The sequence below is a fragment of the Syngnathoides biaculeatus genome, chromosome 1 (assembly GCF_019802595.1).
Source record: "Syngnathoides biaculeatus isolate LvHL_M chromosome 1, ASM1980259v1, whole genome shotgun sequence".
Lineage (NCBI taxonomy): Eukaryota > Metazoa > Chordata > Actinopteri > Syngnathiformes > Syngnathidae > Syngnathoides > Syngnathoides biaculeatus.
The window spans coordinates 10,346,837-10,479,166 of record NC_084640.1 but is presented as its reverse complement, the minus strand read 5'-3'; the positions used below and the strand labels follow the sequence as shown (position 1 = coordinate 10,479,166).

Sequence of the window (132,330 nt, the reverse complement as noted above, 5' to 3'; positions counted from 1 at the left end):
TTTGAGCTTATATAAGCCCTTTAATATTTCCCTCTTGTCAATGCTGAATAAACATTTTGAGGAAAAAAAAAAAAACAAAGAAAAACCTTGTGTGATTGACTCGAAATAATCCAACTTTAATTAAAACTAAAAGGCAGACAGAGAGGAGACAAAACAACAGCAAAAAAAAAAAAAAAAAAAAAAGATTTGTATGATTTTTGAGGTATGACTTTGTGAGGAATGCCTCCCGCTGAGATTTTGGAGGATTTAGGATTTGCCGCTCCTCTCTGTTTGTCCGTAAAATGACGGGCAGCATCCGTAAACACGCATTAACTCTCTGAGTGTTTACCCTGACAGACACGGCTCGTAGCCCCGCATGAAGGCCTCCTCGACACCCGCTCAGGCCAGTTCACGTCCCCGGCTGGGGGATTGCATCTCTTCTTTTTCTTTTCTTTTCTTCTTTTTTTTTTTATTATTGCTCTTTCTGCTCTACTCCACGCGGTCCATGTGGCCCCGGCCCAGTCGTTTAAAGAGCCTGCCTTTGCCCCCCCCCCCCGTCCGTTAGAGACTCTAAATGACCCCCAGCTGACCTCAGCAGAGGGAGGATGGCAGTAGCTGTTTAAAAAGACCGCCGCCCCACAAGGTAATACAACCAGACCCAGATTAACCTCTCGCCTAACATAGTTGCACATAAACGCTCTCTAAACGTCAATGTAACGTGTTTATCCTGTCTGTGTCTAGGCCGCAAAGCGGAGAATAATTAGCTATCTTTAACAACAAATGTAAACTCTGTGATAAATAGTTGTAACGTATCAATGGACTGTTTAAGGACGCACATAATGCAGCCATAAACTATCTATCATATGTCTCGTATCAGTCTTTTGCTGTTATCAGTGGAAACTGGTGGGCTAACGGTACTCTGCTCTACGTTCCGCTCTAGGTTGACCTACCGGCCCGTCCGTGACGTCATTGGCACACGAGGTACGTGAAACTGCTCGACTCGTCATGTGCGATGAAACATTTCCAAAAACATCTAAAACGATAATATACTTTCTTCCATGTTGACATAAACATGGAGATATGGTATTTGATAGCTACATTATTATTGTTACTATTATTAATAGAGTGGTAGCAATTGTAGTAGTTTGCGTAGCGACATGCTAATTTATTTTTTCGTAGCAACATTAAAAAATGCTGATCCTGTAAGAACCCACTTTACCTGAGGCATTAAAATTACTCTGATATCCATATTCACAATATAGTCAATTTCAATTTATACAAATAAATTACACAGTACATTCCACAGCACAATAACAACACATACCACAAATATAGCCACAAAAACATTTTTGTTTTTTCAAGACAGTTAAAGCTTTTGGTCGAGTAAATACAAAATTGTAAAATGTATAAACTGTATTTTGGTAGAAAACTTCAGTGCTTCTGCAGTATCCTCCAATTTTTTTGTGGCATGAAATACAACTACTGGTAGCTGTAGGACAGTAATCAACTATGATATTATCAAGTAGTAATGGTATTAGCATATAGGCTTCTCTTGATGTTAGCGGCATGATATTAAAGTTAATGACGTGATGAATTATGCTGTCAAAAGAGGCTGTGAACCACAATGAAAACTGCAGCTTATATTTTGACTTTAATGACTTTCCCATTCTCTTTTTCTTTTTTCTTTCTTTTTTTCTCAGGCCCCCACAGATGTGATGAACCGTGCAAAGAAAAGGAAACCCCCAAAAGGCTCACAAAGGATCGCAAAGAAATATCTCCCAGTCGTCGGCGAGTGTGTTGGACGAACGTGTTCACAGGTGAATCCTGCAAGGGAAGTTGAGATGCAGTAAAAGCGGTAAAAAGGAAAAAAAAAAAAAGCTGCCGGTGTAAACCCGTGAGCCAAATGGAGTTCCTCATTCTCTCGAGATCTTCTGTCTGTCAAGATTTCCCTCCGATTTCCACGGCCGCTGTATATATGTTACATAGACGCGGGAGTGCTCTGAACTGACTGTGAACTTACTTCGGTTTAGTTCCGTTAGCACTGAGCTGCTACTTATTAGCTGAAAAAACTTAATATATGATGCTTGATATGCAAAGGTGCGTGACGTCACGCGCTCGTTGTGTGCTAATGGACCGCCACGCCATCCACTTACATGCATAAGTGCCTTACTGTTGTATTGTTGTCACACTTTTGGAAGGTTTAGTCTTATTAAGAGTGTTAAAAAAGGGCAGCTATAATTTTTTTCCTTTCATGGCGTCCCCCTTGGAATTCTGTCCGCATGATCATGCTGTCAGAAAACCCCACCCATGTATAGTCTATTCCGCTTGTAGCTCTTAACAAGAATCGACTTCAATGGCTGTTACAAATCCAAAATAGCTTTCAGTGGGAATTACGGGGAGGTACAACATTCCGGCTCCCGCATAAGTCCACAAAAGCCCGGCCGTATTCTGTTGCGGCGTGTTATGTCCTGGGTGCCAGACAATGGTTTTCCATTAGAGGAGGCGAAGCCCGCCGGAGACCCCGGGCCGAGCCTCAGACAATAACAATCGACCTGACGCTTAGATCCCTGCCTTCCCACCTTTGGGGACCGCCTGGCTCTCTGAAGTGACTTCAAATGATAATGTTATCTGGAGCAGGCTGGTAGCAGCTCATAAAGTAAACAACGCTTGTTTGATTAAGGATGCATACAATGAAAGGAGGCTGCGCCGGCTTTATAAAACGTTCCCGGAGGCTACGACGGCCCGTTTCAGGCCACCGCGGCGAAATTTGACCATCACGGGACGGAATGGGGAAAAGGGACAGACGTTTGCCATAGATTTGCCCCGGCGGTCACGATGCGGATGAGAAACAGGAGTCGGCCGAAGTTAAAACGAGGTGAACCCGACGGTACGTTACGGGGAATTCAAAACATGGATGCACTCCATAAGTGTGTATTCTGTCATATTCGCTCGGCGCTTAGCTGAGCAGTTGAAGATCCATCGGGAGCTCACAAAAAAGGTACCGTAATTTCTCGAAAATAATGCGCAAAGGTTTCCAAAAATATTTTCAAAAAGGTAATAGTGCTCATTATATTTAGGATTATAGTTATGGATGAAAAATAAAAAATACAATCACATTGTATAGTTGTATACAGGTACATAGAGTGGTAAAAAAAAATCAAAAGGTATGCATATACATTTCAATATGATATTCGATGTCTTATTTACTTTTTGAAGTCTTGGCCAAGGATGTGTAATGTAGAAGATAAACTGCAGTACGCACAAAAATTTAATGCGAAAAATATTCAAGTCAAGCTGTTAAATATTTATTTAAGAATGTAATACGTCTTATCAGCAGTATTAATAAAATGTTATACTATCATTGAGCATTAATTTTAGTTGGTTGAGGGATTCTGTTCTGACAATTGCAGGGAACAGGACAAGCGTGTCCTGTAGCCTGTCCCGAGATTATATTACGGCTACATCAGCACGTGCACAATGATTATTATTAACGACTGTTGTACAAACAGTTTTTAGAAAAACAATAAAAGTACAAACCTGACAAAATATAAATAGAGATAATTCCCAATATTTTGAGCATATGGGTAGCAGCAAATTGATGGTGCGCATTGTACATTGGTAGAAGGGTTTTCCTGATTTTTTTTTTTTTTTTTTGTCAACTTTGGGGGCACGCATTATACTTCGGGACGCATTATACTCGAGAAATTACGGTACTCGTGGAATTTCACACTCACTGCTTGGGCGGGCATTTCAGAGACCCAACTATTTGTATACATGCAGTTGAAAATTCAATTTAAACAAGAAGAAATGGTATCCAACAAATCTGCCAATCATTTCAAGATAACTAGGCAGGACTCTGCTTCCTCGCCAATAAATGGCTTTTATTGCGACGCGTCCATTTTTGTCGTCTTCAGGGTGTAAAGTTGCACTCCCTGCCCTTTTTTGTCCGGTAATTAACTGTCGGGCTCTTAATGCGCTGACGATGAATCAATGTCCAAGTCCCTCGGAAGTGAGTGTTCGTGTGACCCGGGGGCCGTTAAGTGGGAAGTGGAATTGCCAGGGATCGATCCAGGCGACGGCTTTGACTGACGCGGGGAACGGACGAGTGGCATAATGCTCATGTTTGGAAAATCAAATGATAATCGATGAGCGTGCCGTTTGCCAGTAGCTTTAAAGTAACTGTAACATTATAGCCAGGGTGGTAGAAATATACTCATAGTGGGTAAAGAGCCTCTGTTAGGCTGTTAAGACCTTTATTTTTGGGTCGATATCAAACAGTATTCATCGATATATTACAATTTATTTCAAGTTAGTCACATTCCCTCTGGTGAAAGGGAAAAAGTGAGTGAGGCGTTTGTCTCAAGCGGATGACGGGCTTGATGTCTTTTTAAAAGGAATGGCCGCTATTTGAGAAAATACCAGATGTAACGCGTCAATGCAAGCGTGGAAAAATATTTAGTAAGGGTGCAGAAAAATGTACAGGAATCATGCTTTTAAACAAAATGTACGTATAAAATATGTACATTGAAGTACCGTCACTTATATTTTGGATGAAACAATAAATATTTTCTCTTGATGATGGTGGTGATGACGTGATGTGTAAAACACTCCCAGATGAAATTCAGACTAGTGGGGGAGTAAAAATTAAAAACCGAGATGTTTTTGCACAAGTGCACACACCCTCCTGTAACTGGCATGTTAAATGGAGTCAAAAGTCTGGTTGACCGCCATTAAAGTTCAGGTGTTGCAATAGAATGTAATAGAATGTAATAATAATAGAATGTAGAATAAAAGAATAGTTAAATAAATAGTATAATAAATAAATAGTCATAAACATAATAATACAATAGTAAAAGAATAGAATAATAGAAGATAATAATAGTTAATAATTTTAACATAATCCCCAAAATGTGGATACATTCTTGTAATAATATTTCAGTTTTTGTACAAATCCTCCAAAATTCCTTTTGGAATCGAGTCTGGGAATAGATTGTAATCTCTCCAAAAGTCTGGAAATCTGCTTCCTGTTTTGTTTTTTAATTTAGTATGTGATCCGTTTCCTTTTTTTTTTTTTCATGTTTTCAAGTTTTCTTTTAAAGGACAAAACTCTACTTGGACCTACCTATACAGTTAAAAAGTACGACCCTAGAACAAACTATTTTGCCCTGTGGGGGTTTGTGTTTGGCATTCATCCTTCGATGTTCCACTCCATGTTAAACACGTTAGAGTGGACCATGAATGACTCTGTTCGGCTTTTAATCCCCGACTTGGGTTTTTGTATTAGCTTGGCTTTGTGTTCCCACAAGATCCACGCGCGTGCCTCTCCCTCAGGAAAGCAGAACCAATAGCGCGTCGCAGTGTTCGGAGTGAGCTGTAAAGTAACGCTCCAATAATGCAAACACTCCTGTGAATAGACTGGGAAGGCCGAGTGGATCTTGCAAAAGACACCTTCACGAGGCGCGTTAAAAGTGTTTACCTTAACACCTTTTCCGCCCGCATCCCTCTCATGGAACGCTGACCTTCTAAATGACATTTGCCTCCAGTTAAGCCAAGCATGTTTGGCATTTGAAGCGCTCCTCGTGAAGCCACCGCACCATCGGTAGCCGGCGCCGGGGCGCGCTAAATAAATAACGGGGGGGACAAGGATCAATGCGCTTGTCTTGTCGCGGGAAAAGTCGGATTAGTCTTCCAGAGGCTTTAATTGCTCTTTATGAAGTTTCGCCTCCCTCGCTCCTTAGATGCCAGCGGCTTTGGGTGTTGAATCAGTCGGTGGTTTGATTCCCTGCTCGTTATGTTGAAGAAAGAGCCATTGCGCAACACTAAATGGCTCTCACGGTGCATCCATTACACAAAATGGGAAGAAGAACAAGAGGGTGATGTGCAATTAATGTACCTAGAATTGTGCTTCTGAAGAAAAACGGCAATGATTTGCAACTCCAAAGGCACAGTTGAGCGATGAATACAGTTTAATATCGATAGAGAGAAGACAAAATCTTTAAAAAAAAAGACGAAGAAAACATTTGAAAGTTTTCCTTTGCTCTTGCTATCAAAAAAGGGGAGACTATCATATAACATCACTTTGACGAAACAAAAAGAAGACTCACTCAGACAGTTCTTTCAATTAGAACAAGGAACGTTTGCGTAGTATTAATAGTATTTATTTACATTTTTTTTTAGAGTACGTAAAAAGAAAAAAAAACCAGAGTATCCACCCAAAAAGTTAAACAAAATATTTTATTCCACTGATCTAGACACACATTTGTCCAAGCCGTGCGTCATATTTTCCATAACTAATACTGGGAATTATTTCAGTCACTAAATAATGAGTCGGTTGTGACAACCTTGACCCCACGAAGGGATCAAGAGAAGCCGCTGCCAGGGATGAATGGACGTGCCGTTTCCTTAAAAGTGTCTGCGTCTGCAGTGCTGATTTTTTTCTTTTTTTTTCTTTTCTGTCCCGGCTTGCGAGGTGATCCCTCGGGGACCGGGCCGAGCACGTAGCAGCTTTAGCCTTACATCAGCGTCGGATGGGGAGATAAAACCACAATGTTCTCGGGATAAGACTCGCACCTCGTGACCTCTGATGCGCTCGCCCTTACAAGAATCTTTTTCGAAGGATTTCGTGCACTTTTTTTTTTTTGGTTTTTGCGCCTCATTTGTAAATCCTTTTGTTTGCCGAGTTCAGCTGCATGGAACTGTTTTGCAGTCCAAAGACGTGGTTTACTGTACGTGTGTTGTCAAAATGAAATTGACGACTACTCTCAGGTAGGAGGCAGCGCCCCATGTTGATGTATTTAATATTTTATCCGCACCGGCGGGTGTAGGGCGAGAGGTTGTGGTTTGATTGGGGTATGTTCTTTGGGTTGTTTGTCAGGCGTTTCAGTGCAGCACTGAAAAGAATAATATAAAAAGAAATAATACCAATATGAAAGAGGAATTGTAGAGATCCGAGTATTTAGTTGTAATATTACAGAAGTTTTGGCGATAAAGAATTTGTATTTTGTAAAAATGTACATTATGTCTTGGCATGTTTGCAATTGTTTCATAGTAAATTTTATTATTATTAGGTATTTCTTCTGCTGAATTGGTGTTCTTTCCTTTAGTATTACAGATCAAGTTTCACAAAAATTGTCCTTTTCTGGGTAAAAAAAAAAAAGTTCTCACCCTATCCATCCATCAATTTTCTTAACAGTGTATCCTCACTACTGTATTACAAATACATTGTCATCAAAAGCTGCTTTATCCTTACATTGTATTTACTCTGTATTATTCCCATTGTAATCTGACTTTTCTATTAAAATTGATTTTTCCTCATCTATTTTTGTAAATGCTTTTTTTAATTGAAAAACTGATAAAAGGGCATTTTTCTAATAATATTTATAGTCTTACAATTATTGCTAAAGTATTTTTCTTAAATTAAAATCGAGGGATTAATAAGTGTAACGTTGCTACAGTTTTGCTGTTACAGTCCGCTCGCATTGGGGCCAATTCGGGCAGTGATCCTCCATGTGGAAAAAGAAAATGTTGACTAATTATTTCATACCAATTATGATAAAAATGTAGTGGTTATGTTTATTTATTTGCATCTAAATTGCGGTGGAACAAACCGTAAACTTACTGTACAATCTATTCATCTTTTCCAAGCTGTACCAAAACTAACAATGCTCACTTTTGATTGGAAAAAAAAAAAATATATATATATATATAATACAAAATATATATATTATTTATTTATTTATTTTATATATATATTTTTTTTAAATACTGTTGTTATGTTGGGTCTCCTGAGAAGCCCCAGATGTAAATGCGTCTAATAGGATGTTGACGCCCTCCGTGGACATCTTGCCTGTTTTAACGAGTTTGCTTCTCTCGCCAGCAGTTTGATGAGGAGATCAATATGGCGCTCATGTGCATCCATTAAACATTAAGGCTATAGCCAGCAGTCCGACGGTTGCTGTAGCAACTACAGGGAGGCCACACAGCTAGCCTATAGCTCGAGTTCAAAGGTAATAATAATAATTAAAAAAAAATCTTACAAAGCATGAGTCCAAAGACTGCAACTCACAACGTGTTTACAGTCTACATGTTTTTCCACAATATTTTTATTAGCATAAAAAGTCTTTATTCATCCTTCATTGTACATATCAAGAAACTGGGGTGTAGCTCCAAGTTTGTGTTAAGATCAAACAATCAAATGGAAAAATGAACTGCATAAAAGTGATCCCAAAACAACGCAGTGCAAACTGGATTAAGCCCCAGTGGAATAATGTTGTATATTAAGTACAGTTACCGGAATATGTTATGAAAGTAACAGTAATGTGGAAATATTTGTCTATGCAAGGCTAAAAGCTGTAGCATAGTCATTGAAAAAAAAAAAAAAAAAAAACTTCCCAAGAAAGACTGTCCAAAGGTTCTCCATCCGTCCTGGGGGGATCATTTCATGTTATGATGGGTCATCTTTGGAGCAAGCACAATGAGGTAATGAATTTTTAGTTTAATTAAATAGCAGCATTTAATGTGCAAGGGAGCTGTTGGAACGGTGGCGATAATGTGGGGCAGCGCTCATAAATCAGCTCTGCGCAAGTTTCTCTGGATTCGAGAGGCTCCGAGTGGCCGCTGTTAATTCGTCACGCGATTGTGTGAGGGGAGCTGATAGCGCCAGCGGCCCACCCTCCGCCCCTTTTCCCTCTGTATATTTTTCCACTGGTGGACAATTTAACAAAAACTTAGTGGGGACGGGCGCATCCCTGAGCTTCATCAAACAAGAGAAGTCTCGCAGGCTCTCTTTATTTATTTTTTTGTCTTCATCATAATTTTAAAAAGTAAAACGTTTACTTGTAGTGACTTTCACAAACGCCCCTCAAATCTCTTATTGCTATTTTAGCTCCTTTCGAAGGGCAACTCTGTCCCAATTGTACACTTCCTGTCTATCACTTGTACAGTATTTATTCAGCTTTGCAATTACTGTGATGTGTGACCTTAATTTGCACATTGTGTAATAAATGTGCTATACAGTATAGATGCATTTGCTTTATTATGTTTGTTTGTTTGTGGTGGGAGATATTACACATGCTTTACATGGGGTTCTGACCATATCCATCCACAATTGTGTTATTTTAATTAAAAAAAATGACTATCAATGAACTTAAAAAAAATGATTACATGTAATGCACAATATCAGTCATAGTACAACCTTCCTACTGCTATTACATTCTTTGTCATAATGAAAAAATTGAGATATCAATTGGAATTCTGGCGTTTATAACTTTAAGGTGGTGATTTTTGACAGTAGGTCAATATTTCAAGATTGATACCGTTTCCAATTGCCCATGTTTGGGTTTCCAGCTGTTTAACGAGGGGTTTGTGGGTAATGGGGTCATCGCCCCTGCCGTCCTCCCCGTTTCAGATGTTAGACTGATCACCCGCTTCGACCTTCCATTCCTCGCACCATTCCACAAACACATCTGAAGGGTCCGCTCCGTGCCTTCACATCTCCCCGCCAACACCATCTGTCCCTCCAGATGTTGCCGGTGACTAATCCGAGCCAGTCCCGTCACCACGCGCGCTGGCTCCGAGACTCGGGTCGCGTCCACGACCGCACTCCCATGCCGCATCTCGGCGACACGGAGCATCTCATTGACTCCCATTAAGCGCAAGAACTATCGCTCATCGGGGCGCACGGCTCATATCAAAAAAACAGCTTTTTTGTTCCAGCAATTTTATATAAATAACTATATGAACTGGTGCTCTCAATTTGCTGGTAAATTGTGATGGTTATAATGTGCACTTTTTTTAACTTGAAAAAAAAGAAAAGGAAAACTAATGATATTCAATTAACTGATTGATTGAATATGGGTCATGGGTCAATCTTAAAGCCCGGGTGTCATCCCTATAAACATTCTAAAATAGATATTGTAATGAAAAATACATATAACAGTATTCACTTCAATGTCTATTCGGAAAAAAAAGTGAGCAGAGAGCGCGTCATCCAGGCACAAAGTTGCGCAATTGAGTGTCCCTCGACATCCAAGTGGTCGCCATATTTGTCGCGTCATCTGTCCTTGACGTCAGCGTCACTTCCGCCGTTGAAAAGCGGAGATGAGCCATCGCGGGTCACCGCAGCCGGCCGGTGTGGCTTATGACAGAGCCGAGCGGTGCTGCTTTAGTCACAGTCGAGCCGGGGTGCTTGATGCGCGCACGCGACTGAGTAACGCATTCTCGGCTGGGTTCTTCAGAGCCGCCTCCGTCGCAAAGCCCGACGCGTAGCCTTCGCAGAAGCTGTGACCGAGTTTGTGGCTGAGTTTCGGCGCCCGTGGTGGCATATAAGGAGGAGGTGGAAGGAGGTCAAAATCATGTTTTGTGGTGGAAAAACACATGGGAACATATTGGCTGTGGGTTTTTCATTAATAATATACCAAAAATCATCCGTTTGACGACACTTGAGCTTTAAGTACCTTCATAATGGTCAAACAGCACCAAAAAAAACAAAAGCAATCATTTTTATGTATGTGACGACACTCGCAACTCAAAACAATGACATCTCAAATGATCTTTTTCACAACGAAAAAAAGGGAAATGCCTTCAACGTTGTGCTTATAAGCAAGGCGCTTGGCCCACAGCAACTTGTCTAACTTATGCTAATGAGCGCGTTGAGCAGCAGCCGGCAGCTCAGCGGTGCCACGGAGGAAGTGAGAATCGGAGCTGTCACTTTTTCCGTCGCCTGCAGGAGGACGGCTTGTGACCTGACTTCTACTTCTTCTTTTTCTTCTTCTTCTTCTCCATCGATCAGATCAAATCAAACCATACACATGCACAATCATAAAAACAAGCTGCGTTCACCTCATGAACTTTTATAACCTTGATCACCATAAGTGACAACCATGTTTCTTGAGGTGAGTAATACAAAAAAAAATACTATATTGAATTGTCGTTAGTATGACTGAACAAGAAAATGCGTATTTGCATGAAACCCACAACTATTGAAATATAGCATTTGAATTGTATGCAATGTGGTTACCAAGTTGGAAATGTTACTATAATACAAAAAAATGTCTGCATATTTTTCGAAGGGTGAGCAAAACCAAAAATTTCTGTTTCTGGATAGAGAGTTAACTGCTGCTTCTAACTTAACTCTGTTGCTAACCAAAACAGCAGCTCCCAAGCATGCAAATGTTCATGACGTGAAAAATTTTAGTTACGTCATTTCAGAATTTGCCTCTTGATGGATTTTTTTGGAGGGAGGAACTCACGCCAATATGTAATATAGAAGACATATAGCTTTGATATCATCTTGCAGCCATCTTGGTGCCAAGAAACTGCTGTCGGTTGAAGTGCATTGAGGACTTTCATTTAGTCAAATTGAGTGATTTGCTGCCATCTTGTGGCATTTATAGGAGATTATAAACCTTTGGAGGGGAAATCTGTTACTAGGGGGAATTAAATCATTCATGGCAGGGCTCATCCCGTCCCCCATTCACTTTAAACACTTTTTAATGGGCAAATAAAATATCTTATTTTAGTGTTATTTTAACCAAACACCATTTTTAATGGTGAAATTCTTTTTAATGTATTTTTTTTTTTTTTTTACAAATCTTGTTTTAAGCATTGTTTAATATATCTGTACCCACAGCAGATTCAAATGGAGACATAAACTGGACAACAAAGTCATTATTTTTTTAATTTGCACAACATAAAAAGTTGTCGCCGTAACATCATTAAGGGCACTAATAAACATTATTGTGTTCGTTTGAGCGTCCAAAGATTGATACCGTGCGACTAGTAAAAAGTGAGACAGGAGAGCAAATATGACCCATGGTCTTCTTTTCCGCCAACCAAGCCTGCAGCCCTGAATGCGTTGCCATGGCAGCGTGAAATGAAGGGAAGGTTGACAGGGGTGCAGCCACTTATTGGCATCGCCTCAAAGGTAGCACCTCCCGCTGCCCTCGCTTTCAGCTGCTGTAGCGCCACATCAGCGTCAGGCGACCGCTCCCCCCACCCCCACCCGCGCTGCACCGGCTGGGACTTAATTGGAGCTGGAGGACGCAGCAACACCCCCCTCGCCACCCGCTCCGCCCGACCACCACCGCGCTGCTCCAGCTGCGCCGCTGCTAGCTCGCGGTGGAAAAACCAAACCCAGTGACTACAGCCCCGCAGGTCGGAGGTCGCCGCTCGGCAGACTTCTCGGGCCCTCCTCCCTGCGTGCGGTGGACACGGAGTCTGGTCGAAGCCCTCAGCGAAGCAGACTCTCTCTTTCTCTGAAGACAAAAGACGACGTTAAAGTGAGCTGAAGTGGGCATGACAGCACATGTCGCCCTCTGAGATGGGCACATTGGAATCGGGCTTGACTCTTTGCATTGTCGTGCAGACTCGGACAGAACTGTGCATGCATCAGAAGTAGAACCATAAAATTAAGATATTTTCAACCTTTCAAGTCCAGTTCAAGTTTTAAACAGTCACAATTGTAAAACAGACACCGCCCGCCTGACAGTGGCGGGTCAGTTTGGTTCTCGTAACACCACTAACATTGGATTCGCAGTTTGAAAACTATGCGATACCGTACGTTTACATCATCTGGGACAGTTCGAAATCAATAATCTAATAAAACGACAAAAATATTGAAAGAAAAAACATCATACTCATACTGGAGGAGAGTCACTGATGCTGTAGTGGTACACACGCCCGCCTTTGATTCCTGATTCCCGCTCAGGTGTCGATATCTGCCCTGAGACTGACTGGCGACCAGTTCAGGGTGTAGTCCGCCTTCCGCCCGAAGCTAGCTTGGATAGGCTCCATCTTGCCGGCAAATATTGTGAGGATAAGTGGCTTGGGTCATGACATGACTTACTCAATGGAGAAGCACCTTATCAAACATATTCATGTGTGTTGCTAGTTGACCCGTATTGCATTTTTGCAAATGGTACATTAGGGCCCCTTTTCCAGTTTACCGACTTGGCATTTGCCATTATTGACCAGTGTTGTACAATTTCAGATAACCTGGAACCCTGCTCGGTTAACAAAGGGTTAATTAGAGTTACAATACACTCACACAAAAAAATGAGTGTATAAAATTACTGTTTTGGGGAAAAACTTTTATCTTTCAGGGGGAACAGGGAGACTGGAAGAATCATAAAGTAAAGTGTCTCGGGGTGGAACAAAACTGTTAGAACTTTGTCAATCAGCTCTTTGCTAGCAAAAAGTTCTGAAATGAACAATTTTGCAATCAGAACTTTAGAGGTCACACAAAGTTTACCTACAGAGGTTAGAATGTAGTGCCTTTTCGGGTCATCCTGAATTTTGACCCAAAAGCAAGCCCAACATCGCTTCGTTTTTGTGAGTATTTATAATTATTTCTAACTTAACGGTCACGGTCGTCTTTTCAAAAAACAGTGGTGATTAGTTTTGTCTGCAATGAGATCGGAAAACTAGCATTCCAATGCAAACGGAACCAAACCACTTTATGCAGATCGATCTTTATTTATGATTCCGAGTGAGTACAATTAAACACAAGAAGCAAAATCAGTCAACGCTGAGCGAATACTTCTACCGAGAAAGCTTTTGGTGGCTCCCTGGCTATTGCCGGCGCATCCATCGCCACTGCGCCTGCCTCTCAAAAACGAAAAATCTCCCGTGGTGCGGCGCAATCAGACAGCTGCTGCGGAAACTTCACATTTGTTTTGCACCTCCAACGGATCCGGCCGAGGCGACAATCAATAAGACGTAAACGTGAAAAAGACATTTAAACTTGCGCATGGGTCATTGAGTCGAGTTTGAAAAGATGATTATTTTAATGGAAATCGTACCCGTGCAACTGTGTGCCAAACACTTGAATGGCTCCTGTGATAAACAAGTTACTGTTCAGATATCTATTTTTTTTTTTTTTAATGACAGTGGGGAAACAATTACCGAGTGTTATTAAGACTTCATTTCCATAGCAAAGGTAGGAATGAACTCGGCGTCACCCCGGCGACAGCTGCTTCCTCCAAGCCTTCTTTTCACCAGCAGCGAATAGATCAGCATTAAAAACGGAAGCAATGCTTTATCCTTTCACAGTCTTAATTAGATCTACTGTATACACGTGCCCCATACAGCGCGTCCATCGCATATTTCATTGTGACACTGATGCAACCTCTGTTGTACATAAACACTAAAAGATGTGAGCAGTCCCAATTGCCATTTTTCTTTCTTTAAATGCAGCACACTGCACTCAAGTTAATCGATGGGATGCAACCATCCAACAATCAATTGATTCATCGATAACTAATTATAAAATGAATCGACAATTATTTTGAGATTCGGCATTGTCCAGGGCCCCAGAATTTCAGCCTCTCAACAGTAAATGTTATCATACAATATCTGATTATTGAGGTCCTCCAAGAACGCAAACTGATTAGAAACGGATGAAAATTGTCCATTGAAGCTTTAGAAGGTGCAAAAGGCAAAGAGCAGGTTTGAAAAGATGAAAAAGAAAGAAATCCTACTGCTAGTTTTCAAAAAAAAAAATTAATGCCAACCCCCCAAAATTACGAAATATTTATTATTACATTTAAGAATGTATGGGTCATGTTTTGGGAGATTTATTTTAATTTTATTTTTTTGCATGGTGGACCATATCCAATGCTTCAAGGACCCTATATGGCCCACGAACCACAGGTTCCCAACCGGTCTCATAGCGTTTAATTCAGTGAATTTAGAAATGTGGCACCGCTAGTTTCTACCTGAGTAGAGGCCAGTAAGTTCGACACATTATCAAAATATAAAAATAATAGCATAATAGCATAGCATATAATAGCTTGACTAAGTAATTTCTCATTTCAGCTTACAATACAATGGAAAAAGTGCCGGTGGCTTTGCTGATCTACTTTTGCTTTCGCACTAACTAAATCAATTCATCAACTGTTGGTCTCATTTTGTCTTGTTTTTGGTCGTACTATAGATATAAACGCACGAGTGCTATCGATTTGATATTCTATACCACGCACGATGTTTGAGGTAACAGCCCGAGGGGCACGTTGCAGGTTGGTGCCCCCCCCACCGCAGCTGACCTGGGACCAGCCCTAGCAGGCCCCACAATCATCATCCTCGGGCTCTTTGAGATGAGGTGTGCATAATGGGGAGGTTTTTGCTCTCTGAAGGATGAATCAATGTGGCATGAAGAAGAGAATTTCCAGCCCATTTCCCCACTCTGATTACCCCCCACCACATACAGCTCCTTAATAGCTTGTTGTGTGTCATAAATCTCCTTTTTTACCACTGCGCCATCACAGATGTAACACGGCGTATGTCTTGCATATTCAAGGGAAAGCGACATTGAGATTTGGTGATTTGCTCGCAGGAAGCGCGAGGATTCGAAGCCTGAGTTCCATTTGTCGGCTTAGTCCCAAAATAAAAAAAAAAAAAAGAAAAAGCTATTAGATTGCGTGACGACTCGCTGTAATGTGCAACCCGTGCGGTTGTCGTCAAACGGCTCCCTGGTTCATAATAAAAGAAATCCTCAAACCTCGTCCGCTGCCTCGCTGGACCGAAATTAAGCTCCAAAAGTAACGGGAAGCGCCGGTGATGACTCCATTTGTTTATTACAAGTTCCTGGAGAACGGGAAGTGAGAGGAACAAATGCGTTTGGGTAATTAATGCCAGGCAAGAATCAATGCATCACTAATGACAATTAATCACCCTGACATTGTGCATGCCTTAATATAAACAAACAAGCAGAGCAACGACATTATGCCAGTGTATGAAATGGCAATCATGGAATTGCATTTTCTCTTATCCTCATGGTAATACGTTTTATTCCTCCCACATCCCAAAATATGGCTCTTGGGTTGACTGAAGACCCTAAATTGCTAATAGGTGCCATTGTTTGTTGATTTGTACCCTGACTTTAAGACACAAAATAGGACAAAATAGGCTAATCTCACAGTGTCACTGAGACTCTTTCGTTGAAATTTTAATGCGCAAGATAATGAGCAGTTTAGCTGATTTTCATGTTATTGTGGATGAATAGTACATTATTTCCACTGGTCATGGTTGTCAGTTTATTATTACATTTTTTAAATAGCATTAATCAGCTGGTTTTGTACGTTTCAATGTTCCTTTAGGACGGAGGTGTCAAACTCAAGGCCTGGGGGCCAGATCTGGCCCGCCGCATGGTTTTATGGAGCCCGCAAAGCCAAATCTAGAGTGTCAGTTTCCGTGATTCTTGTAAAAATCTGTACCAATATTTCAAATTGTCATATATCATAAATGATAAACTTGAGCTATTACAAGCATTTTTGTGTTATCAAATGTGAATAGTTGAAAAACATACTACCCTGGATTTCTGATTCCAAAACTAGTCTGCAAATTGATGATGTAAATATGATGATATGATTGAATATTTTCATTCCACAGTCATAACGGCCCTCCGAGGGAAACCCGAACTGCAATGTACCCCCTGAGAAAAATAAATTTGACACCCCTGCTTTAGGAACTCCGTACAAATCTTCTACAGAGGTGGACGATGAACCACAATATAGCCGGGGAACAAAAAACAGTTTGAATCAAAAGATGATGATGTTCAACTTTATAGATTGACTTTGGATGTCTTGGCCGGTGAGTTCAAGGTCGCCCCCGCAAATGAAAGAAGCCGTGAAAGTGAACTCCACGACAACAAACACCCGCCGACTCCCGTGTTTAGCGTGCGGACGGACGGCGTGCAAGCGTTAGCGCAGGTGCGGCGTGTTTGTTTACCGTCTCCTTTCTTCTTGACACTTTGTGATCAAACGGCCCGTGATGTAAATCTCGTAGCTCGGAGTTGCCTCGTTCGGAAGCCGGCGGGAAAATCTCCGTCATGAGCACGCGGTGACATGAATCGAATCTTTTTTTTTTTTCCTGTTCTTTTCGTTTGTACATTGCTGTCAAGAACACGGCATGGAAACGCGACGTAAAAAGAAGCCGTCATGAAGAGACAACGTTCCCGTACATGTGTACAACTATGTCGATGACTAATTAGAGTCACTCAGTGGAGAGCAGAACTCAGAATGACTTGTTACCAAAAGTGAATCACGCTCATTTGTTTGTTCCTATGTAAGCAGGATTTTCTGGTTCACATTTTTGATTCTAGCAAAAAGGGAAACTGTTCTATCTTCAGAATATTTAACTCAAAAGAAAAATTGTAAACTGTTTCTCCATTTCTTAGCAAACAGGCTATTTCCTGGTTCATGCAAAATTATGCAAGACCATGCTAACCGTTTTCAATTCTAGGAGGGGAAACTTTCATCATACCTCAAACAACAATAAAGATTCCTATTAACAAGGTCAAAATAAACGAAATGAAAAAATCAAGCATTCACCCTCTATATCCACCCATTGTTCAGCAAGTAGACTACATCCTGGTTTATAGAGAATGGCGTAAATCGGGACATAACCATTTGGATTCCAGGGCAGGGACATAAATGGCAAAAAGAAAAACTTAAGTCCTCTTTACTAAAGTAAAAAAAAAAAAAAATAGTTTTTTTTCATTAGCATTTCCTAGTTCACAAAGTATTCAAAACCACTGGATCACACAATTGTTTTGTTTTGGGATAGGTGAAAAAAAAATCAGGACTTACTCTGCAAAGAAATATAATAAACTCTTAAAGAAAACAATTTTTAAAAAACTGTAACGTGATGCATATTTTTGTCTTAGTTGTTTTTTTTTTTTTTTTTTTTTTTTAGTTAGCAGGCTATATACTGATACATGCAGACTAAAATGCACCATTGACCTTTTGTTCCAAATGTCACTCAAACACTGAAAAGAAGCAATCTATTGTGTGTGTATTTTTGCATTAAGAATGAAAACAAAATTTTGCCACCCAACCACAAAATACAAAGGAAGTGAAAGCTTTGCGTTATTCCGCTAACTAAAAAATGAGTGGAAAACTGTACTTTTTTTTTGTCATCACGGTGTTCATTTCCAAAAAGGGGAATCTTAGTCAGTTTTGAGATATAGGGAAAAATTCCGACACAGAGAGATTATTAAAGTTATTGTTTTTAGTGGTTTTGTTTGGCACCCTCTCTGCTTCTTTTACTTTTATTTACGCTGCATTTTTTTCCAGAAGACCTCAGTGCTGCCAGGCACGCTGTGGCAACATGTGATACTACACTGAAAGCGGAGTAGTTATTACTGCGCTGGTTACACGTGAGCTTCAAAAATAGAAAAATGTCTTCTTCTCCCTTTTCTAATGGAGTATGTGTTGAGAGCCACGCCAATCCTTACTTCCTCCTCCCAAGCAGATTGTCAACTCATCCCGTATTCCATTGACTCCATTTGCGGCATATCGAGCAAATCCAGAGAACTGCAGCACTAAATCCACTTTCCCATTTCACTCCAAAAACCTAAGCCCCGTGGTGACGGCCATTCTCTGCGCTCTCTTTGATTTGACATTCCATTTTATTACTCGTGGCCAGTGGGCCTGCCGCCGCGCTGCCACGGCAAGCCGACGTGGAGGGGGCTAATACTGGCACAAAGTGGCCCTCCAGTGCAAAGCGGCGGAGAGACGGCGGTCAAGGTTATGATGCCACGAGAGCCATTTCTTCTGTATCCGTCGGGAAACCATTACGGAGCTGCGTGGCTTCATCATCCCTTTATCCTTTTTACGTGTCATTTATATTCACAAAATGATGTCTTATTGGCCAAGACCAGAAAGACGTGTTTGATACAATCCAACTGAGAGCAGTCTATGACTTCAACTGTTGCTGGATACGTAATGAAATATTCTTCGAGATTACTTTCTTTATTAAAAAAAAAAAAAAAAAAGATGGTTGTTTTGCTTCTAGGACGTGCTTTCAATCTTTTATTTTTATGATGAAACATCATGACACTGATGTCTCTGAGTTCATTCCAAATACTAACTTGTACTCATATTGGAATACATTTATGATATTTGTTTTCATCCTCGATAAATAGGTGATCACATCATAGTTCTTGATTAACATTTTTTTTCTTTTTGGCTTGTGAGGATTTTGATTCATATTTAAGTTATATTGTCTGATAAATTCTACTATTATTACAATAATACATTAATAATATAAACACATGATTCAAATATTTTATCATATTTTATGTTTTTCAGCAACACTACATTTTATTTCGTGTAGTTTCCTGGCTAAAACATATTTTTAAAAATACCAGGCAAAGTTCAATTTTTTACACTTGCATTTTATTTTTTTTTGACAGCTTGATTTTAAGCAGTGTATATTTGGTTTATAAAACTTGCAAGTGTAAAAAAAAAAAAAAAGCTGTAACAAAAACTTTTTCCTTTTTTCTTTTGCAACCTTTCTTCATGATACAGCCCACTCGCCTCCAGGCTCAAATCTCCTGGCTTGGCTAAAACACTTGAAAATCCACACTGATGCTTTTCATTTTCTTTTGAGCATATTTCCATTTTTTTCTACCACATTAAAAATCCCTATTAAGGCACTTAGTGAAATGACTGAATGGAAAAATAATGCTAAGACTCAAGTAAACAAAGAACTGCGTGCTGCAGAGCATCCTCATTGATCAGAGCTCGGGTATCAATTCATGATACCCGATCCACATCAGTGGACCACACTGGGGCCTCTAAACAGTACCCAGTTTTAACCCAACCATGTAAATATGATCCACATGATTTAGTGACCTGCTGCCAAAAGGAGAAAAGAAATTGATTGCTCCCGCTTCTCTGGCTTCCTCCCACATTCCAAAAACATGCATGGAGCGTAGCAGTTAGTTTCTGGACGTGTCTGAAAAACAAACAAAAATAAAGTAAATCCTAATCAGCAAAAAGACAGTTGTAACTTGGAAAACTTGACAATTGGAGTATTTGTACGTCAAGTAATAACTCTGGGGGCGTATAGTCAAGTTCCTGCATCTTCTGATTAATTTTCAAGAAATACTGCTCAGTACGATGTAGCTTTTACCAGCCAGACTATCTTTTGTGCTAAAATTGCCATTTTCCAACACAAATCCTCGTGAAAAGCCATTTAGTTTTCGATGTATTTGTGTTGAAAAATGACTTTCGAGCAATCGTAGAGGTTTGTATTGTTAGTCCTTCGCCAGCAATAACTAGTCTGGCCTTATTGTACGGCACCGAAGATTCCTCCATTATCATTGTCGAGGTGCGTCTTGGGTTTAGTACCCCCCCACCCCCCCACCCCGTGTTCAGGCTGACCCGCTCTGTTCTGTAGATTGGTTATCGATCCCGCTTGTCCTTAAATGTAGCGCCTCCTGCGCTCGTTGCCTTTAACCCAGACGTCGAAGCGCTACTGTATCTTGTTGCATGAAAAATGCTGAATGGGATGAGCCCTGTCGTCTTCTCTGCCAGCCTCCCCCCTTCCTTATAAATAATGATTATTTCACGGGCCCATCAATTTTGCTTTGTGGGGCAATATTTTCGAGCGCATTTATTTTTCCAATTCGATAGCTGCTCATATTTCATTACCTGAGGCGGCGTTCTATCTCTCCTCGGCAAAACAGAAAGCGGACGCCGGTTGCTGTAATCCACGTTGCGCAGCAACCCAATCGATAAACATGATAGGGAGTCTTATCAATCAATAGCACTTTGCCTCCGCATCAGTTAGGACATTCGAGCAAGTAGATAAACATGCCATCTGATAGATTTAGCATTATTATCAGAACCTTATATTATATTTACCGGTATTTCCTTCCAAAATTGAAAAGCGAGCTAATGTGACTCTATTGTGATACTCGCTGCAACTCTGCTTTATGTTTGCCTTTGACACTGTAGGACAAAGACCACTTGAAAGTGGCTCTGGATCTTGGCCCAGCCTAGCTGTAAGATCATCGGCATAGAAACTCGGTATTATGGATATTACCTGACTTCACAATTTAGCAAAATCCAACACGGTTCGCTCACGGATGCAAAAAAACATTGATTTTGTGATATAATTTCACACTTTCTAGGTGGGCAGGCGTTGTCTACAAAAAGTTGCCTCACTGGAGGCTTAACTATCTATACTCAAGCAATTAAAAAGTTACTTTTCCTCGTGTCATAACATGCGCCCTATCCCTCACCACTTTGAAATCACACCAAATTTAAAATAAAGCACTCGGTGGGGGTAGAATAGTGTCGTGCACAGTGCATCTCCTCCCCGTAATGAATGCAGCTATGCTCGAAATGAGCGGCGCGATGCATGCGTGGGAGGACGTTCTTGCATTTCAATATGACTCTCATGCACTGTAGCAGCAACCATTAAAATGAAGGGAGGGTTTGAGTCATTTGATTTGATTTTTTTTCATGCTCAATGGCTGACTGAATCCCTATTTTATTTTATTTTTTTTTGGCATTTTGCCTCTGAGGCAAATTTGGATTATAGTTTGAATTTGTTTTTAGTCAATTCAGCATGCGATTGTTATCAGAGAAATCCATCAAGTGTCCATACATCCATTTTCTAGACCACCTATCCCGTTCAGGGTGACCAAGTCACTCAGTGGGAACTGAACCAGCAGTGATACTGATAGAGGTTTAGGAGTCCTAACTACCCGGTCAAACAGCATAAAATTGTTTCATTCCAACAATTATGAATGAGAAGCATACAATTTTTTTCTGTGACTAAACCATCAAATCCGGAAACAAAAGATTACAACATTCCATCACACTCCTCTGTTCATGTAGACTTAAATAAATTCATCCATTCCAGCAACCCCCTCCAAAAAAAAAAACACCACTTTTGGTAAAATTTTAAAATCAAAAGTACTAGCAAAATGCAACAATAACACGCAAGACAGCAGCTCCAACACAAAGAACAAACTTAAAAGTACAAGCACATTTGGTTCTTTTCCATTCTCCTCGTTTCAGTCAGTGCACGGTGACAGTCTGCCAGCTGGTCTGCCTCAGTGTTTTCTCAGCCCCCCCATCCTCTTCAATCAATCATTTCATTAGCAGTCCTAGCATTCGCAGGGTGAAAATAACACTGGGAATTAGCCAGGAATCTGCGACGTGGGGTAGAATTATTCGGTCCCAACAGGACCACTGCAACCTGCCTGGCAACTGGCTTCTCCTCGGTCTGTATGGGGGCCGTCGTCATCACTTTGTCACCGCACTCGCTGGTAACGATCTTTGACGTTCGACGAAGACATCAATTATTCACAAAGAGCTCTAGGCCAACCCGAAACATGGCAGCGGGGTGTCACGTAGGCACCCCGCGTCACTCGCCACAATACGCTTAGGCGCTGTGGGACTCGCACAGTCTCAAGAAGTGCTTGATCCCACTGTTTTGGCGAAAGACGGCGCTACCATTTCTACTGCTTCCCACTGGTTAAAAGCGCAGTCGTCGGTTTAACAGTGAGGTTTCGCAGCGAGCGGGCCGCCTTGACTCTGAAAAGTCCTCTGCGCAGCGCCGACCGACTTAGCCCGACCGTCTGCGTGCACGCTTGTTTCGAAGACACTGCGGCCGCAGGGGTCTCTCTGGCTGGCTGGCTGGCTGGTGAATGGCGCTTTAATGTTGAGGAGGGACGGGGGGGGGATTAGAAAGATTTAAGTGCTCGAGATGACTCCATGTCAGGATTGCGGTGGGAGCTGCAGGGGCTGCGCTCTGACTCTTTTTGTTTGTTTGTTTGTTTGTTTGTAAATGACAGGAGCAACTTTGCTTTTCAAACAGAAAGCAGCAGAATGTTGCTTTAAAAACTTTGAATGCCATCATAATGAGAGATAGAATAGTGCCTTTTTCTCTGAGGTTTAGACATTGTGAAGACTCCCAAATTCTCATAGTTTGCCTTTCACGTCCCACAAAGCTGTGTTAGGTTATTGGGTTGTTTTCACGTGACGTCACCCATGGTGCTGCCTCGAACGGCGGCCATTTTCGATCCCTGAGCTCCGTTATTCATATGTAGGCAAGGTTGACGACATTATGTTTCTAACCGGATTTATTGAAGACGCGACCGACAGCACATCAAGCCCAGACTGACTATTAGGCTACCTGGCATACACACATCATGGGAGTCATAACTGCGTCACAAAGGCACAGTACTGTGCCCTTGATCTTTTACTCTATGTGACAGAAAACACAAAGGAGGAGCACTTACCTGTATGCTAACACGGGAAAAAAAACGTTATTTTAAAACCTGTATATTAGTTCACCACAAGCAAAGCAAAATGTTCATTATTTGTTTAAAATTTGATCACAATGGCGGAAAGACATTTCACAAAATTCTCAAATCTTTCAAGTGACTCACAAAAAAGGATCTTCTGAAAAGAGTATCGATTAAGCTTGTTAGCTCGGCGGCACGTTAGCATGATGGAGGTTGAGACCGTTTAGCGTGATAGCAGCGTCGGGCAATCGCCCACAAAGCCAAGACTCCCTGAAGCACAGTGCCGCAGAATGTCCAAAGTCTTTCGTCGGAAGCGTTAGACGATGTCCCCGCTTATGCAGCCGGACTTGTGTACCGGATTGCGAGGCTTTGAAGAGCGCGCCGACTAGTAACTCTGGAAAAAGCTTCAGCGAATTGGCGTGAGTTGTCGAAAAAAAGTCAGAAGAAGGCTCTCTAATGTTTAGCGAGTCCTCTCTTGTGTACTTGAGTAATGAAGAGCATTCCGGAGACTTCCACACTGGTAGGCGTAAGATAGAAAGGTTAAATAGCGGCGTGCAGTGGTGTTTGCGTAATTCAGCAAAAAATGTGACGTCAGTGAAAACAACCCATTGAAGGCTCTAAATTGTGCGGAATTCCCTCACAACAGGACATGTGAATCCTAAAAATCTGCGAATAGTGTATACATATCTACTTAGTGCTCTTAGTATTATGATTAATATTTTTATTCCACCGAGCAAAAACTGTTGTCGTTTTTCAAAACTCGAGGCAGGCGATGCAAAGTTTAACAGGAATCTCCCGACTGTGTGGAGGGCTGGAAAATTGTCACGCCGCCTGAAGAAATGTCGCCCGTTACGAATGAAGGGACATATATCATCGATCTTACCGCTGCAAAATGTTACATTTGTCTCGACTGAGGCGCTCTTGCTTTTCCTCAAAACCTGCCTCAATCAAATGATTATACGTGCACTGGGGAAAACCTATTTGTTTCCCCTCACTCTAATGGCCCCCTACATACGGGCCCTTTCCAGTCCGGTGATCACAACCTTCACTTTTATACATGCTTCTCTGCGCCGACGCAGGTTGTATGAATTGCAAGGGGTCAGGCACATCTCGTTCAACGTTTCATTATTCATTGTTCTCATTTTCCTTCCTCCGAGATTCATTTCTTTCAGGAAGTCATCTAGAAAGCGCTGAATGCCTATTTCCTGCTGGCCGCGCTGTGGAGGGGCTGTAGGAACAGCAGAGGGGTGGGGGGGAGTGTTGCGATATGGAAATGCACTAGATAGAGATGACCAAAAAAAAAAAATCTGCCTTAACGCAAATTGCTTTCTTTGTCATCGATCGTAATCACAACTCATATTATGCTATTCATTCATTTATTGATGCAGATGCATTTGGACCTTCATACACTGCTTTGCTGCTGCTGTGTTAATTTACTTACTTATTCATGTGTGTGTGAGAGAGAGAGAGAGAGAGAGAGAAAGAAAGAGAAAAATAACCCAAACAAAGGTGGTGATAATGCATTGTTGTGGTCAGCATGCTCAATTTATGGCCCTCCGGCGCCCGGCTGAATCTTATCAGCGGCTCTTGCTACGAGCGTGACTGATGCAATGTGTGCACAATGCACAGCCAGGTGACAAGACGAGAATACATCAGCTGATATGAAAGTTGGATGGCACGTATTGTCACTGCCAAAACTCTCCTGGAACCAACGCACTAAGGCAATCAGTGTGGAAATATGGACATAAATGCATCATAAAGTGGACTTACAACATGTTTAGGAACTAAAGTGTCTGCTTTGGGATACTTCTATTAATCATAATGCTTTCGAAACCTGAATTATGATAGACAAGCTGGACAAGACCCTCTCTTCCACACCTTAAAATACATACTTGACGTACATATACGTCGGTGGCAGTAAACGGTTGGATTCCAGTGGCCGAATAAAAATCTCCATGGCAGTGAGTGATGGTATTGCATTGGAGTCCCCCCCCCCGCCCCCCCCCCTGCCTGTGATAGACTCGAGGAAAAGGGAAGGGAAAATTGATTGAATCGCCCATCGTACAGTCAGGCATACCTGTTAATCTTTTGAATATTAATGTACTTTAATTATCAACTAACTAGCTAAAAGTAAAGGAGAGCTGTTCACATTTCCAAGCCTAAGTGGTGCAATTACGACTGCATTAGATGTTAGTGCTAATTAGATTGCGGTTTTTAAATTTCATCCATCCATCCATCCATTTTCTTTGCTGCATATCCTCATGAGGGGCGCGGAGAGTGCTGGAGCCTATCCCGGCTGTCAATGGGCAGGAAGCGGGGTAGACCCTGAACCCAGCCAATCGCAGGGCACGTAGAGACAAAGCAGGCGCACTCACAATCACACCTAGGGGCAATTTAGAGTGTCCAATTCATGTTGCATCTTTTTTGGGATGTGGGAGGAAACCGGAGTGCCCGGAGAAAACCCACGCAGGCACGGGGAGAACATGCAAACTCCACACAGGGACTTCAGAACTGTGAGGCCAACGCTTTACCAGCCGATCCACCGTACTGCCTCGTTTTTAAATTTCTCTGTCATATTGATCAATCCCTTACTATCTATTTTCTCAGACAACGGTACTTTGTTCGATATTGTTTTTTTTTTTTTTCTGTTTTTCTACTGCAGAAATTTTGGAAGTGTCACTGTCTCTTTCACTTTACGTGGCACGATGTTCTTTGTAAAATATTGATTTTTACCTCACGCAAAGGCCTGCGAAAATAGATGAAACCGAAGAAGAAAACGTCGTTCTAATATTGATGTGTCGAAATGGAGTGACTTGTCATACCATCTTGAATGTGAAGTAATGAGGTGCCCTCCTGGTATCAAAGTCTCGTGGCGCCAAATATTACATGACGAATAAAACCTTATGAGTTCCTTTTCCCGTGAACTGCGCGAGCCTGATATCAATCAAAGTCAAGCTGAACAATGTCAGCTGATAAGATTTCAGCGGAGTGAGGAGGTGGGGCGGGGGGTGAGATTACCGGGATGCCGCGGATGTCACCGGTGGTGTGGGATCCGTTGTCACACCTCCCCTTCGAAGGATGTCACCTGCCATTTTGCAGCGATCGCAGCATCGATTGACTTTTTCGGCGCCACGTTTGGAGAAATCCTACCCAAGTTGACACAGTGGGGGGGAATGAAGCTTCCCATTTGCCAAAGGAGCTCTTAGATGACTTAATTGAATCTGTGGACTAAGCAAATTAACGTTATGATGTATCGGGTTCTCTCTCCCGAGCTCTAATGGCCTCATTGTTTTGCGAGGCGCCACCAGAGAAAACGAGAGTCCCTTAGCGACGCCCCGCGAAAGACGTCGCCGCCATTACTCAGCTCTAATGGAGAAGCCGCTTTATAAATAGCTCGCAAGGCTGACAATTAACAATTTCTAATAAACAATTCCCTATTTATGTGAAGCACCACTTTAAAATGTTGCTTAGTTCCACTTAGCGACTATTCATTAGGGACACAGTTTCATAAAGTGCACTTGATTAAATTGTTTGCATCCAAATAACTTGGTCACCCCCCCAGGAGGGAAACACTGGAAATCTTAGCTGCGTATTTTTGAAATGCTATTTTTGAAATAAAAACAACTTAAAAAGACTGAATGGAAATTGCGCCAAAATAAATGTTTACAAAATTGTTCCAACAGGTTACATGCACTATTATTCTTGTTTCCTGTCAATTTTTTCTTGCTTCTTTTGTGTACTACAGTACAGTTTTCAGAAATACTGCGACAAAAAGTGTAATTCCGTGGCTTGGTGATTGTTTCTTCCAAAAGTTTATCGTCAGGCTTAAAAAAAAAAAAAATAAAAAATGCAAAATAATCAACACTGTACTTACACTTTTGTCACATCGCACTCGCTCAACATAGGTCGTCATCCCACCAAAAATTTCAATCGTACTAGATTAAGTGCAATCCTTACAATTTGTGTATTTTAACAAAACATTGCCAACAATCTTGCATTAATACACCTGAGATCTGTTTTGAATTGTGAAAAAAAAATGGCATCTGTCTCCTTTAGTCAATGTCATAAATCACATATGTGTTTTCCCAGCTGAAAATACACGTAATTAATTGGAAGGCCACCCTCCCCTAAGCTAATATATGTTGTTTTAATTTAGCATCATCATCATCTTCATCCTCACTTTGCCAGAAATATCCTTTCACGCTGTGTTATGTCGTTTTGTTTTTTTTTTTACTTTACTGACAAGCTGAATCTAACAAGCGTTATTCTCACTGGACTTGCTTAAAACTGCCAACACTTATGCAAAAATGTTTCCATCTTTATGACCAGTGATGGAAAGAAAGGCACAGAATTCTCTGTTGTACGTCTTTTTTATTATTATTTTTATTTTTATAATAACACCCATGTGACACCACAAGTATTATCAGCCCTCATCTGAACTTTCGCCCCGAGGCACAAATTCCCAACAAGATCATTCTCACCTTTGCCTCCTGAAAATGTCGCCTTCTCTCACAACTTTAAGCCGCTTTCAACACCCCCCCCCCCCCGTTAAATTCTCAACCGATCTGACACCTGCCGTCTTGATTAAAGAAATGAATCAGCTCCTCATATCCTAAAAATACGTCCGATGAATCTCAGCGCCGGCTCCCCGGCGATTTACAATTAATGTCGTCAGAAGGAGAAATCTGTCGTCGTCCACCGCCCACCCCAACGTTCCCTCCCCTCCCTCCAGAGTCCTCCTCTGCAACCCAATAATCCCCAGGAGAACAAATGCGCGCTGCGAAAGCATAAATAGAAGCGTAGTATCAAAACTCTCCGCTCGTCGCCAATGCTGTTCTGACAGCTGCCTGTGCTAATTAGCCATCGAAGGTCTCCCTCTTCCACCAGCAGCGAACACCCCGTCAGTATCATCGCCGCTGTCAGAGCTCGGCGGCGGCGGCGCTGTTTGTTTCTCTCCGGCATCAGCATAACGTCAACAAAGTTTCACGTTCGCCCTAAAACGGAATGCGGCGTAAAACCCTCAGAATAGCGGAACAGAATCCTAATCATAGAAATCAGTTAATTCAATATAATTGTGAGCATTTAACAGATGTGAAGTTATTTTTTTCTCACTCTAGTCTTCAAGTGGGTGTCTGTGTTTTGACGCGGGCTCGCATTGAAATGAACGAATGATTAGCGACTCAGAATCGAATCGTTACCCGTTGTACTATTCCCAAATAAAGACATATCACAATCGAACAAGTGAAAAAGTATTTGAATACTATCTATAGTGCCGGACAAAGTGCTATTTTTATGAATGCTATAAAGTACAATTGAAAAAAATATATATAATCTGTAGCCCTGAGCTAATTTCAATTTTGACACATAAGAGCAATAAAAATACACTTAATGTCCTTCTTTCACCAATAATAATTGTAATAATAACACTAATAATGTTATGGGGAGGTGGCACGGTGAATCAGCTGGAATGTGTTGGCCTCACAGTTCTGTGGTCCTGGGTTCGATCCCGGCACCGGCCTGTGTGGAGTTTGCATGTTCTCCCCGTGCCTGCGTGGGTTTTCTCCGGGCACTCCGGTTTCCTTCCACATCCCAAAAACATGCAACATTAATTGGACACTCTAAATTGCCCCAAGGCGTGATTATGAGTGCGACTGTTTGTCTCTATGTGCCCTGCGGTTGGCTGGCAACCAGTTCAGGGTGTACCCCACTCCAGCTCAAGCACTCTCATGACTCTTGTGAGGATAAGCGGCAAAGAAAATGGATGGATTGATGTTATGGGGGTATTTGAATTAGTCCTGAGAGCTTTTTTTTTGTTTTTTTACTATGTTTTCACAAATGTGTGCATAATGAACGAATCTCAAAACAGCCAAAGAAAAGGACTGCATAAGAACGGTCATATGAAAACATAAGGAACAGATGTTCTCAAAAGGTCGCAGGGTGCACTCACTTTTTCTCCGAACCATTAATTACGGTCAAATCAATTTCATCCAGGATCAGACATGCTGTTGATACATTTTGAAAAGCTCTACAGTTCAGAGTTTGGGCTGAAAATGTTGCTGGAACTGAAATGTGTTCTGCAGCATAATCTGATTTACGAAATGTGCTTTAATAACTTATACAAAGTTGCGAACAGTTAAAAAATGCTTTTATGGTGACTGAAGTTCATCTTAAGGAACTGATTTTCCTCTTAACATTATTTGGGGAAAGCAAAATGATTCCTAATCCAGTGAGACTGTTTCTTTTTCCGCCGTATTAGACGCAATGACCGGAGCTTTATTGGGCCTTTATCGGGCGTCACGGAAACATGACACGGCTCGCTGTCATGGTTTATTAATCTCCATATCATTGTCGGCGCGTATTTCTTGTTTGCTCCGACTTGATCAAAGTCTTCCCAATGTGACCACTGGACAGGGTCTGTTACATTTGTCACTGATGACAAATAAGGCCCATTTAAAACCGTTGGCCCCTTGGAAGGGAATGACGAAGACAAACGACGGAGCGGGAACTCGTCTTGTTTGTCGGCGTACACAGGTGGCGGTTTTTGTATCGCGCATTTGCGCCTTGGGAACCTCGGACCGTTTATTAAAACCTGAGGTCCTGATCTAGGGTGGGTGACGCTACTGCGTATAATCGCTCATTTTCGGTGCTGGCACTTCCTATTAATAGAAGCCACGGAAATCTGATCAATTATGCAAATTGTGTGTGATGAATTACAGTAAATGCAGTTGTTGTGTGAGCGCCGTCACTGCTGTTGCTTTGTGAGCTGCGACACATTCCAATGTTTTAAAATTCACGGGGGGGGGGGGTGTCAAACTCATTTTGGCACTACAAATGGTTCCCCCCGGAGGACCATTATGAATTGTGAAAATCATAAAAATGCATAATGGCCTCATCATATTACATATGCATTTTAGTGGTATTATCTGCATTATTAGCAACAAATTGAATTTGAAATCATATCATGGTAATGATGGAGAGCAAAGCTTACTTTTGGCCAATTATATTTCAGTAATAATTTGATAATAATAATGTTGCTTTCGTATCCCCAGTTACTGTGATGAACAGTTGATATTTTGACAATTTATACGCTGTAGAGGGCCACAAAAAATGATGTGGCGGGCCAGGTCTGGCCTGCGTGCCTTGGGTTTGACACCAGTGTTTTCCTGGCTTTGTACTAGAATTACACAAAAAGTTACAACATTACTTAAGAATTAGATATTAGTTCCACCCCTCTGGTTTCACTAGACACACAATGTATTATGAGGCCCTACTTTTTAATATTATCCCCTAAAATGTTTGTAAACAAATCGATCGGTTCCTTCTTGAGTCAGCGAGGAACACAAATCATCAGAACGCAAACATTCCTCAGTCCAATTGAAGAGAAGTGTGAGTTCACATCGCCTGTGGCCTCTACCGCCAAATACGGCGTTCCAAATTTTCACACAAAACATAACACATTCGAGTCGGGCTGACAAATCAGTTTAATGACCGGCGACGGCATAAAGTCACCTCAGGCCCACTGATGTAATCCTTAAGGATGGGGTTCGATCAATTAATTTTTCCGCTATCAACAATGGGGTGACAATTTCCCCGACCCCAAAATGAACACAAATCGGCCAATGTTTGATTTTAATTGTGAAGTGATAATTGACACAATAGCCGCTATGCCATTGACGTTCCAAATTGATATAAACCATACATAAGGCTGACAAAGGCTTTCACTTATGTTGTGTTTTTTTGTTGTCTTGTTCAATAATTGTAGGTCCATACCTGCGATCAGTTTTTAAATAAAAATTCATACACATTTCCTGGAAATGCAATTGAACAAACTGTTTGTCAAAAAGGGTTGTGTTGAATGCGATGTTTCACATATGAATGAGTTTCTATGATCAGTAAGAACATTGGAAGCTTTCACACTAAAAAGCAGTCATCTCCATTTTTTTTTTTTTGTGAAGTTAGCAAAATGAGTTTTTTTATTTCTACGTTCTCGGTTAACACTAATCATGCTTATTTATGGTATGCCAGGTTAATATAAATTACGAAATGAAAACCCTCAAATGTAAGCATATAATGATTTACTTTCCTCAACTACAACTAATGTTGTCGTTTGTTGTCGTCTGTTGTCTTCTATTCCTCTATTAGATTTACTTGTCTTTTCACAAACTCTCCCTTTTGTTTTTTTTTTTTTTTTTTTTGTTCTGTCCGACAGACATTCAAACATGTCCGAATGAAATTTTCAATAAATGTCCTTAAGAATACAAAAATCCACATTGGCATCTTAAAAATCCCGCTAAAGTTAAGTAAACGTGTAAAACTGTCCCAGCATATAATGGATAAGGAGCCTTAAAAAATAAATAATTATATATCACATATAAATATGTTTGATTGAAATCTGACTTCAGACCAGATTGTTGACCGGTGCCCTGTCAAGCACAGGCTGTAAAATTAAAACCAAAACAACGCTTCCTGAAGAGCTTAATATCCCCCCCCGAGCGCATCAAAGGCCAATCTTTGGGCCGTTCTGGCTTTTGGCATTTCCCCGCGTCTTGCAGTCGGTCAAGCGGCGCCCGACGACGGCAAGATGCAGCTCGTCAGAGCAGAAAAAGCGACGGCGCTGCGATGTAAGATGACACGCCGCTCATTTGCTCTCAGAGGTGAGAAGTCCTCAACGCCGCGGTGCCGAATGACCTTGGCACTCGTGTCCCCCCCGGGGGGGAGAGGTGAATTAATAGCTAACCTTCACATGATATTCTCAACTTCCTGCTATTGGACTTTTTGCTGATGATCTGCTCAGGCGCAACGTGAGAAAACTACATAGGCCTTCTTGGCATTTCTCTGATTTCTTTTTTTGGCCATAAACACGAGCCTGATTCATCGTGAACCAGAACCCCCACTCACTAGTTCCGCTAATCTGTCAGCAACCAGCAAAAGTCCACTGAGCTTCACAGAACGTTTCCTTTTCAAGTTTCTCAGAGACGGCAGATGAGAGATCTTCTTTCCGTTCCCTGCGGCGCAGTCAGCAGCATTAGAATCCGGATCGCTCAATTACAAGGTGAGATTTGAAAGAAGTTCTGATGACTACAGCATTATGGCGTCCGCGAGTCGATGTGAACCAGGACAAAAAAAATGGATGATCTGAAATTCTATTATCTGCTCTTTCTGAGGTAAGATCCCGATTAACCATATGTGTACCTAAGCATTCCCTCAACCCAGACCTTTAACCCTAACCCCAACCAAAAACCCAACACTAACCCCAACCTACGCTCTAAACCTAACCCAGAACCACAACTGTCACCCTCACCCTAAACCCTAACGAAAAACCAAACAACCTCTTTTTTTTATCTTTTAAAAAGATCATTTCAAGACTGAAGATTCAGCTTTTCGCGTACTCGCGTACCTCTCCTCCTCTCACACTCCACGGGAACATTTGCATAACATTTTGGGGGCCGGCGTGGTGTGGGAGGTCCCTCGCAGTGAAGAATATTGCAAGCCAAGTGTGAAATAAAGCGCACGACGAGACTTTGTGATTCTCGCAGCTTGTCAACAAGCGGGCCCTGGGCTCGTTCCAGGAATCTAACCGGAATATATTTCTCTGCCGGAAAGCGGGAAATGTGTAAAAACAATATTGTACAGTTTGTATCTGTCTAAACCTAACCCTCTTCCTTCAAAGTTCCTGTCAAATATGTGTTATTGTGATTTTTAGCTAGTGTGAGGATATATTGCCTGCAGCTCAGGTCATGTTCGGTGAAACTCAAGTTTAAAACTAAATGATAGCATTAGAAAGTAATGGAAATTGTTTCGCGACTGTTATATTTTCACATTCATTCAGTAACTTGTAACTGTAACCAAGTACTCTTCTCATTGTTGCGTCCTGGCACATAAACATGGATGTACACAACACATCAGTCTGCTCATATAGAAATCATCATTAAAGAAGTCTGCCAAATAACATAAAATTGTCTTTAAAAGTGTTTGCACGTTAATTAACATGCGTTAGGATTCCATACTTGTTGTTGTTTTGGGGGTTCTGCTGTTTTTGTTAGCAACAGATTTCAAATGGATTCATCAATTTAATGGGAAACGCTGTTGAGCGGTACATGACTGATGAAATCGGGTATTTTCTAGATACCGAATGCTGTTGTCTGTGTATGAGTACACTGCAAAGGAAGGAATTTGCCATTCCCCATGTGATGACTTTTTCCCCGTGTGACGTCTGAATGAATCATTTTTCCGTTGTACATTTATGAGCGCAAGGAACATCACTATTCATGACCATCACTGACTCGCAATGGAAAATTTCACACTTCATTGTTTTCCATTTGAAATCATTTTCTTCACCCTGAAATGCACATTAGAACAATATGGTCACTTGTTGAATAGTGGGGGTAAAAAAAAAAAAAAGTGTTGCAAGAAATATTGCATTTTCCCACTATTGTTCCAAGTTAAAAACCAACATTTTGGGGGTTATTAAAATGCAGCTTTTTTTTCTATTTTATGAATAAAATATGCCTTACCAGTTCTCATGAGGATATTGTACAAAACCTGAACAATTTTTTTAAAGTCGACATAGATACCTTGAGATATGAGTCCTTCCACATCCCTATTCTTACTTTAGAAAAAAATGTATCTCAAATCATCATTCACCATTGAAATAAATGGAAGTGCCTTGAATATACTGTAGTCCACCCCCACCCTGAAAAAACAAAGATGTTTGTACGATGTCATTAATACACACACACACATACGTGTATATATATATATATATATATATATATATATACAGAAGTAATGTAATTAAATAGAGTGCAACAAATAAATAAAATAAATAGTATGCGCCACCTTTGTTGTTCAATTCAATGCAGATGGTGCTGCTCCTTCTCTTGTGTGCGGCTTTGCCACCTGGGGACAGTATGATACAGATATCAATATCAATGTCACTGTATGCTTATGAACATTCATAAATCTCTCTACATCTTTCTCCACTTAAGGTAAAAGGTTATGTTTATATATATATAATAGACAATGTGTAATTGTTTGTTTGATTTTTTGACCTCTTTTTTTTGACAAAACCACAACTTGGAATGTTTCAAAAAAAAAAAACTCGAAGGCTCTTTTTTGATAGCTTACGCACTAATTTTTCCATTTTTACCTTACGCTTGAGCACACGTCTTAGTAATTATGTTCTGAGGTTACAAAAGGTCTAATTAGCGTGTCATGCCATATCACTCCCCTGCCAGCAACGGCGAGCTAATATTTTTATCATTAATTCTCTCCAGCATGTTCGACAGCAATCAGTGAGGAGTTGTCATTTCCACTAATGGGAAAAAAATAAAAATGGCTTCACGCTGGACTTGGATTTCTCGCCCAAGTCTTAATTATTTTCAGCACGACTTCGCTAATCTCTATGAAAAGCCAATAGTGGGTGGGATCACAATGGGTATGTGACTCGTGCACTCGTGAAGTATATTTGCAGTCTTTCGGCAAATCACCAGGTCGCCACTTTAGAGCCGAGCGCAGGGAAAATGAAATAAAAAGAATCAAACAAGTGATTTTCGGCTACGAGGAAAATCAAATAAGGTAAATGAATCAAATTAAATTAAATGAAATCATCTTTACAGCCTGTGTTTTTTTCTTTTACCCAGGATTTGCCTGATTCTCACCTCAGACTGAAACTTAATAAGCATCTAAGTTTAGGAGCCCATTATTTTGCGTTGTCTTATTTTTCATTTTATTTCAGATCACGCCCTGAATTATTCATGTGAAATTTCCAAATCAATTTTTCTATGAATACATGAGCGACTTTGTGCGGGATTTTCACATTTTCTAATCAATCACTCCAGACGGCGTCTTTAGCTTTCTTAGCGGCTGCTTTGTAGCGGGCGTCCCTGCGCGTCTTGTCGTACAAGCACAAGCTGCCGTAAAAGTAAAACATCGCCGCGAGTTGTGAAGTTGTAGCCTGCTGTCGAAAGTGCAGCAATGCCGACACGAGGTTGCAAACTATGAGCTTGAATATTGATGAGAGAGAATTTCCGTAACCCGGCTCGCTGTTGAGCTCCAGCCGAGTGAAACAGCCGCTGGCGTCACTCCAGCTAAGATGAGGTTCAAGACAAGTTGTTTTGGGTGAGCTTTGCTCCACTAGTTCATCTGCTGCAGTTAAGTAAAGCGATGAAGCAGATATTGTTCATTGTTGCTGTCAAAGTTACGACACAAAAGAAGTGAATTGTCTGTCCATGTTGTGACTAACCCAAGCCCTAACCACTTACCTGTATCCTGTCGCAGTCCTTACCCCAGTACCAGTTACCTTTAACCCATACTTACCTGTTCCACATTTCTATCCCCCACCCAAACCCCTTCTTAACGACAACCACCCCCCATTTATTGATTTAGTCTACGAAATTAGTCAATTGGCAGAAAAATAGATTCACTTTCCCGAACCCTTTCCCCTAACCATAACAATTTCCATGTGGTAGCCTTAACATTCTTCCCCCCTCACCACTTACCTTTTGCCAATCCTCAAATCCTATCCCCTTCCCTAAACCAATCAATAAATTTTATTTGTTTAATTCGTTAACTGTTGGTAACTTGCTTAGATTTGGAAGGAGGTAGGAACACATAATTCGGCCAATTGATTACTCGAAATTCTAAAAGCATAGTTGATATAATTAATTAATTAGGGAATACTTAAATTTGACTTGTACATCGAGGGGAGCTGACTTTGACGTCCTTTGTCACACTACAGACGACATTTTGACCCGACTTATTTGAGAGTAAGCTGCGCCTGAGGAAGGCACATTCATGCCGAAACGTTGCGCCGAGCGCTTACTCTGTAGGGGATTCGATGTTTACGCATAATTGAATACATCTAAATTTGGAGGTTGGTAGGAAACAATCGGAAACCAAAATGGAACAAAGTAGGCAAGCATAATTGGATATTCTAAATTATAATATAAAGGGAAGTGAACAACAAAGACAACTTTGGTCAGAAATTCAACGTTATTCAAAGTAAGATAAGAAACAAAATGAACCTAACTAAAGGGTGTTGTCTAATCTAATTTGGGGATTGCACGGGACATCGGACACTTGGTCTCACACTTTCAGAAGGAAGGACCGTGAACTTCTTCGCAGTCTCCCTCGCCTAACCATATTTCCCGTATCACTCGAACACAAAGTATAAAAGAAACACACCCATGCTAACGAGATATTTTGCCAACGTTCAATGAAAAGCACGTCTTAATCTCTGCAAAAAAAATGTCCATCGGTTCAAAGTGACTGCTGAACCTCAGCGAGGTTCCGCAACGACAGAACGGGAGCCCGCTTACTTAGTGTCACATGAAAATCAATAGACATAAAAGTACTCCGCAGCTTTGGATAGTCATGCCGTCACTGCGGAGCACGTGGGGGAAGAGCTGGAGGTGTGTGTGGAGGGGCGGGGTGGCAGTAACCTCCTTCTAAATAGCTCATTAATTCAAATCGAGGGAGGTCACAGCAAGATTTTGACTTCGCGGGGCTGACATTTTAATCAGAGGTCCGCCAGTGTGTCCATTAATAGACATTTGCTTTACAGTAATGGCAAGCTCTCAAAAGCCACCTGTGAGATGTGAGGGGAGTGATTATATTACTTTGACATTCCTGTTCTAGCAATTACAGTGACTTAGCCTTTTTGCTGCCATAAAGTAATGTAAGGCCATTATAATTATATTTTTGTCCCTCATTTATTGATACATGTATATGATCTAACAAAATGAGAACAGTAGTGCCTCTTTTATCGGGGGCTTGTTTTAGAAGATGTACACTAATTTCCGTGCTAGCAGTAGCAAAAGTGTAATTTTGTGGTCGTTGAAAATAAAACAGATGAACATAAACATTCATTAAGCGTCAATATTCTTTAGGAATCACGTTCGGAGCCACCTGGAGAACGAGAGTGGTGAACGCGCCGTTTACGGCCATACGCTGTTCGGTCTCCCGAGGGCAAAATGAAATATATGCTTCATTAAGTGTTAAATGCTCCGTTGTGTACGCCATCGAGCTGCGAGATTTGCGCCGCGGATTTCCTCTGCCAACGGGCAGTTGGCGAGATGCCCGCTGGGTCTGAAATCACACCAAAACCCCTTTTGAAACGTTGCAATTCAATCACGGTGCACATCAAACACACAGACCGGCCCAGCCGGGCAGTGTGAAAGATTTGATTAAGTTTGAAATGGTTCAAATTTTCAGTTGTTAAAAATACAGTTTTAATATATGCTTTGACAAAAAGGATTTTTTTTTTCCCCCGAGAGAAAGAAAAATTTATTTCCAAGTTGTTGGCGCTAGGAGGAATCAAGCTAGGAAATAAATGTTTCAAAGTTGGTTGGTACAAGGAGAAATAAAACAAATCCCCAAAGAGGGGGAGGGGTAACTCAGCCATTTTTTCCACCCATTTTTGCGCCTTATCTAAAAGTAAAGGAGGAAAAAAGACGATTAAAATCGGATTTTGGTGATTTTTATCTAAAGGCCGTACCATTCCGCAAACTGTATGTGTTAAGACAAAACTACATTCTCACTAGTGAATAAAATGCAGTGGAGCAATGTGATCAATCAAAAATAAACAAAATAAAAACCATCTGCTGATTTCCCAGGCGGTTATCGGCAAAGAGAATTCATTTTCAGAAACGAGAATCAGAGGAAGACCGATGGTGGTGGAAAGAAAAGAATACCTTGACACCGAATGCGAATGTTGCCCATCAACATATTTCAATTTGACAGCCTCTGCGTTAATACACATAACTTTTCTTTTTCGTCAACAAAATGTTCGATCCGTGCGGAAGGGAGGAAGGAACCAAACTCGAGCCGCGGGAACAACTCATTTGATGAAGAGCCAGAGGCCCCCGCTGCCGTCGTTCATTGCGAGGAGACGGGGACGACAAAGAGCCGTGACAAATAGCTTTGGCGCTCCAGTCAGTGATACAAACATCAGGCTTTGTGTGTGAAACCGCCGAAGACCTGCCAGAGCCTTCGTGATGAATCACGCGGTGACCGAAATCCGGCCGCCGGCTAAGAAAATTTCAGCTTCTCCGATATCGAGCAGTCAGCACCTCGAGGAATAAACGCCACACTGTGTTCCTGCATTAAGTCACGTTGGGACATCTTTAAAGGTCTGCGGGACCTGACAAAATCAAGCCCCTGAAAAAGTGTTGTTCTTTTCTCTGTTATTCCTTGCACCAAAAGTATAAAGTAAAGTAAAAAGTACATTTTTTTTTCAGGGAAAAATTTCCATGTGTGTTTTCAGGTCTCCGGCTTTCATTAAATCAACAATTTGTCAACTTAATATAAGAATATTTTTACTTCCTAGCAACGCAGGAAATCCTTCCACAAACTTCTTTTTTTTTCTCTTTTGGGGGGTGTCATGAGCCAGTCTGGACCACGGCCAAGAGGGGGGTGGCCACTGCTTGGCTGTTTCACATTGGGACTGTAATTAGGCCGTCTATTTAAGTTGGAGTTTTTGTCACTGGCATTTGCCATTTCGTTGTGCCCTGAGATAGTGAGTTGCATTCATTGACAGTAGGAATCTCCAAAACTGAAAATAGTGTAGTGTTGAGCTATCCTCGTCACAGTGTTTCTGTGTCACCGCAGTTTTTTTCTGTCTTAGTTTATGTTTCATAATCAAGTCATAGTTCATAGTTTGTCTCCCGGTCATCAGCCCTCGCTGCATGTCTCTTGGATCCTGGCTACCCTAGCGTTTCTGTACATCTGCCTTCTCAGACTGCGTACACCGTGTATTACCTCAGCTTGAATAAAACTACGCCTAACATCATGTCCTCGTCTTGGAGTCCTGCGTTTGGGTCCAGACAATGACGTGCCCATTTCATTCATTTTTCAAAAGTGGTAAATTTGTCAGATTCCTAAACCTGGCTTCCACTAACCGAGCCTCCATGAAAAAAAAAAAAAAAAAACACATTTGTGGGTAGTTTGGGTCTTGGGTCGGTTCTGCCGCTCAAATTCATCTATTACCCAAGGTGCTTATGCTCACAAGGGGCATGGAAGAGCTGGAGCTTATCACAGCTAGCTTCAGCCGAAAGGTGTCCCACACCCTGAACTGGTCAGTCACAGGGCAGATGTCGCTCAAATCCAAATCCAAAAATATTTCAGGACCTCGCGGGGCCTGTAAACCTCACACCAAACTGTGCACTTTTCAGGGGGGGGGGGGGGTCGATATTTTTTCTGTTTCATCAGTTTCACGCCCGTCGCAAAACTGCAAATTTTTCAACTTGGCAAAAAAAAAAAAAACAGTTTAAGTTATCTGAGAGGAGCTGGTCCTGACCCAGAGAGATTGGAGATCCATTTTTGCCCATCAACTTGGAGGATTTGAATAAAAGCAAACCTTTGAAAAAGTTTAACCTAAAAAAAAAAAAGTTTCTGACTTTTTAGAACTTTTACGATCACTTGAAGAGCTAAAAAGTTGTTTTGCAACTTGAAATTTTGTTTTGATTTCATGACAGCCATAGACTTAAAGAAACTCGAGCCACTGAAAATATGCACCCCCTACCCCATTTCTGGGTCAACCAGGGACTGTAATATGTTTGCGTATGTGTGTGTCTGTGTTCTCAGTGCCCGTAGACCTATTTGTGTATATGTGCTGAAAGTTTTCCTGCAGGCAGGACCCAAGAAGTGTATTTTCTTTTTCAGCAACTTGAAAATTGACTCTTTCGTGACAGCTGCAGACTTTATGAAAGAGTCCCCATGTAGTCTATAGGAAGACATGCTCCGAGTGTACCGCACACGTGAAATGACTGACTGCTCGTGAACGCTACAAAAGGATCCAAACGACATCGGCGCGAAGCTACTTAAAATGAAGGTCACATTTGCATACAGTCTATATCTGCGGAGTTGTTAGTGCTACAGCCAAATCTCGCATTTTCTTTGCGGGGCGGGGGGTTAAAAGGTGCACCTGTGACAAATTGTGCGCCGGGTTGTTGTTGTTGCAGAAATGTCACAGTAAAATCTCTGGCTGCTGAAGAAGTAAAAGGAAATACTTGTTTCATGTTGAAGGAAATTGGCTTCTTCGAAGAGGTACAGCCGCCGTGCTGCTTTGACGTTTGAATTGCAGCCGAGGGGAAAAAATATATATATATATTCTCCCTTCTACAATGGGCTGGATCTTTGATTAGCCCATCGAAGGTAAGTACCCATAGTACTATGGCACATTATAAATACTGCTTCCTCTATTCACGAAGGGTTCCCTATAGGACTGAGAAGCAAATGATCAATTTGATTGTTTTCCCCCTTTGGCGCTTGATTTTTTTCTTCCCACTCGCGCCGAGAGTTTTCCCAGTGAGCCGAGCTCTCTACACCACTCAAAATGACATTTATTTGTATGCGCATTCTCACCTCTGCCACACTTTCAAATTAGTACTTTCTGGGTTTTATTTTGTTTTTTGTTTTTTTAGGTTTTTTTTCCCCCACCAATCCCGGTGGCATTATTATTCACAAATATAATAGCACAGATGTTATCAAGTCATTTGCTTTTATTTCACACCGACTACTGTGCATTTCATTGGTTCCAATTAATGCGTGCTTCCAGGAAAAGCAGAACTACCGCACTTCTGCGCACGGTCCGCGGCATGAAACCAAATCATAATTGCCTCCGAGAATGCAATTTTTTGGGGTATTGCGTCAAATAACCTGGGTTGTCAATTTGCGAGTTCTGATACACCAATCATCTGAAAGCATGAGTAAGGCCTGTGTCATCTCTTTAAAACAATGTTAAATGAATGGTTGAATTACGTATATCAAACGTACATTCTGGACATTTTAAGAAATGGGGTTTTTTGAAACAAAAAGACCCCACCCCCCAAAAAATAAATCAATGCACAATACAACTGAATGCATGAATTTTACTCACCTTGATAACAGACTAACCAATAAAAACAGAAACCTAATGCAAAGAACCATCTTTATTCTTTCTAGAAAAAAAACAACGAATAACTAATAGCCAATAACAAGAACGATAAATTAAGTGTAGCGTTTAGAAGTCTTTATAAAGGTCTTATTGTGTGTTTATTAAGTAATTATTACTGCAAAGGTGTGCTATAAAAACGAGCAGCATCTTAAATACACATCCATTCATCCATCCATTTTCTTTGCTGCTTATCCTCACAAGAGTCATGGGGAGTTCTGGAGCCTAACGGGCAGGGTACACAATCAATTGGTTGCTAGCAGCAGGGCACATGGAAACAAACAGCTGCACTCACAATCACACCTTGAGGCAATTTAGAGTGTCCAATTACTGTTGCATGTTTTTGGGATGTGGGATAGGAAACTGGAGTGCCCAGAGAAAACCCACGCAGGCAAGGGGAGAACATGCAAACGCCACTCAGGTGGGGCCGGGATCGAACCCAAGTCCTAAGAACTGTGAGGCCAACGCTTTACCAGCTGATCCACCGTGCCGCCATTAAATACACATAACACCCAATATTAAAAATTATCATCCAGAATAAATAAGAGTTTTGGCCATCATCATTTGCTGACAATACCCTGATATAGCAAACTCATATTTTAAAGTATATATCAAATATCCTGCTCGCTCAACCTATCTTCCATGCAGTAAATTGTGCTAATTTATACTATGTAGAATACACACTGTGGCTTCGGTTGAAGAATAATTAATACCCGACAGAGCCCTCTTGATATTTTCCGAAAGAAAGAAGAATCTTGCCGTGTTTTTTTGATCACTAGACCTACACGGAGAGTGAACACGTAGATGGATTTGCATTATTCATTATCCCACGCTTAATCCTTGACTAAAGTTTGCGGCGTGACCGGGCTCTTATTGTACTGCAGGTTGGAAAACATGAAACCCATTTTTTTTTTTTTTTTTTTTTCAAAAACGGAGACAAAACCAACCGGTTTTGTGTTTATAAGATCGGGAACATGTGATTAACCGTAATGACTACAATCACTGTTTTAAGTATACTGTTAGCAACATATCATTTGCGTCTTTGATAGGCTATAATATATACAATTGTGTTTGCTTGTATTAAACCTGTGCTTCAAAGAGAACATTTGTGGTGGTTACAAAAAAAAAAAAAAGCATCTATTAAAAAAAAAAAAAACACAACTGGTTGCCTGGGTTTTAAAGTTGTACGCCTTTGCGGCGGCACATCTCATTAGGCCCGGCCTCTTCCTTGTACTTAAATATGCATTAAAAAGAATGGAGCCATTGACTATATTCGGCATCTATTTAGAAATAAATAAATAAATCGAAGTATGACCTCATCATTAAAAATCCATGTAGGGCCCTTCGGAGCCGAGCAGAGATGATTTCACGCTTGGCTGCGTCATTTGCGAGGTGAGTCCACACACAGACAAAATGTCGAAAACACCCACGATATCAGTGTGTGACGTCCTTGGTTTGGCCTCGTTGCGTGAGGCTCGGTGGGACGGATATGATGACCGGACTAATGGAGCAAGGAGAACAGCGTTTCATTGATAGACACGTTTAAGTCGAGTCTGAATGAGTTTTTTATTGTTTTACTGTAACTTTTTAAAATCTCTTTTGTATACATACAATAAGGTCTGATGGTCAGAAACAGTAGATATGGACAGATTTTTTTTTTTTTTTTGGAACACGTAGTCTATCAGCTCTTTAGGTATAATGACTCAGTAGTAACGGCTTCATTACATATAATGAAAGTTCAAAAAACTGTAAATTTAAAACAAGCACATGACAAATTGGTAAGTACAGGGTTTAACCTGGCATGTAATGATAATCTTACGAAAAAAAGTTAATTGCACGCCTTTCGTAACCTCAGGACAGTCGTAAACCGAGGACCCCCTGGAGTGTGTGGGGTACTTTAGGATAGACAACACCCTATACATGAGTCTTGCAATCCAGTCTACTAACAATCTTGGGTGCCCGACGAGAAGTCTCACGTAAAATTGAACGTAATCATATGTATTACGCAGACTGACCTGAGGGAGGCAGCAACTTGCCACAGTGAAAATGGAGAAGACAAAGCTAGGCTAGCCATTATCAGGACTCCAACTCATCCACTTGTCATTTCTTTTGACCTAAAAGGCATAGAGTATGCGTTCTTACAAATATATAACTTCAATGCCTACATTGACTTTTGAGTCCTGATTCCGAGTGCCACAGTTTTTCGAGTTATGTGACATTTCTTGGTGTATTTTTTTTTTTTTTTTTTGGGTGGGGGGGCTTTGTGTTGCAGGCTAAGATTTGAAGATGGTACTATGTTTGATCTGACTAAATTTTCTTGACCGAAACTTGACAAAGAATGATGTAAGGGATAATTAATTGCTTCATTATTTTTCAGAACATTGGGAACGCCTCTTCAGTTGTCCCAAGGTATTTATCTAGGGAAATTCACGATATATACATATATGTATTATATATTTTTTACTAGCTTGCATCACTGGAAATGTTTGTGTGAATTTATGTTTTGTTGATGTTTTGGGGACAAAGCTTCGGAGCCCCTAAAGGGACATTGAAAAAAAAAAGTTGAGTTGAAAATGAGTAACTTTGTCATTGTAATGAGTAACTTACTCATTGTAATGAGTAACTTACTCATAAGTAAATTACACATTAGAGAGTGTTGAAAAATGGCTACCTATAGGTCGCAGCTTATTTACCTGCTAGCGGTAGCTTCCTGAATAAGGAATAAGGGTCTTTTATACATGCACACATGCAACGGACTAGTTACTCATTACAATGAGAAACTTACTCATCACAATGAGAAACCAGTTGTTGTTTTTTCTACTGTCCCTTTAGGGGCTCCGTACGAAGCAGAATGGATGGATAATTGAGATGAAATCAACCGGTCAAGCGCTTGTACGAATCTAAATTTCGGCTCACTGCCCCCAAGAAATGGTCACTCACCAATTCCTCACAATTACAATTCAATTAATCAGTTATTGACGGTTTTATCCATCTACAATGTTAAACTTACAAAGTGTACAAACAATGAAAAGCTGCCCCAAAAAAATCCAAGTACCCCACATACAGTACATCTTCTGCAGCGCCGTCATCATAAACATTTTTTATTTTTTTTTTTGGCTCTGATTAATGTGATATTCTTAGGCTCTCCTTAGCAGACCAGCAGACAAGATGTTCAGTGGACTATGCATGACTTGACCTTAATGGGTTTTTCACTAGGAGGCTTGGCTTGGTTATTAGAGAGCCAGCTCGTGTGGAACAACCTTGTCCCCCAGGCGGGGAAATTACAATCGTGGGGAGGAAAAGCACATTATGGCGAGAGGAAAACGAGGGAGGGAAAGCCACGTTTATGCTCTTGGCTGACTCGGAAACTTCCGCTTCCAATGTGCCAAACGTGAGGTCTCAAAATAAAATAAAAAATGTCGCTGTATTGATTATTGCAGTTCCAATGCTACGATCCGCTTGTAGTTTCGTGCAAATGTTATTGGCCCAACATTCAAAATCTTTTTGGAGTTCTTACGTCATCATTGGTGACATCTGCAAATAACCATATTAGGATTCCTTTCTAGCAGTGCCAAAGGTAGTTTTGCCTTGTCCTTTGGCTTTTTGTGAACTCTATTCTGGACAGATGACTAGGAGAAGACACTAAGACTCACATCCTTTCTGAAAAGTGGTGCCTCAGTCAGAGAGGAAGCAATAATTAACGCTATGACTGCTTTTATTTTTCAGGCTTTCTACATCCTGTATTGCCCCCCATTCCCTGCACTTGACAGCATCCTCAGTAACTAGTTTCCCGTAAAATGGCGGCATTGGGCGTCTGCTTAAAACAACGGCAGCCGTTTAGCTGAGACAAGGCTCGATCATCGGTGCTCTGTTTACCCTGGTTCCAATTCACGCAAGTCTGTAAATAAGCAAACAAAATGGCCCGGCAGAGGATTAATTTTCTCCTCCAGCTGTGTACTCTAATTGGGATAATAAGCCGAAAGGTTATCAGCGCACCACAAGGCAGCGGCATAATTCGAGCACCTTGTCCAATATCGCTTCTCGCTCCTTCGTATTCTTTTGGCGACCCTCCACTGCGCTTAAGTGGATCTTAAAGGACACTAAAATCCAGTTAAGATGACTAATACTTAATAGGACAGACAACTCTAAAAATTGAAATGCAAAAACATGAAGTCAGCGTCTTACAAGAAGCTAAACTATATTTTCAGTAAATTTTATACCAATATCATGACTTTGACTAATACTTTCAGAAGTCTACTCAAAAGAGTAAGATGTGAAGCCAGCAGTAGTGAAAAGAAAAAAACAGTAACTCACTGTCTTAAAACACAAACAAATGAAAAAAATCCACTATTGATTTAAAATTAATGTTTGTAATACATATAATGCTATTTTAAAATAATTTTAGAGTTGTGTGTTTATTTTATGGTGATTGTTGATTCATTTTATTACTGATTGGAAATAAAATTTACAAATGTAGATTTTTTTTTCAAAACCAAAAATACTCAAAAATCTTGTTTTATTTTTTTCCATTGAATTTATTTTGCAATTTTATTGTATTGGGTTGCTACCATCAGCCGAACGCAAGTATCACAAGTAATAATATTAAAAAAATATTTTGAATCATTGGAGAAACTTGATTTTGTTTTATTTCTTCATACCATCAAGTTAAATATGAGTAAATCCTATGTTATAAATATGCAATGCAAGTCTGATGAGTAAAATTGAATAGCTGACTGAAGATTTGGTTGATCAGAATCAGAATCAGAATCATGTTCTTTCTTTTCTTGTAAGTGTGCATACTGTGTTTGATTTCGATGCCGCAACAGGATGCCGTTGAGTGGACAACATCTCCTCACAGGTCACGCAACTCAATGTTTTGCTGATATTTATCATTTTAATGCAACACGTAAGAACGGCCGCTTGATTTTCTGCAGTCCGAGTCATCAAATGTGCTCATCGAAGTGGCGACAATTACATGATGGTGATAGCGAGCGCAAAAGTCATTACGAGATTCAGTCAGTGAACCATTCCAACGAAGTCATCTCATCATCTCCCCGGCTGTATTATTTTTTTTAATTATTGTTTTGTTCGGGTTTGTTATTTTATTGCCACACTGAGGAATGGATTTGACATGAGACGTGTAGCTACGTTGTATTTAACCGAAAGTGGACTTTTCAAATCATCACTTATTCAGCATGGAACAATTTGGTTTCCCTGGATGGTTGTCAATTTAATGCAGGGGGTGGGGGTGGGGGGGACACTCAGTCAGTCTATTCAAGCTTGAACTAAAATCACCAAATTATAGTTTGGATCGCGAGTGTATGTCAAAGGTTTCCATCTGACAAATGTAACCCCCAAAAAAGTGCAATTTTTATTCCCTTTTTTTCTTCCCCAAGATAGATGACTAAATTGTCCCAGATTGCTTTCACCGGAGCATTATTTCCACTCGAGTGTCACCCACGTGTTGAAGGGTCACTTGGATGGCTCAAAAAGTGGCCATTAGCGAAAGCAGGCGGGTACCACTTGTCCAAGCAGAAGCGCCACTTGATTGGAAGAGCCTTCACTTTGAACCCGTAACTCAAATGCAGCTTCAATTAAATCCGGGCCTACTGAACTGATTTCTTCATTGCGACGCTTGCGGACGCCTCTCACCGTATCTCTAAGGGAGAGCCCGGACACCCTGCAGAGGAAACTCATTTCGGCCGCTTGTATCCGGGATCTTGTTGTTTCGTTCACGACCCACAGCTTATGCCCATAGGTGAGGGTAGGAACGACTTAGCTCCCTCTTTACCGCAACGGACCGATACAAAGTCCGCATCGCTGCAGACGCTGCACCGATCCGTCTGTCGATCTCCCGCTCCATTCTTCCCACACTCGTGAACAAGACCTCAAGATACTTGAACTCCTCCACTTGGGGAAGGACAAGGATTACCTTCATTTCCCTCAAATGATATTAGAAGGATTGAACACAACAATGACATTATGGACAAAACTGTTACTTTCCTGTTACTGTACTTGATTTTATTATATGTTCTATACTGTAGCTTCAATGTTGCTATTCTGTTACTGCTGTCCTCTGTGTAGCACTGGATAGGGGTGCAGAGTTAAATGTCTTAAATGTCACTTATATTGCAGCTTCGTGAGGAATACTCTTTTAAAATGATTTCTTGCTGCATGGCGAGGCCCGAAGATAACATGACGGGATTATGTCAACATTCACGAGCAGTAGATAAAAGCAGCAGGAGCCTTGGATTGGATCAGTATGTTTAAATGGGGAATAAATGGCTTCACTGTGATGGATTATCTAGTCCAACGATTCAGACCCTTTATCGAGCAAGGCATCTCGCTCATTTCGTTCTGAGTTAAGAGCTGGAAGCGCAGCTCTGGGCTTCCTGCGTGCAGTTTCTTCTACACCGGATACTTCCCGCGATATTCCAGAAACGTGCACGCCAGGTTAACTGAAGACTTCTCGGTATGTGTGAATGGCTGTTTGTGATTGGCTGACAACCAATCTAGGATGCAACACTTGGCCAGTCAGCTGGGAAAGACTGCAACTTGACCATAGCAAGCGTTAGTAAAGGAAATTGACAGATGGATGTATCACATCCTTGTTTGCTCGACTGAGTTGCCCCCAAACACGTTTTGTCATTTTCTAGAATTCGGACCGGAAGAGTGTTCCCGTTCCAGTTCGCAGTCCCACTTTAAATCCGGAGACGAGCGGGTGTGAATCAAGCGAGGTGCAACGCGATAGCAGTCCCGTGCATAAATGCATTCTGATGATGGGCAAACATTGCCCTGCTTTGGCCCTCATTATGCAAATGGTGAATTGTCTTTTCGGTGCAGGGTGGGTTGGGTGGGGGAGGTTCTGGGGGGGGGGGGCAGGTCCAGGGCGATTTGTTTCAAGGGGATCCGCCGCAGCCCGGCAGTCATATGCTGTTGATTAACACGCTAATGGACGAGCAGCCGAGTGGGGTGAAGTCATTTCATACCAATCACTATTCATTAACTAATGAGAGATGATGACTCGGGGGCGCTCTGCACCTCAAAAGGCAAACCTGATGAATCATATTATCATTATTTACCTCTTTAAATTCCAAACCTGTAATTGGGAGAGCGCAAAAAGGGATGTAGCTCATTTTTCCACAGACGGACCGTCATCTATCACGAGCTAATAGGATTTAGATTCTCCATCTCAATGTGCTTACCTGTTGAACCGTATGGAATTGAATCAAACAAACACATCTTTAATATTTTTTTTTGTCCCAACAATGCACAGCTTCCCCCTGAATTTTCAAGAGATAAAAGGTCGTTAAATAATAAGGTTTCATTATTTCTGATGAGAACTCTGTGGCTTCTAATGGGTTAATAATAGCCAGAGCACAGCTTAACTCGAGGTCACTCGAGTTTGAATAACAAATACAAACACAAATACTGAGTCACATGCAGGAAGAATTTGGTAGTAAATCCAACAAAAAAAAGATTAATGATCATCAAATTTTAACGCCACGTTTCACTCAAGTGAAAGAGTGTATGTAAATAAAAATGTTATGGATATCTGCTTGCGATTGGGACCTATTTAGGCGAATTCCCTTTGAGGAGTTCAGCGTAAACCTATTTGAAGTATTACCTGTACAAGTGCAGTTCTTCTGGAGTAACGTGTTCCACAACATCCCTGCAATGAAAAACGCATGAGTTTTGTAGGGATTTGCGAGTTGGACTCTACGCGTGTTCACGGATCGAAGAAGAGATGACCAATGATTAGACGAGTTAACAGCAAATGGATTTATTACAAAGGAATATGCAATACAAACGTCCGGGTCTTAGTTAGGTAGCTGCCGCACACGAGACGTGTGTCTTCTGACAGGATACCCTTAGAAGAAGACAAAGCTGCCCAGTAACACAAGGTTTTTATATGTATGGGTCCAAGGTGGAAGTGGTTTCCGCCCAAGTCTAGTCTTGAGCCGGGATAGTAACTTTCCTTATATGGTGCCGTTTGTCTCCTTCACTTGCAGGCGCAGCATGGCAACGCCTGGGCGAGTAGGATGTCACCAGACGGTTTATGCGCACAAAGATCAAGGACAACCGCCACGTTGCACAATACATTCTTGTCTGTTTAGCAAATGGACAGCGTCGTGTCTGTTGGTTCAATGTACAAAGGTAATATTTAAGGAAATCATCATCAAGTATTGTAAAATAGTCTTCAGTTTGTATTTCGAATCTTGCAAAAGGTTGTCTCTCCCGTACAAAACGCTTTCCTCGAATTCCTCTTCTCCCGTCTTTGTCCTACCTGCTTACGGTTACAAAACGATCGCATCAAACGGGCCCAGCACTGCTCGGCAGGTTTTTTTTTCCTTTTCAATTAAAACTGACCCTGACGGTTTCTGCGGCGGGCCTCCCGCGACGGCGAAGTCCACAGGAAGCTCCCCGTTATTACTTCCCCTCTGATGGGCTCCCACGATCCATCCATCTCTCGCTTAGCAAGACTTCAAGAAGAAAGTGAAACGATAACGAAGGAGTTTGACGCGCCCCCGAAATGAAATAGCAAGTATGTAATCCAAGCGGGCATCAAAGGCTATGAAAAAAAAGGACTTTAAGTCATGCAGGTTGATTTGTTTTGTGATTCATAAAATCATAAGTGTGGTCTGCAGGATTCCACACGAGAGCTTGACTTTTGTCACCCAAATTAAAAGAACGACCTCGTGATCCAATGCCATCAGATCTTTTGTCTCAACTATCTTTACAGACAATTCACATCTGCGAGCTATTAAATGGGTCAGTAGCTGAGTAAATGAGCGCCTATTACTTTTTATTAATAGACTTCCCTCTCATAGTCCACACAGGGAGAGGGAGGGGGTGGGGGGGATGATACCACCCAAATGAAAAGGATGAATGGCCAACTTCTCAATTCAATTCTGAAGTTTAATCAACTTGCCAATTAACTGTATTAACATGGGAGGGCTTCATATTTAGAATTGATGGATCCCAGTTGCTCCTCGCTGCATTTAAATGTAGGCGAAAGGGCGGGGGGGGGTGGTGGATGGGGGGGGGGTGATCCTTGCGAGGACGACCTTCGGGTCGTAATGCGCTCATTAACTGGCTGTTATGCTTTGAGTATCAATTATTTACCCGCGTTAGCGCAGATGCGTAATCGGGGACGATCGAAAAGCAGTTGATGAGGGCTCTTTTTGTTCCGATACCGTCTCATTATCCAAACAAAACAATAGCATAAAAAAAGGCTGGGTTAACTCATCTCTTCATTTTTGTGCATCATTTAACTTCATCTCATATTTTAGCACAAATCATTTAAATAAACATTCATTATACAGTAGCTTTGGGTTTAAGAAACCAATTTAGAGGTTTGGATACATTTTGTGTACGTCTCTTAGTTTTGATTCAGATCTAAAAACAATGGGAAAATGTTTAATGTTTGATTTGTAATTTTTTTTATATATGCAAACAAAGACAATGGACAGATTTCAATTTCATTGTCAATACATCTGTTTGGAACAGAGTTTTCTTTCTTTTTTTTTAACACAGCATATGCACTTGTCACTGAGTGGATAATCCCAAATTGTGCAGGATCGAGGTTAATCTGTGGCTAAAAAAATGAAATGGATTCAAAAGCTATCAAGAATGAAATCTGTCGCCTGGCATGTTTTGCGCTTTTGCCAGGGCGGCACATTTAGGAGGAAAGTCATCACATCACGCCTATCTGGACCCGCACGTCTGCATGAACACGCTTCGGAAGCGCATTCACCTTTCTCTTGTTGACTTTCTTTCGCATGATAGAAAGCAGACCTTTGTAAGGATCAACTATCATTTTATGGGATTAGCATTTCTTTGCATGCTGGGATCTTTTAGGATTACAGGGGGATTACTTCTTTCATATTTTCAACCCCTCTCTGTGTCAGATCCACTTTATCTTTCAGCATCCAGCAGTTTTTGCTAAGATAGTGTTTAACCATGTCTGTCCCTATTTGTTGATTTCAGCATTAGAGCATCTTTATTTGAATTATCTAAAAAAAAAAAAAGTGCTTCCAATCTGGATACAATTTCCCACAGTAGACTGTTCTAAATTGGTTTTAATTTATTTATTTTTGTATAACAACATTTAGTAAGAATTTGGGTTTGAGAGCACATTTTTGACCCAGGGAGAATATGTTTTCCATTCATTTTTCCTACTATTATAATTGATGATTTTACCTCCTTAATAGGTGCTCATTGTTTTTTGTCACACTTCGGGCAGGTGGTGGCCACTGGCTTTGTTGCAACACCCTAGCTCCTCCCCTGATCGTCGCGTTAACAAAAGCCACCCCTGACATCAGGGGCAAAATATTAATTCGAATGCAAAAACTACTTCTTCATATGCACGAAATAGTTGCAGGGTGCACACTGAGTAAATGATTGTGTGCACGAAGACGCCGTGGCTCCGTACGGGACCGGCGGGGGGTAACCAAATCGAACGCACTTTTATGGACTTGCTATGCACAACAGAGCTAAAACTGCAACATACATGTGATGCCTTCAGTGTAATTTTATTTCCTCATCATGTTGTTGTCAATATCCCTGTCCATTGTGTAACTTATGAGCTTTAACCTCCCCTCGACCTTCAACTTTGGAAAGAGGGTGCGCTCGATTTACTTATCTTTTATACTTTTTCCCCCTCATGTCACGTCGGGTACGCTGTAGTTTCTGCTCTGATTAAAGAATAACTTTGTTCTGTCTGAGTGCTTTTGGTCCAATTCTTGCTCTGTGCTTAATACACAATTATATTCATTTTCTCATCTCACGCTGAGACAGGAAGCAATTAAAAGTATTTCCCAAGGCATCTTACATGCCCCCCCACCCCATTTTTTTTTTCAAAGCGCTTTTGTTCAACATGGCATTTACCATCCATCTCTCTGTTCGGGGGCCCTGCCTCTTAGTAAAGCGCCCTCTCGTCGTCTTGACAGGTCGTCAAGCCTCCCTCCCTCAAATGTATCTGCTTTCAACATCCACTGACCTCTGCAACGACACACACACACACACACACACACTAAACCTCAGCTGAGAAATGATACGCATGTGACCGCTCAAGTGTGCTCGCCAACAATGCTAACAAAATTGGCGGCTATCGTCCAAATCGTTTTTACTCGCTTTTATCCAGCGCCAGGGGATAGGGTAAAAAAAAAAAAAAAAAAAAAAGCCCCGGTCACCTTGAGGAAGAAGGTGAGAGAAAAGGGAAAAAAGTTTTGACTGCTCCCTTCAAGCAGCGGCAATGACGGATGGATTTTAGGTTTTAGCCTTGTCAATCAGAACACACACACACACACACACACACAAACGTCTGGGAGAGAGAAGACATCTGGATGGTTTATTATGGGCTGTATGGCGTCTGCAATACGTGACCCCCATGCTCAAAAAACACACGCTCGGCCGCTCATTATTAGAAATCTGCAAAACACTAACATGAAAGTCTACTTTGAGGTTTCAGAAATAATATTAAAACGAAAAAATATGACTGTCAATCATGGGTAATGCAAAATAATATTCTTTTGTAACGTGTTCTTTCAATGGGAGGAAAAGAGAGCAGTGGCGCTACCTGCTGGAAGGAATGGAGCATGCAGTTCAAATTTACCAGTGTTTTCGTCCTCTTTTGAGCAAAGGCACACAGGTTAGGGTGAAAAAAAATTACTGTACACAAATCCAAGTTATTATTCAGTTGTATAAAGCAAGTTAACCGGACATTTTGTACAAAATAAATCATTTGAATAAAAACGGAAAGAAAAAACAGAACCATACAACTAAACAACCAAATTATTGACTTTTCTTTTTGTCTTTATTAAAAAATGAGACAGAGTACCTGACCCTGTACTTCTGACCAACTACGGAACTAAAACGACTGACGGAACGCTGTTAAATTTGCAGGATTGGGTCCAAATTCCTCCTGCCAATAAAAAATGAGAAACTTATTGAGCAACAAAAGTTATTTTACAAATGAGCCTCAAAATTCAAACAGGAGTTTTTCCCAAAATGTCCGCGAAGGTATTGGGGCTGCTTTAATTTTGAAAACAAAAAACTCTTTTTCTTCTATCTTCTTGACAATATCTTGAGTGACTGACCCTTCAATCAACAAACAAATTTGATGGCGAGTTCATAATTCATTTTTCTCTTCCGACGACGCACGCCAGCGCAAACGCTGTAAACAACAACGCGGCTCTTATTGGCTCCTTGATGCAAAGCGAAGGTGACCAAGCAATTTCTGCTAACTCGCAGCAAATCAAAGGCATTACTCCGTGTAAGTGGCTACTCCCTCATCAGTTTTCCCCCACAATGGCAGCCGCGTCCTTCTTCTCCGGAAAAATGAGCTCCATTGATTTGAAGGAGTATGGGGGGGGGGGGGTGTAAAAGGGACTCCGCGAAGAGGCTCACTTGGCTCATGAGCTCCAAATGCAGTTGCAAATTAATGTTGGGATGAAAAAGAACAGCCTGGATTCAGATTGACTGTGGGTTGGTGTGGGGTGAACCGAAGAACATAATACAGGAGAATATTGCATACAAGTTCACTCATATTAGGTAAAGGCCAGACACCAAAAGAAGAAAAGGAGATAGTGATTATCCACTTTCCTAAAAAGAAGAGAATATATTGAGCTTATTAATTAATTCTTCCACTGGAAGAAGAAAGAAAGAAAGAAAGGAAGTGTTGCATTTACTAAAAAGGAAAACAAACGGTTCATTTTGTGCTTTCCTAAAAAGAAGGAACGAAGATAGAGGAAGACAAACAACTTAATTTTGTACTTTCCTAAAAAGAAAACCAAGTTTTGATGTTGTTCTTCATTAAAATGAAGACACATTTTTGATGCTGCACTTCCTCAAAAGAAATGATTGAAGTACTTTCCTAAAATGAAAACATTTCAGCTGTTGCATATTGTTAAGCAATGTTTGTTGCTATTACTAGCGACATCTTTGCATCGCAATCATTTTTTAATTGATATTTTTTGGGCAAATTTACTGCTTTCATTTCTTATTTTGGGGGTGAGGTGTTGTCAATAAATCTGTTCCTGTTTACAGAAAAGCTAAGAAATGTTATGCTTTATTGTTTTATTTGATGACTGTACAGAATGTAAAACGATTTTAAAACCACAAAATGTATCGATTACATTTGAATAATTGCTGTACTGGTACACCCTTAGTAAGAACATTGAAGTAAAGGCTGGATATGTGGAAAAATGAGCCTACACACTTTTTTTTTTCTTCCAGAGTGAAGAGATTTGTGTATTAGCTCATAAATGCGGCATGTTGATATGATGCTCAGACTCGACACCCAAGTTTCTTTTTTTGTTTTTTGTTTTTTTTTCTTCCTGCTCAAGGGCTTGTTGTTTTCTTTGAGTGCTTTTCACTAATCCCTCTTTAGTCTCTTTGTTTCACAAGTTATTCTGCACACACTCCAAAAGACGCATCTATTCAAAAGAGGTCTAATAACTGCTTGTCGATGTCAGTGATTAAAGCTGCCGGTTGAGGGGAATGGGGGGATAAATTAAGTACACAAAAGCAAGATATTATGCAAAACAAACTATTTTATTACACTGTCGTATCTGTTTAGTAGTATTGGCACAGAAAGTAGTTTTCTTTGTACTTTACATATTATACACTTCAAAATAAGTGGGATGAAATACACGTTTCTCACAGTGATGTTAGACAGTTGTTGTTTTTTTTTTTTGTTACATTCATTTAAAAGTATGAAGGGATTTCCAGTTTAGGGCAGACAAAGAACAGCTTTTCACACAGGCGTGACGGCAAACCGGCCATGTTTTAATTAATTCATTTTATTGATTTCATGGCTCCTTTTGTGCCGAGCAGGCCGGATGCTTCCTAGCAATGTCGCAAGTGTCACTTTTCTTTTATCACTGGTATGCTTCAGAATAAATGAGCAAAGAAAAAGTCAACTTCAAATTTTAAGGCGTATTTTTTTTAAATGTCAAGAAAAAGTCAAAATTATACTGATAATTCTTTTACTATGAAGGTTCTACTTAAAAAAGAAAAATGTCCGCTGTTCTTACATCATTTGGCATGCGTTCAATTCTAATCAGTCACGACGACGTGCTTAATCTCGCGGCCAGAAAATCCAACTTTGCACCGTCATCACCGAAAAGCGCAGCCAGCTGAGAAGATGCGAGGGTGGGGTCGCGACCTTCATCCATCGGGGAGGTGGCGAACAGTCAAAGGCAAACACACGACTGCGCGCTGCGGGGGGGGGGGGGGGGAGAATAGATTTTCCTCAAGCCCGCTGCATGTTGACTTAAAGTTGTCAATAAAGTGCACTTGCTGTCAACCTTGTGCAAAGGTTGAACATACATGAGCTCCGCGTTTTCCACTTTTATCTCTCCAGGACAACAGGCAGTGATCTGAATGATTTCATGTAAACTTTATCAACAAAATGAAGAAAAGAAAAAAAAAGGACATTACGGAGAATAGATAAATAGATTGGGACACCATTGAAAAATAGAAGAAAATATATTTGTCGCTACAACGGCTTCCGCTCTTCTGAGAAGACTATTTACAAAATTTCGGAGCGTGTGTGTGTGTGTGTGTGTGTGTGGGGGGGGGGGGGGTTGAGGTCAGGGCTCTCAGGTTTATTAACATCCACCCACCGAAGCACATCCGTGTGCATCTTGCTTTGTGGACTTTCTTCAAACTGTTTTTATGTATTTGTAATGTCTATTTAATGCAGCACAATTGGAACAAAACATTAGCTTACAGTGTATCGCCTATAAAATTATTTTAAGTACTATTGCACATGGGCAAATAAATATACTGCACTTGTTAAGCTGTGTCCATTCGTTTAGTAAAGTGTAAGCTGAGTTTAGGTTACATTGCCTGGTCGGGTACATATTTTTAATGCGCTGTTTTAGCTCTGTGCATGTTAGCATATTGCCTTGAGAACGTAAAAAAAAAACAATAAACTGACTTATCTTTTGACGACGTCTGATAACAAGGGAAAAAATATGTCCAAAGAAAATGTGCTGGATCAGTTGAAGTCATTTTTGCTTGAGATATGTATGCATTACAAAAGAGGGTTAGGGCTGAAGGGGGGAAATAAAGAGCCGGGATAAGTTGAGGAGTTAACCCGCCTTCGAATATCTGAATCAAGCTCAGTATCAAAAATTCTGGCCCAAATCATTTTGGTCAAGTTTGACGAAGACCGTTAGAGAGCTATGGTTAATGCTACATAAAGCAAGAAGATGACCAAAAAAATAAAAAAAAAAAAAACCTTTCAACATTATTCCAAGATTTCTTCGAATGTCCTTGCATTTGAAAGGATCCGTTTGTGCATGAAGCGGCTACACGGACGGCGACGGAAGGGAAACGCGGCGCGGCTAGCGTGTGTTAGTGTTGTGGCTGAGAGGTTATTCATAAGGCCAACAAAGCATCTATGTTGGATAGATGTTACATACAGTGTTTATGTTACAATTTTGCATGGCTACTAGTCACACTCACACCATCGGGGTGAGCACTTGTCACGACACACCAATCGCTAACCATCCTAACGAACAAAGATTCTCCTGGTTCCTAACAAGGTTATGCACTGTACATAAAGAGGATAATCCTACATGGTGGTTAGGGTTAGGGTTAGGGTCAAAAAGCACCGTTATTTGAAGTAGTCCAGTCCCGCTACCAAGAAGAACTTCTCCAGGAAAAGTTCAGAGTCCAGGACGGCGATGTGGGCGGCTCGTCCGATCAGCGTGTTGGCCGTGTTGGGCAGCGCGTGGAAAACGTTTTGGCGGATAAGCCGGCAATCTTTGGCCTCCACGAGAGGCTGCAGAAGGTTGTTGATCATCTCCGTGTAGACGGGCCCTGACGCGGAGGAAAGAACCCGTCATTCCAGTACGATCTTAAGCACACTTGAAGTGATACTGACCGGGCTAAAGGGAGAATGTGGGGTAGCTAAAGTTCCCGCCAGTAAATTAATATCATATACAGTGAAGAAAATAAGTATTTGAACACCCTGCTATATTGGAAGTTCTCCCACTTAGAAATCATAGAGGAGTCTGACATTTTCATCGTAGGTGCATGTCCACTGTGAGAGAGATCATCTCAAAAGAAAAATCCAGAAATCACAATGTATGATTTTTTTAATGATTTATTTGTGTCAAACGTTTCCTGTAGTTGTTCACCAGGTTTGCAGACACTGCAAGAGGGATTTTGCACCACTCCTCCACACAGATCTTCTCTAGATCAGACAGGTTTCTGGGCTGTCGCTGAGAAACACAGAGTTTCAGCTCCCTCCAAAGATTTTCTCCTGGGTTTAGGTCAGGAAACTGGCTAAGCCACGCCAGAACCTTGATATGCTTTTTACGGAGCCACTCCTTGCTTTTCCTGGCTGTGTGCTTCGAGTCATTGTCATGTTGAAAGACCCGGCCACGACCCATCTTCAATGCTCTGACTGAGGGAAAGAGGTTGTTCCCCAAAATCTTACGATACATGACCGCGGCCATCTTCTCCTTAATACAGTGCAGTTGTCCTGTCCCATCTGCAGAAAAACACCCCCAAAGCATGATGCTACCACCCCCATGCTTCACAGTCGGGATGGTGTTCTTGGGATGGAACTCATCATTCATCTTCCTCCAAACACAGTTTGGTCTCATCTGACCACAAAACCTTCTCCCATGACTCCTCTGTATCATCCAAATGGTGATTGGCAAACTTAAGATGGGTCTTGACATGTGCTGGTTTACGCATGGGAACCTTCCGTGCCATGCATGATTTCAAACCATGACGTCTTCGTGTATTACCAACAGTCACCTTGGAAACGGTGATCCCAGCTCTTTTCCGGTCATTGACCAAGTCCTGTCGTGTAGCCCCTGGCTGATTCCTCACCTTTTCTAAGGATCATTGAGACCCCACAAGGTAGAGTTGTACAATTTTGTCTCTGGTGTCTTTGGATAGCTCTTTGGTCTTGGCCATGTTAGAAGTGTGAGTCTTACTGATTTATGGGGTGGACAGGTGTCTTTATGCAGCTAACGACCTCACACAGGAGTGTGCTTCGGTGGTTGGATGTTGATTCAGGATAGTACATGGAGTGGAGGTGGACTTTTAAAGGCGGACTGACAGATCTTTGAGGGTCAGAATTCTAGCTGATGGACAGGTGTTCAAATACTTATTTGCAGTTCTATCACACAAATAAATTGTTAAAAAAATAGCATACATTGTGATTTCTGGACACAGTGGACATGCACCTACGATGAAATTTTCAGACCCCTCCATGATTCCTAAGTGGGAGAACTTGCAATATAGCAGGGTGTTCAAATACTTATCTCCTTCACTGTAGTGCACAATATACGCAGTACCGGTGGTTTTGTCTTTCAGAGCAGTTTTGCACATCTCTATCCGGGCAGAGTGGAAGGGAACGTAGCGGTCCTGTGGAGACGCCACCAGCACCACATTCTTGAAGAAATGGAGCCCTGCCGGAAAGGACACAAAATGACTGCGTGGGTGTGTGTTTCTGTATGGGTGGGAGGGAGTCAAAGGAGTCTATTTACTGTAAATGGGAAAGCACAATCACAAAGTGCACTGACAGGTGAGACACAATAAAACAGTCTTTTTTTTTTTTTTTTTGGGTCTCTTGTCAGCGAGTGGTTTTAAAAGCGTGCTCTAGTGCGTTTTCACTCACGGAGTGTCAGATGTGTGTGCGTGTGTGTGTGTGTGTGTGGGGGGGGGGGTTGACAAAATGCATTTCCGTGATTATCGTTGTCAAGCCCATGTGACAAACGACCGGGTTGTTGCACTCACACAGCAGGGAGGCGTCTCACACTCAGAAAAGTGACACAAAACAGGCTTATTAATATTTCTTTTTTTTTTTTTTTTTTTTTAAATGTTGCCAAAACAGAAGGGTTGCAGTTTTCCTACCCGGTTTCTGACTCAGGAGATAAAGGAAGGTTTTCCGTGGATCCGTGTGGTCTCTGAAGGTGAGCTGCAGCAGCGATCCGGATTTCTTCAGCTTCTGCATTAACCACAAACCTGCGAGCGCACAATCTCGTCAAACCTTGCCTCAGAACTCAGCGGCGCGAGATATTCTTAGTTCAGCCGACAAACATTGTGAAGCACAAACTGTTCACGTGCGGGGTAAAAGTCGACATTTATCCCCTTACGGTACCCACCAAATTACTTTCAAACGCCAGATGATTATCGGGAGACATTTAGATTCATTATTTTAATGATGATTATACACAATTACGGTCCTGACTCAATTCTTTGAGTGAAGTGAGGAGGGCCAATTTTCAACACCTACTTAGACGACCTAACTTGGTTCTTAGTTTGATAAAAGGTTAAAAATACTTGCTTGGGTTCTAAAGGTCTGCACAATTTGCATCTCAGCAGGATTCCATTCAAAGGAAATGCTTTATGTAAAAATGGTATATTTCCCAAAGAACCTCTTTCTATCTTTCTCTATCTCTACAGACAATATTCCATATCATCAGTTCCAATATATGACATTGTATTATTATGCTATCATATTCCACTGTTTTGTGGACTTGGAGTTGGCATTTGACCGTGTCCCTCGGGGAGTCCTATGGGGGGTTCTTCGGGAGTATGGTACCAGCGGTTCGGTCCCTGTACGACTGGTTATTCCGGATTGCCGGCGATAAGTTGAACTCGTTTCCGGTGACAGTTGGACTCCAGTAAGGCTGCCCTTTGTCACCGACTTTGTTCATAATTTTTATGGACAGAATTTCTAGGCGCAGCCGAGCCATAGAAGTTGTCTGGTTTGGTGGCCTCAGCATCGCATCTCTGCTGTTTGCGGATGATGTGGTTCTGTTGGCTTCATCAAGCCGTGATGTCCAGCTCTCACTGGAGCGATTCTCAGCCGAGTGTGAACCGGCCGGGATGAGAATCGGCACCTCCAAATCTGAGACTATGGCCCTCAGTCGGAAAAAGGGTGGCGTGCCCTCTCCGGGTCAGGGATGAGTTCCTTCCCCAAGTGGAGGAGTTCAAGTATCTTGGGGTCTTGTTCACGAGTGCGAGAAGAATGGAGCGGGAGATCGACAGATGGATCGGTGCAGTCTCTGCAGTGATGTGGATTCTGTATCAGTCTGTTGTTGTAGAGAGGGAGCTAAGTCGAAAGGCAAAGGTCTCAATTTACCAGTCGATCTACGTTCCTACCCTCACCTATGGGCATGAGCTGTGGCTTGTAACCGAAAGAACAAGATCCTGGATACAAGCGGGCGAAATTAGTTTCCTCCACAGGGTGTCCGGACTCTCCCTTAGAGATGGGGTGAGAAACTTGGTCATCCGGGAGGGGCTCAGTGTCGAGCCGCTGCTCCTCCGCATTGAGAGGAGCCAGATGAGGTGGCTGGGGCATCTGATTCGGATGCCTCCGGACACCTCCATGGTGAGATGTTCTGGGGATGTCCCACCGGCCTCCGAGACCCCGAGGACGACCCAGGACACGCTGGAGAGACTAAGTCACTCGGCTGGCTTGGGAACGCCTCGGGATCCCTCCGGAAGAGCTGGAAGAAGTGGCCGGGGAAAGGGAAGTCTGGGTATCCCTGCTGAAGCTACCTCGCCCGTGACCCGACCCGGAAAAGCGGTAGAAGATGGGTGGATGGATGGATGGATGAATGAATGGATGGATGGAGGGAGGGATGGATGGATGGATGGATGTACCACTACTTGATATTGCTATTGTGTTTTTGTATTGAAGGCTGTGTGGGGTGTCTGGCGGTCTTTGTTAAGCGAGGGCGGGGGCCGTCACTGCGGCTGCCGCGGGGCTGACCTGTGCTGACCAGCGTGCTGTTGTTGTAAAGGGTGCCCAAGTGGGGGCCGGACAGCGAGAGGAACGTGTGCAGCCTGGGGAGATAGCAGCGGAACCGAGGCCTGGTCAGCACCGAGCGGATGATGACGTTCCCCAGAGAGTGGCCGATGAAGCTGTCGGCGTGAGGAAAAACACCAGTCAGAGACAAACGGCCTTGAACATAGGACTCTCCTAATCGAGAAACTTTATTAACTTGTCAAACGTTTTCCTCTCCTCTAAGACAATTTCAGGGCACAGCGTGAGAACGAATCGCGAAAGCCTGTAGTCACCTAGTTTAATCACGCCACCCAAAATCCTTCATCGCCATGACGACTCCCTCTCACCTGCGTCGGCGCGACAGCTTTTTGCCTTACATGCGCCCGACTCTCCGGAGAGGGCGTCTCTGGTGAAGAAAGTTGAGTGGGAACTCTTCTCCCCGCCATTTTGAGGGCAATTACGCGGTAAGATGAAAAGCTTCATTTGATTGGAACTCGGCAACCCGTCGCTGCATTAAAGGCTACACTGAGTCAAGTATAAACCTTTGCCTATGAATGATGACAACTTTTCATCCATTCTGCGTCACTTATCAATTTGCAGTTTGCTGGGGGCAATAAATTAATACGGGGAGGCTGACTATGGGGCTTGATTTTTTATTTTGTCTGTCTCTGCTGCCCTCTACTGAGCACTGTATGACGATTATGAAGGACAGTCATATTACAGATTTGTACTTTATTTAAAAATGTACTTTACTTAAGAAAAATAAACACGTTTTGGGTTAACTGAACATGAATACACTTAGCATATATAAATATATATATATTGGGGGGTCAGACACCTAATAAAACGTACAAGATCAGGACAATTACAATAAAAACAATATTGTGTACATATTTCTAAGGGCAACTCAATAATGTATACATTTGAGAAAGTGTGTGTCTACATTAAAGTCACGTTTGGTTGCATGTGCCGCACACCTTGTCGCCAATACCAGGTCAGTTACAGACAAAACTGAGAATAATATTTAATATCAGAATTTCTATGATTGTATCATTAAACGGTGCAGGTGTAATCAATGTTGTGGTCCGCGTCCTCTCATTTGGTGCAGACTGACCTTATCCTGCCTATGGTGAGATTGTACAGCTGGATGTGCTGGATAATCTCATCCAGCAACCTATCGGTCATGGTGTCAAAATCAGCAAAAGTGTCTATCTGCAAATAAAAGAACATGAAAAAAATAATAATTTTTAATGAAATCAAACCGACTGCACGTCATCTACAAACGTACCTGGTTTCTTTCAGACATGAGGAAGTCAAGTCGGGATCCTGGCAGGCCTAACTCGATGAACGTCTTCACCAGGCGGAGGTCTGCGCTGTTTCCTGGAAGCAAAGATTCAATTACACGGCGCAGCGTCCGAATCGGTTATTTGGACGAGCCGGAATGAAAGACAAAACTCCCCGCGTTCGCCCGTGCTCACCGTCCAGCCCGTGCACACACACCACCAGGTGTATGCCGTCGTCAAACTCCTCGTCGTCCTCCTCGGGGGGGAAGTAGGGCAGGTCAGATGCTAGCAGAGGGAGGTCGCTATATAGGCCGCCATGGAAGCTCATGCCTGTCAACAGCTCCTCCTTGGCTTTGAAGAAACTGGACGTGTGGCGACACATGCGCGAGTTCGGTAACTCACAAAAACTTGTGGCAAAAGATCTTAAAACGGGAATAATGTTCAATATTCATCAAAAGCTGAATTTCATATTTCAATGATAAATTTGAGCTTTGCAAAACTGAGTTGCCATCATTACTATTATTACTCAATTATAAATACACTATTAGTAGTATTACTATTAAAAATTGCATTTTGAAACACAGGTGGCGTAAATGAGCGTAAATTTTACTGCCCCGCGATTGGCTGGCAACCAGTTCAGGGTGTACCCTGCCTCCTGCTCAATGACGGCTGGGACTGACGACAGCACTCTCGCGACCCTTGTGAGGATAAGCGACTCAGAAAATGGATGGATGATGGTGGTGGTGGTGATGATGATTATCGTCAATGTTATTAAAATGCTAATTCAGATTTTTAAAAATCCCCAATATGATATGAATAAAGACAACTAATTTGGTCCCATTTTGCTACCCAGCTATTACATATTTTCATTTTCTGTATCATAATACAACAAATACGACAAATCCATATGACACTTGCTGTAGCTAATAGTGGAAGTGGTCAGTGAGTGTGTGAAAAACGTATAAAGAACGAACCTCAGCATGCGTTCGTTGGTCTCGTGGTCCATGCCGAGATGGTTGGCTAACGTCGAAGAGATGATACCAAAGGAGCCCAGCGGCTGATTGGTGATGGGTGAGGTAGTCTGGCGAGTGGACATGCCACTCATGGACGGAGAGTCTCTTAGAACAGAGGAAAAAGGCAGACAGGTGGGGGCGCAGGACACCGACATGTTCACCACCTCCACCATCTTCTTATTGACAAAGGCCAGCCCAGAGTTGGGCTCCTTGGTGAGCTTCGCCTGGTCCTCGGCGGTCTCGTTCCCGCCGGCCGATGTCCCGTTGCGGTCAGCGCGTGAGCTTGGCTCGTCGGTTGTCAGCCTGGTGAGGTCACGATCTTGTGAATATCCCGAAGAATCAAGTTGTAGAAGTAATCCTCTGGACTCCTGGTTATGAAGTTCAGTCTGGTGGAGACTTTGGCACTCATTGACATTGATGACACTCTGCGGGTCCATCGCACTTTTATGAGAACTTGGCTTGTGTCCAGGACTGCAGGGGAGTGCTTCCAAACCCGCAAGATGCACATCTTTCACAGAGACACTTAGACCGCTGATGTTCTGATTCACATTCTCCCCATGGGACACCATAACAGGACTCTCCTTGACGTGAGGGCCCTCCACAGACTTGCAACTTAGCAGTGACCTGGATTCGTGGGTCTCTAAAACATTTTGGGGATGATTTGACATTTCAGAACTGACAGTCCCTTCACTACTAATGTTTGTCATTGAACTTGTGTCTAAAATCGATGATTCTGACTGTTCTGAGTTCAAAGAAAAGGGCATTTGATCAGAATGTTGGTGTCGGGTAAGACCGTTTGGAGCTTGTACTTCCTGTATTGGAGGTGCGCAGTCCTCTTCGTTGTCATCTGGGCTACTGATCTGCGGTGCAGACATGGATTTGGTTAATTTGCCGCTGTGGCTCTGCTCCCGCTCGTCCTCATAAGGTAGGGAGCTTATCGACGTCAACGAGGCCTGTATGCCACCACTCGGAAGGCTGCCGTTGCTCTCCATCTGCAGGCCCTCCAAGGAACTGCGAAGGACCGGGTGTAAAAATACTTTTTGCTGTGGAATCTCCCGTTCACTGGAGAAATCCAAAGGGGGTCGACCTCGCAGCGCTGCTTCAACGGGCCACGCCACAGAGCTGGGCTCACTTTCGATACCTGAGTCGGAAATGACCGAGGACGAGCGCTTTATGATTTTCGAGATGGCTGGACCTCCTCGGTGTCGCTTCTCCTTTCTGAGACCACCGGGAGAGAAAGATGAAATTGAATGTGCGGAGACCGCAGGGTTGCTAACCGGGGCATCTTCACTTTGGCCAGCCATGAAGTGATTTATTGGCATAGAATTATCAGACTCATTGTCCTCACTTTTTTGGCTAATGCTGTCCTTTGAGGCATCATAATGGTTAGCGCGATCTTCTGGGACAAGATGCGCATTCCCATGATTTATAATTTCTTCTGTTCTACAAGAATCGGGTTCAGCCGATTTTCCCAAACCTGAACTCGAGCTTTCCTCAACTAATGAGACATCGTTCGATTCCTGCGGATCTCCAACTTGTCGTTCAATTCCTTCCTCCATTGGAATGGAGTCGTGAGAATGTTTACAGTTGGTCTTTCTCTGTTTTCCTATAAGCGACACGTAGGTGGTCAAATCCATGCAGTCGTCACTATCCGAAGGATCCTGGGACACTTCAAAACATTTGGCTCTCAGGCTACTTAGGTGAGTCCTGTTGGCTGCCAGGATTGCTCCCGGGTCAGTATGATCGTCGGACGTTGCATGAACCGGTACATGGGGTAACCACTCTGCAAAGATGAGTATGACGGTTCTAGAGCAAATATTGTGTCTTCTAACATATCAAAAAACATTATTTACCTGATTGAGAAAACTCCACATATCTGTCCTCGAAGATGATGGGAAGACTGTTCCAGTCGCCATCAATGTCCAGGCACTCGACAGGTAAAGGAGGCATCTTGGCCAAGTAGTCTGAGCATCGCACTTCTGCAGCAATCTGGCCCTGTCTGTTGATTCTTGAGCACAAAAATAACCATTTAGTCAATGGCTTCATCCATTTGTGGGAATCGGGTTCTTCCACTTACGGTTCCTCTTGAAACGTCAGGGATGTCTCTTTGGGGTGCTCTGTGAAGAAATAGGCCTCTGAAAACCGCCGCACCTTCCCGAAATGAAATACGGCACACCATTAGGATCACACTGCAGTTCAAAAGTCACAAGATGCCATTAAAGAGCAAAAAATAGAAACGTTTCAAAAGTTTTCCTTTAATTAGGAAATGATAATTGCCCATGTCCTTCTTCAATTTAGAAATGCTTTGTAGTTTAAACGCAAGCACTGTGAAAATTAATCACCAGCAGGACAAGATTCCTGGTGTATATTCTCCCACCCCCCTCCCAAACAATTACAGAAGAGTTGTTAATTGAAATTCCACTGATGGATGAAGGCTTGCCAGCATCCCGCCGCCACGGGGCACTTCAATACCAAAGCAAATATGTTCATTACATTCAGACAACTGCAACAAAGCAGAATCGCCCCACGGACGCAGCGAACAAGCTTTTGTCTTCTCCTTTTAAATGGCCTGATGATGACAACTGTAATGCTTTGTCAACAAAACTAGATTTAAAGTCCACCAGTCCGCTGCATTTATATATGCATTTGTGGAACGAACAGTATATATGTGTGCACAATATATATATTTTTTTATTATTTTTTTTTTTTTTACTGTCACAACAAAATAATAATTTCATCCCAATTCTGGGTTGGTGCCTCTCACCCTGAGCGTGTGGTGCTCCTGGGCCAAGTAGGACAGGACGTGGGGGTTGAGCACGGCCGCCTCCAGGAAGCGACTCCACAGGGCGGCCAACTGCGCGCAGAGGTGGCCCACGTCGCTGCTGATCTGCTCGGCCACCTTCTCGTGGCCTTCCTGCAGCTGTCACGGACGGGGGCATAACTCAATACTTTGTGCTCCGCTTGATGTGACTCAAAAGTGATATTTGCTTTTTACACGGCTTGGGAAAGACAGCAGTATCTTAAGCAAAAGTGATTGGCTGGCATGTATTATGTGCAATTGTGTGACTAACCAAGGTATTGTTCTTTACTACAGATACAGTTATACATATGTTTCCAGACATAACTTTGTACTTGAAAACAGCTCAAAGAACTGGCTATCATTGGGTTTTGCAGTAAAAATATAATTTATAACCAACCATGCAACCATTTAATATCCAAGCTCAATATGATTGTACAAGACATTTAAAAACCTCTTTTTTTAAATGTCATTACACTTTTATGTGTTTAACATGTATACCTGCAACTCTATTGCGAGCTGATTGAGCATCTCTTCAACGGGGAGGGCTTCTGGGATAAAGCACAACAGTGTTGAGTGGAAATTACTGCTAAATTTTGAAATTTCATTTGATCGAAAACAAATATTGGAGTTGATTACACACAACAACATGAAATCATAATAAAAATGCTTTGTGAGACCTGATATTTCCAGAAAGACAAATTTAATGTGAGTAACCATTCCAGAGCAAAAGAAATTCCTATGCATGAATGCATGAATATTGCTACTGATATGATAAGATCCAATAAGTGCAAATGCATAATGAATTGTGCAAAATAATCATTTTTGGAAGCCAAAACCGAAACATGATTACCAAGAATGTGCGTAACTCAACTGACCTGTGTCCGCCTGTATGTGCTGCAGCTGCGGGACCTCCTTGAGGAGTGCCGTGCAGTAGCTGCTGAGACCACCGCGGGCCGACAGCAGGAGGCGACAGAGTCTCCTGTGCCATGTATGCGCTCTCTGCAGGCAGTCCTCACTGGGCACATAAAAGCTCCCCTGGGGAGGGAAGAGACCAAGCAAGCAAATGTCAGCCGCTATGTAGGTCAGTGGTCGCCTCTCCCAAAAAGACCCTTCCTTAATAACTGCCGTGTACACGTATTTGAACTCTATAGCCGCTGCTGAGACAGATGTGACGGCTGGTGCTCGACCTTGTGTTGAAGTGGGCCATTTTTTTTCACATTGGCAATGTAGCGGTGATTACGTGGAAGATCAAATAAGATGGGAGAAGAAATGATGTAAAGGCGCAGCAATATCATGTGCATGGGGACCAGCAAGCTGGAAGCTGGCATTGTTGTTGACTTTAACGTCAAAACAAAAAGTCTACCTCCCAACCTCGAATCTCAGAACTGTGAGGCAGACATTGTAACCACTAGCAGACTATGCGTAATGGAAGAAAACAACAGAACCAAAATAGTGAAAGGAATACAGTACAAGATTCCTGCCAGGTAAAGCATTGATATACAATAAAAACAGTATGCGTTTATGTTCCCCATGCAACCGAACAGCCATTGCGGCCATGACGCCGTGTTCACAATCCGGATTTATCATCCGGAGGGGAGCCATCACATCAGATGTCAGCGAGCCTCAGCCTCGGCCAAAGGCTGCTGGCGCCTGACCTCAAGCTGCTTCCGGTGACCGTCTTCCATAGTGAGACTCTTTTGGCTCTCCAGGTTTGAAAAAAAAATCAATAAATATTAAAGAGCTCATGCCTGGAGTATCTGCGGACATACTATAATTTCCCCCAGGCGACTTCAGTCTCCTTCCCTATCATCATACCTGTGCGCTCTGTAATTGCAACAGTGCAGTACAAGCAAACCAGGAAGGAACATCTGTATGTTTTCTTTCATAATTTTCTATGCTGATAAGCAGGCTGCCAGGACACAGAGTGACGGGTGAAAAAAAATATTTTTTTTTTGTTTTGAACTAGTCATTATAGATAGTAGAATCTCTTTTTTGTCTATGCTGACAGAACTTGGTTTCTCACCTATTTATCATATGAAAAAGTCAATATTTTCCATAATGTGTTGCGTTTGAAACAATTCATCAAGTCACTGACTGTTCATTTTCTGCATGGTCAATCAAGTGAATGCAATCAAATATCAATCCTGAGTGTAGAGGATGTTCTTCCGCCAAATTGTATCTTTTAAAGCCACTATTCCACACTAGGTAATGACAGTTAGGATTTAAAAATACAAAGAAATCCCCAAATCACGTTTAGCGAGAAGGAAGCTTTTCACCCACAGGTACGGAGTACGTGGCACTTGCAAACAGAACACCCCCCGACCCAAAACCCAACGATACACCTCCCTCCTCCTGGCCCATGGCGTAATGCCAAATCTTATTAAAGCACGGCAGCCAGAAGTGGGAATAAAAGCAGGAGGAGGCGACTGGGGCGCTCATTAAGATTGACAATGGTGATGTCCAAAAGAACCTGAGATGCAACTATAAAAACTAAAACCGTTTTACACGCGTACAGGGAGGCACAGGGTGGTAAATTTGCAGTGAAAGTATATTAATAGGTCACATTTTAGTGGTGGTGGGGGGGACACATTCGTGGGTTGAACCCAGTGCTGCGGAAAATAATGTATAACAAATGCATATTGTATAAGGATCTACAACTAAAACAATATTAAAATAAACCCGATGGATCACATCAACGCATGGTATCGGAATGCTGGGCCATCTCCCGTGAAAATGTTTTGGTTCGACTGGATTTCCTGCGCCATACCTCGGAGATGATGGGCTTGCAGTACCCTGCTCCGAACACGAGGTTTTCCACAGAGATGGCAGCTGGATCGCTGGTGCCCTCCGGTGAACCTTTTCCCAGCCAAGAAGCCTTTCCCGTGCGAGCAAAGCTATAGGAAGACGACACATGCTCAAATGCAAAATACAGTATAGGAAAAACTGCAAATTTCGAGGGCTTCCTGTTCCAGTGATACGTGAGTGGCCAAGTAGGGCCGTGCGATAGTACTACATCAAAGGACCCGCTCTGCTTTGTGCAGTTTTAAAGTCATGCAAATGCGGAAAAGGCCGCCTTTGCTCTACCTGATGAGCGGCTGATGTAAGGCAACCAGTGAGGCGTGGATGGAGACCGAAATGACGGACAGGTGGAAGTAGTCGAACATGACGGGAACGTGATGATGCAGGCCTCTCTGCGGGTGGAAGTGGAGGTTGAGGGTGCGGCTGCTGATCAACGGGACGGAGGCGATGTCCGTCAACCTGGGAAAGAAGACCGTGACTTAAGTCAATGCAGTCTTAGCTTCGTGATTAAACTTCCTGGACTTTCTCAACAACACAAAAAGGTCTTTCCAGTGAAATGGCGTACGTGTTTTTATTTTCTCACCAAACAGGCGCGGCGACACCTACTGTTGCTCGTTGTCCGTGAAGTGAAGGTCCAACTTCAACTGGAAGTCCACCTCGCTGAGCGCCTCCTCCAACTGCAAAAACGAGAACGCTCAGCGCGCAGACCACTGCCAAGCCATGAGTAACTCTCCCGAGGGAAATTAATTACAGATTGCTACGATCCATGGGAGGAGGAACATTTTCACACGTATTGTGAATTAATTCTGTTACAGAAATCTTTTCTAATCCATCCATCCATTATATACCGCTTTTCCGGGTTGGGTCGAGGGGGAGTAGCTTCAGGAGGGATACCCAGACTTCCCTTTCCCCGGCCACTTCTTCCAGCTCTTCCGGATGGATCCCTAGGCGTTCCCAAGCCAGAAGAGAGACATAGTTTTTCCAGTGTGTCCTGGGTCGTCCTCGGGGTCTCTATCCGGTGGGACATACCCAGAACACCTCACGAGGGAGGCATCCGAATCAGATGCCCCAGCCACCTCTTCTGACTCCTCTCAATGCAGAGGAGTAGCGGTTCGACACTGAGCCCCTACCGGATGACCGAGCTTCTCACCCTATCTCCAAGGGAGAGCCCTGACGCCCTGCAGAGGAAACTCATTTCGGTCGCTTTGTATCCGGGATCTTGTTGTTTTGATCACGACCCACAGCTCATGTCCACAGGTGAGGGTAGGAACGTAGATCGACTGGTAAATTGAGAGCTTCACCTTTCGATGTAGACTCGACTCTTCTAATAGTCATTTAAAATATCTAATATTTTTTTCCTACAACCAACGCCAAGGCTTTTCATTTAACTATGTCCAAGCCAGCATGAAAAGGCACCTGGCTACTTTCTTCTTGGTATCTTAGCAACCATTGCCAAATATGGGCATATGCTGTAGTGCCATTGCCTCTGCAGTATTCTATGTCCACTGCTGCACAAGGTGCCTGAAGGGCAGTAAGAGCACTTTTTTTCTTTTAATCTTTACGATGTTAAAAATCAGTATGGGTACCCAGCTTTAGAGGTACTTGGAGGTACTTGGCAGACCATCAAAAAGCAGCACAAATGCAGTAAAAACCAACTCGGGCCTTATTGAAAGTGAATGAACTGAAGTTCCATAGAATCAAAAGTGCCAAGCACAGCACAGAAACAAAAACAGCATGAAACAGAAAGAGAATAACTGACGGAGTCTTTTGAAGGTTGAGGATGCAGCAGCCATGTTAAAAGATTCACACGGCGGCGGAGATGAGGGTGCATCCCCCGTTGGCTCCGACGCAACAGTAAACTGCGACGATCTCGCTCCTCTGTCCGGTATTGACGCCGCCATCGATCGGAGCACGGATGGTGCGTAAGCGAGTAGGGGGAAGCGAGGGGCTATTTTTGTCTGCGCTATCTCAGGATATGAGCGGCGGACAACCGCGAGAAGGTTAATGAGCCAGGAGCCTTTGGGAAAGCTCGCTGCTCGCACCCGACGTGTCTTTACGCTCCTGTTTTGCATTTTTTTATAAAAGGAACATTTTTTTTGCAGATTTATATCCTGCACATTCCATCATTTATAGTTCATCTGATGCAGGTGTTTTGATGAAAAACAATATCTGTCATGCAAATTGAAAATAAATAGCTATTACTTATAATTTATTTAATTTATATGCTGTACAGTATCCTTGCTGCTAATGCTGTTACGTGGACGTCATCTTCATTTTGACATAGGAGGGTAAATGACGCGTATAAGGAAATGACGCGCAAAGTTACAGTTTAAAATGTGAATTGTCAGGAATATGAAGCAGTGTACATATTTTCGATGGAAAGCAATGCTGAATGCACAAAATAAGCGCATTATTGAAACTATATAAAATGGGGACATAGTGCGACAGTTTCAGAGGCTTACGATTTAAATCCCCAAAAAATGCAGAGCAACAATAATCCATCCAGCCTATACCCATTGATTTTGTATGAGAGGGGGGTACACCTTGACGAGACGGCCAGCCAATCGCAGTGCACAGCAGCCAATCACACTGACATTCACACCTTTGGGAAAATTATCTAAGTATAGCACTAACCCAATGCACGTGTAACAAATAGCTGAGGCAAGGCGCCACAGAAACAAATACAGAAAGGTGAATTCATGAATAATGAATCGTGACTAAGTGGGGGATTACTGTATAGCCCAAAAAATATATACAGGATTTAAATTTTGTAACATCCCAAAAATCACCAATGGAGTGAACCCGGAGAGGAAAGCCGTAAAGATGTGCTTGTGCACGTGGGCGCACAAAATGTCACCCCGTGTGACTCACCCTCTCCCCATCCAGCAGCAGATGCACTTTGAAGATCATGCAGTCGTTGACGGTGATATCCTCATTCCTGTAGAGGATCTGGAATATCCGGCTGAATACGGTGCCGTCGTACACCCCCGGGGAGCTGAAGCTGCATTCGCGGCCTGTGCGACACCGCAGCATATGTTACGACTCTCGGCACCGACGCTCGTTCGCCCAACACGACGGGGTCTGAGCTACAGATATGCAAATGGGGTCCACTGTATGTGGGATGTTCATTTGAATTTGTTAGTTCATCCTTCGACAGACAGAGGGCTTTGATTTGGATACCTCTTGTCTGGTGCACGTCTGAGTTCATCGATCTCAACCATATGATCGCAGTTGTTTATTTTTACCTCCTCTTTCTACCCCCCCCCCACATTGAGCTGTACAAGTCATATAAATAGTGGAATTGAAAGAATGTATGTTGATAACCTTGATATCATAAAAACCTGCCATTTGAACAGATATGTGCACACTTTTTATAGTTTCTAGGTCCTTTTATGGAGCCAAATTATGATTAAGGAAATACCTATATAATCTCAAATAATAAGTAAATGTAAAAAATGATACAAAAGCACAGTTTCTGGATCCCCGCTAAGGCTAAAAGTAAAGAAAAGCTGTTTCATTTTTTGGCCCTGTGTAGTAGCTATCTTACTTTCAGTATTATGTTGATGTTGATGTCTTTTTACAAAACAGGGCAAATGCACAACACAGTTCTGAAGTAGAACAATACTGTAGATTAATTCAAATTATAGGATTAATAACAGCACACATATAGATAAATAAATAAAAAATAATTAAAAGGCTCATGATATACTGTACTCGAGAGCACCGCTGCAACAAGATGGCTGTTTAGCACATGGCACTCCCACACAAGCCACGCCGCAGTCCAGCTGCGAGCCCCGAGAGGCTTTTGAAATGTCCCGCAGAGACGGTGTGCCTGTCTGTCTCAGTTAAGTCTGCCCCTCTCTGCGGGGGTCCCTCCTGATAATGCTGCCGCCCCCTGCAGCATCAAGCGGCCCCCAAACGTGACGGGTGGGACAGTGGAAGCGTGGCGCTCGCTGGATATGTGGCGGAGCCCGTGTTAACCTTTGTGCCAGTCTGCCGCTCCCGTCTCGATAAGATTAAGCGATTCCTCAAATCTTCTCATCATAACTTAAAAAGGCACTGTAAACTTTTATATGTAGTGCCCCTAGCGTGAATTTAGAAGGTTTGCTGCCACCTCGGGATATGAGGGGGTTTGTCATTGTGTTCAAGAATAACCGCAGAGTGAAGCTCAAAACCAGCGAATGTTTTAAAATGGCCCCTTCCAACTAATTCAAACCAGACCAAAGCACTAATGAACGTCATGGGTTTTAAGTACGTTGAAAGCAATAAAGTTCAGCATCATTCCCCCCCCCCTCCCCCCAAAAAAATGGCAACATTATATATTATAGTACATATTTATGTGTATTTTGTTGCTACTATTTTGTCAAAATACCGCAAGGAAGTAATGTGCAGCCGTCACACACATCAAACGCTTATTGCATAATGAGACGCTTCCGTCTGTACACGTTTTGGGGCGTTATCACATCCTGCACTTTAAAACCTGCTGAAATGCCCCTAAGCCTTAGTCACAGCGATTCTGTGCCAGAAATAATCTGCTTACAGCCTCTGGTACTCTACATCTGCTGTCTATATATATATATATTTGTGTTTGTGCCTATCAGTAAAACCCACAAAAACTCTCAGCGTACAATTGCTCTTCATGATGCTATGTCATCCCGCCTTACAAATCACAATGTAATTGTGAGTGAATGGCCATCATTAAATGCTTCAGATGAGTGTTTGGCGCAATCCGTCACACACAGAAGCACACACGCGTGTTGTGGGTTTGTCTGGGGCCATATCACGAAAATGTCAACCATGTACTTTGAGAGAGATCACAGGCAGGGATTATTTCCTGTTGCCGCGTACGCGCTCTTTTCTCGCTCCGCAATGAGCCTGTGAGGTGAAAACGGGCTTAATTTGTGACCTTGTGAAAGGAGAAGCAAAGCAAGAAGAGGGCGGCAGACTTATGATCTAAATACGGATATAAATATGACATGTCAGCGAAGGCATCACCTGTTTAGCTAAGATGACAGATCAAACGTGAAATGAGGTATTATTTGCATCATAAATTGACATTTGTCTTGTCATGCGATGCATTTTTCATTTCTTGTAACAACTAAATAAGCCTTGATGTATCTTGTTTTTCTGTTTCTGCATTTGTCCACTGCATGCGCCACATACCCAGATCAGCACAGCAATTGGCGAGTTTCATTTGGAGGGTTGGTGAGGAAGTGCTGCCCCCACGAGCGAAAACACAGTTGATGTTGACTTTACGGTGGCTAACGTGGGGGAGTAGGGCTTGAAGTAAACGAGCTGATTTCAGCAAGACTCAAAAAAGAAGATGTAAAGTATATTTTAAATCAGTTAGACACCTGGAAAATGTTTACATTTGCCCCCCCCCCCAAAAAAAAAAAACCACTATATATTTTCTTTAACTGAATGCTCGAGCCATAGATATGTAACGCTCATGATTTACTATTTCAAAAATGCTATTTAAAATTCCATTCACGCCGTCAACTCATCAGCTAATGAACTTGCTTTGCCCATTTGTTTTTTGTGTCATCTCACCAGAAATGACAAATCAAAATCATACCGAGAAAACATATCCTCCGCTTTAGCACGGCAAATTCTTATGTTGATAAACCGAAAAGTGCTTGCGGTGAAAAAAAAAAATAAAAATGCCCTCTGAAGAACAATGTCCTTTTCAAGAGCTGCTCCGCACAATCCCACAAGGACATGCGCACACACTCGCACACACGCACAAACGCACACGCACACACACACACGCGTGACTCGCCAGTCCGGAGAAGCTAAAAATAGCTGTTATTACTGTGAATCATTATTGTAGTGAACTGGCTTCCTGAATTGCTGCAGAAGCACATCGTAAGGCTCGGGAAGGTTCAGCAAGATAAAGGGTGGGAAAAAAAGATGAAAAATATGAAGTATGTTAAGTGAGCGGGCATGATTATATTTCAGATTTGAAATATATAGATTGTATACGCTTGAACTCATCATTTTTTTTTTCTGTAACCATTAATGAGTTGCAACAGAAATCGGTTGACGTCGACGCAACTATGACTGGTTGGAACCAGTCGAGCAGGTAAAGGATTGAGGATGAAAGACGTTCCCGCCCGATGCTGATGAGTCCTTGGCACTGACCTGCATTTTCTTGGGTTGTCACTAACAACCTGTGGAGCACCCGAGGAGAGACCTTCAACCCTGTCCGTACCTGGTAGAACCTGATGGAGCCCAATAGAAACATACATATTGTATATTAGAAAATACACTGATTAAAAAGCACGCGTGTATCAACGTTTGCATATTTTAGCCCATTATGCGCTGTGTGTTGATTGAAAAGGCATCACAATGCACCACTTAACTGAAGTAAGTAAAGAGCACTAACACATTAATTGATTAGTGGTATCGATCCGACACAGGATGGTTACTGTATGTATTTTTCAATTGAATATTTGGGTAGCGTAAATTAAAAATGGCCTATTTTCAGGACGCTTCAGATGATTGAGGAATCAACTACAGCAACACGAGCAGATTAGATCGATGCCGTTTTGCGTGAAAGGAAAGTCTCAGCTCTCCGGGCAATTATTGGACAATCAGGGACAGCAAATCGCAGAGGCAAACATAATTATCACGTCAGAGCTTTAGTACAACATACCCAAAGATGAAAAGCTTGGAAAGAGACAAAAAAAAACCATGTAGACAGTCAATAGATACATAATAAATGTTTATGGGATGGAAAGGGTCAATATGGTGAGCAGTTAACGGTTTGACATTGATCCGAATACTGCAGTGCTGCAAATAGTGGCCTGGGGTGTTTAATTACTCAACTGAAGATGGGGAAGACATCCATTAGTAGGGCATGGCTATTCGGGAAGATAAATCCTTTGGCGTAAAAGTGGATTTGAAGCACCCAAACGGCAAGAAACTAAAATGCTGTGTAGCACAAACGTGCAAGCGCACAACAGCGTGGCGTGACCACGTCAGACAGGACTCGGACGCAAGTGGGTGGTAAAAACGCTTTCTCCACATGGCCCAAGATCATCTTTAACGCATCACGTGTGGGTTTTAACAAAATTGCCAAATTGAATTCAAAGAGTTTTCGGCCCGTCTGTGCTGCTGTTTTGGTTAGCAACACTATTGAATGTCTGTGAACAAGACGAGATGATGATTAAAGTTAAGAGCTGTGTTTATGGGTTTTTTTTTTGGGACGGAGAATTATTATTTCTCTGAAGTGGTTGACACCCAGACTGACTAATAGGAAGACCGTGTCTATTAGTAAGATGACTTTTGGAGAAAATATGGTATGCGTGTCATGGTTAAGTGACTGTATAAATGGATGTAAGTATATACCCATTTTTACAGATCTACAGATAACAGATTGTGAAAAATGACATTACAAAGTGGAGCTGCAGTAATATTAATATCAGTGTGCAAATACCAGTTGGCTCCTTTATATTTTAACTTGTACTTTGTCAGTACATTTACAGTAGTCAGTGTACATTCACTGATGTAAAATTACTGCAATTCCATTACAATGTGGCAAAATGCTATTTATATTTCTGAATCATCTTTACATTAAGAATTAATCACTGCAATTTTGTCAGTCCTTAGAGATGAAAAGGCATGGCAAAATATAATGTACAAGATTACATTACAATCGAATATTACAATAACATAGTCGCCATTTCATTATTTTTATTGTATTTTACGTTGCTGCTTGCTAAGGTTTTAATATCCCGAAGATACATGATATCTCTTCAATGTCATACATAATGCCAATATGCGCAATGATTGGCCAGCACCGTTGACAGAAGTGGAATGTTGTGACGTTTTAATTTGCAGCCAAATTGGATTTTAAAGTTCATGCGAGGCTATGTCCTTTAGTTAATGGAAATGCGCGGCAATAATTAGAACGATGAATTAAGTCATTGTTGTTTTATTTCTGCAGTGGGCATGTGGTAAAACGTGCAGAAAGTATAACCGTGGCATGACAATGACTTCTTACCCCCTCTGAAAAAGATCCACATTATGAAACTTGTGTAATTCTATGGAAAACTCCAATGTTCCTTGGACTTCAGACATGATATAATCCCAGTCATCACCTGCCAAAAGAGAACATGTAAGACCAAGAAAGGAAATAAAATGATGCATTGCTATAAACATTTGAGTTGCCATTAGAATTGGGCTGTCCTATGTCACCCAGCGACCGAAATGAACAGTTTGACATGTACAATGTACAAGTGACACACGAGTGTACTGTATCGCTGACAGCCTGAGGCCCAAGCAGCCCGAGCGCCGCATGTTTGTTTTCTGTTGAACCAACAATGTCTGGACCCCAGTTGGACAAACAGACGGAATTTTTTATTCTCCAGAATAGCGCCAACATGTGCACACTTAAGAGGAGGATCATGTTGATAGCCAAGCGTAAAACAGGAACGTCCATTCGAGGTATCGAAATACGATCCGGTCACGCAACTTGTTACAACGAACTACAATATCTTGGCGTGGTACCATTTTATGAGATAAAGCTATATTTTGACCAATACAGATCTCCTCGATCAATGTATTCTGACTGAGCTCATGAAATTCCAAATATGTCCTTTTTTTTAATTATAAAGAACAAGCTTTCTATTGGTGTCAAGCAAGGAAAATCTCTGGAGGAAAAGTGGGACAAGGAGTAATCTCATATATTCACAGGATTGTGGAATAGTGACAGAGTGGAGGAAATGTCGTGAAGAGGCGAGAAAACCACAGTGACAACTGTTTTGTGACACTTTGCTGACTCCACGCCGGCTCTGACAATGCCGTGCACTCGCAGCTCCGAAGAACACACGGACGGTAGCAGCCATTACTTTCGTGCTCTTAGCGTTTGAGACTTCTGTCGTTTTCTTCACTTCTTAATCATTTCCATTCATTTTGCTGGCTGCTCTCGCTAAAAGATGTGTGAAGTGGCCAGAGACCAGTAGCTCGAACACAGTGTACCCCCAGTAAAAGACGTAACACGGTCTTCCCCCAAAATAATCTATCTTTGTAATGTGGTTATTACATAACGCACGCAAACAGGCCAGCGTCTCCGGCTTTATTATTAGGCTCAGCTTGAAAATTCATCAATACCTTAATCATGTAAGCGAAGCACCCGCACTGGCGAGAAGAAAGGCCCGCGACTGTCATCGGTTCACCTGCGATGCCTTTTATGACACGACAATGACGCAAGTTGAGTAGAATATAAAGTAGGTGTTATTTGCAGGCCGTGTGTGTATCGCTTTAAAAAAAAAAACACTTGAAAGACTTTCTTGTGCTGGAATGGCAGATAATATTCTGATGTGAAACAGATAAGGTAACAGTGTACTGTCACTGGACATTTTCTAAGGGACTCTGGAAGGAAATAAGACATAAAATACATGTATATATTTGTAATGCATATGTAAGAACAGATGAGTCAGACTTTGGCCATAATTCAGCTTGAAAGTGTTTTGTTTTTTTAATTTGTTAAATGTATTTCTTCAAGCTGGAAATGTCACACGAAAGTGAAAAAAAGACTGATGTTGTGGAAGGATGTATTTTTTTTAAAGTGCATTTTGCATTTTGACTAAAACAAATCAAATACTAATATTCAAAAGGACTTTGGCTGCCTTCAACAATGTAAACTCTACAAGGTGATTTTGCATTCATGTTATGGAAAATCTGATGAAAGTTCTCTTTTGGTTGTTGTTGCAATTTTCATTTATTTCGCCCGGTATTGGATCCTGCGGTTCGACTATATGCTGGAGTTCTTTCGAGGTTCACTGACCCCGCCAAAGTGCGGCGTCGGTGAGCTATTTGCTTCTCATTTGATGCTATATAGGTAGAACCATTGAATGATGGTTAGTTCTATGTAGAAATAATACAATAATGGGTGATAAGGAGTACCCCAAAGCCACAACACAAACTGCACTCCAAGTAATAGACATATTTAGTGTTGCATTTGTAGCTCCACACTTCCAGAAATCATTTAGGTGTGACGAGACTTGAAGACACGAGGGTCATGCCCTCAATTAAACGCATCATTTTTTTTTTTTTTTAAATAAACCGACAGGCCAGTATTTTGAACATTTTGTTTCTGTGTATGATGGTGACATTTGATTGCATTATTGTTGTGTTAACACAGAACCTGCCTGAACAAAGCATTGCTCTTCCCAGAAACTAAAAGAGGAGACAATGTGTCCTTGGCAGGAAAACACGTGATGTCATAATCTTCGCTGAAAACTCCCCCACACTACCCTGACGCTGTCGTATTAAAGTCTCAGCTCTTCTGACACTACAATACAGCATTGCCTGCTGGTTAAATGAATCTCAGTCTGACTGAATTGACAAATCCTTTCTTACCGCCTAGAGAATGGACCTTTTCACTATCTTCCACTCACAGCTCGTAGTCCTCGCAAAGTTGGTGGCGCGCCATTCCATCTGTCAAGCGCTAAGGCATGACGCTCACTATTTGTTCCCGCCTGTTGCAACTGACGTGATCTTGTGCTCTCCTGCGCCAGTGTCGCAATCCCAGCACTTGCACCGGCGGCGGCAGTCACATGAGAGGCCGCACGCCAGGCATCACCGCACTTGAATGCAACGTGTAACCTCCTCGCGGTTACCCGGCCCTGTATTTTCAGACCACGAGCCACGAAAATGCCACATGGGTGGCGGCGCAGATGCGTACAATTCAGGCATCGGGGCAAAACTAATAAGAGACAACACAGCGCGTGACTTGCAGTCATGTGCAGTCATATTCCACGGCATTATAATTCTAGTCATCCTTGAATTCATTTGTACTTAAAAGGCACAAAGGTGCGTCATGTTTCATTTACTGGAAGAGATTTTCCACCATTAAAAAGATGTCAGAATCAAGAATTAAGAAAGAGCCAATTAAAATTTGGTACAGGTCTTAGATGATATTGTCATGTGTTAACTCTTCAAATTCTGTAACGTTCTCATCAATTGTCAGTGAAGAAATAAAACCTGAATTATAATGAGACAATTTTGACACATGCTGGACTTCCATGCATTGTTCCCGCCTCCAAAAATCCATATTTAACAAAAAAAAAGGGTTTCTAATTGCACCCAGGTGTCACAAGGTGGCAGCTAAGCACTTCTTTTTTGTTCGACAAGACTATGGCCTGACCAAATTAAGCTCCTCCCCACATCCCAACATAGTTCTTGGACCCCAAGATGCCACAAGTTGACCAATGTTTTTATATTCGTGCATACGTGAGTTTTAAAGCTAATAACAGGAATGGGTTCTCCTCAAAAAAAATCTGCATACAGGCGAATTTGTGAAAACTGAAATGTAAATATGTGCGGAGACTTTCGAGCCTTAACAATATACATGTGGTTTGTTGGCACTTTTCGGAATATGGTGAGCGTGCGTGAGTAATGAGTCCATCAAAATTGAGTACAGATATCTTTTTCCGTGTTCTAATTTGGGCATATCTAAAAATAGAACGATAATTTTAACCTAGAACATAAACATAATTTTTTTCATGCAGAGCTTCTATTTTTTTAAATTGCATATTTTTATACATTTTTCATTTAATTTTAACGAGCTATCCAAAATGGATATTTACTTTTAAGATTTTATGGCAATTTAGTGGCATTGTGCCATGTTTGCTTAACAAAACTTTAGTGAAGCCACGGCACATGAGCCCAGAAAGGACATATTATATTTGAATGGACGGGTAAGTTTTGGAACTTTGTGTCTCAAGTCGTCACATAGTGTTTAATAAAAGAATGTATGAGAGTTTATGCATGTGTTGGTCCAATTTGGCGAGGAACTAAATGTGCATCGTCAGGCTTCGGTGGAGATCTCAGTTTCCAGATTCGTTATTAGACATCTGGTTACCCCATCATCGATGCGTTTGACAGTGAAAGATGCAGAAAAAGTTGAAAACATTAGATGAGCGGGCGTCGTTTGGCTGCCGGAAGTGGCTCCTGCTCATCTACAGTACGAATCGTTTGGAATCATCAAAACAAGACCTGTTTGTCTTTCACGCGGTCTGCCTCGGAGCCTCGTCTGCCCTGGACTGTGCAAAGCCGCACCGACTGACCGACACGCGTGCACGCAAGCGCCAGGAATGCAGACCGAGCAAAGTCCGGCATCGTTACCTTAGCGGTGATCCAGGGTGTGAGACGATCCAGTGACTTAATGCAGACGGATGCGCTCCTGTGCAATGTTTATATCTCCGCTTGCACCGCTACTGCTGCTGCTGCTGCTGCTGCTGTTGCCATGGTTATACATCCAGACCCTGCGTGTACTGCAGTCCCCCCACTTTCCCTCTCTCGCGCGTGCTCTATCGCTCTTCATCAATCCGTGTCTCTCCCATCCACATGGAGGAGGAGGATGTGGAAGAGGAGGTGGCGGGGATGTCAAATTCGGGCGTCTGTCGCTTAATCTGTCTTTGTCCTCGCCCTCCAGCATCGAGTCCATGCGCAGACTCGAGCGTATTAATAGTAAAGCGTGCAGACACGGTGGCGTGTGTGCGTGTTTGTGTGTGTGTGTCCTGCTGCTGCACTCTCGCATCCAGCCAGCCCACTAAAAGCTGAAGTGAATCGTCAGTATGAGGAAGGAAGGAGAAAGGCTAAATCAGGCTCACCGTGCGTTGATGCAACCTGTGAAAAAACAACATCGGCGCAGATAAGTTGCAGATTGAGAGGAATGAAGGATTGAATGCAAAATTAAAGTGAGAAATATTCATACGTCAATGGTACAAAATTCAGATTTTACTTTGGAAAACAATGGTCAAATTTTACTGACCCAAGCAGTAAATTCATCTTAATCAATTCTTCTCAATTTGATATAATGCCGTGGTTTTTTTAATGAAGGGATGGAAAATATTTTTTTTAATTTTCATTTTATGTATTATTAAAATAATAGTTAGTCGCAGCACCAGAGAATAAAGTGACAGTTGTAAAAGGACTCATCAACTCACATAATCATATAAAAAGACGAAGATTGTGATACAAAGCATCTCCTTTTAGCGTCAGGGATGGGAGAAACCATATGTCGCAAATTGTAAATTTCCAAATCGTATTACTCCGTTTACAAATGCTTGCAACATCTCAACATTATTGAAAGTGAAGAGGATTTGCAATTCCGGTACAGATTTGAACAAGATAAATGAAACAGGTGCACATGATTCACTCAAAGTCGTGACTTCAACATCCTACCACACCCAACAGGATAAACAATACAGAAAATGGACGGATAAACATCACCTTTAATTTGATGGATTAGACTATTGATTTATTTATTGCCTGCTCTTGCTGGTTCTTTAAATTCTGTGACGTAACAACTGAGATGGTTTTTCGCGCCCCCCTCCCATCTTCACCTTCCTTTGAAAAAGTCAAAGTCAATCGCAGCTTTCCTCGCATGGCGTTCTGCCATCTGCCTGGAGCACTCTTGATTAAGGATAAAGCGAGCGCTATTGATTTTTTAATTTTTCTTCTCCGAAACGTTGGCCGTATGATTAGAATGAAAAAGTCCGGGTTAGGCATCTACTTCCACATCATCCGAAACTAAAAATATATATATTGCAGGATAGCATCTGGCCGATGCTGTAACTAATTTCAATACCACTCTATGAGAGCGTAATTTCATGAAAATTATTTTAAATGTGGCACGGTGGACAAGTTAGCACATCGACACAGTTTAGAGGTTGTGGGTTTGAATCTGGGTCCTGCATGTGTGCTTCCACATTCCAAAAACCTGTTAAAATCCTTCTACACACAAAATCCCTTTACAGTTTTGTGACGATCATGGTCGTACCCTGGAACAAGTTCTTTCTAATTTCATTTTTATGCTAAGCTAGGCTGAACGTAACTTGGCTCCAAGCAAGTCTATTGAACTGCACACCAGACAACTGCATCGGTTGCAGAGTACTGACCTGGATCCAGTACAAATCGTAACGAGTGACCACGTAACCTGTGGCGTTTCCTCGCGCTCCGTCTATTGCGGCTTTGACATTTGCAAGCAGGACCCAGCTGGGTTCCCGCTCAAGGGCGGCGCTGTTTGTGTCCACAGGTCACGAGAGCGCTAGTCATGGGGCCTGCTGGAAAAAAACAACAAAAACAAAACACGCTTTCTCAATGTTGTTAACCGGACACATGGTTCTACAGAGGTCAGTCAGTGTACCAGCTAACAGACTATCCTTTGTCCTAATACAGTATTATAATCGATTGAAATTGTTCATTATATCACATGATCTGATGGCCCGCTTTCACATCTAACAAGATCAGCATCAAAAAGATCAAAAATTTGTCTTTGCAAACATAATAATGCTCATTTTTAGTGAGGCTGTCAAGAGGTATTAGATATTTCTAGTTGGTGTACTGTACAACTACAAGACCAAGTTGTACACTTTGGCACCCCTGCTTGTAAAATCTGCCGATATCTTTTTGTTTGTGTTGTTTTTGGTTCAAATCAAAACAACCTTTTCTCGTAAAGCAGGTGCGCCGCGCCAAAACGTTGACGCTTTCAAACCACAATTGATTTTCCTTTACATTGCGCCTTCATTCTCGTGTCTCCGTAAAACGTTGGTTGAAAATCGGACCTTTCTGCAACGCGGTCAACACGTTGGCGCCGTCCAGCAATTGAGCTTATCAGAGCGCGTTTAGCTCGCAGCATGAATGCTGTGTTGCATGCGTGGTTAATAACAAGGCGAGCTCACGTCAGCACCACTGGGCGACAAACATTCTTCTGGCAAACTCTTGCCAACACGTGATTATAAAATGCACGTATCATCACCAGCGCGCTGCTTCTTCACTATTATGGGAATAATTATTGAGAGAATTACACACAGGCCACACGTATGATTAGGGGGCACCCAAGAGAGGCCAAAAAAAAAATATATATATATATATAACAAGTTTACACACACGGGCCCCGGGGCTCTAGCATCTTTTAAAGTCTTGGTAATAAAATGCGGAAACCACCTCCCAAAGAACTCCTGGCCAATGGGATCCTATTAAGCAAACTTTTATTTGGCCTCAGAAAATGCTTGAACATCCCCCCGTGCGGCCGCTCACGCTCACTCCTCAACATGCGCAGGTAGGACCCGGCCGGCTGAGGGGCGGGGGATTGCAATTCGACTTGAGCGCCAGCATCGCACTGAAAACATGGCCTTCTGCTCCTCCGCTTTGACGAGGTAAATAACTCACGTCAGATCAATGTCAAAGCTCCTCATCGCTCAATTTGATTGTGACCTTCCAGAAACGCGCACTCTTGGGAGTAATTGTGAGTAGTTTGCTTTACTTTGCGTCAATTAACTACCAGTGAGGCGGTGGGAAACTCGACTTCCTTCAAAGGCAATGAGTGGACATATATTGTTAAAACACTTGCAGTACCGAAGGAAAAATTGAAAATGACATGACATTGACGATATGACATAATGTCACAGGGACTTTTGCAAGCTATTGCATCTCGGCCAAAGGTGAAAGCCTTGAACAGAAATGTGGATGGAACCTGGGACAACCTCAGGACTTAATACAAGATACTCTGTTCATTATGTTGTCTTTGTCTCTTATTGTTTTGCAAAATACATTTTTTTTGGGGGGGGAGGGTTTTCTGTGGCCCATGAGCCTCTCCAGGAACATTGTTTTAAGACGATGGCGATTATTTGAATGGCTTATAAAAAGGATAATAAATTGCTTTTCCTTTTTTTTGCACTGTTTTTGCTTACCCTTAAAACAGGATAATTGGAAGTCAGAGTCCAGAGAAATATGTACTTTAAAGCCTTGAATTTTTTTAAATATTTTGAATTTCAGAAAGATGTGATGCTATGTTAAGGAAACAACCCATAGTGACATTAAGTTGTTTTTTTTTTTTTCATTTTTATCCTACTCGGCACAATCTGATTTGTCCTCACTTCATCAATCCTGTTCCTTCGTTCAAATCTGACGTAGCAAATATGAGAGGATATCGAATTTTTGCATCAATGCTACGGTATTGCAAGGAGAACACTTTGATAACATTTTTTCCCCCCTAAAGTAAATATTTGGGAATTTATTGCATTTCTAGAGAACATGACAAAGCTTGTTCCAATATGGAACTTGTGATCATGATATCGTTATATTTTCTTGACAGATTTGCTTGGAAAATGGCTGTAATGATATTCTGGATTATTGTGAATGGCAGATATTGTGGCTCATTTATTCAATGTGTGTCAAAGTTCCCAAGGACATTGTAGAATTCATCTCTTGTGGGCACGAATGTGTCATTTGTTGTCACATTCCTTTCTTCACGTGTTGAAGATAAGCATTGTCACCGCCTCTCATTACCACCTGCAACAACCTTTATGCAAGAACTACTTCATAAAGGACATGCATGAAAAAGCGACAGATCCGCAGGTACCTCTGAGATGGACTGACGCTGAAAGCAAGATGCCAGCGAGACCCTGAAGGCGGTTTGAAGACGATTCACTCTTCGGAGGCTGACGGGGCCATCAGTCACCTCTCTTGGCATTTCAGTCGCACCTCCGCTCACACGTTTCTGCAAGAGAGTTAACAGAGAGAGAGGAGACGCCCTTGACGACACCTCCGGGGAATCGGCCTCTCGGATGGGATGAGCGGCAGTCCCGAATGAGACATAAATTGTTTGGAGTGTATCTGCACCGCAATGGCCATAGAATGTTCCGCCACGGCTCTTTCTTGTGTTGCGAACGCCTGCAGACAATCCCACTGATGTTTCCCATCGTGTTTGTGCAGAAAGCAGCCAAGTGCTGCGACGCTCCGGACGTACTCGCCCGTCTGCGTGGCCCTCGTGTCTCTCCTTCTCGCTCCTGCTCTTGGACGTAAGACAATACACAACGCGACATGCATTACTTTATGGAATTAACCCCTTCGTGGGCAGCGTCCCATTTTTGGGACGTCATGATTTTCACACATTATATCCTTCAGTATATCAAAATATTTAAGTGTTTTAATCTTATTCTGGTTTTTGGGATGATCTACTAAGAAAACCCAAGTACCCTCTCCCGGGCAGCGTCCCATTTTTGGGCCGATATAATAAATTAGTAAAGTTATCGTATATCATATATCATATGTTATTTCCTTGATTTTGGCCTGTTAGGAGACTTTTATCTCAATAAGGCAAAAAATTGCCACCCTGCCCATGAATGGGTTAAATTAGGGCACAGGTGTCAAACTCAAGGCCCTGGGGCCAGATCCTGCCAGCCACATCATTTATTTGTGGCCCATGAAGTAAATAAAATGTGTTTACTTCTTACTCCTGCTTACTCTTTCCTACAGAAATCTTTCCCAAAACAAATAGCATCTAGATATGTGGCAGTGTTGTCAGACTTTAAGGAATTGATAATTGAATGCAAACACTGGTTGGGAGACAATATAACGATACTCATGGGCATATATTCTTTATCCTCTGAAAAAATAAAAATACTAATATTACTGAAAATTAATGAGTGATGTAACACTCTTCTTTGCTGTGGGAAATAATAGCTATGATGTGGACCATGATGAAAATAATTTGGTCACCACGATTAGACCGTGCAAGTGTGCCTAATGAAGTGGCCGATCAATGTGTGTGATTAATGTTAAATCCTGTGCCGTTGCCAGCCAGGTCTTCCTCTATCATAAACGGCCATGCAAAGGTCCAAAAATAGCAGCCATGCTTTACTGGTTTGTGTCGTGACGGGGATTAAATCAGATTAAATGTCCCATTCTGACAATCCCAACAATCCCATTGTCTGCACTTGTTTAGGGAAGCCGTAAATGTAATATGACTGCTGTAAGCTGCAGATAAAGTAAGAGTGCATCTTTTTTGTTTTTATTATGATTTTAAAAACTGCACGCCGGGGGGCCACGTGACTTCTTCATTGTTCTCCATCTCACGCTCGTCGCACTAATGGCTGGCTTTGCCCGTGTAAAGCGACGGCAGACAGTAACTTTAACAACTTGAGTGTGCGGTCAGATGAGTGTTTAGTGGCAATAAAAAAGTGGCATTATAAATTCCGTCTCACCACCCGATCTCATGTCTCAGCGTTTATGTGGGCTCGGTGAAGGGCTTCCAGATGTGTCGCCGGCTGACTCAGGTTGTTGACTAGGCGTGAGTCCAAATGGCCGCCACCGAGGGAACTGTGAGGAAAAAAAAGAAATAAGTAGAATGATCATTCTTATACTTGGATTACATTGGATTATCATCTCTAGTGTCATTTGCGAAATAATTCAAGTATGCACGGAATTGTAACTTTACCAATTTCGACACTGGGAAAGAAAGTCTGCAACTGAATACATAACTAACAACGTCCTCGCACAATAATATGTTGTATTAAATTCATGTGTTTTCCCAAATAAACGTCATCACTGCTGTATCCTCTGTCCTGTCAGAACTGGACTTCAACCGACTGGATGGCGATACCGTCTGCCCACCCACAAGAAGCGCACAGGATGATCTGCCGGGTGAAATACTCTTCTTGTCCCATAAATCAAATATTGGCATATTTTTTTGTTTTGTTTTGTTTTTTGCTAGCAAGTAACTACGGTGAAGTGAATTGAGCAGCTTCATCGTGACAAAAATAATCCTTTGCCACAATTACGTACCATCTTGGTTCCAAGGAACTATGATGAAGTCATTTGAGGAATTTCATTTCAACCGTATACTATCCACCATCTTGGGGATCATGGTGCCAAGGAACTACATTGCAGTGAATTTAGGAGACTCGTTTGGACAAAAGTAGTGCTTTTCTGCAATGTTGGGGTATCTATAGTCAATAATAAACCTGCTTGGACGGAGTAGGGGTGTCAGTTACTTGCAAATGTTCACTTTTTGCAAAAGGGCTCAAGGGAACATTGTACAGGAATGCCCGAAAAATGAGTAGACACTCAAATTTCCAGAGGAAAGGCAATAACCACAACAATTTCATAAGGAGGCTTATCAAATTCCTGCAGACATAATTAATACATTTATGTATGAGGCAAATAGAAGGTTCCTTCCGCTTGAGCTTTAATATGTCATGAAAGTTATCCTAACTCCACCAGATTGTAATAGTTCTGTCCCCAAGGCTGTGTTCGAAACCCGTGACCCCGGATTGGTCGCCACTCACAGGGTGCTTGTGATTTCAGTATTTAGCAAGCTATAGGAACCACCGCATCCCCTTGCTTCTTCATATTAATAACTCTTGAATCAGGAATTCCATTGTTTCAAAGGTTTACAAAACTATTCGTTAATCATATCCATTTCCACATAGGTTTTGATTTGATCACTCAATTCCAGCTGGACGTGATCCCCCTAAAAGGAGTGAGGAAGGTGGACGGCTCAATTCCCCTCCAGGTAGCCTACCGCCTCGACCGGGAGGCCAACTTCCAAATTCCGACCATGTAAGTACAGTTTTTGAGTTTCGGGTTTCAAAGTGCACGCATGAATGCCACTGGAAAAGGGGTTGGGGGGGGGGGGCATCCCGTAGCAGGTGTTGCATTATTACAGGTCCCCTACAGATGTTACTGCATGGCGAGCGACACATAATTGCGCGAGTGAAGTGAAAAACATGTCGGAACATATTTGGCACCAAGCGGAGCACAAAGGGATGTTTTGTGATGCATTTCAGTGGACCTGAAATTTTGGGAAAAACAAAACACCCATCTTCTGGGAATTTTCTTTCAGCAAAAATGGTTGGAAACCAAAAAAAAAATCTATTAAATGAAATTCTGATACTTTTTGATGAAATTTCAAAGCACCTCAATCAGCATACGGGCCTCCTCAGAGGCGCTGCAGCTTGAGAAAAATAAAGAATAAAAATGTAAACTGAGCTAAGATAACTTTTTTTTAGAGTAATCCTGGAAATGTATGTGTTTTTGTACAAAATCCCACAAGATTCTCACAGGCTTTGCTCGAGATACATCTTGATGTGCCTATTTTGTAATTTATCTTTTGCTGCATGTGCTCCTTCAAGGTTATGAAACAAAAGCGAAATAAATACCGAGCGCTAACAACATCACAAGCTTCCTGTAAAAAAAAATAAATCGCGAGTTCATAATTAAAGGCTGCACTTGGCAATGTGTTGGGGGCGGGGTTCCCAGACCTTAAATCAGCTGTGGGTTCCAGAACAGGCTTTATTTATAAAAGATAAATAAATAAATGTAATGAAGCGAGTGAATCTGAACTTCTGGCTAGCCCAAAAAGGGACAAAAAGGCTTTCAGTCATGACCTTTAGTTTCTGACAATCACAGTATATGTTTCTATCTTTACAATGCTACTCAGTGCTTCGATTCCTTGATTCTTAATGTTTTATCCGGAACAAATGGTGTTCCCTTAAATAATGTATAAATCAAAACAACAAACTGTTGAGTCATTTTGTCTGTCTTGGCTTCACAGCATAAGTGGAAAAGTGTGATTAATGCCTTCCCATTGGGTGATTATGCCGGCATATTAGCCCTGCAGGCTTAGTTTTGTTTTTTTTTTACCATAAGACGTGATTTCATATAAGTGAATTAAAGAGTTTGTTCAGGTAATGGCTCTTTACATAATCAAAGCCGCCACCCTTCAGCTTTGGCTGGATGGACGCTGATCCTCCTGCAGGCCAGCTTGATCGCAAGCTGTTATGTAACGCCGCCGCTGCACTGTCACACTGAATGCTAATACGTGTTTACTGCCTCTCGAGTCCAGCGGCCGCCGCTTTAAAGTTCGCCCTTGCCAAGGTGTTTTCCGCTGCACATCCCCCTTTTCCATCGCTTTCCTTCCCATCTGTCGGGCAAAAGCAGCCCATACGTGAGACGTTGTAACCTCAGGCTAACGCTAGTTCCATTTGTTTAATTGGGCAACAGGAAACTTCTTTTATTGCTTCACCTTTGTTGTTTACAAGGCGATTAAAAAAATAAAAAGTGGGCCGCGATGCCCATCTATGAATTCACCACCTACCGCGAATCTGGCTCATTAAAAAACACAGCGAGCAAATGCTGGCCTTAGTGAAAGATTGAATTTCACCCACCAAGGCAACATAGTCCACAGTGACTGAATAATTATATGGTACCACACACCTACATTTGCTGATTAATCTTATTTTTATGTTTTCTGTGCCACCTGTGATATTTGAAATTATATATTTATCTTAAACCCGACTTTGATCGATCCTATCATGAGGTTCTCTGGAAGTTGAAGATCTGAAAATACCAGGAACGAGGTAGAACAGAATTGTAGAGGTTTTGAAACAGTTTTTTTGACCAGCTCGGTTTTCATGATTTTTGGGGGGGTTGTCGTGGCGAGTGCGGCACACTGTGACGACATACCAGATGCTGGGGATGTTTTTTTTTTTTTTTTCATTGACATTTGTGACTCATCAAATTTGCAACAACTGTGGGAGCCTTTTCCCCATTTGATGTTGGCGCCGTTCACCCAGAACAGAAAACGCATGGAAAAAGTCCAAATTCACAGCTTTAATAGTCTCACTCGCTAATGAGTGGGAAATTGTTCTAGATTTGACCTACTTGTGCAGTACATTCAATACAACATTAATTCTGCTTGAGTAATTTAATCTCCATTTTCCAACGGCTCTAGGCTCAACTTTCCTCGTGGTTTCCCCGACGAGTACTCTTTCATGGTAACGTTCCGCATGATCAAGAACACAGTGAGCAAGGTATGGAACATCTGGCAAATAGTGGACGAGGACGGCCGCAAACAAGCCGGGATGAGGCTCAATGGCGACCAGCAGTCTCTGGAGTACTTCCTGACGAGCCCAGACGGCACCCTGCAGACCGTCACCTTCCCCGGCCTGTCTGTGCTCTTCAACACCAAATGGCACAAGGTGATGATCGGCGTAGAGCGCGACCAGGTCACGCTCTACGTGGACTGCCAGCCTGTGGACCAGAAGCCCATCAAGGGCAAGGGGCCCATTAACACAGAAGGAGACACTCTTATCGGAAGACTGGATTCTGATCCTGAGGCGTCCGTAGTGGTAAGCGATGACAGCGGATTGCCTTTTTGAAAAGATGCTCTCTGAACTGTACCATATGTCCATCTGATACAATCCAACAAAGAAAAATCACATTTAAGAACATTTGTAAGTCAATCACAACAACCTGTAGAGGGTTCTGGTTAAAAAGCACTTCAAGAAACATTGGGGGAAATTCTGGGAATCATCAGAGCAGTGATTCATGTTTTAGTTTCAGGGAAATTAAACAAAAGACAGCAGAAAAGGATAATTACTTGCAAGTACTCGACGTTTATCCAGATCCTAATGGGCTCTTCATTACCCATGGCCACACAGATTTGAGGACGAGCAGATTTGAGTGATGGATCTGCGATGATGCAGAGCCGTTCATGGACAATTCAAGTTTTGAATCGCAAAACTGTCAGTCAATAGTCATCCACACATGTAAACTAGTTGCTGAGTCCCGCACACGCGCGATATTCCTATCTGGTTCAACCATGTCACTTGGTATGTAGTGGGCCTTTAAAAAAAATGTACCATTTTGCAATTGTTCAAAAAAAAAAAAAAAAACACTTCAACAACACCAAATTTCCTCAGAGTATTTCATTCTACAGCGATATGGGTTTTTTTTTTCAGTTTGAGCTCCAGTGGATGTTGATTCACTGCGACCCAAAGAGAGCCCAGCGAGAGAGCTGCAACGAGCTGCCCGCCACCGAGGTACATGTGACTCACAAGTGCTCAGCATCTGCTGCGGTTTGTGGTTTTCGGCCAAGCAAGCACCCCTATTGCATGCTGGGAGGAAACAAGGCAGAGATGCTGAGATGGAACGATACAAGTGTAACCGATACACTAAAGGGAACAAGGAGTCGAAGAAGTGCTGATATCCTGAATGCAAAGTTTGCTAACATGTAACTATAAAAATTAAGCAACCTTATTTGGTAGTATTGGTAAATCCCAGAAAGCAGTGGTTACTACTTAATTTGATTCCAGCCAAAAATGGTATGTGCCACAACATTTCTTGGAAGAGATCAACCACACTCCTCCCCATATGCAAGTCATTAAAACCGGCATTTTTTCGCTTGCTCTTTTTATCTGGAATTTAAAAGTAACGTGTACAACCTGTTTGTTACAGAATGAAAAAAGTTGAGAAATTGATGAGATATTGTTGTTGAAAAAGAAATGCAGAATCGAAATGGGTTGTGGATTATTTTTGAAAAACTTAATTTCCATTTCAAAGTCATCTACAATTAAACAGAAAGATCACATTTTAAACAGCATGTCTGTCAATCAAATGTTGTGAAAAATTAATTCACCCTAGCATGCTTGTTAACGAGCAGGTAGCAACGTATTTCATTAACATTCTTATTAGTTGGAGTAAAAGACTTTGAAGGGGTGTCATGAAAGCGACACTGCAGCATTGTTGTTTGCATCAACGCAACGCGTGCAATCAAGCATACGCATTTGCCTAACATGTCGGGAGGCGGGTGTTGACAATGGGTGTGTTTGGACAATGGGCTGCGTATTAAGATAAGAGCATGATAACTCACCGCAACGATTCTCAGCCGATGCGCTTCTGCTGGCTCTGATGGTGACGAGGGGGTGTGACTACTTTCACTAACTGCTATTTTTTTCTGATTTCTCTGGCTCCTTCAGATGTTTGCCAATGCTGAGGTATTTATCTCTCTCCCTTGTTTTTGCTTAAATTCGGTGCTTCGGTTGCTTGACCGCTTGATTGCTTTGTTACAAACCTAATTCAGGATGGTGGCTTGACGGTTGAAGAAAAAAAAAAAATGTACCTATCCATTTGCACACAATACTAGCAATACTCAATTCATGTCATGAGTTGCATTAAAACACAGTATATCAGAACTCCACCAAATTAAAAGTGAATTCAATAATTATATGCGCACATGCTGTGTTTTTCCCATTTGTTGTTTTTTCTGATTGTCCATTTATCGTCACAGCCAGAGCGATTAATCCAAGGCCCCCCTGGAGCCAGCGGCCCAGAGGGTCCTCGCGGGCCTGCGGGGGAAGATGGGCGAGATGGACGAGATGTAAGAGTTTCCACCATCTGATAACATATACACTGTATAAAGTGTATTTTTGATTGACTGCTTGATTTTCTTTCCAGGGTGTTCCCGGTGTTCCTGGCAGCCCAGGTGCAACTGTAAGTATCAAATAAATGAAGCTGCCCCCTTTCGCAAATAGGACCATTTTTCCTCGACGGCTTTTGCGTCGTGACTTTTAAATCAAGGTAAAGTGACTCACATACCCCGGACGTAAACCTTGGTCCGTTGATGGCTCGCAAACAGTCAACCTTGGAAGGCTAAGCAGAGCCGTCAAAGCATCAATTCAGGAGCCCATCCAAGCATGGAGGTGTAGTTATGACGGCCTGATAACGGCCACCCTCGGAACATGATCTCGTACTTGTAGTTCTTCTTTTTTTTTTTCTATGAGACACATGAGGATGGATAACCAAACCCTTTTGGAAGCTGCAGCACTGATCCAAGAGAAGTGAGGTACTGATTGTGCAGGCCTAATCTTCGTTGGGGGGAAAAACAATGACCATTTATCATCATTACTACAAAACAAACAAAACATGCCATCGGACCACGATTCTTGATCTCTAATTCCCTTTGTTTTTCCGCTGAGACATGAATCAAGCGTTAAAGAGCGTTAATCAATGCGCCAGGCTCCTTCAATGTGTTACATCTATTTTTGTATTAACAACATAAAGACCACCAACAAGCAAAAGGTTAGCTCATCAATCTCATTATTCTCATCCCGTCCAGCCTTAAACAAGCAGCTAAACAATGATTTACGCTCACTGTCACTGCCTTTGCACAGTCCACCAACTACTGTATGTACAGGGAAGATAAAGCGCTCCTGTTTGCGTTGTGTGTGCTTGGCAGGGCAGCAAAGGTGAGCAGGGGGAAATTGGACTTCCTGGGCAGCGAGGACTACCTGGTCTTCTGGGACCAGCTGTAAGAAACACCCTCTTTTCTATATTTGATCTTTTTGATATTAACAACGCTGCCGTTGTCATCAGTGTTTGCTTTTGGCAGGGTTCTCCTGGACCAATGGGTCCCAGAGGGCCAATGGGCGAGAGAGTAAGGAAACATTCTTACCTCTTCATGATCTTCCAGCAATAAGATGCAAGTTTTTAAATTAACCTTGACAATACCCTGTCTGTCCGAAACCATTAGGGTCTACCTGGCTTTCCTGGGCCTGCAGGTCCCCCTGTGAGTCCATGGCATTCGTTTAGCTAAAGAATCGATGATTTCAACACAATCATGACATAATCAAATGTCTTTTGTCTTAACAGGGCCCAGCAAGTGAAGGACCAGCCGTACGTCTTCACGAAAAATGATCAAGCTTCGCAATATCATGCTGCTGTAAATGACTTTGAGTCTGTTTCCAACAGGGACCGCCGGGCAAACCAGGAATACCTGGAGATGAAGGAAACATCGGGCCCGAGGTCAGAGAACAAATACGTACTGACACTGTCCTAATATTGCCATGCTCGAGTTTGTAGATTTGTTGTCTTCAGACAAAATATTTTCAAATTAAGAGATTTCTCTTACCTCGGTGAAAGTTTTGTCAAAGCTTCTGAAGTGCAAGCCAAATGTCTCAGCCTGTTAAGAAAACTTCTTTTAACCTGAAAAACTATTTGAACATAAGAATGTTCATAGGTATCTTGAAAGAATACAAGGTGAATGCAATCGATCTATTGTCACATGACTATTTTTAGTCACACTATTGGTCATTTGGTTTTATTATGAAAAATCTTGATGACACGTCTTGCAGGGTGCACCAGGACCCAAAGGGGACACTGGAAATCCAGGAACTCCAGGGCTTCCAGGACCTCCTGGTCCAATGGTAGGAAAAGCCTGACTGAAACCATTTGTTGTCGGTGCTTTTCTGGCTGTTAAATTTGGTTTTACAGATACTGATGGTAAGTAAGCCTGGACTGATTGGTCAGTTCACTTCTACCATCAGTCCACTTGTCTGCGCCAATTTGATTCAAAGACAAATGCTTTTCCTCTTGGGCTCTAAGTTCTTCACTTGCTTCTCTGTGGGAATCTGGTGTTTGATCAGTAGAAACATCTAAAGCCCCTTTGGATGTTTTAGATGTGATTCTGCTGTGTTTTAGGGGCCACCTGGTGCCAGCGGTGAGGGAAGTGGGGAAGCTGTGAGTGTCTTTCTGTCTTTCTTCCTGTCATCACGTTTCTTACACGCGTGGCCGTGAACTGTCACAGAATGTCTCGTTATGCATGTGGAGACCTGTTTTGTTTAGTTTTATTATTATTATTATTAGTGTGTGTTTATGATATATTGGTAGTGTCCTGCAGCCTGCCCTGTTGGACCCCAGGGATTGGTTGGGCTACCAGGCATAAAGGTGAGCAATGCTTATCAGGGTTTATGTGGACTACAACCAATAACCCTTGGCCTTTAAATTCAGAAATACTAAATACAATACACATTGACCACTAATTATTGGATTGTTGCCGTCAGGGACACAAAGGTATGCCTGGTGAAAATGGCAAAGATGGTATCCCTGGAGAAAAGGTACTTGAGAGAAACCGTAAATTTAGTCCCACAAAAACAAGACAACCGTTGACTGTGAACATATGGCAATGTTACTTTTTTCCACAGGGACAGACTGGACCACAGGGTCCTCAGGGTACTCCAGGTCGCATGGGAGATGATGTAAGACTATTTATTCATTGTCATAATGTTGGTTTACGATGTTGAAATTTCCGCTATAGTCTTTAATGAGATATGTCTATCTCAGGGTCAAAGAGGACCTATTGGCGTTCCTGGTACAACTGGAGAGAAAGGAGATAGAGTAAGTTCAATTTTGGTCTGATCACATTAAATTCAGCCTCTAGATTTGTGCCTTTAATAAATGCTGGTTCTGTATTAGGGTCCTCCAGGTTTCAATGGCATGCCTGGACCCACTGGCCCACCCGGAGCTCCTGTAATCAATCTTGTTGTGCATTTACGCCAATAAGGGTCTCTGGAGGTGTTAATGAGTGTGGTTCTACCCTCAGGGTGTGGAGGGATTACGCGGCCGTCAAGGTTTGGAAGGACCCAAGGGAGATGAAGTGAGTATTCCCTTAGAACGTTTAAAATGCGATTTCCCATTTGGAATTTATGATTGCGCTGCCTTGCTTAGGGAGCAATTGGACCTGAAGGAGAGAAGGGCATTCAAGGACAGAAGGGAGATGTTGTAAGTCAGCTTGATTGGTTTTCAAATATGTATGAATTTTCTGCAGCTGCATTTTTAACAAAGCACTCACAAATTTGTTTTTTGTGGGGGGGTCATGACAGGGAGCACCAGGCAAAGACGGCATGAAGGGAATTCCTGGAGTTGATGGTGCCAAGGTGACCTCTTAGCATAAAATAATTGAATAAAATGATCTTTTTGTTTGTGCATCTGAACTTTCAATCTATTCAACAGGGAGAACCTGGTCCAGCTGGAACCGCCGGAGTGAGGGGGGTCGTGGGCATTCCTGTAAGTAGTAACCTTAACATTTGTCATTGAGTCTTTGAGAAATGTCCTTACAAAATATAGGGAATTATTTTTGGCATACACATTTTAAGGGTATTTTCTCGTGTTTTCTCTTCAGGGTCTTCCGGGCAAGCAAGGAGTAGTTGGACCCGCTGGCGAAAAGGTGTACTTTTCAATCTAAACTTCTCACTAATGATGAATTACTGTTTTGGGTGTACAAAAATAATCATTTGGAGCTTCCCACATTACCTAGGGTGATACCGGTGCTGAGGGAGCCATTGGGCCAGCTGGACTTCCAGGCAAAACTGTGAGCTTCTGAATTCAGACACTCATTTAATGCTTGCTATATCTTAATACATGCATGTGTACAGGGTGAACCTGGAAAACCTGGAGAACATGGAAAACCAGGAGATAAAGGGTCAACAGTAGGTCATTTACTTAGTATTACTGTATTTGGCGGTGATTTGAGAGTTTTTCATTGAATGTGTCATTCATTTTCAGGGTGAACCCGGGAAACAAGGCCCAGTGGGGCCCGCCGGCCCTCCAGGCATTGAGGTGACCCCATTTTACTATCGTTGGGGCTGAACCAGAGTGATGTTTCTGTGACAAATTAACAGATTGATTTAAAATGGTGTGAAACCGATCCTCACAGGGTGAAAAGGGAGTGAAAGGTGACACTGGCGAAAAAGGAATGAAGGGTCACACTGGACATAAAGGGGATCAGGTTAGAAAAAAATATTCACTCAGGAAACATCAGTCAAAATGTGTTTAATAAGGTGCTGTCTGCAGGGACCAATGGGACCAGAAGGAGCAAAAGGAAATATGGTATGCCTATTGCTCTATGGAAAGCTTGACATTCTTATTTTATGAATATCACATGACCTTTCAATATTCTTTTGTGACTAGGGAGCTACAGGCCTTCCTGGAGATCCTGGAATCAAAGGAGACCAGGTAAGTTTTTGTCTTGTAACCCCTACATTTGTCTTAATATTAATTTTAATCAAATGTCACACCTACCCGTTCTGTGTGTGTGTGTGTGTGTGTGTGTGTGTGTGTATCAGGGCCCACCTGGTATTCCTGGAATTAAAGGAGAGGTACAAGTGTTATCTTAATGCATATCACCAAAAATGGGACCACCATAGAAGAAAAAAAATACATCCACAACCAAGCAGACCACATACAGTTGTTGGTCGTGTAAGCGTGTATTAACATTACATTACACTGTCATCTTCAGCATGGAGCAAAGGGCCTGAGAGGAGCAACCGGAGCAGACGGAAGACCAGGTCAGCCAGGTCACGAGGGTTTGACTGGTCCAATGGGATCCCGAGGGCTGGAGGGCGAGCCGGGATTACCCGGAGCACCAGGCCCCAGAGGTCTACCTGTAAGTGTTGCACCTGACGACACTGCCAGAAGTTGCTCTCAAATACAAGCGGTACTAACACGCAATAATAAAATCTCAGGGGCCAAAAGTTAGCGATGACAAACTTCGGGAGATGTGTTCGGCTGTTGTTGAAGGTACGGTTTGCGCACTTTGACTTGAAATCGCAAGAAAGGTTGACTAAGTTGATCCTTCTGTTGCTGATGCAGAACAATTAGCAGAATTCATGAAAGACTTCCTGAAGAGGCCCGCCGCCCTCGGAGCCCCAGGCGTCCCAGGACGAGCGGGACCACCCGGCCCCGCTGGAGCCGACGGAGCACCAGGACCCCCGGGAGCTCAAGGGCCGATGGGTGTCAAAGGCCATCCTGGCTACTTTGGGATACCAGGTACACCGGGCAAGAAAGGTTAGTATGATTTAAATGATGCTGAACTTCCCAGAATGTGCTGGTCCATATGTTCCCAACTCTCAATCAATTGGCTCAATTCTGTAGGAGATCCTGGAGCAAAGGGAGACAAAGGAGATAAGGGTGAAGACGGTGTTGGAATCAAAGGAAGCGCAGGGCTACCAGGCATACCAGGTAAAATAACAGTTGACATCTGATGATGCAAAGAAAACCAATTCAATTTGTATCCTTCATTGGATTACGACACTAACTGTAGTTTTTGGTTTAGTTTGGTTTAGCGTCATGATTACAAAGGAGCAACTAAAGCTAACGCGTACCATTTGTTTCAACACTACCTTAGGTGCCCCGGGTGCACCTGGAGTTGGCAAGGATGGCAAGGACGGGGAACGTGGTGAACAGGGAAGCCCCGGTGTCCCAGGAGCAGCCGGTCCAAAAGGTCCCGCTGGTCCACCGGGTCTTTGCGACCCATCGACCTGCATAAACAGGAATCCTCCAGCTCTCTACATGTACAGCGGGAAGAAGTCGTCTTCCTACAAAAAGAAATGACACGCCAATGCTCGATTGGTACACTCAGATCTTCGGCCTTCAGGTGATGGAGTTTCTAGGCTGGTCCACAAGTCCAGTTTTGTTCTTCTTGAGAAGTCTACACTGGAACTGTGGATGTTAGTGACACAAAGGGAAACAAGACAAGGCACAACTGCAGATATTGTTTAGCCATTTGGACTTTTGTGCAACAACAATGGGAGCTTATCTGAAGGTGTCTACTAAAAAGAACGAGCTTCTGACTTGGATACCTTCAGCAAAACGATTATGAACAAACTGTAAAATAGTAAAAGACAACTCTCTGACGGCAAATACTATTGCTTTTAAAAACCTCATAGAATACTCCAACATGTATTCTTTTACAGCTCCGGACAGTGTTTTCACCCACTGAGTTTCAATGCAATTACCAGCCTAGTTTGGAGACTTAAGTGGAATTATCTTTTGTTTGTTTTGTTTATTTTCTCTTCCAAGACAAAACTTCAATTAAATGACAAAACAAAATTTCAGTTGGAGTGCAGACTACAAGCTAATAACGTGCTTTTTAATGTAGAACCATGACATGCTATAGCATAGGAATGTTCTTTTTCAAACAATGCAATAAAGCCATGTATTTTGGAAGTGTTGCATACATACCTCGCAATCCAAATGAAGCGACTATCTCTGTCACGAAGCGGCAGCCACCGATATCATCATGGCGCAGTTAAAATGAACGCTATCCGGTGAAATAGCCCTTTATTGGATAAAAAGTCCTTTAGAAAGGTGAGTCAAGATGTCGTTCTGTGTTGCTTGGATACAAAGGAAAGTCAATATTGTCCCCCGCGCGCGAACGCCGCAAACGTTCAGCTCAAATATGATCACGACCTCACGGAGAAAACATCTCGAGGACGATCTTATTGTGCCTCACAGCCAGTTTGAGGTTGCGTACACAAGGCTGAGGCTACAAAAAACAGAAAATACAATCCAGTAATGGATTAACACAAACTAATTGGTGATGAATGGTTGCAAACTATTACCAAATTACAATAGGTGTTGTCTCTTCACAATCATAGCCTACAACTGTGGTTTCAATGACTTTATTCCAATTTTTATTGTACAGTACATTACATGAGTCTTTCAAATACTTACAATATGCTACTATTTGAAGAAGAAAAAAAAATAGCACCATTTTCCCCAGATAAAAACTGAATTTAGTGCAGTATGGAATAAAGGGACTTGAGCAAAGGCAATTACAGTAAATGTTGCAGTTTTGTGCATTCCCCGTTTTACTAAGGCACGTCTAATTGAGGTGCTGTAAAAATCCTTTTCAAAATTAAGAGACATGACTGATGATTGGACGATCTAAAAAAAAGATAAAGCAGATAGACAAAGATGGGATCGTTTATTTTGAAGTGATGCATTATCTTGCCATCATAAATTACAATAGTTAAAACAATATATTCTGTAGTTTGTCGGGTTCTCAAGTCTCAAAAATTGCCCGCTGAAAATATTTTTGTGTGATGACGATAGAACAAGTAACTGGGGGACAAAAAAAAAAAAAAAGTTAGCTTACTTGGCCCTTTCATGTGTAAACTCTTATTAAGCCTCACCAACGATTCATAAAGTGGCAGACGAGAAAGTGGTGCGACGCAACGAGCCTTTCGAAAACGATAGCTGAAAGCAGCGAAAGAGCTGAGAGGTTCAACACGAGTCGATGCGGTGACAGACGTGACAAGTTAGTCCTCTTAATAAACAGAAAGTGCTTTCAGAAATTTGTCACTCACTTTTAAATCCGTGCAAAATCATTTGCAAAGTCTTGATTTGTATATATACATAAATATATATAACCAACCAGATCTTATGATTAATAGCCTTCCTGATCTCTCCCAGAGGTAGAAAGACTCAAATGAATGAGTTGGGAGAGCGGGACGAGAGTTGCATGGCCGTAGGTTTCTTCCGCTGTTAAAGATTTAACGTGTCAAAATAAAAAGGCCACTACTAGTTCCCTCTATTTTGGATAAGCTGGCCAAAATTGATCCCATTCGAGGCTACAAAATGGACAAATATGGTCTACCATCATTTCCATCAACAATCAATGTTAATACTGCCTAATAATTCAAATATGGCTTCCCAAAGCTCCACCCCTCCCCTCCAACCCGATATCAGCAAAAATAATAACCCCAATACGAAGCGATTACCCAACAGATTGACCGGCATCTGATCATTCTAGTGAGCAGTAATAGACACAGACAAATCTAGACCTTGACCTATGTCCTATGGAGGGACTTGCATCTTCCATCTTGTACGCTGATCTATTTTACAGGAAGCATGCAAGTCAGGAAAACATATTTAGCTGCGCTCTTTACCCCCACATTCTTAAAAAGTCCCCAACCCCCTATTAATTGCAAGCGTCATATCAAAAAAAAAAAAAAGACCATCGACACTTATTGCTTCAGTCCTCCAAAAGTGAGGTTATTTCTTTCCCAAAATGTTCTTGATTCAGACACTACAATGTTCATAAATACAGCTGTACTTCAAGCTCGTGGTGTTTTGAAATTTTAAGTCCCCTTGACATTTTTGGTGTGAGGTCTGTTCGCAAGGCTGGCGTAGTAGGCGCACTGAGAGGGGTCGCACTGGCCAGTAGGCCCCGGAGGGCCGGGCTGACCGTGGGGGCCTGGATTTCCTGGCTCTCCTTGGGCTCCGGCTTGTCCTGGGCTTCCGTCTTTACCGTAACCAGGCATACCAGCTGGACCTGTGGCAGACAGAAGCACTTTAGCCCTCAAGATAGCTCAGTGCAAATCCAAAAATGGCAAGTGAATTGTGGACAACGGAAAGTTTTTCATGCGGTTATTACCTATTGCGCCAGGAGGGCCTTGCTCTCCTCTTTCACCAACCCCGGAATCTCCCTTGTCTCCTTTAGTACCCTTTTCACCTGCAAGGAGCGATACAACTCAAACATTATTGCATTATTTTATGTCAGTCATTCAAAGAGTTGGTTGCTAAGCTCTTAACACCATTTACAACTATTTAGCTAGGTTTACCCGTAATACACTACGTATACTGTTCCGACTAGAGTTCCTCATTACCAGAAACTGGTACCAAATGATGACTAGATTAAAAACACATTTTCATGTTATAATACCTCGGACTTGAACATATTTTGGGTGATTTCTAAACAGTCAAAAGATCCCTTAGCTAACCAATACATTTGGTCTTGCTTGGACTTTGTAAATCTTTGTTATTGCTTTTTTTGGCAAGTCTTCCAACCTAACTTCCATATGCAGATACCGTGACAACACATTCTCCATAAACTAATGTTAACCCATGTATCCAGTATATATGGATAAAATATGGAAGAATACAGACAAATTCTCTTCAGAAATTCATTTTTAAGGCCAAACGGAAATTGATGCTTCTAACTAAAATGGCAAACTTCCACTGTGTCTCTTCAGGCAAGGCTTTATGACTCTTTTTTGTGTCTCTATCCACTCCTCCATCTATTTTCTACTGCTTCTCACAAATACAAGAATGTATACCAAATGCTTTGGGGGTGAAAGGAAGACTGCACCCTGGATTGGTCACCAATCAATCATTGGGAACACCGAGACAGATGATGATTGACAGTTGTGATCACTCGTTGGAAAAGATCTCACATTGGGGCTGCACAAAAGTCAACCATGAGAATTCGATAAAAAACAATGAATCGTTCTACCTTTTGGGCCCATGGGTCCCCTCACGCCCTCGCCTCCATTCTGCCCAGGCATTCCCGGTTCACCAGGTGGGCCAGGCCGTCCAGGGTTGCCGTCTTTACCTGGATTGCCGGGCGGTCCTGGGCGTCCCGCCGAACTCTTCACGTGGGCCGGTTGCATCTGAGCCATAAGGTAGGCCAATTTGGCTTGAAGCACAAAAGAAACACGTCTAAGTACGTTAACGCTTCAGACATGATGAGAACCCCAGCGGAACTGCTGCCTCACCGTCCAGTTGCTTGGCCAATTCCTCCTGAATAAGCCTTCTCATCTGCTCCAGTGATGCAGACTCCCCCTGATAAAATGTTGATGATGCTGCATGACTGAATTGTTTGCATCACCTCATTCACGCGTATGCAAATCGTTTTATAGCGAGAGGAACCCACCCTCGGGCCTGGCAATCCAGGGTTCCCAGAAGGTCCTTGCGGGCCGGGAGATCCCATTTCACCAGGTGGTCCTGACATGCCCATCATCCCAGTGTGGCCCTTTCTGCCGGGTGGTCCTGTGTTTCCTGGCATACCTGGTTCTCCCGATTGTCCTTTATCTCCTTTTTTTCCTGAGTCTCCCTGAATTAGAGAAGTACATTTGCATGTTGTGTTTTTGTGGAAAACCTCATGCTAGTAGATGCTGGTACCAACCTTTTCCCCCTTAAGGCCACGGTCACCCATTCGGCCTGGTATACCCTACAAGACCCCAAAGATATAAATTCAAAAAAAAACTTGCAATGCCATTATGCATTATACATGAAATAACATTGTGTTTGTGTTAGCTACCTGTTTCCCTTCTGGACCAATTGGACCAGGTGGACCCTGTAAATCAGGATAAATGTCAACATTGAAGATGTTTTAGATCTGGAAATATTTTTTAACCAACAAAGACTTACTGAAGGCCCTTTAGGTCCACTGAAGCCTGGTAATCCAGGACTGCCAGGCTCACCTCTTTCCCCTCGGATGCCCTGGTTGGCAAAGACATGACTGTTCATCACACACAAATTTACTGCTTCCCGTACTTAAGTGTCCTCCAAAAACCCTGCTCCTTAGGGAGGATTCAACGAGATTAACATTTAGCTTAGCGTTTTAATCACCATGGTGCAGTACCGTGGATCAAAATCTCATAAAGCAATCTTTTCTGTGTGGTTTAGGATCTCGAATGGATTTAAAACATTTACAAGGCCCATGGACCAGCGTGGATTATTCAGCGTTTGCAGAAATGACAGAACATTGGACTCACGTGGCAACATTCAACGTTTACTGAACGAATTAAAGTGATGACAATTTGGGTTTTTTCACGATCCTGCCTTTCCACAACAACACTTTCTCTTCATTTAGATTTCGTTTCCTTCATTCTTCCCTTCTCGAGGCCATTTCTGATTATCTGCTCTCTCTGCTGACTGATGCAGTTCCCATCTGACCCGCACCGCCCACCACCTCTTCCCAGGAAACCATTTATCAGCCCGAGGCCCTGCGGTCTCCCACTTTCCACACTGCAGTGTTTGTGGCCTGGTCTTTGTATCCCCCTGCACTCCTTACACGAGTGGACTGCCATCATTTGAGTGTGAAATCACTCAATTACACGGAGAGCAGAGGCTTCACGAGCTTGGAGAGGACTCTGGATGCACTTTGAAGAGACGGGTGTCCGCAAGGACGCAGCAGCCACTGAGCGAGTCCTCTGTTTGGGGTTTGTGTTTTAGGAGATAGGTTGTGAAAATGAACGACGGGAATTAAACTTTAAAGCCATGTTTAAAATCATGGGACGCAAATGTTTTCAAAGGCTAATTTCGAACAATGCATGTTCTTTATTGTTTCTAACTTCTATAAAATGTGGGTTTCACTGTCCCAGCAGTTGAGAACTAATTCCGACAATCTTTCAACTAATTCGTCCTCAAGGTAGTCAAACATTTGCGGGTTTCGGGTCTTTAAAATTAAATGCTTACCTTCAGCATGCCTTTACGTGCAACCTTTTCCCTAATGTACCGTCGCAATCATTTTCTACAGTCATTTCGAAGAAAGTAAAAGTTCACCCACAGGTGAGACGGATGTGGCAGACGCGGCTTCCGTCATAACCTGACAGCTCATCTCGGAGATGAAGCAATACTTCACGTGCCCCCGGCAGGCTCCCTTTCGGCAAACGTATGTTTTTGTTTGTTTTTTTTCCCCTTCTATTTATTGCCGAGGAACACGACATCACTATCATTCAAAGTTGTTATCGTGACAGTGTGGTTCTTTGCAGACGCTGATATTGTTGTCGCAGAACGTTTACTTATTTATTATTTTTTTAATAGTGCTTGCAGTGTGTGCCGTCGCGACAGTTAACTCACTGGAGTTCCCGGGAGACCCGCTTTGCCCGATGGCCCCGGTTCACCCTGCTTGCCCTGAGAGTGAAAGAAACAAAGAGAGAGGAAGCGATGGACTCATTTCTTTACATCACTAAATCTTTCTACTTGACGTGACATTGTGCTGAGTCGCGCGTTCATGCTCACCGGCTCTCCTCTCGGTCCGACGAGTCCCTCTGGTCCTGCGGGCCCCTTTGGACCCTGCCGTCGTGAAACAAGAGTTACAGTATACACATGGAAGAATAAACGTGCTCTGGCATTTCCACGTCAATGCAGATAATGTAAAAGTTTGTTCCCTCTTGACGATAAATAGGACAAAACTGTCATAATGTTTAAAACTCTCCCAGCGTAATATTTTAAACTGCTACACAGTAAAATATAGACATGATTAAAGGCTATTCTGGCACGCTGCTCGGGGCTGGCTTTAGTCATCTGTGGGCTTGATTCCAGCAGATGAAGGCAAGCAATGCTGCACCCTGAAGAATGTTTTATGTAGTTTTAACAATCCAGGATTTTCTACCGTACAATATTTATGTCTTCTTTACAGCATAGCTGGGAAGAACAACTATTTATTCCTTCATTGTGACGTTTTCAAGGTTCCTACATTAGTTTTCTTGGTGGGAAATAAAGCACCTTCCCTATGCTTCCATATTTGATATATGCATGAACAATGCAGACAAGTCATGAGCGATACATACTTTAATAAATAATAATACTTTAATAAACACTGTACCTCCTTGCCAGGTTTGCCATCCCTTCCAGGTAATCCGGCCTTTCCATCTTCTCCCTGTTTGACACAAAAAATAGCAGCTAAAAGGGCTTACGTACTATAAATTACAAGATCTAAATAATAAATACATGAGAATATGAGCATGAACTTCATAAATTTGATATACATTGGACTTCTTACCGAGTCCTATCAGGTTCTGACTAGATCAGGGAAATACTAACTATATCTCCTTATAAACTAGTTCATGGGTCATTTTTGCAGTAGCTTGGAGGAATTATGATCAAAATTGTAGTTTTTAACATGCTAGCCAGAGGCTGAGCTGCACTGTATTTGGAAGTGACGAGTTTGCGAGGCAGTTACAATTTCTGTCCATCCATCCATCCATCCATCCATCCATTTTCTTTGCCACTTATCCTCACAAGGGTCACGGGGAGTGCTGCAGCCTATCCCAGCTGTCAACGGGCAGGAGGCGGGGTGCACCCTGAACCGGTTGCCAGCTAATGGCAGGGCCCATCAAGACAAACAGCTGCACTTACAATCACACATAGGGGCAATTTAGAGTGTCTAGTCAATGTCACATGTTTTGGGGATGTGGGAGGAAGCCGGAGTGCCCGGAGAAAAACCATGCAGACACAGGGAGAACATGCAAACTCCACACAGGCGGGTCCGGGATTGAACCCGGGTCCTCAAAACTGTGAGGCCAACACTTTACCAGGTGCTCCACCGTGCCACCAATTTCTGTCCTCCACCTAAAATGGTCTGTTTATGGACTCAGTAAAACTCTATTACAGTACAGGAAAATCCAAATTTGAAACTGCACCGCCATTATTCTCTCTAGACTCTACAATACAGTGCAGCTCACACATGATCGCTCGGCTTACCTTTGACCCGGGAGAACCGGGCTCTCCTCTGTGGCCCTTGAAGCCCTGAGCAAGAAGAGATGGGAGTCATGAACCTGCAGCAGTTGCCGTAGTGGTTCTTCTATCTTTTTGAAGTTTAGGATGTTACTTACTGGGAGTCCCCGGGCCCCTGGATTTCCTAGTGGTCCTGGTTCACCTTGTTTGCCCTTGTTTTGAAAAAAAAAAAAAAAAAAAAAAAGGCTTCAACCTCACATCATCCCACAGGTGAGAGAAAATGAGGCTTTTTTTTTTTACTTACGGGTTCTCCTTGTTCACCTTGTACGCCATCTTTTCCAATTTTTCCAGGTGGACCCTGCGGGTGAGTAGAATGTATTCTGATTAAGCAGTACTGCAATATTTTTATCCAATTAAGGACCTTATGGCCACTCTGCTGTTGAACGTCTATACTTTGGATGGTGCGCAATTATTCTTACGATCATGCCTGGAAGACCCGGAGGACCCTGAATGCCTTTGAGGCCCTCTTTGCCCTGTTAAAAACAAACATAGAGAATCATTAAAAAAAAAAATAAAGCTAAAGCAAGCAAAAGAAACCGCAACTATCACAGTGTGACCGGTATTCTAGAGTATTACAGGCTAACGACACGTGGTCTGTATAAGTGGGGAAGTGCAAGACATGTGGCCTGACCTTCTCTCCAGGAGGCCCTTGGGGACCAGGAGGACCTGGTTGTCCGTCATTACCCTGAACACGAACAAAATGTTGTTTCAATAAAGTAAATATGCTTTGCTTCAGAGAGTATTTCAAGCAAGCATTAGACTTGGACTTTAGCATTTGAAACTCCAATGGGTAAATATGTAAAAGAGCAATTTACCGCCGTGCCCATCATTCCGGCTGGACCGGGGTGGCCTGGAGGCCCAGGGTGACCCTTTGGTATAAAGAAGAAATAATTAATACATAACAGATGCCAAATAGTGATGAAATCGATGTTTGTGTTCCTACCTTTTCTCCTTTATCTCCTGGCATTCCAGACGTTCCCCGGTCACCTTTAAGTCCCTGTGGGGATAAATTAATGAATTTCATATGATAATTTGAGGATGAATAATTTCATTACACATAAACAAACACAAAAAAAATAATGATTTATTTTTAAAGGAGGTTTAAGGGAAAATTGATAACATTTCTCGTAGACTAATAGTATACTATTTCTGGAATGCCCGCTGACTCATTCAGTCTGAAGTTAAACAAAAAAGTAAATCATTTCATAAACGCGTCCTTTTGAATTTTCCTGGATTGGAATGTCATAGTCAGGTGAGTGTACCACTCCATTTTCAATATATATTTCACTTTAATGCAATATTCAGTGTTTTAAAGTTTAAATTTTGTTACCAGGAGCGAGACGGCGGGAGTAAATCATCTGTTGCAACTCATTCACTGCCATTGACGGATTTAGACGTCAAATATCCACGTTAGTTGGTTGGAAGCGAATGAGAAAAATACATTTATGAATAATTCAGAATGTTGTTATCCCGGGTCCGTTTAGATAATATATATATTTTTTTTTAAAGAAACTCCCGATGACAAAGAAAAATTAATTTAAAGATAAAGCTTATTTGTTATCATTATTTTTAAATCTGATGATGTAATATCTTCAACATCACTTAAATATAGAGTTTGGGATGTTACATGAGCAAAACAAAAAAGGAAGCAAACAAATGAAACCAAAAGAGAAAATATTAATTAGCATCTGGCCATGTCAGGAACAAGGATACGTGTTTCCGGGGCAACTTGCCTTTTCACCGTCAGCTCCGGGCGGTCCTTGAGGTCCCGGTAGTCCTGGTGGACCCTGTAATGACACAACAGACAATCAGTATTCGTCTTGGAAAACTAAGTGTGCCATCATTGCTCACGACTACCCCCGGAAGAGGCCGTACTAATGATGCAGACTGTGTTTGAGCGTACTTTGATTGATGAGAACACATTAGCAACATGGACCTCATGCCTTGTTTTAGGCTTAATGAATACACAAACACCCCTGCCCATGCCCACGCACGCGCACACACAAACACACACACACTTGATCGACTTTACATTAAGGCAGATGTGATATAAATGACAATTCGGAATACAAATGACTTTGTCCTACTTGGTAGCCATCTTGACCATCTTTCCCAGGAGGTCCGTTTTGTCCTTTGTCACCTGGCAGTCCCGGGAGACCGGGTGGACCCGGCGGACCCGCTGGGCAGTCAGAGCAGATGTCCTAAAAGATACAAAACGAGGCTTCAACTGTATGATCTCGACATAACTATTTACTTTATCTTGAAACAAGCAGCGGAGCTTACCTTCAGTTTTAAATCAGAAAGGTCTGCTGCTTTTCCCTAGAAAACATGACCATAAAGTATCAAACTCAATGGATACCCCGGCGGATACATGTTGCTTATCCAGGACCATGTAGCTGATTCATAGAAAACAATATGTTACATGCTTAAGAGGTCATTCGATCAATACTTACAGGCTCTCCAGGTGATCCTTTCTCTCCCGGCCTTCCTGGTAGTCCCTATTTGGACAATAAGGTGGTGGATTACATGTACAATACTGTATTTTAAACCCCATTGAGTCGACATTTTTGATCAAATTTGGACTCACATTATGTCCCGGAGGGCCATCAGGACCCGCAATGCCAGGAAGACCCCTCAAGCCCTGAAAAGCAGCAAAAATAAATAAATTAATGAATTGATGAAACTAAAAATTTGGTGTGAATAGATAAATACAAAATCTATAATACAAAAAAATGAATTGATTAAACTAAACATTTGGTGTAAATAGATAAATATATCATATAAATATATAAGTGTGGATATTTTAGAAATAATAAAAATCTTTTTTTAAAAACAATCAAATAAACGGACAAAAAATAAATAGATTTAATAAAACATCGATTACATAAAAAGAAACTTACAGGAAGTCCAGGATTCCCATTATTTCCAGGAGGGCCCTGTTTAAAAAAGAAATAAATGAAAAAACAGTCAGTACAGAAATGTTCTAAATGCAAACAGAAACGGCTTAGTGGAATTGGGCTGTACAGGCGATCATACCTGAGGTCCGGTTTTGCCTTCTCCTGGGGAGCCCCTGTCACCTGGTAAGCCAGGCTCTCCTCTTGCTCCCGGGGGACCCTGGAGGACATAAACCACACTAACTGCACATTCCTGTTCATGAGTTATGAGAATTTATTTTTGTATGTGAATGAACTGACTTAGTAAGTTGTCGTAATATCTGAAGTTCTTTGCAGAGGATAAATAATATATGCCCGTGAAAACATTTAGATTGCTTGTCTATATGTGTTGCTGCACCATGTTCAAATATTCGTTACTCGACATCGCAACACTGATGCGGGATTTGTTAGCCCACCAAGTCATTTTGTGAGTTAATATTAAGCAAGCGAACTTCCGTGCGAGGCAAAGTTTAGTAATTCTGTATGAAATTTAGTTAACTGTTTGTACACGATCCCCATTTTTTTCCTCACATTAGCACACAAAAAAAAATCCCTTTACCTTTGGTCCTGGGGGTCCTTCATTTCCCCGTGGTCCTGGCTCTCCCTGTCATGTCACAAATTACGTCACTTCAACATCTTAGAAACATAAACACCTCGTAAAAACCTCTTAAGGCTAAACCATTAGGCATTTGAAAGTGTGTATAAAGTTGAATCTTTTTTGACATATAGTATACAGTAAATGGCAACAGCGAGGCCTCGGGGCCACACCTGGTTGTTGTAAAAAAAAAAAAAATAAAGAAAAACGAAGTGTGCTTCCTGTTTGCCGGTGCCTCGTCAGCATCTCTAAACTGGCAAAGAAGAAAAAAACGAATGAAGGAACACGCTACGCAGCAGCACAAAAAGTGCCGACACAGTCTCGTTGTGTTGTGGTTCAACTTGTAGGTCATACAGCGCATGTTTACAAGCACAACATGTGGGCAAGAAAAAACAGGAGTTGAAGAGAAGAAAAAGCGATTAGAGAAACGTTTGCAAATAAATACAGATGAAATGATCTTTTCACATTTCCTGACACACTTATACATTGATACAAATCGAACACATTTCATTCAAGGGTAATGATTGCAAACATGTGACTTAATACGATCAACAAAAACTATAATAATCCATCCATCCATTTTTAATGCTGCCCATCCTGTTCAGAGTGCTCCAAAGCAAAATATGTGTTTTGTTTTGTTTTTTTGCAATATAGTGAGTTTCTTACAGTCAGTCCATCTTTTCCTTTCCCTGTCGGTCCTTGGGGTCCAATCAAACCGGGCTCTCCGGGCGGTCCTCGTTGACCTGCTTGACCTGGTTTGCCTGACTCTCCCTAAAAATAATACAAAAAGAAAAACAAAGTTGGTGAAACATTCAAACAAGAGCACTTAGTAGTATGTTGTCATAATAATATGCTGTTGTTCTATTTGTTGCTCTTGTTGTTATTAGTAATAGTAGTAATCTTAGTGTTATGATGATGTATTACAGCTCTTTCTAACAGGGAAACAAATAAATATATACCTAAAAAATAAATATTAACATAAAATTCCATATATTATTCCAAGAACAACAATAGATCATTAACACTACTACTACTAAATAATAATAATGATGATAATTTCAAAGAAACATGCAAAACTCAGTTGCTTGATTTATAATACTGTATGTTTATTATTTAATAAACATGATAATTTACATTTTTTTTATTTATATTCCCAATAATTGTATCATTATTAATAATAATAATAATCATAATAATATTTTTATATATTATTGTTACATTTTAAAATTATAAAAGTATGAGCATTTCTCATTATTATATATTATATATACTATTTCATGACATTTACAACAATGATAAATAGAACTAATTTGGCTGCTTGAAAATATGAATAATTTTTTAATATTATATTACTTATTTTAATAAAAATACGTTATGTTTCAACATGTTCCATTTTACCAACTTAAAAATACAATTGAAATAAATCCCCAGTACAACACTGTTCCATACTTCATCATCTATTTTTGCCCTCCATATAAACATATCATCAAACTCGATGAAAATGAAATGGGCGACCTTGTCTCCTCTCTCTCCAGCTGGACCAGGAGGCCCTATGATGCCTGGTATACCCTTTAAAAAACAAACAAACATTGTGTCATCAAAAATAAGACATTGTCAAAGTGTGTTTGGTCACCCTTTAATTGTGCGCGTCGACGTACCACGTTGCCCGGGAGCCCGCGAGGCCCTTGAGGACCAGCCACGCCAGGAGGACCCTGGAGCAAACACACCACCGCTTACTACACTATTTACTCTAAACACTTCTTGGGCTTTTTACGGCGAATCGTTCTGAATGCGTTCAACTCACGGGGTCCCCAACGCGTCCCGCCTCTCCTTGAAGTCCTGTGTCTCCTTTTGGGCCCTTCAAACAAGAAAGATCAAGTCAAACACGATCAACTGATGGAGTGATTACGTTGATCGATGTAGTTATTGCGGTTCTGTTTTTACTAGCGCAGTCTTACCGCTGGTCCAAGTGGACCCTGAAGGCCCTGCTCCCCAGGTAATCCCCTCGGGCCCTTCGGATGAAACATTCATGAGCGGATTTGATAACATTGTGTCGTTTCTCGTTTCTCTGTCAATTTTTTTGACTGCTTATCCTGTTATTTTTTAAGATACCACTTAAATAAAGCTCTGTATCATTGAAAAAAAGTCACAATGAAAATTGTTTAAAAAAAAAAAAATCATACATATATAAAATGTCCATAAATAAAAATTAAAGCTTGACGAGTAATTAAGTCTGTCAAGGTCCGACATGATTTTTTTTTCGTTGATGTTAATGAGATATGATATATTATTATTAATACCTGCAAATTATATTTCGAGAGAAGTTAACTGGAAAAAATTCTCATTTTTTTTTTTCAAATGATAAGCATCTCAGCCATCCTGCTGTGTGGAGTTGAGTCTGAATACTCATACGCTATCTCTATTGACATCTAGTGGATCTTTGTGCACATTGCAACATTTAGTTCGTCTCTATTAAAGGGAAATGTATTTTTTTAAAAGCTATAAAATGTAAAAATATGTTTAAAAAATCCCACCATTTCTCCAGTTTGTCCTTGGTCCCCCTTTTCTCCTTTTTCTCCTGGGTTTCCCTAAAAGTTATAACAAAGTTAATATATGTGAGCTAAAAGAACACCACAGGAAGCCTTATTTGGCTTCCGACATAAATGTTTCATCATCATTGCCATGAATTGTTGTATGTATTAACGACTATGTTTGCAATTTTTTTCAGAAACATTATTTTGTTGAGAGTCAACTTACTGGTTCACCGGGCTCAGGAATGACACTTGCCACCTGTAAATCAAAATAAATAAATAACAATCCACAATATATGTGATGATTTTGCCTTGTTTGTGTGCGTGCGTGGGCTATTATTAGTGTAATTTACATTTCCGGGCACGCCGGGCAGTCCCCTGGCTCCTACTTCGCCCTAAAGGCAGCAGGAGAAGATGATTTTGTTAATTTAATGCCAGCGAGATTAACATTATTTTGACGTTATGCTGGTGATAGGTTAAGCAGTTAAATATTGTTTGTGATTGTTGTTTTTTTTTTTTTTTTTTTTTACCTTGTCACCCTTTTCGCCTTTTGGACCCAATGCTCCCTCTTGTCCCCTGTCACCCTTAAAAAAATGAAATAAAATTGAATAAACCCTTTAAAAAATACAAATTCAAACTTGGAAAGTTTCAGCAATTTTTAATTAAAAAGGAAATGAAGCGTTGGGGGAAAGAAAGACATGTTTCTTCAAAGAAAATGCAAATAAATGAGTTTTTTTATACATACAGGACTTCCTCTCTCTCCTCTTGCTCCATCGGCACCAGCTACACCAGGAGGCCCGGCCAATCCCTGTGAATAAAAAAATAATTAAAAAAAAGCAATAATAACAATTTCTGAGCCCCACAAATAAAAATAAAAATTTCAAAAAAGTCATCGGTCCACTCACTCTCTCCCCCGGAGGTCCTCTTGGTCCCGGAGGCCCTTCATCTCCCTATATGAGATTTAACCCAGTACATTAAAAAAAATAAAATAAAAATAAAAGCCGCTTGCTGTGTTTGCAATCGAGATGCGGAATCGTCCCAGTACCTTTGGTCCGGCTTTGCCAGGAAAACCATCTGCTCCACGTTCTCCTCTGGGCCCCTTTAGAGATGTCATACTTTTAATAGGATGCCAAAAACTTCATCACATACTGTACGACAGGTGCGCTGTGGCGGTAATCAAACACTAAATACAAAAATGTGAACTCATTCAGGCAAGACTTTAAAATCAAGATGTATTTATTATCAAATATGCTTCCCTATTTCAGTATAAGTTACCATGTACGGTTCCTCACTTCAACATTAGTAAGTTGTGATTTTTTTTTTTTAAATATACTAACCATAGCGCCTTCATTTCCAGGAAGACCGTCCAGCCCGTCTTTACCGGGAAGACCCTTTTGAAGTTCATGGATGGAAAATGTTCAGCGACAGATTCGCAGCATCACACGTTGCTTAAATTAATTTCAATAGTGCAATTTTAAATTAAACTCACGGGCTTTCCAGGCTCGCCAGGTTTGCCGGAAAATCCAATTTCACCTGGCAGGCCCTTTTTAATGAAAGAGGCAAATTATTAAACAAGCCAGTCAGGTATATACAGTATGTGTGATTATATTTTACTTACAGGTGGTCCAGTGTTGCCATTGTTGCCTGGTGGTCCGGGTGGACCCTGCGGACCCTGCAAAATAAACATTTACAAGCTCAATAACTGCTTGCAGACAAAATTATTTGGGACAATCTGCAACATTAATTTGAAGCTCAAAGACGCCCTCGAGAGAAGCGAGTCGTTTTTTTTTTTAATTCTACTTTGAATGATTGTGCAGTCTGCCCTATTAAAATATGTAATAAATTTCCGCCGTTCCTGCACGTTGCTTAATGAAATGAAAATGAAACACATTCTTACGATGGGTCCAGGGAGTCCGTTCACTCCAGGCAATCCACTTTCACCTTTCTTTCCCTAGGAAGTACAAAATTACAAGGAAAAAAAAGGTAAAAGTGAGGTTTTAGGTTTCTGCTGTAAAATTGTACTTTCGATTATAAACCAGATTAGGGGAGCAGCTAATACAGTTAATTGTAACATATTTGCGTAAATGTGAGCAACTGTTAATGTTGTACAGTATGTACTGTTGAAAAAGAAAAAAGTACTGATCAAGAACCACCATCAGGATTAAAATATAACATAGTAACAAGGCTAATTGTTCATCATAAACCTTATTCCTAAAAATGTGTTTAATAGTGATGTAATTGTAATTGAATAAAGATGCAGTTAAAATGCATTGCGAATAAATGTTCAATAACATTTGTACCTAAATATATCAAAAAATGCAAATACTGTATATTGCACTAAAAAAGTTCAATACAACTGAACTGTATCTAGTCAGGGATTCTCTTGCGTGCCACTGGTAGGCGCCAGCGTACCACACATTCAGAATCACGAGACTCTGCCTTCATTAGTATTTTGGAAGTACGTGTTTAAGCGGAAAACCACGGGGACCGAACATCGCGTGGGCCGATGCTACATAAAAGCAACATACTGCTCATTAATTAGCACAAGGAATTAATGTTGAGGCTTTCCAAATTGTCTCACTGGGCTACGATTCATTGAGCAACAAGATTAAACGTTGCCATATGTTTGCTTGGCTGGAGAACATCGAAGCAGAGGGGAAAAAAAAAAAATATATATATATATATATATATATATATATATATATATATATATATATATATATATAATCCAGCCAGAGCGCTCAAGGTTGTTTGTTTGTTTCTAGCAGTTTTCTTATTTCCCGTGTGGGGCACGGCCTAAGAAGGAACCAGTTGGTGGATTTATTCATTTTTTGGGTGCGACTGTTGGGCAGAGCTGGGTGAAGGTGCAAGCATTGCCTTTAGCATCACTGAATAATGGATGAATATTCATGGGAAAATAAAACAAAAATGGAATATGTGGGACCTTGCAAAAAAAAATACCAAATAAATAACAATTCGTACCCTTTGACCAAACTCCCCAGGCTCCCCTGGTATTCCCTGTTGCCCGGGAAGCCCCTTTGAGCAGAAGACAATAACAATTGCAATTAGTGACATCACAAACGCCAACACGCATCCGAACATTCAGGAAGGAAAGCAATGAAATCTTACAGGTGGCCGGGTGGGCCATCGGCCCCTGGAGGTCCCGGAAAGCCAATCTCTCCCTAAAAATAGTCAAAGGATTACCGTAACATTTATTATTTGCACATTTGAATGAAAACACAATAAATTCACCTTGGTCACATTTTGTTATTTTACACCAGTATTTCAAAATTCTACACCTTCAACGAGAAGTTTGTTTGTTTGCTTTTTAGATTTGGTTCAAAACTTATTTTGTCATTACGGGACATTCTTTGGTCTTGTTTTTGTATCCGGCTTCATATTTGACAAAGAACCTGCAAAACCTTTCATAGCAATACAAATAAAGGTTTCATTAAGGTCATATTATACGAGCAACTCACCTTTTCTCCCCTTACGCCCTCTTCATGAAACTGGAAAACAAAAATTCAGAAAATCACAGTGACAAACGCTGCTTAAGAAAAAGAATCAAAAATGTGTTATTATGTGTTTTTATGTTTGTTTTTTTTACCTAATTTGATTTGTTAGCAAAGAAAAAACTTTTCTTTTGGGGGGGGGGGCACTTACCATATCACCAGGCAATCCGGGAATTCCTTGCTCCCCCTGTGACACAGTTCCCACAAAAAGAAAGCACAAATCAAAACTAACCATTCTTAAATTTCCTCAGGCGACACGATAACGAGTAGTTAACAACTGCAGTCGTAAAGGGCAATTTGTGTGTGTGCATGCAAATGGGCGTTGCGAGACGCAGTAAAATGAAGAAAGTCGCTAATCTCAGACAGACGAATGAACGCGTTGACTTTTATTGTCACGAAAAGAGACAAAGGAATGTCTGAAATCTTTCCATGCGTGCTTTGAAAATAGATTTGACCTATATGAAATAATTTATACATGCATAAAATGACATCGATGATGTATTATGCTTGCAGCGGGGTGGGGGTGGGTGTACTGTACCTTATCACCTTTGACCCCGCTAGCCCCGGGCAAGCCAGCCTGTCCCCTTAAGCCCTTAACAATTTGAGAGAAAAACCTCATTGTTATTCCTGCATTATAGCAACAAGAAAATATTTTTTTTTTTGACCACTTACATCTTTGCCATGAATGCCAGGTTTCCCAGGTAAACCATCCAAACCGCGCTCGCCCTAAAAATAAGAGGAGCGATCAAAAATTAGGCAAGAAAATAATCTAAATCATAACAGAATAAGTCATGGCGAGAACAAATCAGATCCACTCTGAGGGAATACATTTGTGAGTAACTTGAAATGACTCCTGTATTTTAGTACATGTAATTGACATTTTTATTTGGTTGTGATTTTTATACTGTATATTTTAAAAATGTGAAATATGGGCCTTAGCTCCAGAAAGTATGTGAAAAACTAATCTACATTATGACGGAAATTACAAGAATTATTTGAAATTGCATTTAGGGTAAAATATTGGGTCCCTGAAAAATTGTCAGGGATTTTCAAAAACTGACAAATAATATTTCCTCTTGTCATCTTAATGAGTTGGATTATATTACTTTATGTTCAAGTGACTTGTTATTGTTTTAAGGGCATATAATATTAAATGTGGTGTTCCCTACTCATGGAAAAGGGCACCGAGTACCAAAAACCCAACGAGCAAATGACACCTGCCAACAAAGTTTTTAAATTGGTGGCAAAGCACGACAAGATGTTTCAAAATAGTTTTCACTTCACTTCACTTCTTGGCAGCAAAATGCCACAAGATGGCAGCAAAGTGCTACGTGACGCTTGCCAACTCATTACGACATGCAAAACAGTTGTTTCTTGGCAGCAAGAGGCCACTAGAGGGCACCAGAGTAATTCTTTACTATTAGACAAAGCTTTGGCCTCAACACAAAAATTTTCTGGGGAACGCTGTTCTGTATTATTTTACGCAGGGATCGTCAGGTACTGCATTTTATAAATACATGTGTGTGATGATTTTGTAAATGTCAATCATCAAATTCTGCGGCAACTGGTCGGATAGCGGTGCATTCGTGTTCTTGTGGGAATTTTGACATTCTCTCCTTTTTAAATTCACACAAAGCACGAGAGCAGCCCTACACATGACATCCAGCATGCCGGAAAATACAAAGAAGAAGAGAGGAGAACAGAGGTCAGGTAAGTGTCTTCAAGTCTCTTCGTCACTTTCACACGTACTTGTCCACTTTTGAACCCCGAGGAAATTGTCGGGTTGCAGTTTGAGCGCCGAACAAGTCAGCGGGAAAGTTTTGATGAGATTTCAGTATGCTGACAACCTGCTTCGCGGTCCTCGTTGCCATGTGGCAAAGTCATCAAGGGATTCTGCGCCTAATGCTATCCAAGCTACGGGTCCGAATGAAGTGGAAAGCGACAGCTTATTCGTCCTTCGGCGGATGCGATGTGTGATCGAGGCGTTTGAGTTGTTCGAGGAAGTTGTAGACATCAACAAAGCGTTTTGGGGTTTGGGAATCAGCCGCAATGGAGCCAAAACGAGCCCCCGCATGAGAACCAGACGGGAAGTGGGGAGAGTGAATCAAAGTTGTCGCATCTGTTTGTGCAATTTTACATCCCTTCGCTTCGCGCATCTCGCTGAGAGGAAGGGTCACGGTTGCCCTCAGGCATGACCGCATAACGAGCTCCTTTAGCTTAATATCATCATTTCACAGTTTTCCTGACCTTTTCTAGACGTTACCAAAATATACAATGTGGTCCAAATCGGGACTGATGAACCCTGCAGATGTACGCACCTCACTGAATATCATCATTTGGACCATTTTAAATGTTTTAACTTCTCATCTTGAAGAAATATTACGTTTTCCTCCTAAATTCTGCTCAGCACATGCGGGAAAGATCAGCAAAACTGAAGTGCGTTGCAAATCACTTACGCTTGATCCTGTTGATCCTTTTTCACCTTTTTTCCCCTCGTCACCCTATTTGGGAGATGATATAAATAAAAAAAAAATTACCAGGTATTATCGTGATTGAATATTGGGTGTATGCAGATACTTACAGATACCCCTTTTGGTCCCGGTGTTCCCGGGTAGCCGGCATCGCCTTGAACGCCCTACATTGTGCAGCAATATCATAACATTAAGACATATTAAGCTGTCAATGTTAGAGTCAGTATTACTGGAAAAGATAAAATTACATCATATTGTTAGTCACTGTCGTTTGGAAATAAACACTGTAGTTATAATCTACGGCAATTGCAAGCAGTGATTACAACGGTTGTTCAAAAAGAAAAAAATTTTAAAAACTAGTCTTTGTTTGTAATGTGTATGTAATTACTGACAAATGCCATAGGGTGGAGGCAAAGGACTACTTTGGTGAAAATGGGAGTTCCTCAACTCACTTCAATGTGTTTCCTGGGCACCACACAGCAAATGTGAAAGTGTTTATCGTACTACAGTTGTTGTATTAGACTACTAATGACTGTGAATGGATTATATAGTGGGAGCCAATCACCCACCTTTTCCCCAACCAGACCAGGAAGTCCTGGATTCCCAGTCCGCCCAGCCTCTCCCTGTCAAAACAAAGACGAAGAACTGTAAGGATTTCATCTCCTTTTCAAAATAAAACCACACAACTATTTACTTTGTCGCCTTTGTCTCCAGGGAGACCATCAAAACCGGAATAACCGCTGCCTCCCTGTTAGACCATTAAAAGAACAAAGTCAGGACCAGTTCCGACTGTTTGAATGCAGAAAGCTAATTCGCCGAGAGTCCAGGTTCAGGAGCGCCAGACCTTCTCTCCTTTTTTCCCGGGGGCACCTATGCTGCCTCTATCACCCTGTTAAAAAATAAAAAGTTTTTGTTATTGATTTTGAGGGAGGGGCCAGATTCGAGCATGCAGGGTGGGACGGCGTGTTGCCACAACCTGTTAGCGGCACACAAGAAGCTTTAGTCACGTGGTGGGTTAGGTGGTGAGACACACACAGACAAAAGTGGGAATCATTTGATTTAGACGCACAATTGTCCTGGCCGAACGACGGCAGGATACGCACATATCGCAACAAATGTTCCCTCTCTGGCGATCAAAGTCTGCAAAATTCAGGCTATGACCGTTCGACAATATCAAATGAACAATAGCCAATAAGAAAAGTGACTTGAAAAAAAAATGACATGGAGATTCCACATCTGCAGTGTTTTTGTCCGAGACGCTACCGTTAGCCTAGCATCTTCAATTTCTTCTTCTTTGTATTTTGTCATGTGGTACCCTGCTACCAGTCTTGATAACACAATTTCCAGTGGCTATATCGTTATGTGTACGGTGATGGTCAACTCGTGTAAAGGAATCTTACATATTTTTTTCATTTTTCCCCTTCATGGTGTCGGATCGCTCACCAGACGTTAGACGGTAAATTTAAAATTGCTCATTTTTAGAGTAACTACATCAAGCTGGCACTAAGACATTTCCGAGCTTATCTCGCTTTAGCTCCGAGATGATTTATTGGACCCGATTGAACGTGTCACGCGTTTGCTGCAGTTCCATCAGGGATGTACGTATAAAATTTGAACACACGTCATTTCTTTCATCCCAAAGATTAGGATGAAGCTCGTCTGCGATGACAGGAGGAGGAGAGACTTTCCAGGGGAATTGCCCTTGTGAGTGAGTCACTGGGAGGTGCAAATAGAGCCAATGAAAGTGGGAGGAATTCACTTTCACACCCATCCAGCTCAAAGACACAAATTTTGCAGTTATTTTTTTCAAACCGCAGCACGGCGCTGGTTTATGTCACAATTTTTGCCGTTGGAGCAACAAATTGCACCCAGTTATGGCAGGAAACTTAAAAAATAAATATCCATGCATAAATGAACAGGGCAGTTAAAGTGGATTTCATGCAGCAACAAGAAATTTGCCAAGTGGGCGTTTTTGCTTTTTCTTTGGATTTTTGCTACACGCTTATCTTTCCATCTGTTTAGTAGATGTTTTGCAACGCAAGCAGTTAACGAGTACCCATGCTCGTATGCAAAAGGGGTGGTTAATAAGGCCCGCGCAGAGCATCAGAGACAGGTTTACTTACCTTCTCACCCCTATCACCTCTGACAGAGATGATTTTGCCCTGCAAATAATTAATCAACAGAGATTAATTATTATCGAGGCTGGCAGGAAGCCAGAAGAGACAGAAGGCAAGCATGCAGTCTGAAATGACTCGTGTGTTTTGGCGTTGTAAGACTAATTACGCTACGTTGAGTTGTGTTTTTTCCATACACTTTCTCCTTTTTCTCCTCTGAGGCCCGACAGACCGGTGGCACCTCGAGGGCCGGCGTCGCCCTGTAAAAGTAGCCCACGCACGTAAAAACCAGAGCGTGAACGTGTGTGATTGTCAAAGTAACGACAGCTAAGCGGTAGCGGTCGATGACCTTTTCACCCCTGAGACCCGCACGGCCCGGCGCGCCGGCCTCTCCCTGCGAGGAATGACAAGCCGTTAAAGAACAACTACAAAATGGCTTGTGGAAATACGTTGAGGTGGAAGTAGGGGACAAAATGAGCCATTCACCTTGTCTCCAGCAGGGCAGGAGCAGTTGGCCTGGGGGCCCCTCTGCTGCTCCACTGTGGTGGGTGTCGGAGTGGGGATGGCCATGGGCGGAGCCTCAGTCACCACCTTCTTAGGGCACTAGAATGGGACACATGAAGTCGATCCCGGTTGACTGAGTGAGCGGGACGGAGGGAGGAAGCCGCGATACCCACGGGAAACCCACGTAAGCCCGTGAAGAACTCGCAATCCTCAAGTGGTTCGGACCAAAAACCTCCCAGCTGTAAGGCAGACGTGCCGACTGTGTTTGCCAGCTTCATCTTTGCAGTTTTTGCAAAACATCATTCCCTCGCCGATGGCTCCTCAATAAATCAATGGTTCTGTTAATCGCGCTGAAGGTCAGCGGCAGGTCGAGAAGCTGCCGCATCGCTCCCATGAGTAGTACTATTTACATGCTCGACGGCAACTCGCACAAAAAAAGAACGCTTGTTTGACAAGGCAGCGTCACGCTTGCTACTACCACCACGACGAAAATGCGAAACCTCGAGAGAAGGCGTTTGTGCAAAGTCAGAAGAAATCTATCCAGAGCTCTGCGTCAACAAAAAAAATATATATATATATTCACAGATTGCGATTACTTTACTTGTATTGACTGATTCATGATGATTATGATACTCAACACCCTGAAGTCGAGAAAAGATTCTGTTTCAGGAAACCTGCCATGAAAAACATAAATTGTCGTATATGTTGAAGCACTGTGACGTCCGTAAAGCTTGCCAAACTGGTGCCGAATATCTGCCGTTGTCTGAGTTAATAAAGGAAGTACGGATGGGTCCAGTGATTTTTGGGATAGTTTGTATATCATTTAACAAACTGATTTAAAAAAAAAAAAAAAAAAACATCTCCATGCTCCAAATTGCACATTGGCGAGAATATGAATGTGAATGGTCAATTGTCCCACATGTGGGCTGCAGCTGGATGCCGGCCAGTCCAAACTCCAACTCACTCACAGCCGTGATACATAAAAAAATAATAATAAATGAACGGATGGAAAAATAGATTCCAAAAATGGTGTGGGCGTGTGTAAAAATGTCACCCAGAGGTCAACATTTAAGATCAACAACCTTGGTCAGGAAATAGAAGTTGTGGTTGTGTGGGGGAATTGCGTGTTATGATATTATTAGATATTGCAGAATTTCACCAGAACCCACACTAACCAACATGTTTAAAAAAGCAAAAATAACTGCATGAAATTCCATTGATGAGTACTCACGGGTCCGTTGGGTAAATCGCAGCAGGTTTCCAGCTCGGCGTGCTTGGAGTCGCAGTAAATGACCATCCTCTGGAGGTCGAACTGTGCGGTAAAGACACACGTGAGCGGCGCCGGCGAACCGGGAAGATCCAGGACAAATTGGCGACGACGACGACGCTCACATCAATGGGGACACTGTCGTACAGCCGCTTCCCGATGACCGTCTTCCCTTGGATGTCGATGTCCTCTCTGTCGCCGATGGGCAGCGTCTGGATGTGTCTGCAGTCCAGGTAGAGGGAGACGGCCTTGGCCTCCACGCTCAGCGCGATCTTGTGCCAGTTGCGGTCGAACAGGTTGTCCACTTCGGGGTTTTTGAACACGGCTCGGACGGCGTCCTTGGTCAGCCCGACGGCGTTGTACTCCACCGCCTTGTTCTCGCCATCCAGCCTGATCGACACCTGAAAGGACAAACGCGGGACTGCGTTTAGACACATCTGAGGCTATTGGAGCCGTCACTCATGGTGAAGACAACGGACAGGGCAATTTTATATGATTTGATTTTCTTTTGTGTAGAAATGCACTCATTTTTTATGCTTACGCTCATGGTTTCGGGTGAGCTGGAGCCCATCCCAGTTGACTTCAGGCAAAAGTCAGCGCACATGATAATAATTGTTATTGTTATTATTATTACTTCAGTTCTTCTCATTAGTTAAAAAAAATAATTAATTTAATTTAATTTAATTTCATGTCAAATGAAATAGCAATATTCTACATTACATGATAAAAATGGCAACCGTAAGTAGAATGGATTAATTAACCTTGGAAATGTTATGGAATTAAATTAGATTTAGAAAACATCAAAAGATTCAAAATGTTTTCAGTTCAAACTAAATTAGTTTTGTGGATTACGCTATGTATTATTAAGTATGTAGTATTTCATATTTGTATAATATAATGAAATACCATTGAATAATTAATTTTAGAATAGTTAACCATACAAATTGACGATTGAAATTAACTGAATGTTTTAACAATTTAAATTAAATAAAAAAATTATGACAACAATAATGAAAATAATTAAAGTAAGCTAACATAAGAGTAACCCTTAAAAATTTGACTACAGTAAATTCAGTAAAATTTTTGAAGTCATGAGATTATATGAAATTGTAAAACTTTATGCAGCAGCCTTTAAAAATTACAAAAATCTGAAACAACGAAACTTAATTTATTTTGTCTCGTGAATAAATATACTATAAGATCCGTGTCCCAGTTCCTTGTTAATGATAACATTTCAATAATAGTAATACTAATTAAAGTGGACCTGTAAGTGTGAGGGCGTCCTAACCCGAGTTGACAAAGTAATAAAGGAAAACCCTAAAAATAGACCCGTTTACGGCATTTGGGGGCTTGCTGACCTACCTGCGGGATTCCATATTTGTCAAAGACCTGCCAGAGGTACCAATCCTCCCGCCTTGAGGTTTTCCTGAATTTAAATGTCGTCACAAAGGCGTATTCATCCGGGAGCCCCTGTGGGAACACGTCTCTGTGGAAGCAAACCACAGTTTGTGTTAAAACAAATAAAAAAAAATGCTTGAAGCTGAGTATTAACTTCTGTAATGACCATTTTACACTATTAATGGCAAATTATGGCCGCATTTTGCGGTCACAGGGTGGTCCTCGGACTGAAACCTTGTTTCTGACCTGTGAGCATGTCACATGTCTAACGAGTCCCTGAGGGTCTAATAAAAACAGATAAAGCCAAAGGGGTCTACAGGATACGTTCAAGTGCAAAGGAAATCACTGTTTAGTGCATCGCTTCACATGCGGCGGATTAAATGTTTCGGATTAAAAGGACCACTTTGTTTGAACCAAAGCTAAGCAAGAGTAAACATTTTTAATTACTGAACATCACAAGTAGCTTCTTTAAAAATGAATGGTATGTATTACAGAGCAAAAGCCTTGGGCAACGCATGCTTTTCCCATTCCAGCATTTTTTTTTTTATAGCCGACAAAAGTATTAATTAGGGCTCGATTCTAGTTAGCTTTTAGAGAGGTTGGTTTCAGCAGCTTTACATCGTCCAGCAATTACAAGCTTTTACATATTTATAATTAGGAAGAGTTCCGAGGTCCATTTCACCACATGAATAAAAGTACTGTAATTTTCGGCCTATAAACCGTCACTTTTTTCACACGCTTTCAACCCTGCAGCTCATGCAGTGATGCGGTAATTTTGTGCATTTTTTCCTATCGGCCGCAAGGGGCACTCGAGCGGAAAAGGTAAGAGTGGTGGAATATATGTGCCGAGAAGTGATTTTTACCAGTATGTTTCTTTTTAACCGTCCCTGTTAGCGTTAGCGCTGTGCTAGCGTGTTGCTGCTGTGTTACTGCCATGTCTCAGTGATTTTTACCGGTGTGTTTTTTTTTTTTTTTCAACCAGGCCTGGTAGCATCGCGCTAACATTAGCGCCGCACTAGCGTGTTGCTGCTATGATACTGCCGCCTCTCAGGGATTTAGGTATGTTTTTTTTTTTTTTTAACCGGTTAGTGCTGTACTACCATGCTGCTACTCTGTAGCTGCCGCAGCTGTCGTTTTTTTTACCGGTATGTTTCTTTTTTTTTTTTTGTGTTGTTGCTATGTTAAGCTAAGCTCTAAGGTATCAAAACTTTGAAAACTCTTTCTGTGTACCGCCTTTCTTTGTGAATATGCGGCTTTTACACAGGTGCGGCTTATGTACGTACCAAATGGTATTTCCTTACAAATGTAATGGGTGAAGATTATAAGCAGGTGCGCTTTGTAGGGTGGAAATTACAGTATGTTTTCTGTATGCAAATATAATAAAGTGTGCATGTGTTTTTCCTCCCTCTGTCTTCTGTCTGTTTTGCATGCCTTTTTATTTTGGGGTGGGGGGATTTTCATGGGATGCTACCAAGAGAATTTAGGGGGCTCATGTTCCAAACTCTTAAAATCCATCTCAATATTATTGAATTTAACTGCATATTGATGTCCCTCATTCATTGGGAAATATTAAATTGTGATTCCAGGAAAAATTACTGCGGCGCACTGAATACGATTGCGCCGGTTGGCCACTTACTCGGCCTGCTGGACGATGGGCATGGTGCCAAGACGCACGTACGCACTCTGACCCTCGTCCAGTTTGGTGCCCAGAATATCTCTGACGCTGAAGTACTCCATCAGGTCAAAGCCTGCAAAAAAAAGCACCTATACGTCACCCCGGCATTGAGGTCAAGTCGGGATTGAAAAGAACGTCAGTAACACACTTTCAAATGATGGCTTCTGTCTTTGAGGGAGAGGAAAAAACAAGTCAGCATCGGCTTTTAAGTGCACGTGTGCGCATGTTTTTCATTTGAAGTGGCCCGACCACAAAGCCTATATCCCTGCGGCGTAAAGGGGACACTCCCTTATACAATAAACAAAACAGCAGAGCTATGGCAACGCCCGCAAGATGGCTGCTCGCACTTCGTCCACATCATCTGGCGGTCATTCTGCGGACGCTTCTCAAAGTGGACCGTCGCAAATGGGGGAGCTGCAAACGCTGACGTTTTAGCGAGACATTTTTTTGGAAAGAGGATGTAACCTCATTTATTATACCAGAACTTCACTTTGACGATTTGAGTAAAATAGAAAAGGGAAAAAAAATTAATATTAAAAATGGGGAGGGAAGTCATACATGCTTATGGAGTCAGCTTTTAATTATTTTGGATTTTGGATGAATAAAAGCAAAACTAAAAGATAAAAATGTAGAGAAAATTACAAACTAGAAAAAAGTAAAAGCAAACATAAATAGTAAAAATGAAAAACGAAATGGTTGTTTGTACAGGAAAAAATGTCATCAAGAAAAAATAGTAACTAAGTAGTAGAAATTTTAAAAATAATTAAAATGGAGTAAACAGAAAAAAAAACTTTAAAAAAAGTTTTGAAAAGTGACATGGGAAAATCCTATAACCTCAATCTCTAATCCTAATAACTGGAAAGGCATGGATTTATGTATCCCACAAGGCATCTTCCAATTCGTTCTTATACTGTTTCCGTTTTGGAACCAAAATGGCGCTTCAACCAAAACGAGCGAATGCTAATCATAAGGTCAATTCAAACAACAGCGTTAACCTTCAATGTTGATATTATGAATGCATTTTACTTTTTGTTTTTTAGCCTTCCCGTCCCAATTAGGCCTGAGAGCACGTTGAGTGTTTCCACGCGTCTCACTTGACCCTTTGGTTTAAGGCACAGCTTTCCTGCAGTGCTGAGGTGGTCTTGGTTCTCGCCGGTCACCCGCTTGCGTCGTGCACAGTCGCGCAGCGCGCCGCCTCTGTGTGGTTCTTCGGAGGCCATCCTTGCACACAGTTGTAATTTAGACTGGCGATGCGTGCTGTATAATCATGTCAGAAAGTTATTTTGGACAGCTACGAAAACGACCGTTTGTGGGCGGGGTGAGGTGGTGGTGGTGGGGGGGGGTTTCTGCGGCAAACGCCAGATGAGTTCACGGGCCGGTAGACATGGCGAGGTTCAGTTGTGAATATTTGCATGGCGGCAGCGCATTCAGACGCAACGGTCCCACCAGATGGCACCGCGGCGAGTACAAATCTGGAGCAAACTCTCCATTGTCTTGGTGGCAATTTTCACTCTGATGACGTTTCTCCTTCTTGCTCCTGCTTCTCTCGAAAATTAATCTAAAGTTGGCGCCAGAAACGCAGAGCTAAGGCATTCAGATTTGGGCTTCTGAGCGTGTTTCCTGAAAGGGGGACTGAGTGGAATGTTGGCATGAGCAGCAAACATGCATCCACCCCATTTTGTCCTATTCAGGGTGGCGGGTGAGCTGGAACCCGTCCCGGCTGACTTCGGGCCAAAGGCAAGACTGCACTCCGGACTGCTGGCCAGTCAACCACAGGACACACGCAACCATGCACACTTCCAGTCACAGCAATACTAAGCGCAAAGGGAAGACACGCTATCTGTACGGACCACCGGCGAGTGAACTACTACACTATCAGCGGACTTGGCCAAAATGATTCGTAGCCTGGCAAGATGTAATTTGTACGGTATTTATTGAATTGACATGCTTGCTAAGTTTGGGGTCATCTACAGCATTCTACATTCACCAACCATAGATTTTGAAAAGGACAGATTTTGTGTGCGTGTCAAAATATACTGTAGAACTTTATATCTGAAGGATCGCTCGCTCCGATCTTGCTCGTCGTGTGTTTGCGTAAAACGAACATTTGAGTCCGTGCATCTGTTTTTTCTTTCTGCGCGCTAAACGTGGGTGGGAGATCGAGACAGGAACTCGAAATCCCCCCGAAAGACGCTCTTGTAACAACATCCCAAAGTTCTGGAGAAACGCTGTCCGAGTGTTCTGAGAAAAGCTTAAGGGGAAACGGGGGTGAAGATATCACAGGAGAGTCCAAATCATTTTCTCATTACGTGAGGACCGCTTCAAAAGTCACCAGTATAATAAGTCAGTTCAGAAAGTACACTTATCACTTTAAATCCAGGTCAGTTTGAACATACAGTCTCTAATACCAGAAAAAAAAATGCATTCACAACAATAAACAAAATCTTATTCAACACTTTGATCAAATTCCAATTTCGACCTGTTTTGATTTCTCACGAGTGGCTAATAACGTGTCCAGTGTGTGCAATCGTGGCCTTGTCGGATGTTCAGAATCAGAATCGGAATCAGCTTTAATGGCCAAGTGTGTAAAAACACACTAGGAATTTTTCCCCGTAACCACTGAACAAACACGTCAAAACTGAAGCTCAGATTTTAAAGGATGGATTCGAGAATAAGCAGAAATTCAAAAGCAATATGTGGGACTTCATTGTAAACTTTTAAAGGACATTAAGATCCGAAATAACCTTTGAGCTTGTTCTGTCTTAAAATATATGCAAATTAAGTCGCATCCGGCAAGGCAACTATTAGTTGATAATTGAGGCCACACCCCTTGCTCATGGCACTATCACTTGTATTATTCATAAGTCTTTTAAAATCGCGGATAACGTCGAGCATTTCATATTCCTCACAAAGGTTTTTGTCTGTAGGTAAATGTGGACGTTTATCAGCCGGCCTCCTTAATAATTAAATACAAACAAACTTGGTGGTTGTAGGTGCTTAGTGTAGATGCAATAAAAATAATCATTTGTGTTTTGTTTTAGTGTTTGTACATACCTGGAACCTGTTGAAGGCCATAACTGCTGCTGTTGTGTTTAAAGCGATCAGGCTGCACCTTCATGTTTGGACAAAGTACATCTGAGGAAAAAGGACATGTGTTAGGATGCGGGTCAGGCAGTCTCCAGCCCAAACCCCACCCCGTATAGTGAATATCCACCACTTAATTGCCTGTATACGCCACAAGATGGGAGCAAAACCCGTTTTTTCGATTAAACCAGGATATGGAATGAAACTTGGACTTTCATTTCAACATAGTTGCTTGGCACCACGATGCCACAATCTCATGTCAAAGCAATATTTTGAAATTAAATATGACTTTGGCCAAATTTGTGAAGACCGAGACTGCAAGTACGAGGTTGGGGGTCACCGTCATGTTTTGAAAAATGCATCCGGTGGTCTGACACATGACGCGAGGAACGCAGACAAATTCCCTCTGAGACTGTCCGGGGGGGTGTTCACGTGTGGGAACACGGGGGTTGTTTTGGTCGACAGCGACGGGGGGCCCACTTTCAAGTCAGCCTTCAATTTCCACTCAGACGTATTTTACACATCGTGATGACAGAAGGAAAGATTACACTGCCAGTATTTAATGGCGGCTTTGCTATTTGAGTAAAGGCGGCAGCGCTGCTTTCCAAAAACACATCCTCTCGGTTCTGTTCCAAGAAGACAAGAGGTCAGTGATCATTAATGATAATTTACATTTAAAAAAAATATTTAAATCTTTGGAAGGAGGCTTGCATGGCAGAATCGCCCGAGCGGAATCACATTTGCGCAAAGGCAGCAAGTGTGCCAGAGGGGTGAAAATCTGGTGTTCCGGATGTCGGAGTCGCTACATTTGTTAGCCACTTTCTTGCAAAAGGAGATGCTAATGGCGCTAATTGCGTCCCCTTTGATAACGAGGCTCGTGCACCGCCCCTAGTTGTCATGGTAACAAAAGCCATAATGAGCCTTTTCATAAGATACAATCCCCCCATCAAAAACTTAATTGGGATGTTAAGTGTCTGTAATTCTTTCTCATCCGTGTAGAAAGTTAGAGAAACCTTTTATTAAAGCACACAGGAAGTGTTTTGAATTGTGAAAAAAAAAATTATTATGTCTCCAATAAATCACAGTGTAAAAATGATGAATGAAATGAAACTATTTGATGAAAAATAGTATTTTTTTTTGCAAATTGCAGACAGCTGTACAGACCCCATTCCAACCTCATGTAAAAAAAAAAAAAAAGTGTTAAGCACCTATGATTAAGCTGTCACAGTTTGCACATTTTTGGTCAATTCAAATCAAATCGGACGTATCGTTCATCATTTCAGCTTTTTATTTGACTGGCATTTATCTATTTTGGGCAGAAGGAAGGAAAGCATTTTCTCGACTGCTTTTTAAGGAGATCAAATAGACTGTGAAGACCACAACTCCCAGCAGAAATTGCAAAAGTGTGCGGGCGACGCTCGTGCGTCACCGCTTTCTCGGTGCGCCGCCGTCGCGCTGCCATCACGCTCCTGCGCAGAGGCCACGAACGGCCGAGCTACTCCCTGCACTTGTGGCCCTCCAGGCTATAATTTAGGGATCCGGCTGCGAGCTAAAATGGAAATGACTCAAAAAAAAAAAATTGAATTCGTTATTTTATCAGCGGAAGCTGAATGACGACATTAGGAGCAACCAAATGTCTACAGAGATCAACTTTGAATGATTCAACACTTCTTATATGAGATCACTGTGGATTTTGATTGCTTAAATGAGCTTTTGAGTCAATCCTGTTTGGTGGTGTCTAAGCTTATACCCTCACGTAGATCGACTTTTTAAAAAAATGTATTTTGGCACCAATTGATTAGAAGGTGAAAGTAAACGGACGCTGACATGAAGGCGGCTTTGCTGGACACACTTAAAACAACAAGAGCTGTAATTTCTTGGGTGAAAATAGCCTGCACTGCTCAGCGACTCCACCGCTGATTTACTTATAGGCTCACTTGTGGTCCTTGAAGAGATTACAGAAATAAAAACTGAAAACTTGACCTCCCGCCGTGGTCTCCATTTAGGAAACGCTGCCGTCCAAGGCGGTCACTTATGGAAGGTTAAAGGGCAGACGTATTGAAATGAATAGGCAAGCTTTCAAAGAAAAAAAGCACTCTTTCTTTCTTTTTTTTTTGCCACTGAGGAGAGTGACACAATTCCGTGACAGCTTAAAGTGAAACCACAGAATCAGATCCTATGGAATTAGTACTGTATATCCTCTTTGTGGCAGGAGACACAAGGCGCTCGTTTTCTTCTCTCCCGGGGTTTATTTTAGGCCGGAATGTTCATGCGTTGGACTGCAGTGCATCCATCATTCCCAGTGGCGTATTTAGATGGAGAAAAATAGGAGGGCACCAACCACTTAGGTAGACGACATACCAGGAAGACTAGTGGGTTATTTACTGGCTTCCAGTTTCTCTTGCATGTCGTACAATGCATGGAACAACAACAATCAAAACACATATTTCAAAAGTACACAGTAAACACAATTGCTGTTGGGCAGAACTCCCGTGGCGCGATCCTTCGTGCCCCAAATGAAAACAGTTGACATAAGCCTACAGAATACAATGCTCAGTCTGATGTGCTATAAGTGTTTTGTTTTGTTTTTTAAATTCACAACTTATATAAAGAACAACCTTTCATTCCAGCAATGTAAATGGACTACTTGTTGCTAGGCGGACTTTATCTGGGCTCCTTCATTTTGTGTTCAAATGCCAGGATTTGGTGACCATTTAAAGCGCCTCTGATTAACCCCAAATAGATTTGACCTCTTTAAAGAGACTTCTCCTGACATTTGAGGGCGTACACATGACAACCAAATAATTTCAGTTGTTTATTTTACTTTGAGTTGCACAGGTGATACCGTGGGTCAGTTTAATGGTGAAAAAGGTTTTGCATGATTCGATTAACATCCCGTTCGGGATGTGATTTATCAGATCACAAATACTTTGCATTTAAACCGGGGTATGTGACTATCTCCCTTACTGATCATTGCCATCTAATCATTTCATCTATTGATTAAAAAGTGTACAGTCGTGCACTCCTCTGCAAAAGTAGTAAATTCAGCGACACCATAGAAAAAGTGCAACAGCAGGGCACGATCATGCGCTTTGTGGTCGCTGTGGTCTTTTGAAGGTTAAAATAAAGGCCGAGTGTCCTGACGTGGACATCGAGGGGTGTGGCGTCTTGAAACTGAGAACCCAAAGAGAGTCACGACTGACTTACTTTCGCACAGCCTCCTCCTGAGCCGGCCCCTGATCTTATCGATGGCGTTGAAGTCGGTCACGTGGAAGACGTGGGCATTCTTCGGTTCCGCCGCAATCTCCTCCAGCTCCACCTTCAGTGCCTCGCCGATGCCCACCGCGAACATCCTGACGCCAGCCCTGGCGGCCGCCCTGGACGGCTCCAGAACGTAATCCTGACTTCGGCCGTCTGTGAGCAAAATGGCCACCTTCTGGATCCCCCTGGCCGCGGGCCTCGCTCCGTTTTGCTCCAAAAAGATGTTGTTGGTGGTGTAACTGATAGCATCCCCCGTCATTGTATTCCCCCCCAGGTAGCGTATGTTCCTGGCGGCTTGCTTCACCTCCTCCAGGGTCCTGTATCTCCCCAGGTGGAACTCGGTGGTGGGCCGGTCGCTGTAGCGAACCACGGCCACTCTGGTCTTATCCGGAGCTACGTCAAAAGACTCGACCAGGTTGGCCACCCATTGCCTGATCTTCTCAAAGTTCTCCTTGCCCACACTGGATGAGGTATCCAGGATGAATGCCAGGTCGTAGTGGACATTTTTGCACCCTGACATACACAAAATACACATATGAAGGGTCGTCCAATACAGATGAATTCATTCAAACATATCCAACATGCTCCTACCTGCCCTCTGGGCTTCCACTCCCTCTCCAGAAAGAGTCGCGGCCAGGATGACCAAGACGAGCGTGATCCTGAACCCCAATCGAAATTCCATCTTGGTCTTGGGTTGGTTACCTTCACCGTATTAGCACCATCCAAGTTTCTGGTCTGTGGAAAGATCAACAACATCCACATTACAACTGATAATGAGGACTAGACATCCTAACCTTAAAAGAAAAGCAACAAGGTGACCAAAATGTATTTATTTAGATCTCCATGGAGTAACTCTCTAACACGGACTAAATATAAGTGTCTTGTTTTCTACATATTTCCGTTTGACCCAGTTTTGTATCTGCTTTG

General features: G+C 42.0%; 3 protein-coding genes and 1 long non-coding RNA gene across 9 annotated transcripts; 1 reads left to right on the top strand and 3 right to left on the bottom strand.

Moving 5' to 3' along the window:
* Positions 1–19,293: 19,293 nt before the first annotated feature.
* On the bottom strand, positions 19,294–27,534 carry LOC133504245 (uncharacterized). Its single transcript, XR_009795923.1, has 3 exons — positions 27,505–27,534; positions 26,042–26,251; positions 19,294–19,716 (listed from the first exon to the last, which is right to left on the bottom strand). It is a non-coding gene; the product is annotated as an uncharacterized LOC133504245 (long non-coding RNA).
* Positions 27,535–54,528: 26,994 nt separating this feature from the next.
* On the bottom strand, positions 54,529–85,426 carry fam135b (family with sequence similarity 135 member B). Of its 6 annotated transcripts, XM_061815257.1 has the most exons (23): positions 84,994–85,426; positions 82,529–82,693; positions 80,751–81,254; positions 76,624–76,720; positions 74,760–74,839; positions 71,490–71,632; positions 69,225–69,295; positions 68,904–69,077; positions 68,587–68,713; positions 66,695–66,854; positions 66,318–66,367; positions 65,784–65,939; positions 65,097–65,170; positions 64,873–65,027; positions 62,981–64,802; positions 62,202–62,368; positions 62,012–62,103; positions 61,838–61,935; positions 60,709–60,860; positions 58,842–58,952; positions 58,283–58,396; positions 56,582–56,789; positions 54,529–55,178 (listed from the first exon to the last, which is right to left on the bottom strand). In XM_061815257.1, the coding sequence occupies exons 4-22, from the start codon at positions 76,698–76,700 to the stop codon at positions 56,584–56,586; spliced, it is 4,029 nt and encodes a 1,342-aa protein (XP_061671241.1). In that variant the 5' UTR covers positions 76,701–76,720; positions 80,751–81,254; positions 82,529–82,693; positions 84,994–85,426; the 3' UTR covers positions 54,529–55,178; positions 56,582–56,583. The 6 variants fall into 6 exon arrangements, with proteins under 6 accessions (XP_061671241.1, XP_061671231.1, XP_061671268.1 ...); XM_061815247.1 differs by having other exon boundaries at positions 54,529–56,789; XM_061815284.1 differs by having other exon boundaries at positions 54,529–56,789; positions 66,318–66,364.
* On the top strand, positions 83,760–98,888 carry LOC133504105 (collagen alpha-1(IX) chain). The gene is made up of 38 exons (XM_061826306.1): positions 83,760–83,788; positions 85,347–85,432; positions 86,985–87,056; positions 87,845–87,974; positions 90,148–90,544; positions 91,157–91,237; positions 92,174–92,191; positions 92,485–92,574; positions 92,652–92,687; positions 93,433–93,504; positions 93,586–93,630; positions 93,727–93,762; positions 93,846–93,869; positions 93,945–93,998; positions 94,328–94,399; positions 94,674–94,712; positions 94,863–94,919; positions 95,036–95,089; positions 95,177–95,230; positions 95,316–95,369; positions 95,448–95,501; positions 95,575–95,628; positions 95,700–95,753; positions 95,855–95,908; positions 95,985–96,038; positions 96,154–96,198; positions 96,289–96,342; positions 96,407–96,460; positions 96,537–96,590; positions 96,688–96,759; positions 96,825–96,860; positions 96,942–96,986; positions 97,097–97,129; positions 97,270–97,416; positions 97,496–97,550; positions 97,623–97,817; positions 97,905–97,991; positions 98,158–98,888. Exons 1-38 carry the CDS (start codon positions 83,760–83,762, stop codon positions 98,361–98,363), a joined length of 2,853 nt encoding a protein of 950 aa, XP_061682290.1. The 3' UTR covers positions 98,364–98,888.
* A 1,884-nt stretch (positions 98,889–100,772) lies between these two features.
* Positions 100,773–132,100, bottom strand: col22a1 (collagen, type XXII, alpha 1). The gene is made up of 64 exons (XM_061825779.1): positions 131,995–132,100; positions 131,350–131,916; positions 128,113–128,193; positions 125,020–125,131; positions 123,348–123,471; positions 122,111–122,386; positions 121,950–122,030; positions 120,701–120,817; positions 120,564–120,608; positions 120,412–120,474; positions 120,224–120,262; positions 118,945–118,989; positions 118,795–118,848; positions 118,670–118,723; positions 118,211–118,264; positions 118,086–118,130; positions 116,302–116,355; positions 116,168–116,221; positions 115,781–115,816; positions 115,597–115,626; positions 115,251–115,299; positions 115,100–115,158; positions 114,015–114,068; positions 113,736–113,789; positions 113,607–113,660; positions 113,455–113,508; positions 113,163–113,216; positions 113,023–113,067; positions 112,863–112,925; positions 112,648–112,701; positions 112,471–112,512; positions 112,344–112,376; positions 112,121–112,174; positions 111,545–111,598; positions 111,391–111,444; positions 111,245–111,298; positions 111,102–111,155; positions 110,253–110,357; positions 109,551–109,595; positions 109,095–109,172; positions 108,959–108,994; positions 108,646–108,699; positions 108,512–108,556; positions 108,342–108,377; positions 108,146–108,259; positions 107,792–107,845; positions 107,002–107,055; positions 106,874–106,927; positions 106,690–106,743; positions 106,478–106,531; positions 106,303–106,356; positions 106,157–106,210; positions 106,026–106,070; positions 105,148–105,201; positions 104,562–104,615; positions 104,400–104,453; positions 102,966–103,037; positions 102,856–102,891; positions 102,721–102,765; positions 102,469–102,648; positions 102,311–102,377; positions 102,049–102,231; positions 101,191–101,268; positions 100,773–101,088 (listed from the first exon to the last, which is right to left on the bottom strand). Exons 1-64 carry the CDS (start codon positions 132,083–132,085, stop codon positions 100,895–100,897), a joined length of 4,860 nt encoding a protein of 1,619 aa, XP_061681763.1. The 5' UTR covers positions 132,086–132,100; the 3' UTR covers positions 100,773–100,894.
* Positions 132,101–132,330: the final 230 nt, after the last annotated feature.

Excerpts from the sequence above, each read along its gene's own strand:
- LOC133504105 (XM_061826306.1), top strand. The coding sequence starts at position 83,760 with ATGGCCTTCTGCTCCTCCGCTTTGACGAG. Across the intron at positions 92,575-92,651 it reads ATGGGCGAGATGGACGAGAT|GGTGTTCCCGGTGTTCCTGG; the intron begins GTAAGAGTTTCC and ends TTTTCTTTCCAG. Across the intron at positions 93,505-93,585 it reads CTGGTCTTCTGGGACCAGCT|GGTTCTCCTGGACCAATGGG; the intron begins GTAAGAAACACC and ends TGCTTTTGGCAG.
- col22a1 (XM_061825779.1), bottom strand. The coding sequence starts at position 132,085 with ATGGAATTTCGATTGGGGTTCAGGATCACGCTCGTCTTGGTCATCCTG. Across the intron at positions 118,849-118,944 it reads CCGGGAAAAAAGGAGAGAAG|GGAGGCAGCGGTTATTCCGG; the intron begins GTCTGGCGCTCC and ends ATGGTCTAACAG. Across the intron at positions 105,202-106,025 it reads CCGGTTCTCCCGGGTCAAAG|GGAGAAGATGGAAAGGCCGG; the intron begins GTAAGCCGAGCG and ends TGTGTCAAACAG.
- fam135b (XM_061815247.1), bottom strand. The coding sequence starts at position 76,700 with ATGTCTGAAGTCCAAGGAACATTGGAGTTTTCCATAGAATTACACAAG. Across the intron at positions 62,369-62,980 it reads ACCAACGAACGCATGCTGAG|TTTCTTCAAAGCCAAGGAGG; the intron begins GTTCGTTCTTTA and ends CCACACGTCCAG. Across the intron at positions 62,104-62,201 it reads GTGTGTGCACGGGCTGGACG|GAAACAGCGCAGACCTCCGC; the intron begins GTGAGCACGGGC and ends CTTTGCTTCCAG.